The sequence below is a fragment of the Nelumbo lutea genome, chromosome 3 (assembly GCF_056320005.1).
Source record: "Nelumbo lutea isolate HS-2025 chromosome 3, American lotus-T2T, whole genome shotgun sequence".
Taxonomy (NCBI): Eukaryota; Viridiplantae; Streptophyta; class Magnoliopsida; order Proteales; family Nelumbonaceae; genus Nelumbo; species Nelumbo lutea.
The window spans coordinates 72,613,804-72,757,982 of NC_142686.1; the positions used below are offsets into that span (position 1 = coordinate 72,613,804).

At 41.2% G+C, this 144,179-nt stretch overlaps 1 protein-coding gene and 1 pseudogene across 1 annotated transcript; both read left to right on the forward strand.

Annotated features, from left to right (window-relative positions):
* The first annotated feature begins 46,058 nt into the window (after positions 1 to 46,058).
* LOC148865472 (RING-H2 finger protein ATL46 pseudogene) lies at positions 46,059 to 48,187 on the forward strand (annotated as a pseudogene).
* Positions 48,067 to 76,247, forward strand: CKI1 (Signal transduction histidine kinase). The gene is made up of 9 exons (XM_088976391.1): positions 48,067 to 48,087; positions 49,040 to 49,085; positions 49,651 to 49,755; positions 49,901 to 50,097; positions 50,204 to 50,890; positions 53,777 to 54,152; positions 54,623 to 55,197; positions 55,495 to 56,631; positions 75,805 to 76,247. Exons 1-9 carry the CDS (start codon positions 48,067 to 48,069, stop codon positions 76,027 to 76,029), a joined length of 3,369 nt encoding a protein of 1,122 aa, XP_088832517.1. The 3' UTR covers positions 76,030 to 76,247.
* Positions 76,248 to 144,179: the final 67,932 nt, after the last annotated feature.

The following is a 144,179-nucleotide window of genomic DNA, read 5'->3' on the forward strand; positions in this document are numbered from 1 at the left end:
TTTCCCAATACTCAAATAATGTCTTACCACCAAACTGCCGAACTCCACATATTTCCTTCAAAAGACAAAAGAGTTATGTCTAGTATTCGATGGTAGCTCGCTACAGATCGAAGGGAATACAGATGCCGATTTCCAGTCGATCCAGATGATAGAAAGTCTACATCTAGATATGCTTTCACAATAGGATCATGTGTGATTTCTGGAAAAGCAACAAACAGGGGTCCACTGCAAACTCCACGACCGAGGCCGAGTACATTGTAGGAAGTGAGGCTGCCAAAGCAGCCGTGTGGATGAAGAAGTTCATTCATGAGTTGGGAGTAGTTCCATCCAACACATCACCCATCCCATTGTTGTGTGAGAACAATGGAGCCATTGCTCAGGCTAAGGAGCCACAAGTCCACTCAAAGTCGAAGCACATCGAGAGGAAGTACAACGTAATACCGGAGATCGTTGGTAGAGGGGGCATCCTGATTCAGAAGGTAGCATCAGCGTAAAATGTAACAGACCCATTGACAAAGCCACTATCACTAAAAGTGTTTGAGAAACACGTGGAAAGCATGGGATTCTGGCATGTACCTGATTGGACCTAAGTGCAAGTGGGAGCTGTAAGACGGTTATGTCTGCCCTTAGCTTCAATCAGAATGATGTACTTTTTGAGTTTATTGTAAATGAATAAAAGTGCATATTTGATTCATGTTCCCTTTGTATGTTTCTGTGTAATACCCTTAAACTGGACACTTAATGAGACTCGTGTTAGTTTAGAATGTTCACAGCCAATGGGTCGGTCTGGGGAGACCTATCCTGATAAGGCTGACACTGTGGTGCCACCAAGTTGGTTGGGGTGGCCTGCCTTAGCAGCTAGGGTGAGACCCTTGGCACATACAGTGCAGGATTAATTGAATCTATGAACTGGACCAGATTTTCAGTATTGCCATGGACTTTAGAGATTGATGGGCAAAACTGGAAAGTTGCACCCGACCCCTAGACTCGATTATGATATTGCACTAAGTGTCAGATTGGGCTATCTTTGATGTACCAATCAGTGAGATCCTTAGCGGGGGTCAAAACCGGTGATGTTGGGACAGTCTGAAAATTCATTTGAGTGGTTAATCATAGTGACAGAATCAGCCCCTTTGTCGGACAAAGGTAATGATCGGGGATGCACTCTCACTGATGGAAACCAAGGCTGTCGGCAACCGATTTTAATTGTTGAGATTTATTTTGCAAAGTATATTTTATATGAGATATAAAAGTATATATATTATGGTTTCTAAAATATTTGCAAGAAGGTTTTAATTCCCTGGATGAAAGAATGGTAGGATCCATCTAATGGACGCCAGGAATGGTGCAGAATGGGTGGACGAATTTCAAAAATTTTCCTACCTTCTCCCAACTGGGAATCATATTCCCTAAATTTAGAATACAATATTCAAGGATTATACTTGACCCATAATCGAACCAGATCTGAACCAAAAGTAAAAGGGAGGATTATACCTAACCCGGAGAAATAGTATCTCCTAAAGTTGATGTTCACGCCCAAAAAAGACACCAAGATCCGCTCCTTCTAAAGATGACACAGCTGTGGATGGAACAGAACCAACAGTGTGCATCCTACACACTGGATCCTTTTCAGTCTTTTCTACAAAATTGATGTCAAGAACACTGGAAACTATGAACACTGAATCCTTTTCATCCTTTTCTACAAAACTGATGTCAAGAACTGATTTCTTGACTTCTTTCTACTGCAAAGAACGAATCGTGCAAGAGGGGTTGGTGGTGGCTGGAGGAGAACTCCTGGGACAAAGATGGCTCAGTAGCTTTTCTTCTCTCTGGAGTTTTTGTGAGATCAAATCTCTGTAACCAGAAGACTTTCTTCTCCACTAGAAAAACTGGGTTCAAAATCAGTTAATTTCCAATTGGTTTTCTCCTCCTTTCTTCTTGATTAAGAAATCCTTCTAATTAGAGTTATCCCCATCCCAATCAATATTTGGATAGGGGATTATCTTAATCCTATTTGCGGATTAAGTTAGTTTACTCCTGAAGTTATCACGAGGTTACCAGATTCAAATCTGATTTGAATTTGGTCTCCCATAGTGGATAAGGTCAAAAGCCCAATCCTTTTACTAACATTAATCTCAGATTCACCCCATAGATGAGTGATCATATCAGCCCAGCTCCTAATGGGCTTTTGGTCGATTAAATGTTCAGTGTTTAACTAGTTTCCAATCTACTGCCCAGTTGGGCTTCTTTGTATGGCGTGGGACCCAAACATTGATATATACACCAGCCACATGGGTTCGTCCCAGCCTTTTTTACAAGGCCCAGCCGAATTCATTAAAAAACTCAGTGACCCCTTGAGCCCATCACATTGATCCCATGGGCCCAACACTTACATTAAATGGTCCCTGAGCCAAGCCATCTTATAAAAACCCAGGGACCGTCGGCAGGTGCAAGATTAGGCCATCAGCTATTATCCTAAATGGTTCTACACTTAACCTCTCAGCCCATAATGATCAAACACTGTCCGACAAGAGAAAACCTCTCCCTCGGCTGCAAAGAACAGTGCCCCACTCTCTATTCACATGGATCCCGGGAATTAAAACATTTTGCAAATCTTTTGAAACCATACATATATATTTACATATATATATTAATTTTGAAAAAACAAAGTTCCAACGATTGAAATCAAATGCCGGCAGTTTGGTTTCCATCAGAGAGTGTGCATTCCCGATCATAACCATTGTCTGACAAAGGGGCTGATCCTGTCACTATGATCACTCACTCAAATGAATTCTCAGACTACCCCAACATGTCTAGGTTTTGACCCCCGCTAAGGATCTCACTGATTGACATATCAAAGAAAGCCTGATCCGACACCGAGTAAAGTGTCATAATCGAGTCCAAGGGTCAGGTGTAACTTTCTAGTTTTGCCCATCTATCTCCAAGGTCTAGGGCAATACTGAAAATCTGGTCCAGTTCAAGGATTCAACCAATCCCATACTACATGTGCCTTGAGTCTTACCCTGGTGGCTGAGACAAGCCATCCCAACACTTGGTGGTACATTAGTATCAGCCTTGGCAGGATAAATCTCCCTAGACTTATCCAATGGCTGTGAATATTTAAAACTAACACGAGTCTCTATAAGTGTTCAGTTTTAGGGTCTTACACAGAAATATACCAAACAACATGAATCAAACATGCACTTTATTTATTTACACAAAATGTCAAAACTACATCAAATTGGATTGAAGCTAATGAAGGGATAGGAAATCCATCACATGGATGCCCAAGATTGCGGAATAAAGGGGCCAATTTCAAAAAAAAATTTCTTTCCCTTCAATTGGGAATCGAATTCCCTATTTAGAAAATCATATTTTCAATGATCATTCTTGAACCATAAACTGAACCCGATTTGAACCAAAAGGATGAGAAAGAGATAATACCTAATACAGATAAACAATATCTCTCAATGGAGGTGTTCACGCCCAAGGTAGAAACCAAAATCTGCTCCCACTAAAGATGGCATAGTGCAAGGTGGAGCAGAATCAGCAGTGTCCTTCCAAAGAACATGATTCTTCCAAAGAATCACCTGGACGGCTAGTGAATACAACTCCTACCAATCTTTTTTCCAAAAGATTGGAATCAAGATCCAATCTTGATTTCTCCCAAGCAATGGAAATCGAACTGCTATAGGCGGCGGCTACAGGAAGGAGGTGGCTAGAGAGAATTTGCTGGGTGCAGAATTCTCTCCTCTGTGATCTCAGCTAATTATGATATATCTTATTGTCCTTTAAGTAGTCCTTGAACTCGTTAGAAAGATACTCGCCACCTCAATCAGATCGAAGGGCTTTAATTTCTCTCCCCAACTATTTCTTGACCTCTTGTCTAAACTCTTTGAACTTTTCAAAGGATTCAGACTTGTGTCTCATTAGGTACACATAACCATATTGGGAGAAATCATCTGTCAAGGTGATGAAATACACGTGTTCATTCCGTGTCCTAACACTCAGGGGACCACATACATCAGTATTTATTAGGTCAAGTGTGCCTATACATCTTTCAGGCATACCGCCAAATGGTCGTTTCGTCATCTTGCCTTATAGGCAAGGCTCACAGGTGGGAAGATCTTCTATAGTTAGAAAATACAAAGGACCATCCTTTACCAACCCTGTGATTCGGTCAACACCGGTGTGGTCAAGTCGGTAGTGCCACAGACACGTGGGATTAACTGTATCACGGGCTCTCTTCTTGGGGATTTCAGTCGACGTAGTTTCAGTTATGTTAGTTTCTAGAGAGGATGTAGAACATAGAGACCGTTCTCCAGTTCCCCAAATGCGATGAATCTGTTATTTCTTTTATTAGTAATCGTATTACTAAAGAAGATAGAATAACCATCCGCACACAGTTTTGAAATAGAAATCAAATTTCTTCTTATGTTTTGTACATAAAGACAATCTTTGAGTGTAATTTTTCCTTCTCTAAAAATTAACTCCACGGTTCCTATTGCTACGGCTGCAACAGTTGTACTAGTCCCCAAATAAAGAGTGACTTCTCCTTCACTCAGCCTTCTGCTTACCTTGAACCTCTGCAGTGAGTTACACGCATGAGTTAAAGCCCTGGAATCAATACACTAGGATGCAGAAGCTACCAATAAATTGGTTTCTATAACACAAGTCTCGAAATTACCTATCTTGGATTCCAGGTAGGCAGGTCATTTCCTTTTCCAGTGGCCAGTCTTCTTGCAGAAGTGACAGGCATCCGATGCTTTGTCTTTATTCTGCCTTTTGCTCTTAGTGGTTTTCTTCTTAGGCTTCTTTGCCTTCCTCTTTCTCTTGCCCGTTTTGCTAGTTTCAACAAGCATAGGTACAGGCTCATCCTTTTTAATTAGTTCTTCAGCTTTTTGCAACATATTGTTGAGCTCTTGCAAACTGACATTCAGCTTGTTCATGTTATAGTTCATGATGAACAGATTAAAGGAATGAGGCAAAGAATTAATGATAGCATCTATCTGGGTTGCAAGGTCCAGCCCGGATCCAAGAGCCTCTAGTTCGTTGATGTAACTTATCATCCGAAGACAATGGTCGTGAACTTGTTGGCCCTTGGACATTTGAGTGGCCATGAACTACTTCAAGACCTTTTGCCGAGTAGAACGATTCTGCTCTTCATACATCGTCCTCAGGCTGCCCAATACGTCCTTGGCAAGTTCGATCTGATCGAACTGCCTCTGTATTGAGTTGTTCAAGGAGGCGATGATGTAACACCGGGCTAGGGAGTTTTTCTCCTCCCAATCCTGATAGTCTCTCCTTCGGGCCTTAGAAGCCCTGTCTCTCGGACGCACCGGGGCTGGATTCTTTGCCACTTTGTCCAGCTTTTCTGAAGCTAAGACCAACATAATGTTCCTATACCAGTCAGCATAGTTTGGGCCGTTAAGCTTGTTGTCATCAAGAAGCATTGCAAAAGATTCGTTTGCCATTTTCTGTTAAAAGAGCAAACATCAGTCCACAACCTAATTTGATTCATGTTCATTTCATAAGTTTGGATTTTAATCTACTATCCATTTCCATTTCTTCATCTCTGAGATTTTCCTCCTTTCTCAGTGACGGAGACTACGGGTTGTCTCTGGAAATGTGGGAAATCACATAGGGTGCATGGAGCCAACTGTTTCAGCTGCATAACCCCACCACCTTTCTGTGAAGGATCATATCCACTCAGCATATGAGTTTTCCATTTGGCCTCTGTCAGACAAGGTTCAGAGTCATTTTCAGGTAAATCTTTCTGCCCAGTGAGTAATAACCCATCATATTCGTGAACGCCAAAGTACCGTGAGAGAGTTCACATTTTCTAGTGAAGCCCCTCCCACATCGGTTTATGATGCACCTATCATCTTATGAAACACTTAGACAAGACCAACAGCAAATGGATAGCCCATTTTTTGGTGCGTTTCCTCATTACTAAAGCCCCTCCCACATGGTATGTAAATTTAATAGATCCATTTATTGACTTAAGCAAACTTCTAGAAGTTGGAACATCCGTTTTGACTGTCGTCAAATCGTTTGACTTCGAGCAGAATCTGGATGAACCCTGTGTCTACAGGATGTACAGTGGAGATAAGGTTACCTTCTTGGTTCTGTATGTAAATGACATTCTACTCATTGGGAATGATATAGGTATGTTAACTACGGTGAAAGTATGGTTATCACAGCAATTCTCCATGAAAGATCTTGGAGAAACCTCCTATATACTGGGTCTTCGACTCTATAGAGATAGATCGAAGTAGATAATAGGATTATCCTAATCTGCTTATATTGACAAAATAGTCAAGAGATACAGCATGGAAAAATCCAAGAAAGGAAATGTTCCTTTCAGGCATGGAGTCACTCTCTCCAAGAAGATGTCTCCCAAGACTTCTGAGGAGATTGATGGCATGAAAGACGTTCCCTCTGCCTCTGCCGTGGGGAGTATCATCTATGCCATGTTGTGCACTCGTCCTGACATAGCTCAGGCAGTGAGTGTAGTAAGCAGATTTCAGGCCAACCTAGGGCAGGAGCATTGGACTGCTGTGAAAAACATACTTAAATACTTTCGAAGGACAAAAGAGTTTTGTCTAGTATTCGACGGTAGCTCACTACAGATCTAAGGGTATACAGATGCCGATTTCCAGTCAGACCCAGATGATAAAAAGTCTACATCTGGATATGTTTTCACGATAGGATCGTGTGCTGTTTGCTGGAAAATCAGCAAACAGGGGTCCACTGTAGACTCCACGACCGAGGCCGAGTACATTACCGCAAATGAGACTGCCAAAGAAGCCGTATGGATGAAGAAGTTCATTCATGAGTTGGGAGTATTTCTGTCCGACACATCACCCATCCCATTGTTGTGTGACAACAATGGAGCCATTGCTCAGGCTAAGGAGCCACGAGCACACTTGAAGTCGAAGCACATCAAGTGGAAGTACCACGTACTGCGAGAGATTGTTGGTAAAGGGGACGTCCTGATTCCGAAGGTAGCATCAACGGAAAATGTAGCTGACCCATTGACAAAGCCACTATCACAGAAAGTGTTTGAGAAGCATGTGGAAAGCATGGGACTCTGGCTAGTTCCTGATTGGACCTAAGTGCAAGTGGGAGCTGTTAGACAGTTTTGTATGCCCTTAGTTTCAATCAAAATTGATGTACTTTATGAGTTTATTGTAAATGAATAAAAGTGTATGCCCTCAGGCTAAGTGGAGAGTGCAACACTGTTCCTTGCAGCCGAGGGAAAAGTCCTCTCTTGTCGGGCAGTGTATGATCATTAAGGGCTGAGAGGTTAAGTGTAAGACAATTGAGGATAATACCTGATGGGTTAATCTTTCTTCTGCCCACAGTCCCTGGGTGTTAGAAGGTGGCTTGGCCCAGGGACCACTTAGGGTAAGTGTTGGGCCCATAGAGCCCATTCGATGGGTTTCAGGGGGTTCACTGTCTTTAACAGTGTATTCGACCAGGCCTTGTAACAAAGGCTGGGCTAAACCCATGTGGCTGATGTGTAGATCAATGCTTGGGTCCCACACCATACAAGGAAATCCAACTGGGCAGCAGTTAGGAAGGTTAAGTGAGCACTTAAGCTTGATGGGCCTAAAGCCCATTTCGAACTGGGCTATTTGTTTAGTTAATTAAAGGGGTGAATTCTGAGATGGATTAGCAGATAGGATAGGGTCTTAATCCTATCCACTCAGAGAGTCCAGATCTGAATGTGATTCAGATCTAGAAACCTTCTAATGGGATTAATATAAAGCTAATCTAATCTACAGATAAGATAAGGGTTTATCTTTATCATTAGAAGAGAAGGTTCATCCAAATATGATTTGGATAAGCACCTCCTAATGGGATTAGGTGCTGATCTTTCAAGTTAACAAAAAGAAGGAGGGGGCGGCAGCCTTGAGAGAGACCAACAAGAAACACATCTGATCCTCTTTAGTGCTGAAATCAAGAAGAGAGAATTCTGCACCCTGCGAATACTCTCTTGCCGCCTCCCTGCTCTTGTCGCCCTGTTTGCCAGTTCGATCTCCAGTTGTGGGAGAAGTCAAGATTGGATCTTGACATCAGTTCTTTGAGAAAGGATTGAAAAGGAAGTTGTGCTCACATACCATTCTACTGATTCTTGCGAAGGACAGAGTTCTAGGGGAAGAACACTGGTGATTCTGCTCCATCCTGCACTGCGCCATCTTCAGTGGGAGCAGTCTTTGGATCCTTCCTTGGGCGTGAACACCTTCGTTGGGAGATATTACTTCTCTGTATCAGGTATTATTCTCTCCCATTCCTTGGGCGTGAACAATTTCAGTTACCAGATTGAAATCTGATTTTAATTTGGTCTCCCATAATGGATTTGGTCAAAAGCCCAATCCTTTTACTAATATTAATCTCAGATTCGCCCCATAGATGGGTGATCATATCAGCCCAGCTCGTAATGGGCTTTTGGCCCATTAAGTTTCAGTGTGTAACTAGTTCCCAATCTGCTGCCCAGTTGGGCTTCTTTGTATGGTGTGGGACCCAAGTTTTGATCTACACGCTAGCCACATGGGTTCGGCCCAGCCTTTATTACAAGGCCCAGCCGAATTCACTGAAAAACTCACTAAAAAACTCAGATGGACCCTACGGGCCCAACACTTACTTTAAGTGAACACACATAAGCTTAATGGGCATAAAGCCCATTTCCAACTGGGCTATTTAATTAGTAAATTATGGGGCGAATTCTGAGATGGATTAGCCGATAGGATAGGGTCTGGACCCTATCCACTCAGAGAGTCTATATCTGAACGTGATTCAGATTTAGAAACCTCATAATGAGATTAGGAGAAAACTAATCTAATCTGCAGATAAGATAAGGGATTATCCTTATCACCTAAAGAGATGTCTGATCCAAATATGATTTGGACCAATTGCTCCTAATTAGATTATGAGCTGATGTTTTAGGGTTACAAAAGAAGGAGGGGGTGGCAGCCTTTAGGAGAATGAGATATTCGCATCCTCTTGTTCTTGCCGCCATATTTGCCAATTCGATCTCCAGTTTTGGGAAAAGTCAAGTTTCGATCTTGACATCAGTTCTTTGAGAAAGAATTGATTGGAAGTTGTGCTCACGTGCCATCCTGTTGTTTCTTGCGAAGGACAGAGTTCTTGGAGAAGAACACTTTTGATTTGGCTCCATCCTGCACTGCATCATCTGGTTCAGTTTATGGTTCAAGAATGATTATTGAAAATATGATTTTCTAAATAGGGAATGTGATTCCTAGTTGAAGGGAGAGAAAATTTTTTGAAATTCGCCCCTTTATTCCGCAAGATTTGGGCGTCCATATGATGGATCTCTCATCCCTTCAATGCACACCATGGCGGAATGCACATCATTGCCATAGTGTCCCTTAAGGTCATTGGATAACCTCTCCTTACTTGGTGGGCCCCACAACCCTAAAAAGGGATGCATGTAGAAACCCTAGCCGATTAAGGCCCACCACAAATCTGACTTTATAAAAGTCAGTGGGAACCACTCTGGTTTGACCTAAATTAGAACTAGGGCGTAATTTTGTTCCCTCCAGCAAATATGAGTGCATATGATAGGGAGATCCATATGATGAACTCTCTAAAGGCCTTCCGTCATTAGTACAATGATGGGTCCTTCAGTAATGGGGAAACGCACAATAAAATTGGGTTATCCATTTGCTGTTGGGTCTGTCAGAATGTTTCATAAGATGATAGGGGCATCATAGACCGATGTGGGAGGGGCTTCACCAGAAAATGGGGACTCTCATGGTACATAGGCGTAACCTAAATATGATGGGTGAGCTTCACTAGACAGAAAGGTTTACCTGAAAATGACTCTGAACCTTGTCTAACAGAGGCCAAAGAGAAACTCATACGATGAGTGGATATGATCCGTCACAGAAAGGTGGTGGGGCTTTGCTGCTGAAATAGTTGGTTTCACGCACCCTATGTGATTTTCCGCATTTCCAGAGACATTTCGCCGTCTCCGTCACTGAGAAAGGAGGGAAATCTCAGAGATGAACAAATAGAAATGGAACATAGATTAAAAACCATATCTATGTAGGTAACATGAATCAAACTAAGGTTGTGGATTAACATCTTTGTTGTTTTATCAGAAAATGGCAAACGGTCAATTCGCAAGTCCTCTAAACGATAACAAGCTTAAGGGCCCAAACTATGCCGACTGGTACAAAAATCTTATGTTGGTCCTTACTTCCAAAAAGTTTGATAAGGCAATGAAAAATCTTGCTCTGGAGCGTCCAGATAATATGGCTTCTGAGGCACGTAGGAGGGAGTACTAAGATTGGGCAAATAAGAACTCCCTAGCCCGTTGCTTTGTCATTGCCTCACTAGACAACTCAATACAGAGGTAGTTCAATCAAATCGAACTAACCAACAACATATTGGACAATCTAAAGACAATGTATGAAGAGCAAAATCGTTCTACTCGACAAAAGGTCCTGAAACTGTTCATGACCACGTAGATGTCCAAAGGGCAGAAAGTTCATGACCATTGTCTTCGGATGATGGGCTGCATTAATGAACTCGAAGCCCTTGGATCCGGGCTAGATCTTGGCTCACAAGTGGATGTCATCCTAAATTCTTTGCCCTCTTCCTTCAATGCATTCACAATGAACTACAACATGAACAAGCTGAATATCAGCGTCCAGGAACTCAGCAATATGTTGCAGAGAGCCGATGATTTACTTAAAAAGGATGAGCCTGTGGTTATGCTTGATGAAGCTAACAAATCGGGCATGAAAAAGAGAAAGGCAAAGAAGCCCCAGAAGAAAGTTGCCAATCCCAAGAAGCAGAAGAAGAATAAGGCATCTGATATCTGTCACTTCTGTAAGTATACCCGCCACTGGAAGAGGAACTATCCTGCCTACCTGGAATCTAAGAAAGGTAACGTCGAAACTTGTGTCATAGAAACTAATATGTTAGTTACTTCTGTGTCCTAGTGTGTTAACTCTGGGGCTTCAACTCATGCGTGTAACTCACTGCAAGGGTTCAAAATTAGCAGAAGATTGAGTAAAGGAGAAGTGACACTATTCTTAGGAATGACTGCAAGTGTTGCAGCTGCGGCGATAGGAATCATAGAATTAGTCTTTAGAGAATGAGTGCTTGTACTTAAAAATTGTCTTTATGTATAGAACTTAAGAAAAATTTAATTTCTGTTTCTAAACTATGTGCTGATGGATATATTGTTTACTTTATTAATATGATTACTATTAAACGGAATAACAAATTCATCGCATGGGGGAACTAGAGAACGGCCTCTATGTTCTACATCCTTCTCTGTAAACTAACTTAACCGAAACTACGTCGGTTGAAAATCCCAAGAAAAAGACTCATGATACAGTAAACCCCACGTGCAGCTGGCATTGCCGACTTGGCCATATCGGTGTTGACTGAATCACAAGGCTGTTAAAGGATGGTCCTTATGATTTTCTAACCGTAGAAAATATTTCCACTTGTGAGCCTTGCCTTCAAGGTAAGATGACTAAGTGGCCATTTGACGGTAAGCCTAAAAGATGTGTAGGCACACTAGACCTAATACATATAGATGTGTGTGGTCCCCTGAGTGTTAGGACACAGAACCAACATGTGTATTTCATCACCTTTACAGATGATTTTTCACGATATAGTTATATGTACCTAATGAAACACAAATCAGAATCCTTTGCAAAGTTTAAAGAGTTCAGACAGGAAGTCGAGAAGTAGTTAGGGAGACAAGTTAAGGCCCTTCGATCGGATCGAGGTGGCGAGTATCTATCTGACAAATTCAGAGACTACTTGAAAATCAACGGGATACTGTGACAATTAGCTCCTCCTTCTACACCACAACTCAACGGTGTTTCAGAGAGGAGGAATAGGACCTTGTTGGTGGCGAAAGGGTATACTCAGAAAGAAGGCATCGAATATGGGCAAACATTTTCGCTCGTGGCCATGCTTAAATCCATTAGGATCCTGGTAGCTGTAGCAGCATACCATGACTACTAGATTTGGAAGATGGATGTCAAAACCATGTTCCTAAATGGAGATCTTAGTGAAGCTATCTACATGCAGCAACCGCAAAGCTTCATTGTTTGACTTTGAACAATGTTTGCCTTTGAACAAAATCCGGATGAGGCCTTTGTTTACAGGAAGTCTAGTGGGGATAATATCACCTTCTTGGTGTTGTACGTGGACGATATCCTACTCATTGGGAATGATGTAGGAATGTTGACTTTGGTCAAATTATGGTTACACAGTAGTTCTCCATGAAAGATCTTGGAGAAACTTCATATATACTGGGTCTTCGGCTCTATAGAGATAGATCGAAGTGGATAATTGGATTATCCCAGGCTGCTTACATTGACAAAATTGTCAAAAGATACAGCATGGAGAACTCAAAGAAAGAAAATGTTTCTTTCAGGCACGAAGTCAATCTCTCCAAAAAGACGTCTCCCAAGACTTCTGAGGAGATTGAGGGCCTAAGAGACGTTCCCTATGTTAGATGGTTTTGTATGCCCTTAGCTTCAATCAAGATGATGTACTTTATGAGTTTATTGTAAATGAATAAAAGTGCATATTCAATTCATGATCCCTTGGTATGTTTCTATGTAATACCCTTAAATTGGACACTTAATGAGACTCGTGTTAGTTTAGAATGTTCACAGGCAGTGGGTCGGTCTAATGAGACCTATCCTGACAAGGCTGACACTGTGGTGCCACCAAGTCGGTTGGGGTGACCTGTCTCAGATGCCACAATGAACCCTAGGCACATACAATGTAGGATTAATTGAATCTTTGAACTGGACCAGATTTCCAGTATTGCCCTGGACCTTGGAGATTGATGGGAAAAACTAGAAAGTTACACCTGACCCCTAAACTCGATTGTGATACTGTACTAAGTGTCGGATTGGGCTGTCTTTGATGTACCATTCAGTGAGATCCTTAGCGGGATCAAAACCTGCGTATGTTGGGACAATCTGAGAATTCATCTGAGTGGGTGATCATAGTGACAGGATCAGCCCCTTTGTCTGACAAAGGTAATGATCGAGGATGCACTCTCACTGATGGAAACCAAGACTGCCGGCAGCCGATTTCAATCGTTGAGATTTCTTTTGCAAAATTTATTTTATATGACATATAAAAGTATATATATTATGGTTTCAAAATGATTTGCAAAAGGTTTTAATTCTCGGGATCCATATAAGCAGAGAGTGCAACACTGTTCCCTACAGTCGAGGGAGAAGTCCTCTCTTGTCAGGTAATGAATGATCATTATGAGCTGAGAGGTTAAGTGTATGACCATTGAGGATAATACCTGATGGCTAATCTTGAATCTGCCCACATTCCCTGGGTATTACAAGGTGGCTTGGCCCAGGGACCACTTAGGGTAAGTGTTGGGCCCACAGAGACCATGAGATGGTTTCAGGAGGTGCATTGTACATAACAATGTATTCGGCTAAGCCTTGTAACAAAGGCTAGGCCGAACCCATGTGGCTGATCAATGTTTGGGTCCCTCGCCATACAAGGAAGCCCAACTGGGCAGCAGTTTGGAAGGCTAAATGAATACATAACCTTAAATGGGCCTTAAGCCCATTTCGAACTGGACTAATTTGATTACTCACTTAAAAGGGCGAATTTTGAGATGGATGAACTGATAGGATTGGGCCCATACCCTATCCACTTAGAGAGTCCAAGATCTAAATAAGATTTAGATCTGGAAGCCTCCTAATTAGATTAGGAGATGGCTGATCTGATCTGCAAATAATATAAGGGTTATCCCTTATCACTTAAAAGACTTCTTATCCAAATATGATTTGGATTAACAATTCCTAATGGGATTAGGAGCTTATCTCTTTAAGATTATAAAAGGAGGAGGGGGCGGCAGCCTTTAAACATGCAACCAATACACTTTCGTCTTTAGAGCTGAGATCACAAGAAGAGAGAATTTTGTACCCTGCGAATACTCTCTTGCCGCCTCCTTCCTATAGCCGTCGCCTCCAGCAGTTCGATCTCCAGTTCTTGGGAGAAATCAAGATTCGATCTTGATACCAATCTTTTGGATAAAAGATTGGTTAGAGTTGTATTCACAATCCATCCAGTTGATTCTTGCGAAGGGTTAGGTTCTTTTGGAAGAACATTGTTGATTCTGCTCCACCCTGCACTGCGCCATCTTTAGTGGGAGCAGATTTTGGATGCTTCCTTGAGCGTGAACACCTCCATTGGGAGATGCTGCTTCTCCGTATCAGGTATAATCCATCCCTACTACTCCTTTTGGTTCAGATCTAGTTCAGTTTATGGTTCAAGAATGATCTTTGAAAATATGATTTTCTAAATAGGGAATCCGATTCCCAATTGAAGGGAGAAAAAAACTTTTGAAATTCGCCCCCTTATTCCGCAATCTTTGGGTGTCCATGTGATGGATATTCTATCCCTTCACCCTATGCCTCAGCCATAGGGAGCATCATGTATGCCATGCTATGCACTCGCCCGGATATTGCTCAGGCGGTGAGTGTGGTAAGCAGATTCCAGGCCAACCTAGGGCAGGAGCATTGGATTACTGTGAAGAACATACTTAAATACCTTCGAAAGACAAAAGATTTTTGTCTGGTATTCGATGGTAGTTCACTACAAGTTCTAGAGTATACTGATGCCGATTTTCAGTCGAATCCAGATGATAGAAAGTGATGGATATTATATATGTACAGTTTCAAAATGTTTGCAAATGGTTTTAATTCCCATGATCCATGTTAGTGGAGAGTGCAGCACTGTTCCTTGCAGTTGAGGGAGAGGTCCTCTCTTGTCGGACAGTGTTTGATCATTATGGGCTGAGAGGATAAGTGTAAGGCCATTTAGGATATTACCTGATGGGCTAATCTTGCACCTACCCAAAGTCCCTGGGTTTTTATAAGATGGCTTGGCCCAAGGACCACTTAATGTAAGTATTGGGCCCATAGATTCCATGTGATGGGCTCAGGGGTTCCCTGAGCTTTTCAGTGAATTCGGCTAGGCCTTGTAATAAAGGCTGGGCCGAACCCATGTGGCTGGTGTGTAGATCAATGCTTGGGTCCCACACCATACAAAGAAGTCCAACTGGGCAACAGATTGGAAAGTAGATAAGCACTAAACACTTAATGGGCCAAACGCCCATTTCGAGATAGGCTGATATGATCACCCATTTATGGGGCGTATCTGGGATTAAAGTTAGCAAAATGATTGGGCCTTTAACCTTATCCACTCTGGGAGACCATATTCAAATCGGGAATCTAGTAACCTCCTGATAAGATCAGGAGTAAGCTAACCTAATCTGCAGATAGGATTAAGATCATCCCCTATCCAAATACTAATTTGGATTGGGATAACTCCTCCTTAGAAGGTTTCTTAATCAAGAAAAAGAGAGGAGAAACCCTAAGAAAAACAATCAGAATTCGAACCTAGGGTTTGTGTGCAAGAGAACATCCTGCGAATTGAGATTGGATCTCATACACACTCCAGAGATAAGAGAAGCAATTTCAGCCATCTTCACTTCAGGAATTCTCCTCCAGCCGCCATCATTCTTTCCGACAAGATTCGATCTTTGAAGAAGAAAGAAATCAAGAAATCAGTTCTTGACATCAGTTTTGCAAAAAAGGCTGAAAAGATTTGGTGCTCAGAGTTTCTAGAGGGTTCTTGCGAAGGACTCAGTGTGTAGGATGCATTCTGCTGGTTCCGTTCCACCTATTGTGGTGTCATCTTCAGCAGGAGCGGATTTTGGTGTCCTCTTTGGGAATGAACACCAACTTTGGGAGATACTGCTTCCCTGGATCAGGTATAATCCCTCCCTTATTTTTGTTTAGATTTGGTTCGATTATGGTTCAAATAGGATCCTTGAATATTGTATTCTTAAATTAGGGAATACGATTCCCATATGAAAAAAGGTTGGAAATTTTTTTTTTGAAATTCGCCCACCCATTCTGCAACATTTTTGGCGTCCATACGATGGATTCTACCATTCTTTCATAGGGATCAAACAGATACCACACACCTTGACTGTTTGTAATTGTCCTACAGCCAGTTGCTTAACCAAAGTAGTTAAATCTGAAATTTGATTTTCTAAATTAGCATGATTTACCTCATTAACACGTCTAAAGGTGTCATATGTCCTTGTGCCGAACTGTTGTGAATTTTCGGCCATGTTGGAAATTAATTCCCTGGCCGCTTCGGGTGTTTTGCTCACCAAGGCTCCTCTATTGGCTGCATTTACCATACTTCTATCCATGGACTAGAGCCCTTCATAGAAGTATTGGATCAACAGTTGTTCGGGTATTTGGTGGTGTGGACAACTAGCAACAAGTTGTTTAAACCTGTCCCAATACTCATATAATGTCTCACCACCAAACTGCCGAACTCCACATATTTCCTTCCTAATGTTTGCCGGGATGTAGGAAAATATTTATCTATGAATATTATGTTCATCTCATCCCATGTGCGTATTGAACTGGGAGGAACAATATATAACCAATCATTTGTTTTATCTCGTAAAGTAAATGGAAAAGTTATAAGTTTTACCTGGTCCTCGACCATACCTTGGAGATTCATGCTCGAACAGACGACATGGAATTCCTTTAGATGCTTATGGGGTCCTCACCTGGAAAACCATGAAAAATAGGCAGTAATTGTATTAAACCAAAGTTTAGTTCGAAAGCTACCTCAAGAGTGGGATATGTTATGCATACGGGTTGTTGGTTCAAAATCAATGCATCCAACTCCCTCAATGTTCTCTCTCTATTAGCCATCCTTTCCTCCTCTTCGAAGATGGATTTATCACAAGTTGTTAGATCGAAATCTGAATTCACCCTTTTAGGTGAACGATCCTTCCTTTGCTTTGCCTCCTTCCTTAAACGATGGGTAGTCTTCTCAATTTCGGGGTTGTACTCTAGTTGACCTCGTTGAGAAGCACGAGTCATAAAACAAAGAAGGTCAACACAAATAGAAGGTAACAACCTAAGAAATTAAAGTAGTTCCCCGGCAACGGTGCCAAAATTTTGACGGGTTGTCGAAGCCCTCAAAATTAGTACTAGTCCCACAACAAAATATTTGTAGTAAAAGTGGTACTAGGTTGAATCCCACAAGGAGCTAACAGTAATCTTTCAGTTGAATGAATATTATCACTGAGTTGGAAAATTAAATAACTGAAATTAAAAGGACAATAAAGCAATAGAAAATTCAACTAACAAGAAGTAATCAGTCTTACCGAATTCTGGTTCAAGGGTTTGGTTTAGTCAATTGGCCATCGATCATAGGTAGACTTCGGTGGTCTTGCAATTCAAGCATTTATCCTTAGATTTATTATGACAGTCATAATAAACCTTATGTTTTCCTAAATCTGCTGACCTAACCCAGCATTCGATCAACACTTATCACTAATCGACTAGGTACGATAACGTTCCATGTCAACTAGTGATAGCATTAAGCTTTGTGAAAACAGTTAAACCAAAATAACAATAATTGAGATAGCTGCAATTATCGAATTCTGTTCCATCGATTCCCTTTAGGTTAAAACATGCCAATACATTGGTTAAAGGCTGTCATGAACAATTGAGTCAGAAAGATATTAACCTAATTGCTACTTGTACCATTTTTCCTGACAATTACGGATCACCGAATTGTGGATAGTAGTAGGAAATTCAACATTAATTAATTCATCAGACTAATTAACATTGACATCCAATGGAAATATGCACAAGAACCAATGAATACTTGAATTAAAAAGTAAGATCTTAAATTAAATACAGAGCATCACAATGGCACAATCGAACCTCCCCCCTTGAACCAGAAAAGAAAAGCTTAGCTGCTCATGATCTTCGAACTCTGCATGCTCTGTTTCTCAGTGGCCGAACTGTTCTCTTGGTAGTTTGAGTTGCTTGATGATCTCTTGAATCCTTAGATTGAGTGTTGCTAAAGCTGGTCCGCCCCCCTCTTTATATAGCAGAGGGAGAGGGCTATTTTCCAACTCCTTTTAGGAGATTAACTTCAAATTAAAAAGTCCTAATCTGTTGTGAACTAATCATATCATATCTCTTATCTAGTGATATAATCCAATCTTATTATCTTGATAGGATTACATCCAAGAATTTAAATCTATTAAGACTCTTTTTTTGAGGTTACATTCGAAATTGGGGAGCTTGGCTCTTGAATTCGAGTTGGGCTGCTTTAAAAACTTGAGCTGCTACAAGGCTCTTCTACGAGTTGGGCTTCAGTTGTGAAATGGGCCTAGTTGCGAACTTGCTCCGACTTCGGGCCCGATTTCGTATTCGATGTGGACCGAATCTGTCAAAACCCAAAACATAAAAGTTGTGGGCCTTTCTTTCTGATGCCTCTTGAATTGTCCACTTCGGAGTACGGAATTGAGAGTTATGCCAAGATTACTGACTGTTGCCGAAACTGTGCAAAATCATCCGAATTGCCATGTTTCCTTCCAATTGCATTCTTTTTTGCCCTGAATCGAAATGCAAGAGTAATAAGTTCATTTAAGTGCTAAATAAATATAAAAGAATGAATATTAGGGGATAAAAATAGGGGGTTTTTTTGTCTCATCAAAGTCATAGTCATAGAAAGACTAATACACACATATCAAAAACATAATGTACAAAGTTATAATCAGATTAACATCAGTTGATGGTTCCTAATATTGTTGTGATAAATCCCCGGCAACGGCGCCAAAATTTGATGCATATAGATTACACTAGCAAGTGCACTAGCCAATCAAGTAATACAATGATGAGTAAAGCATCGTTCCTACGAGGATTGATCCAACAATTACTAGTAATGAATCAGCCGTTTGTTATCTGATAAACCAAAATATTGACAAATCAAAACCCTAATTCCTATTTAGCAAGCTACCTAATCAGTTTCAGATCAAGCCACCTTCATGCAATGAGAAGAAAAGTTGTATGTAAGCACTAGCAGATTCAGTTCAGCAATTAAACCATTAAGTTATTCAACTGATGTAGAATTTAGTCATGGGTTGGCGAAACCCTAATTGTATGAGAAGCCTCTCTCGAACACAGCCCACTCTATCTATGGGTGACAATTCCTTTATCTCTATCAAGAATTTAATCCCCATAAATGTATTAAGAACAAAGAATTTGAAGGGCATCAATTCAGGTATGAATGAACACCAAACGAACCATGCAAATTATCTCTAAGATGCATTCAGTCCATTTTTTTTATTAGATGATTTGATTTCCTAAACTCTTTCTCAAGCAATTCAAGCAATTCAAGCAATCCAAGAATTAAGAACAATTTGGCCAAGATTATTCTAGCAATTAAAAACCCTAATCAAGAAATACCAAGAATGAATCCAATCAATTGAATAACATAAAAGAATTAATTACAGATTTGAATTAGCACCAAACATGGTTTGAATACTAGCAAGAAAAAAAGATTCAATGACAAAAATCCATTAAATCCTAACTGAATCTAGGTTACCAATTGCACAGAACCAAAGAAGAAGACAACCTATGATTCTTGCATCAATCTTTGATTTCCTTGATGTGATTCTTCTTCAATTCGCATTCAGCAACCTCCTTCCTTCTCTAGCACTTCTCTTCTTCAGCTTTGTTCAGGGGTTCGAACCTAGCTTTGGTGCATTCCCCGATGAAAACATGTAGGCTAAGGAATGGCTCCAACACGCCAGTAGTGCGGTTATAGATAATTCGGTCCCGATTTTGACCTTGATTAATTCCGAATGTATCAAAACTCAAAACATTAAAGTTGTATAACTCTTCCTTATCTTTCCAACGCATCTTGAATCATCTCAATCAGAGTCTAAATGATAGAGTTATGCCCAAATTACGATGCAGTGCCGAAACTATCCAGAATTACTTGATTAGCCTTGTTTTTCACTTAATGCCTCATTTCGTGTCCTAAATCAAAATATAAAAATAATGAGTCCATTTAGGCACTAAATAAGTATAAAAGACTAAATATTAAGGGATAAAAATATGATAATTTTCATTCTCATCATATGTCTTGTATAAGATGCAATCAGAATAGGGTTTTTGGAATATCAGTGCAAACTAGGCCCTATTCTGGCTCTCTTCCATCAGGCCCTGGACATACTATTTCAATTCGTCATGGCTGAAGGGTGATTTTGTCACTATGTTGTTTTGTGGAACCATATGGGGGTGTTGGCGGTAGAGAAACAGGTCCTTTGTGTCATTTCTTATGCAGGCACAAGGTTGATTCTGGGAGGGTGCTCGATCATGCTAGGGTTTAGGTTTGTAGGGTTGTTGGTAGGGATAAATATGGAAAGGCTGGCTGGGGTGACTAGGGAATGCTCGGTTGTAGATGACCTCTAGAGGAGTAACTGTAGGGTGCTTCTCATCTTGGCTTGCATCTGTTCCATTCGGTCGAAACGAGTCTCGAACTCATACACCTTGTTTGAAAGGATTTCAATGTCGACCTGTTCGGTCAACTCCTAACCGGTTTGGTCTCCGATCTTTAGGTTGATAGACTCTTGTTCGTTGACTTGTTCGTTTGGGATAGGGGAAAGGTTAATTCTACGAGCAGCCACCCTTCGTGATCAAGGAAGAACCAAAGATTCTAATGTGAGTGCGGTCGTAAAGCTATGCATGTGGTGAAGGGATAGGATATCCATCACATGGATGCCCAAAAATTGCGGAATAAGGGAGGCGAATTTCAAAATCATTCTTGAACCATAAACTGAACTAAATCTGAACCAAAAGGAGTAGGGAAGGATTATACTTGATACGAACAAACAATATCTCTCAATTGAGGTGTTCACACCTAAGGAATGATCCAAAATCTGCTCCCACTAAAGATGGCGCAGTGCAGGATGGAGCAGAATCAGCAGTGTTCAACAGGGTGACTTGTGAATGCAACTCCAATCAATTTTTTCTCCAAAAGATTGGTATCAAGATCAAATCTTGATTACTTCTGTAGATAGTAGGAGATCGAACTGCTGGAGGCGGCGACTGTAAGAAGGAAGCCGCAAGAGAATATTCGCAGGGTGCAGAATTCTCTCTTCTTGTGATTTCAGCTCTGAAGACAAGAGTATGTTGGTTGCATGTCAAAAGGCTGCCGCCCCCGCCTCTTTTTATAGACTTAAAAAAATTAGCTCCTAATCCCATTACGAGTTACTGATCCAAATCATATTTGGATTAGAAGTCCCTTTAAGTGATAAGGGATAACCCTTATCTTATCTGCAAATCAGATCAGTCATCTCCTAATCTAATTAAGAGGTTTCTAGATCTAAATCTTATTTAGATCTTGGACTCTCTAAATGGATAGGGTCTGGGTCCAATCCTATCAGCTGATCCATATCATAATTCGCCCCATTTTAATTGATTAATCAAATCAGCCCAATTCGTAATGGGCTTAAGGCCCATTTAAGGTTATGTACTCACTTAGCCTTCAAAACTGCTGCCCAGTTGGGCTTCCTTGTATGTTGTAGAACCCAAACATTGATCTACACATCAGCCACATGGGTTTGGCCCAGCCTTTCATTACAACGCCTGGCCAAATACACTGTTATGGACAGTGCACCCCTTGAAACCCATCAAATGGGCTCTATGGGCCCAACACTTACTCTAAGTAGTCCCTGGGCCAAGCCACCTTATAACACCCAGGAACTGTGGGCAGATGCAAGATTAGCCCATCAGGTATTATCCTCAATGGTCTTATACTTAACCTCTCAGCCCATAATGATCATACACTACCCGACAAGAGAGGACCTCTCCCTCGGCTGCAAGGAACAGTGTTGCACTCTCTGCTTGTATGAATCCTGGGAATTAAAACCTTTTGCAAATCATTTCAAAACCATAATATATACTTTTATATAAAATATATTTTGCAAAACAAATCTCAACGATTGAAATCGCCTGCTGACAGTCTTGGTTTCCATCAGTGAGAGTGCATCCCTGATCAACCTTTGTCCGACAAAGGGGCTACTGTCACTATGATCACCCACTCAGATGAATTCTCAGACTGTCCCAACATACCCAAGTTTTGACCCCTGCTAAGAATCTCACTGATTGGTATATCAAAGACAACCCAATCTGACACCTAGTGCAGTATCATAATCGAGTCTAGGGGTCGGGTGTAACTTTTCAGTTTTGCCCATCAATCTCCAAGGTCTAGGGCAATACTGGAAATCTGGTCAAGTTCAAAGATTCAATTAATCCTACACTGTATGTGCCTAGGGTCTCATCCCGGCAGCTGAGACTGGCCACCCCAACCAACTTGGTAGCACCATAGTGTCAGCCTTGACAGGATAAGTCTCCCCAGACTGACCCACTGGCTGTGAACATTCTAAACTAACACGAGTCTCATTGAGTGTCTAGTTTAAGGGTATTATATAGAAACATACCAAGGGAACATGAATCAAATATGCATTTTTATTCATTTACAGTAAACTCATCAAGTACATCATTTTGATTGAATTTAAGGGCATACAAAACTGTCTTACACGTGGATCTCAATTGACAGAATCTCCCCCTCGTTATTAGTTAGGCCTCCTTTTATAGGGAAAGATCCCAAGGTCCAGAAATGAAGGAACTAAAAGAGTTTAATTCCCACTAGGAAAGAGAATCTTTGACTCAGTGTAAGTTGTCAGGGGGACACTGCTAGGGTTTTGCCACATGTCTTATGAGATCTCTCAAGGACAAGGTTTCCTTTCGTCTAAGAATTCTCAATAATACACGTAAACTACTTCCTTTTCCAGTCTCCTAGACTAACGTAGCATAGCTGATGTCATTACTAATAGAATGTGTCTCTTTTAATCCTACTAGGCATCTTATCATGAGTAACATCAGTCAATCATCGTGTTTCTTTATTCATCTTTGACCAGCGATGAACGTGAGCTCATTGTAGACTTGCGATGGCTTTGAGCTCATCGTAGATATGTGTCGAGTCCTAAACTCGTCACGGGTATCTATGGCATCGATTTAGCACATTTTGTGCTATTGTGTTGTGGTGATCAACATGTACCTACAGGGCGAGATGACAAATCTGTGTAGGTAAGCAATATTCATAGACTACAATGAAAAGGGATGTCGTGTTAGACAGTATATGCCCTTAGCTCCAATCAAAATGATGTACATTATGACATTTAATGTAAATGAATAAAGTGCATATTTGATTCGTGTTATTATGGTGTGTTTCTTTGTAATACCCTTAAACTTGACACTTATGAGACTCTTGTTAGTTTAGAATCTTCACAGTCGTTGGATAGATCTGGGGAGATTTATCCTGCCAAGGCTGACACTGATGTGCCGCCAAGTTAGTTGGGGTGACTTGTCTCAACTACCAGGGTGAGACCTGAGGTACATGTAATGTGGGTTTTCTTGAAACCCTGTGAATTGAACTAGAATTCCAGTATTGCCCTGGACCTTGGAGATAGATGGACAAAACTGGAATGTTACACCTGACCCCTAGACTCGATTATGATACTGCACTAGGTGTCGGATTGGGGCTATCTTTGATATGCCAATCAGTGAGATTCTTAGAGGGGATCAAAACCTGGGTATGTTGGGACAGTCTGAGAATTCATCTGAGTGGGTGATCATAGTGACAGGATCAACCCCTTTGTCAGGCAAAGTGAATGATCGGGAATGCACTCTCTCTAACGAAAACCAAAACTGCCGGTAGTCGATTTCAACCGTTGAAATTTGTTTTGAAAAATATATTTATATACATATATATTATGGTTTCAAATATTTGCAAAAGGTTTTAATTCCCTGGATCCATTTGAGTAGAGAGTGTAGCACTGTTCCTTGCAGCCAAGGGAGAGGTCATCTCTTGTCGGGTAGTGTTTGATCATTATGGGCTGAGAGGCTAAGTTTAAAAAACATTAAGGGTAATACCTGATGGTCTAATCTTGCATCTGCCCACCGTCCTTGTTTTTTTATAAGGTGGCTTGACCCAAGGACCATTTAGTGTAAATGTGGCCCCATTAAGAGCCCATGGTGATGGACTAAGAGGTTCACTGTCTCCTACAGTGAATTCGGTCAGGCTTTGTAATAAAGGCTGGGCTGAACCCATGTGGCTGATGTGTAGATCAATGTTTGGGTCCCATGCCATACAAGGATATCTAATTGGGCAGTAGATAGGAGGGTAAGTGAGCAAATGGACTTAATGGGCCTAACCCAATTTGAATTGGTTTAATTAGATTAATTAAAGAAAAGTGGTTCTGGGATTTAGATTAGCAGATAGGATAAGGGTTGTCCCTATCCACTCAGAGAGTCCATATCCAAAAAAAGATTTGGATCAGGAAACTCCTAATTAGACTAAGAGGGTTGATTTTTATTTGCAAATAAGATAAGGGACTATCATTATCTCTTAAAGAGAGTCCAAATCCAAATATAAGATTTGGATTAGGAAACAGCTAATGGGATTAGGAGAACCACTTTAAGGCTATAAATAGAAGAGCAGGGTGAACCTCCAGTTCATCTTTTAGTCTACTGATTAAAAAGAGAAGATAGCATACAGTTGGACTGCCTCTATCTTCTGCTCTTGTTCTCTCCTGCTATTGCCACCATAACCAATTCGATCTCCACTTGTAGGATCAATCAAGAAGAGTTCTTGATATTATCTTTTAGGAGAAAAGATAATCAGAAGTCGTGCTCACCTACCCTCTCCTACCTTTTGGTTTCAGGTCTGGTCTGGTTTAGGTTCAAAATTGATCCTTGAAAATGTAGTTTTCTAAAATAGGGAATGTGATTCCCACATGTGAGAGAAAATTTTTTGAAATTTCGCCCAACCTACCTGCAGGGTTCGGCCATCCATATGATGGACCTCTCATCCCTTCATGTCGATTGCCGAAAAACAAAACAAAGTTGAAAAAAAAACAGATAAATAGCAAAAAAAATAATAAAAGTGAATTTACAACAACGACCGTAATCAACAGATTTGGGTATTTTAGTTCGATAGTTAAGATGCATTGGCAAGAGAGGATAATTCAGTAGAAATACTAGTAAAATACAAGGAAGTAAAAAAATAAAAATTAAAATAAATGGTAATAAAATATATAAATATAATAAAATCATAACAGATTAAAAAATAGAAAATAAAAATAAAAATAACTACAACAAACATATAAAATGTTATGGTGTGATTTCTCTTCCATTGGTTTGCTATTAATTGTTTTGTTATTATTTCGCTAATTGCATAATTGCATTCTATGTTTGTGCCTATTTGGAACCCCATGCGGGCCCTACCTATTGGACTCGGGAGAGGGGTGCCTAACCCCTACCCTCTCCCATCTAAGTCTTACCCAAATTGATTTAGTCGGTGCCTCGGGCTACTAGAATCACTATTTGATAAGAACAATTTTGATGATATTCTCAGAGGTCCCATCACCTCCATTTTCATAACTGATGGGTGGTGACTAAGGGTGTGAGCATTCAGCTTATTGGGTTAAAAACCGAACTGAATAAATCAAAATTTTAAAAACCAAAATAAAAAAAAAATGAAAACTAAACTGAAACCAAATTACAAGAAAACTAAAAACTTGGGTTGGTGTTCGGTTATTTGATTAAAAAATGAATTTAATTAATATATATAAAATATTATATATTATAACCTACAATATATATATTATAATATATTATGAAATTGAATTTCATTATAATACCTTATATATAATATATTAATATATAAATATATAGCATATTATATAGTAAATATTATATATTATATATTACACATTATATAATGAATTTCAGTTAATTTGATTTTCTCAGTTAACCGAATTTCTAACTCTGAAAACCGAAATTCATAAAAACCAAATTAACCAAATCGAATTACCAAAAAAACCAAAACTGAGATTTTTAGTTTGGTATTTTAGTTTTAATCGAATAATGCTCACCCCTAGTGATGACTCAATTTTCAGCCCAAGTGAGCCATTTCTTGACGTTCATAGACTAGCGACTCCACTGCGAAGTTCTTAGACCATAGATAGGGCCCACATGGGGATCGTTTGGCTTGATGGCTATTCTTGTATATACTATATGCTTTTCTGTTATTTTCCTTGGTTATTATAATAATTGCTTATTTTCTGATTATTATTAGTGAGTTGTTTTTTGCTTATCTGCCTATTCACACTTTGCACACACTATTTTGCATTAATTTTAGCATCTCATGCATGTCCTATTAGCCGCATTGAATACCCAAACCAGTCACCAACCAAAGAAACCCATTTGTCTAATGGGTGGAGGTTTGAAGACTAGCAACCTTGTTGGAGCCTTGAGTCTAGGTGTCAAACCCTCCCCTTATGCATCACATTACAACTCAATCAATTAGGGTGTTCGCCACCTCAGCTTTGTTTGTTTATGTACCCCTTGTGGGTCCCACATAAAGTTAATGACATAAAATAAAAAATATGAAAAAAAAACAAAAAAAAAGATAAAAAGTCAAGAGTCCAATAAAATTAAAACAAAATAGAACAATAGGACAAAACATATATATATATATATATAAACAATTAACAGTTTAAAAAATACAAATATATGAAAATCAAAATAAAAATAATTAAAAAAGGAATTCAAAAAATCAGTAAAAGTAGAAATACAAACAAAATAAAAAATGGAAAAAGGAAAAAAAGAAAAAAATGAAAAATGAATTGAAAAGAACAACAACAACAACAAAATCATTTGAGTAAGAAAGCTTCCACATATTTCCTTTGGATTATTAAGAAAGATTAATCATAGCATAAATATATTAAAAAATAAGAAAATTTTCAAAACTAAAAGAAAAAAAAACTAAAGTGCAAATTCATAACAAATATAAAATATAAAATATAATAATAAAAATCTAAAAAATGTTATTAAAAAGAAGAAAGAAGAGGGAAAAAGAAACCAAAACATTTAAATAGGAAAGATTAGTTTTATTTCTTTTGGATAAGTAATTATAGAAAAAGCAAAGAAACAAAATCAAATCAAAATTAATTAAAAATAAAAAAAATCATAAATTAAAAAAATTATAAATCCAAAAGTCAAACAATAAAAAAAATCAGATCAAGTCAGTCAAGAATTAAAAATCCAAAAACAAAAAAAAAACAGATAATAAATAATTAAAATTTAAATAGTAAAAAATATCATCCAAAAGTGATAAAAATAACAAAAAATGATGAAAAATAAATGAAGGAAAAGAAAGAGAAACAAGAAGAAGAAGAAATTTGAGAAAGGGAATTAAAAAAAGAGGACAAAAGGAAAGAAAAAGAAAAAATCCAAAGAGAAGGGAAATATCAAGGAAATAATAATGAAATAAAATAAGATAAATGATAAAATTAAAAAAAAATAAAAATAAGCAATAAAAGTCAATGTTAAAAAGTGCAAAGCATAAAGAACAAATAAATATCAAAATTCAAAAAATAAAAAAAAAAATCATAGAAAGAGAGACAGCGAGTAAGAGCAAAATGAAGAAAAAGCAATTGCTAACTAAATTACGTTGATAGGAGAGCACCATTGGGAAACCTAAACCTCCGACTCATATAATAACCAGATCAGTCGCCCGATCCATGGCACAAGACTCATCTCAAAGTGATCATGCAATCACCTCCTCATCTACGTGCTTACCTGCTTCTTCAAAAGAGTTTAGAGGAAGTGAAAGCTCAATTTGTAGCCTTTCGTGCAAAATATTTTTGATCTAAACCACCTCCTCCTCCCTGATCAAGAGTTAGCCAAAACAAACTAGGGCAGTTAAGATTATTTTATCACTATGGAATTTTTCATGGTAACACCCACCCATTAGTCTTGATCTTTCTTGTCTATTTACATTTCATCCCAAAATAAAGTTCTCCATAATTAATAAGAAAGCATGATTCATGTTGATGAAGAATATAAAGAGCAATCTCCATCCACAGGCTATGAAGAAAGCCTAAAAATTTCAAAAGAAAGAAAAATAGAGAATAAAAGAAAAAGATGATGAAAATGTGATGATGAGACGTTCAATTAAATTTCTCAGGTGGTGATCTGAGCATTTTATGCGTGTATTAATTTTTATTTAGGCCTTTTAACCCATCATTTGTAACCTACACCCAATGCCATGTTTCATCCTAATGAGCAAGGACTCATTGATCCTTGAAAAATCTGCAAATCAACATTGGACAAACCTAATTGGCCAGCAATGAAGGACCTTCTCTCTAATGATGTCTTAATTGTTAGACAGTTTTGTATGCCCTTAGCTTCAATCCAATTTGATGTACTTTTGACATTTAGTGAAAATAAATAAAGTGCATGTTTGATTCACGTTGTTTGGTATATTTCTATGTAAGACCCTAAAACTGGACACTTATAGAGACTCGTGTTAGTTTTAAATGTTCACGGCCATTGGACAAGTCTGGGGAGATTTATCCTGCCAAGGCTGATACTGATGTGCTACAAAGTGTTGGGATGACTTGTAGCGGCCACCAGAGTAAAACCCAAGGCACATGCAATATGGGATTGCTTGAAACTTTGAACCGGACCAGATTTTCAGTATTGCCCTAGACCTTAGAGACAGATGGGCAAAACTGGAAAGTTACACTTGACCCCTAGACTTGATTATGACACTTCACTACGTGTCAGATCAGGCTGTCTTTGATATGTCAATCAGTGAGATCCTTAGCGGGGGTCAAAACCTAGAAATGTTGGGGTAGTCTGAGAATTCATCTGAGTGAGTAATCATATTGACAAGATTAGCCCCTTTGTCAGACAATGGTAATGATCGGGAATGCACTCTCTCTAATGGAAACCAAACTGCCGTCAGTTGATTTCAATCGTTAGAATTTTGTTTTTGCAAAATTAATATATATGTGTGTGTGTGTGTGTGTGTGTGTGTACGGTTTCAAAAGATTTGCAAAATGTTTTAATTCCCAAGATCCATGTGAGTAGAGAGTGTGGCACTGTTCCTTGCAGCCGAGGGAGAGGTATTCTCTTGTCGGGCAGTGCTTGATCATTATGGGCTAGAGGTTAAGTGTAAAACCATTTAGGATAATACCTGATTGGCTAATCTTGCACCTGCCCACAGTCCCTAGGTTTTTATAAAATGGCTTGGCCCAGGGACCACTTAATGTAAGTGTTGGGCCCATCAGGTCCATGTGATGGGCTCAAGGGGTCACTGAGTTTTTTAGTGAATTCGGCTAGGCCTTGTAATAAAGGCTAGGCCGAACCCATGTGACTGGTGTGTAGATCAATGCTTGGGTCCCATGCCATACAAAGAAGCCTAGTTGGGTAGCAGATTGGAAATAGTTAAACACTGAACACTTAATGGGCCAAAAGCCCATTACGAACTGGGTTGATATGATCACCCATCTATGAGGCGAATCTAAGATTAATGTTAGTAAAAGGATTGGGCTTTTGACCTTATCCACTCTAGGAGACCAAATTCAAATCAGATTTGAATCTGATAACCTTGTGATAAGATCGGGAGTAAACTAACTTAATCTACAGATAGGATTAAGATAATCCCCTATCCAAATATTAATTGGGATGGAGATAACTCCTAATTAGGAGGATTTCTTAATCAAGAAGAAATGAGGAGAAAACCAATTCGAAAATACCAGATTTGTACCAAGTTTTTCCAGTGGAGAAGAAAGTCTTCTGGGTATAGAGATTAGATCTCACAAAAACTCCAAAGAGAAGAAAAGCTACTGAGCCATCTTCGTCTCAGGAGTTCTCCTCTAGCCGCCGCCAACCCCTCTTGCAAGATTCGATCTTTGCAGTAGAAAGAAGTTAAGAAATCAGTTCTTGACATCAGCCTCATAGAAAAGACTGAAAAGGATTTGGTGTTCAGAGTTTCCAGTGGGTTCTTGCGAATGATCCAGTGTGTAGGACGCACCCTACTGTTCCGTTCCATCCACAACTGTGTCATCTTCAGCAGGAGCGGATCTGGTGTCTTCTTTGGGCGTGAACACCAACTTTGGGAGATACTGTTTCTCCGGATCAGGTATAATCCTCTTTTTTACTTTTGGTTTAAATCTAGTTCGATTATGGTTCAAGTATAATCCTTGAATATTGTATTCTAAATTTAGGGAATATGATTCCCAGTTGGGAGAAGGTAGGAAAATTTTTGAAATTTGCCACCCATTCCGCACCCTTCATGGCGTCCATTAGATGGATCCTACCATTCTTTCATTAACTTCATAACCCATCATTTATGTTTGCAAAAAAAAGAGAAGAAAAACTTAAGATAAAGAGAAGAAGAAAAATTGGGGTAGGCCCCCTATGATAAAGGCTTTTCCTATTGTGAATCCTTAGTTAACACATAACAATTCCAACATGCATGCTTTTGACGTCAACATGTTTTAAGTGATAGTTTTAAAGATGGGGCATACACTTTTCACCTGATACAAACTAGAAATGACCCATTTGGACATAATCACTTTCATAGGAGTTGAGGTTGAAGGCACTTTATCCCTTGATTTTTTAAGATTTTTCTTCTCCCCATTCCCATATTTTGCGTCCTTGCATTGCTTGCTAATTAAATACTTCTTTGCACTACAGTTTGAGGAGATGTTTTTAACCTTTTACAGTGCATACTCAGCTTCTATTTTGGCTTTACCATCACATCATATCTTTTAGTGTGCTTAAAAGTTGGTTGTTTTGAGCTCTTTCGTGCAAACTATTGCCTTATTTTTCACAAAATCCTTTCGAGTGTTTATCTCACATTTCAATGTTCTACTTCTTGATTTAATAATTTAATTAATGATTTGTTAGCTAAAGTATTTAAATCTCAATTTCATTGATGGTATTTACATTGGCATCTCATCGGTCATGTTAACCTCAATGCTTTGACCCATGTCAAAAATCTTGTCGATCATATCAGCCTCTATGCTTTGACCCACATCAGAAATTCTGTTAGTCATGTTAGCCTTTATGCTTTGAACCACGTCAAAAATCCTGTTGGTCATGTTAGTCTCTATGCTTTGACCCATGTCAGAAATCCTATCAATCCTATTAGCCTCTATGATTTGACCCACGTAAAAAATCCAGTTGGTAATGTCAGCCTCTATGCTTTGACTTACGTCAGAAAATCTGTTGGTCATGTTAGTCTCTATGCTTTGACCCACATCAAAAATCTAGTTGGTCATGTTAGCATCTATGCTTTGACCTACGTCAAAAATCCAATTGGTCATGTCAGCCTCTATGCTTGGCCTACATCAGAAAATCTGTTGGTCATGTCAGCCTCTATGCTTTGACCCATGTCAAAAATCTGTTGGCAGCCTCTATTCTTTGACCTGCATCAGAAATCTCGTCAGTCATGTTAGCCTCTATGCCTTGACCCATGGCTATCCTCCCGTTGGTCATACAAGCTTCTATTCCTTGACCCACGTCTATCCTCCTGTTAATCATGTTAGCCTCTATGCTTTGACTTGTGTTAGAAATCCCATTGGTCATGTCAGCCTCAATGCTTTGACTAGTGTCAAAAATTCTATTGATCATGTTAGCCTCTATGCTTTGACCATGTTAGAAATCCCGTTGGTCATGTCATCCTCTATGCCTTAACCCGCATCTATCTTCCGTTGGTCAAATCAGCCTCTATTCTTTGACTCGAGTCAACATATTCCATTGGTCATGTTAGACCTCTATGCTTTGACTCACATTAGAAATTCCATCGGTCATATTAGCCTCTATCCTTTGACCAGTGTTAGAAATCCCATTGGTCATATCAATATGCTTTTACCCACGTCAGAAATCCTGTTGGTCATGTCAGTCTTTATGCTTTGACCCGTGTTAAAAATTCTATTGGTCATGTCAGCCTCTATGCTTTGACCCGCGTTAGAGATCCCGTTACTCATGTCAACCTCTATGCTTTAACTCATATCAGAAATCTCGTTGGTTATGTTAGCTTATATGCTTTGACCCACGTCAAAAATCCCATCGGTTATATCAACCTCTATGCTTTGACCCACATCTATCATTCCATTGGTCATATCAACTTCTATGCCTTAGAGCCACATTTGTCCCCCCATTGGTCATGTCAACCTCTGCGCTTTGACTTACTTTTGATATGATTTTTTTTTCGGCAAATGTACCCTGATTCCGTAAGGTTTTTGATACCTATGAGGGGGCATTCTACCAAAAGCAAATATTTTAAACATTATGTGTTTATTTTGAAGTTTTCTTTTACTACAAATGTACATTGATTCCAAAGGTTCTTGATATCTAGGAGTTGTCACTTTGGCACTAATAAATGACATGAACATGATGAAACGATGCAGCATGAGAAGTCCCTTTCTTCATCTTAATCCTCCTTGTATTGCTTTCTTCTAAGCCTACCATTCACAAAAATCTCGGTATGCTTCTTTTGGTCTTTGTTGTTCTATAGTTTCTTACCTTGCAACAAAGAGGGGCAGCTATCAGCACCCGAATTTTGCTTGGTTTGCCACTTGAGCCCATTAATTCACCATGAACGCCTCGATTAGACCCTTCCAACATCTTTAAAACACCCAGAAAACCTAACTCTCAATCACGAAAGCCTTCAGATCCACCATAAACTTACCTAATACCAATCTGATGGCCCCGATCAACCCCATCTACACTTTGACCCTCAGATTAGATATCACCACCAGACTCAAGATCTCCCAAAATACTTACCCAACAAATCTCAACTTAAAATATCTCCATTTACCCTCTCATCAAGTGAAGATTCCATTTTGACCCATTTCATTAGCCTAAAACACCCACAGCCCAGATGTCCTCAATCTTAACACATTCGAGCCGATCAGACCACACCATTAAACTTAAAATATACCAAAAACCTACCTATAAAGTTTCAACCCAATATTCTCCCATTCACCATTCCATCAAACCAAGATTCTGTTCTAGATCCCCTCATTGATCCAAATTCTTACAATCTTGACACCCCTAAATCAATCAAACATTACTGATAGACCTTGGACACCCTAAAATATCCACGTATAAAATTTCAGCCCAAAATACCTTTGTTTGCCCCTTTATCGTGCCTAGATTTCATTTTGAAGCCCTAGATTGATCGAACTACTACCCTTCCACCCGGTCCAGGCCAAATGCTCAACTGACCCCACCATTCAACCCAAATGCTCAAAAACCTTACCTTATCAAATTTTAACAAAAATTACCACTATTTATCCATCCATCTAAAAATATTTCGTTTTAGACAATTTTTATTAATCCGTACACACAAAGCCTTGACCCAAAATCTCTTCCATCTACCTTTAAACCCGGTTTGACCAAACTTTCTGAAAATTATAAAATTGCCCCTAACATTTTGAATATTACCAAAAACCCTTGCTCCCCAATATAAAATCCAAGCTTAACCTAATTCGAGGGGGACCGAAATCAATTTCATTTCCTCTTCCACCGAACACATAGTGGCAACAATGGTGGCCTTCTCCACCTCCGATCCCCTTACCTCTCACTGTTCACTACTTTTCATTTGATCGAGCTGACGGAAAAAGCTGACACTTGAAGCCATTCTCTTCTCATTTTGGTTGGAGGAGTAGAACCAAAAAACGAACTAAAGCTTCCCGTTCGATCGTCGTTCTCAGGCCAACATAGTTAGATTGTCGAAGGAGCTGGTTCAGCTCGGTAAGTTCTCTGTATCATCTCAGGTCATACAGCGGTGGCGTTTTCGTTCTGTTATTTTTCAATGATTACCGCGGTGGCGTTTTCGTTCTATTCTGCTTGCGATCAACTCTCTGATGCGAACGAATGACTGTCAAGGCTTAGCATCTCGGCTTGTAAGTTTTTTTCCTCTTGTTTTGCTGAATCTGTCGTTTTGCATTTCTGCTATTTTTACCATTCGTTGCTCGATGTCACTAATGCCGGAGTAAGAGAGGGTGGCCAAGTAAGTCTGCAGTGCAGTGGTTAAGGATAAAAAGAACAAAAGTGAGAGTGAAGAAATAAAATATTATTCAAAAACCAGTGACATGGGGGGAGATGACAGATCTGGGTGGGTGAGCAATATTTCTGGACCACAATGAAGAGGGATCTCAGTTGCTGGAAAACAAAACAAAGTTGAAAAAAAGGGTAGTAATAAAAAAATATAAATAGCAAAAAAATAATAAAAATGAAAATTTATGATAACAGCCGTAATCAACAGATTTGGGTATTTTAGTTCGATGGGATGCATTCGCAAGAGAGGATAATTCAGTAGAAATAGTAATAAAAAACAAGGAGGTAAAAAAAATAAATGGTAATAAAAAATATATAAAAATAATAAAATCATAAAAGATTAAAAAATAGAAAATAAAATAATAAAAAATAATAATAATTACATAAAGCAAAAATGCAAGTATTGTCTCATAAGAAAATAAAAAAGGGATTATTAATAACATAAAAAATGAAAAGAAAAAAGAGAGAAAATAAATGGTAAAAAACATTCAAATAAAAAATAAATATAAAAAACAATAAACGTATAAAATGTTATGGTGTGGTTTCTCTTCTTTTGGTTTGTTATTGATTGTTTTGTTATTATTTAGTTGGTTGCATAATTGCATTTTATGTTTTTTTTTTTTTGGAACCCCATGTAGGCCCCACCTATTGGACCTGGGAGATGAGTGCCTAACCCCTTTCTTCTCCCATTCAAGTGTTGCCCGAACTAGTTTAGTCGGTGCCTCGAGGTACTGGAGTCACTATTTTATAAGAATGATTTTGGTGTTATTCTTGCAGGTTCCATCACCTCCATTTCCATAACTGATGGGTGACGACTCCATTTCAACTCAAGTGACGAGCTTTATCTCTCCCTATCTCTCTTGCCTTTTCTTCTCAGGAGAAACACTAAAAAGTAAAAACAATGAAGTAGAAACTAGAAAGGCCAAATAGCGGTTGACAATGATGTTTATATGGTAGTTCATAATGGTGTATAACAATGGAATAATGGTGAATTGTAGTTAGATTTGAACAATTTAGTTGATTTTCGAACAATAGGGTTGTAGTGGGATATTTAAATAACGAGAGGGTTGCAGTGGACCAGTGGCTCCCCTTCTAATGTATAGGATTTTATGGGTTTAAATAGAGGTTTTTCCAAGCAAGTCCACCTTAGAAAACAAAATCTTGAATAGCTTGCTACGACATTCGAAACCCAGTCGACCCCACTTAACAAATCAATATTTATGGGCAACTCCACCTACCTCACACATCAGTGAAACATTTTGTGAGTTTTCCTATTATACCCTTGAATGCAAAAAGAAGAAGAAATTTCTTCGCTCTCGTTCTTCCCGAGTTTTTGAACGTTGGAAGGATTCTTAGAGCCCCCTTGTGTTCATCGTTCACTGGCCATCGGAGGCACCCTTCATTCTTTATTGGAAGGAAGCTTGAAGCTTGGTTTACCGTCCATCGATCGTTGAAGACACCTGATGGAGGATGATTTGGCCCGACCTACGAAACGATGACACGTGGACCTGACTCAGCACGAGCGACAGCTCAACATCATAGCCTGGTAACAGCTAAGTAACGAGTCTATAAAGCATCTCGCTATATCATAGCTCGCTAAAGAAGGAGCTCGCTACAACACGAGCTCCGGGTTCCCCGAGCTACTCCAAAGGGGATATTCCGAGGCTACTTTAGCTTGCGAGCTAGGGAAACCAGCTCGCTCAAGCCCCTAAGCAGATAAGTAATTCCAGAGACCAATTCTAATAAGGGTAACCCCGAAGTTTTCTTAAGCTCGCTACAAAGTAGCTCGCAAGTGAGCAGCGCGAGCGTTTTTCAGGAAGCTTCTATCTGACGGATCGTACCAATCAGATTGTGCCACGTCCCTTGACTGACGGCGCAGTCCCTGTCCTTTTGACAGTTTGCACCCACGTCTCTCAGCAGGCGGAGGCGTGCCTGCCCTTTGGAGACGTGTCACCCATCCGAGCAAAGAATATGTCGCAACGGCCACCTGCGCAGCCCTGGCAGGGGCCTAGTGGCGGTTACGCCTGACTTGACAAGAACACCCCTATAAATGCCCTTGAGGCAGAAGGGAAAAGGGACTCTGAGACTTGAATATTTCCGCACCCTTGTACTTGAAGACTGAATCTATATTTGCTCGCGGGCTAATCTCTTGAGCACAGTGAAAAAGTGCGACCTACACTCTTAGCTTTCGCACTCATCTTTTCTCCTTCCCTAGCGTTCTGACTTAAGCATCGGAGTATTCCCACCGGGTATATCCCTGGGAATCCTTTTCATCTTCTCAGGTGCCATTTGTTGCCAACAAGGAGCCAGTCAGCAGCCAACTGGAAGTGCCCCGATTGCGCGTCATCATTTGGCGCTGTCTGTGGGAATACGCTTCAAAAAGCCTCTCCTTAGTTTCTGCAACTCCCTTTTTAAGACTTAACACCCATGGCTTCTTCAAGTAATGCTGGACACAACAAGGAGATGGACATCGCTGGGGAACAACTCTAGGTTCCCGTGGTCTGCATTGGGCACCCTTGAGCATCCCCCTACCTTTCTCGGTCGTGACAACCTTCGCTGAGCCTTCTATTGTCCATCCGACGACAAGCCAGAGCCAACTCGACAACCTGGTGCAGTCCATGCGGGCCATGCAAGCCCAGATGCAGCAGTTTCAGCAATTTCAGCTCTAGCAGCAGCAGGTGCTGCACCAAGTCTCTCAATATCACTATCAGCAGCAGTTCCCTCAACTGCCTCAGCATAAGCCTTAGCTTCCTCCTCGGCACCCGACCTCGTGACAAACTAGGCCTCGTCGCCAGAATGAGTGCCCTTCTCGCCAAGAAGAGGCTTCCCAGAACCCTCGTAAGAGCCAAGCCTCCTCCTGCTGCAGGAAGGAAAGACCAACCACTCCGGTCTTGCCGTGGGCAGTCAGGTCGGGAGGATCTGAAAGGATGAGAGATCCATCACATGGACGCCCAAAGATTGCGAAATAAGGGGCGAATTTCAAAAATTTTTTCCTCTCCCTTCAACTGGGAATCACATTCCCTATTTAGAAAATCATATTTTCGAGGATAAATCTTGAACCTTAAATTGAACTAGATCTGAACCAAAAGGAATGGGAGAGAATAATACTTGATACGGAGAAGTAATATCTCCCAACGAAGGTGTTCACGCCCAAGGAAGGATCCAAAGACTGCTCCCACTGAAGATGGCGCAGTGCAGGATGGAGCAAAATCAGTAGTGTTCTTCCCCAAGAACTCTGTCCTTCGCAAGAATCAGTAGAATGGTACGCCCCAAGAACCCTTATCTTATCTGTAGATTAGATTAGCTTTATCCTAATCCCATTAGGAGGTTTCTAGATTTGAATCACATTCAGATCTGGACTCTCTGAGTGGATAGGATTAAGACCCTATCCTATCTGCTAATCCATCTCAGAATTCGCCCCTTTAATTAACTAAATAAATAGCCCAGTTCGAAATGGGCTTTAGGCCCATCAAGCTTATGTGCTCACTTAACCTTCCTAATTGCTGCCTAGTTGGGCTTTTTTGTATGGTGTGGGACCCAAGCATTGATCTACACATCAGCCACATGGGTTCGGCCCAGCCTTTGTTACAAGGCCTGGTTGAATACATTGTTAACGACAGTTAACCCAATGAAACCCATCGAATGGGCTCTATGGGCCCAACACTTACCCTAAGTGGTCCCTGGGCCAAGCCACCTTGTAACACCCAGGGACTGTGGGCAGATGCAAGATTAGCCCATCAGGTATTATTCTCAATGGTCTTACACTTAACCTCTCAGCCTTAATGATCATACACTGCCCGACAAGAGAGGACCTCTCCCTCGGCTGCAAGGAACAGTGTTGCACTCTCCACTTATATGGATCCCGGGAATTAAAACTTTTTGCAAACATTTTAGAAACCATAATATATATATTTTTATATCTCATATAAAATATACTTTGCAAAACAAATTTCAACGGTTGAAATCGGCTGCCGGTAGTCTTGGTTTCCAACAGTGAGAGCGCATCCCCGATCATTACCTTTGTCCGACAAAGGGGCTGATCTTGTCACTATGATCACCCACTCAGATGAATTCTCGGATTGTCCCAACATACCCAGGTTTTGGCCCCTGCTAAGGATCTCACTGATTGGTACATCAAAGACGGACTGATCCGACACCTAGTGCAGTATCATAATCGAGTCTAGGGGTCGGGTGTAATTTTCCAGTTTTGCCCATCAATCTCCAAGGTCCAGGGCAATACTGGAAATGTGGTCCAGTTCAAAGATTCAATTAATCCCACATTGTATGTGCCTAGGGTCTCACGTCGGTAGCTGAGACAAGCCACCTCAACCGAATTGATGGCACCACAGTGTCAGCTTTGTCAGGATAGGTCTCCCAGACCGACCCACTGGTTGTGAACATTTTAAACTAACACGAGTCTCAATAAGTGTTCAGTTTAAGGGTAATACACAGAAACATACCAAGGGAACATGAATCAAATATACACTTTTATTCATTTACAATAAACTCATAAAGTACATCAATTTTGATTGAAGCTAAGGGCATACAAAACTGTCTAACAGGATCCCAACTTGCTAGGCCTGCGTCAGCCCAGCAATTGAAGTTCGAAGCCCCATTTCTGGGGAACTGGTTTGAGATCCTGGCTTCAAACTCTAAGCAGGACCCCTTCGTCCGCAGCCATCACCAGTAGCCCAAGTCGCTTCCTGCGAAAACTTGCCTTGATAGTATGGAGGCGAGTAGAACCAACGCGAAGCCCACGAAGAAGCAAAGGCGTCGCCGCCAAGCTTGCCGAAATGCCACTTACATCCTGCCCGAGCTCAGAGGCAGGGAAGAGGTAAGATCGGGTGAAGTAAAAGCTCCTCTCCTTTCTGTTCCATCCCCTGTCTCATGAGCTCCTGGCCGTTCCAATGCCCAAGGACTTCAAGCTCCCCCCTCTCGATAAGTATGACGGGTCGTTCGACCTGAATGATCATGTAGACGTTTTCCAGTCAGAGATTCACCTGGCAAGGGCCAGTGAGTCTTGAAACCTTGCACCCGGGTCGATAAGAAGCTGGGCACAGTTCGCGCAAGCCTTCACGTCCCACTTCGTCACCAGCAAGCGGTGTCCGTGAAGTGAGGAAAGCCTTCTCAGTATAGTGCAGAGAGAGGGAGAGTTCATCCAGGGCTACATCAAGCAGTTCAACGATGCATGCATGCATATACCGCGCCTAGACCCCGTAGTGCGCCTTACAGCAGCCAAGAAGGGCGTGACGCACAAGGAATTCAAGTGGCACATGATCGTCAACTAGCTAGCGACCATAATTGAATTCCTCAAGCTCGTAGACAGGTTCATAGCCATGGAAGAGAAAATCAACCAGAAGGGGGAGAGCGCGTCCGAAAAGAGAAAGAGAGAAGGGAAACTTTCTAGCGAAGGAGACAACCGAAAGGACTTAGCTCGGGGGGCAAAGACGAGTCAGTCATTCCGAGTCCCTGTAGTGGACCGAACTAACTACACCCCACTAAATGCCAAGCGGGCCGAAATCTTGATGGCAATTAAGGATGCCCCGTACGTGAAGTGGCCACCCCGCCTGAGGGGGAATCCTAATGAAAGGAATAAAAATTTATATTGTAGCTTTCATAGAGACCACGGTCATAGTACCGAGAACTGTAAGAATCTCCGCGACGAGATAGAGGAACTCATTCGTCGTGGATATCTAAGGAATTTTGTACATAATAATAATAATAATAATAATAATAATAATAATAATAATAATAATAATAATAATAATAAAGCAGGTCGGCAAGGGGAGCACGGTAAGGATGCTCCTGAGTCCAGCAGCAGGCCGGTAGAGAAGTCACAGAGGTAGCCTCGGAAGAGAGGCCAGTTCGGGGCACCATCCACGTGATAGTTGGAGGCTCAATCATTGCGGGCTGTACCTCGGCGGCAACTTGGACATCAGTTCGCGAAGCTGCTAGAGAAGAACAGAATCTGCCGAAGCGGCCGAAGACAGAGGAACCGATCTTCACGGAGGACGATGCGCGCAAGGTCCACTACCCCCACGACGATGCGCTTGTCATAAAACTAAGGATTAATGATTTCGAGGTCAGGTGCGTCCACGTTGACTCAGGTAGCTCGACGGATATCCTCTTCAAAGCCTCGTTTGACTAGCTTCAGCTGCAAGGAAGTGACTTGAGGCCCGCGAATACTCCCTTGGTAGGCTTTAGCAGAGAAGAAGTCGGGCCCCTGGGGAAAATAACAGTACTTGTGGAAGTCGGCGCATGGCCTAGCGTAGTAAGGCTCAACCATGACTTTTTAGTGGTCGTGATCCCCTCCCCGTACAATGCCATAATAGGCCGGCCGATCACCCATGCCTTACGGGCGGTGGTCTCCACTTATTATTTGGAAATGAAGTTCCCTACAGACTTCGGAGTGGGGGTAGCGCGGGGCGACCAACTTGAGTCTCGCAAATGCTATGTCGCCACCCTCAAGGGAAAGACCAAGGTGGCTGACAACCTCGAACTGGAGCGACCTACGAAGCAAGGCGAAGAACGAGCTACACCCATGGAAGAAACAGTTGCTATTCCAACTTCAGCAGAAGACCCAGCTCAGACACTTCAGATCGGTGTTTCAGTCCAGGAACCCCTGCGATCCGAACTAGTAATTTCCTACTTCAAAACTTAGATGTTTTTGCATGGTCTGCGACAGAGATGCCTGACATAGACCCTAATCTCATAACTCACAAACTCGATACTGATACTGTAGTTAGGCCCGTTAGACAGAAGAAACACAACCTAGCCCCAGAGCGATGGAAAGCAGTTGACGAGGAGGTTGGGAAGCTCCTCGTAGCCGACTTCATAAGAGAAGTCCATTACTCGAGCCTCATAACTCACAAACTCGATACTGATACTGTAGTTAGGCCCGTTAGACAGGAGAAACACAACTTAGCCCCAGAGTGATGGAAAGCAGTCGACGAGGTCGGGAAGCTCCTTGTAGCCGACTTCATAAGAGAAGTCCATTATTCGAGCTGGGTAGCCAACCTCGTTTTGATAAAGAAGGCTAACGGTAAGTGGTGCATGTGCGTCGACTACAATGACCTGAATTGAGCTTGCCCAAAAGACTGCTTCTCCCTTCCTAGAATCGACCGCCTAGTGGATGCGACCTCGGGGCACGAGTTGCTGAGTTTCTTAGATGCTTATTCGGGCTACAACCAAATCAGGATGGACCCGGCGGACGAAGAAAAGACTGCCTTCATAACAGAGTTGGGTTTGTATTGTTATAAGGTTATGCCCTTTGGATTGAAAAATGCTGGGGCAACATTTTAAAGGCTTGTAAATAAATTATTTAAGCCATTAATTGGCAGAAAAGTAGAGTGTTATGTAGATGACATGGCCGTCAAAAGCCAATTCTCACATGAATTAATACAAGACTTATATTCCGTCTTTCAAATTCTGCGACAATTTAACATGAAGTTAAATCCAAACAAGTGTGTCTTCGGTGTTACCTTGGGTAAATTCCTGGGGTACATCATCAACCGGCACGGCATTGAGGCCAACCCGGATAAAATTAAGGCCATCCTAGATATGAGACCACCCCGGAAATTGAAGGAGCTTCAGAGGTTGAATGGACGCATAGCCGCCCTGAGCTGCTTTATGTCCAAGTCGGCAGGCCACTGTCTGCCTTTCTTTAAGGCAATTAAAAGCAAAGGGTTTGAGTGGACCCAAGACTGCCAGCTCGCATTTGACGAGCTCAAGAAATACCTCGCTAGCGTACCAATCTTAACCCGACCCGAAGAGGGCGATGTTTTAGAGTTGTACCTCTCGGCAAGTGACAAAGTGGTCAGCTCGGTACTGATAAAGGAAGTAGATTGGAAGCTCTGCTCGCACTGCCAAGCTCATATTGTTATCATTCTCACCAACAAACATCTGAGGCAAGTCTTACTTAAGCCCGAGGTCTTTTGCTCGATTGACGAAGTGGGCCGTTGAGCTCAGCGAGTACGACCTCCAATACAAGCCGCGAACTGCTATTAAGGCCCAAGCCTTAGCAGATTTCATTGCGGAGTGCACTTTCAGCTCCGAAATACCCGAGCTGGTTGAGCACGAGGCCCCCAGTTCGGGCAAGCATGGAGCTTCCAAGCCAGTTGAGTCCGAGCCCCGTGAGGTAGCAGCCAATGCGACATCTCTCCTAGTTAGGCCACGCGCGAATTGGGATGAGGAGCCCTGGATCCTTCACGTAGATGGCTTCTTGAACTAGCGGGGCAGCAGGGCCGGAATAGTTATGCACGGCCCAAGTAGCACAAAACTGGGGTACGCACTACGCTTCGAATTCACAACATCCAACAATGAAGTGGAGTACGAAGCGTTGATAGCCGGGCTAGTTTTAGACAGAGAAGTAAAAGCCAAGCATATCGTCATCTGTAGCGATTCCCAGCTCGTAGTCAACCAAGTCACAGGAGATTACGAAGCTCGCGAACCAACCAGGATTGCCTAATTAGCCAAAGTAAGAGAGGCTGAGGCCGACGCTCTGTCCCGGTTAGCCAAAGTAAGAGAGGCTGAGGCCGACGCTTTGCTCAACTTCTGGTCACACTTCATTAGGCAAATCCCGAGGTCGGAGAACGCTGAGGCCGACGCTCTGTCCCGATTAGCCAGCACCAGCGATATCACCATGAGGACCGTGTACATAGAGGACCTGCCTCGGCCCAGCATTCTCGGGGGGCGGGGGGCAGAGGAGGTCGCTTCCGTCGTTCAAGCAAAGCCGAGCTGGATTGACCCACTTGCGAGCTTCCTGCTACATGGGACCCTCCTTGCGGATCGCAATGCCGCCAGAAGGGTAGAGCGTCAGGTGGCCAAATACATCATAATAGACGAATGGCTGTACTGAAGATCCTATACGCTCCCCTACTTGCGCTACCTGCGACCTTTCGAAGCCGAGCTCGTACTCTGCGACACTCATGAAGGCTTGTGCGGCGGACACTTAGGGGTCAAGGCCCTTGCCCAAAAAGCACTGCGACAGGGGTATTACTGGCCAACGATGAATGCGGATGCTGTTGAGTTCGTCAGAAATTGTGACAAATGCTAGAAGCATGCCAACATCCATCATCAGCTTGCTACCGACCTCAGATACCTCACCAGCTCGTGGCCTGTCACACAATGGGGTATCGACATACTTGGGCCGTTCCCACCAACGACAGGCCAGAGGAAGTTCTTAGTGGTAGCGATTGATTATTTCACCAAGTGGGTAGAAGCTGAACCTCTTGTAACAATTACAACCCGAAACGTCCAAAACTTCTTTTGGAAGAACATAGTGTGCCGCTTTGGTCTACCTCGGGTGTTAATCTCCAACAACGGCAAGCAGTTCGAGGACATAAAATTCCAGAACTGGTGCCAAGATATGGGAATACGACAAAATTTCACTTCGGTTGCTCACCCTCAAGCGAACGGACAAGCAGAGGTTACGGACAGAGCTATTCTTCGCGGACTAAAAGCACGCATAGACCGAGCTAAAGGACTGTGGGCATACGAACTACCCAGCGTTTTATGGGCCTATCGAACTACAAAAAAGATCGCCACAGGAGAAACTCCCTTCAACCTCACCTAAGGCACCAAAGCAGTCATTCCAGTCGAGATTGAGATTCCCTCGTTATGATTGGAAACATATGACGACAAGGCAAATGAAGACGAGCTACGTACCAACCTCGACCTACTCGACGAAGTAAGGGACCTTGCATATATCAGGATTGCAACTTACCAACAAAGAGTAGCCAGTACTATAATGCCAGGGTCAAGAAGCGCAACCTCTGTGTTGGCAACCTGGTCTTTCGGAAAGTTATGGTACCTGAACCTGGCATTGGTAAGCTTGGATCGAGTTGGAAATGGCCTTATCGAGTGAAACGAGTTCTCGGAGAAGGAACATATGAGCTCGAGACCCTCGAAGGGAAACAAGTACCTCAGGGATGAAATATTGTCAACTTAAGACGATATTACCTATAACACTGAGTAGACCGCGAGTCACTTTCAAAGTCTAAGGGCCAAAATGCCGAGCTAACATGACCTCGGTGCAGTAAGACCCAGTCGCCTCCACAACATGGGTAAACTTCAGGGACAAACTATAGGTCACCCCTTCAGTCTAAGGGCTAAAGCGCTGAGCTAACCAAAACCTCGACATCAAGAAAGACTTGGCCGAGGTGCGAACTTGAGCGGTAGAGCTTGAACCTAGAGCGGTACGAACTTGAGCCGTACTCTACCTGGAGGTCATGATATTCTTGAGAATCTTTGAAGTCCCAGGCCGCCTTCTCTCGCTCGGCCTCTACCATGTTGTCGAAATTCCGAGTTTGATCCAAAAGAGTGGACTCCAAATCCCGAACCCGTTGGCGAAGGAGCTCCCTCTCCGCTGCTACCCTTTTCAACTCCCCCCTGTAACGCGCGCTCTCTTTAGAAAGCCTGGCAATTTGCGCCTCCTGGTCTCAGACGAGCAGCTCTTGGGACTCGCTCCCCTTGCGAGTGTGAAGGAGCTCGCTCCGAGTCCGGTCGAGCTTGCCCTGAAGCTTCTGAATGTTGAGCTTCCTGGTTATGAGCGTCATAGGAGTGAACGTGCGTTTGGAGGGCCATGGCATGTATGGCGGTGTTTACTTGCCAACAAGAGACAGGAGTCAAAAGACAACAAAAAAAGTAAAGGAGGACAAAGGAGGGTAGAAAGACCACTTACCACCATACAATGAGAGGCAGCGAGCGCGACAAGATCCCCAGGCTCCATCGCTCCCCACTTAGCAACCTTCTCATTGCAGATCGCTCTCTGGCTCCTCCTACGAGCCACGACAAAGTCGTTTGCGCCCTCCCAGTTCCCCACTGGGAGCCGTGGGTAGGGAAACGATCGAGTGGGACCCGGGGGGACTACCTCTTGCTGCTGGAGCTAACCTTCCTCGAGGCTGGCCGCGCCGGCACCCCCTTCGGATGGAGGCCGCAGAACTTCGGGCAACGGAGAGGTGAAGCCCGGCTCAGTAGGCCCGAACTCAGTACTTTGCACCTCTGGTTGCTTGACAGAAGGCGACGTGAATCAACACCAGACATGATGGCTGACAAGAAGAAACCATAAAGTATCAATTCGGTAAGAACAAAGTATATGTATATATACACAACATTGTGACAAGGTACTATGCGACCTAAAGAAGCAACCTACTCGGGCTCAGACCGATTTGCACGAGCTTCTCTTGGGTCAAGTAATCCAAACAGAGGAAGCCAACTGATGCCCAGGACAGCATCGTTTTTTGAGTGTCGGGGTCCAGCTCGACCCCGGAGTCCTGGATGGCGCCCCTCCAACAAGTAGGGAAGGGCCACCCCTTAGGGTAGTGGACCAAAAACTAATCCCGCTTCTAGGCGGGAATTTTATTTGGAAGCTCATATAAGAGCTTGTAGCCATGACGGGGAGAGTAGTAGAGACACCTCTTCGGTGGAGCCCTGGGAGTGGCTTCTTTATACAAAGGATAGCAGAAAAAATGTCGAGGTTCAAGGGAAGACAATATTCACAACACAAGGATATAGTCCCAACCATGTTCTGAACGGCATTGGGATGAAGTTGATCGATGGTGATGTTAAAGTGGTTTAGCACCTCCACTATCAAGGGGTGCAGGGGGAGACGCAAGCTAGCCTCGAGCTGCTCCTGGTAGATAACTATCTCATTGGGACCATGCTCCCACGGAAAGTTACCGGTGGGAAGGCAGTAGATGAGGTCCCTGGGAAGGTGGAAATAGCTAATTAGAGACCTAAGTCTCCCCTCTGTCATGGAGGAAGGGCCGAAAGTATTGGGCTCCTTTCCCCGGGAAGTGGAGGCTCCGTCACCGGAGGTCTTCCGGGCCCCTGGGGCCTGTTCCCAAGCTCCCCTCGCGCTCGAGGGAGCACCATTATCCTGGTCACCGCCCCGATGGCGAGTGTGGTACAGGTACCCAGACATGATTGATAGTAATCGAGACTCACCGAAAGGGACGGGATGAAGTGAACTGAGGAACTCGAGTAGACTTGACAGATGCGCGACCTCAGAATCCGAAGATAGCAAGATGGCGTGAAGGAAAATGAGACCCAAAGGGCCCTTCTATTTATAGCCCCCACGCCTCTGAATCAATGACCTAGATTAAGGCGGATCCAAAGGTTTGCAGGTGTGCTGACCGCACGCCTTCTGAAAACTGAAAAGCGATTGGCTGCACGTCTCCCATGATTGAGGTAATGACGGCTGCACGACATCCGGAGTTAAGAGCCACTACAACATGTTTTCGGAATTCGAAAAGTCAGAAAATCTCCTGATTCCCGCGAACGCATTTAATGTGAGTAGTCAATCAAGTTTGAATTTCGGTCAAATCAGTCCATCATACTTCATGAACTCCTTGCGCTAAGGCAACACTCTCAGCTCAAAGAGTGGAGGGCAAATGATGGAGGATGATTTGGCTCGACCTACGAAATGATGACACATGGACTTGACTCAGCACGAGCGACAACTCAACATCATAGCCTGGTAACAGCTAAGTAACGAGCCTATAAAGCAGCTTGCTATATCATAGCTCGTTGAAGAAGGAGCTCGCTACAACACGACCTCTAGGTTCCCCGAGCTACCCAAAGGGGATATTTTGAGGCTACTTTAGCTCGCGAGCTAGGGAAACCAGCTCGCTCAAGCCCCTAAGCAGATAAGTCATTCCAGAGACCAATTCTAATAAGGGTAACCCTGAAGTATTCCTAAGCTCGTTACAAAGTTGCTCGCAAGTGAGCAGCGCGAGCATTTCTCAGTAAGCTTCTATTTGACGGACTGTACCAATCAGACTGTGCCACGTCCCTTGACTGACGGCGCAGTCCCTGTCCTTTTGACAGTCTGCACCCACGTCTCTCAGCAGGCGGAGGTGTGCCTGCCCTTTGGAGACGTGTCGCTCATCCGAGCAAGGAGTACGTCGCAACGACCACTTGTGTAGCCCTGGCAGGTAATGACTGTGGCAGGGGCCCAGTGGCGGTTACGCCCGATCTGACAAGAATGCCCCTATAAAAGCCCTTTGAGGCAGAAGGGAAAAGGGACTCAGAGACTTTTGAATATTTCCGTACCCTTGTACTTGAAGATTGAATCTATATTTGCTCGCGAGCTAATCTCTCGAGCACAGTGAAAAAGCGCAACTTACATAGCTTTCGCACTCTTCTTTTCTCCTTCCTTAGCGTTCTGACTTAAGCATCGGAGTATTCCCATCGGGTATATCCCCGGGAATCCTTCTTTTCATCTTCTCAGGTGCTGTCCGTTGCCAACAAGGAGCCAGTCAGCAGCCAGCTAGGAGTGCCCGGATTGCGCATCATCAACACTCTTCGTTCATCGGCCATTGGAAGGAAGCTCTAAGTTGGGTTTAGCGGCCATTGGAAGGATTCTTAGAGGCTCCTTGCGTTCAACAACAGTTGAGGGCCCCATTTGTTCATCGGTCTCCTTCATTCCCAAGTTCCGATCATTGGAGGCCCCCTCCGTTTACAGTTGGAAGGAAGCTCGAAGCTAGGATTAGCGGCCGTTGGTCTTTTGACCCACCCACCTTCTCTCGCTCCTATTTCTGCTTCCCCTTCATCTTCATTCTCATCTCTTTATAATAACAATAATTACCAGAAAGAATCAACTCCATCATCATCTAGCAGTGGAATCAGCCTTGCTGTTCTTCCTATTATAGTTATTCTAGCCATTATTTTCTTCATCTCCGGCCTGCTCTACCTGCTTGTCAGATTCCTAATAAAGCAACAATCTTCCTCTTTGACATCTCAGTCTAACAGATACCCGAAAATTTCTGGCTCTGATGCTCTCCAAAGGCAATTGCAACAGCTCTTCCATCTACATCACTCTGGTCTAGATCAAGCTTTCATGGATGCTGTTCCTGTTTTCCACTACAAAGAGATAATGGGTTTGAAAGAGCCATTTGACTGTGCAATTTGCCTATGTGAATTTTCAGAGCAAGACAAACTGAGGTTGCTTCCTATGTGTAGTCATGCTTTTCATATTAATTGTATAGACACTTGGCTCCTGTCAAATTCAACATGCCCTCTCTGTAGAGGGACGCTTTACAGCCCTAGCCTTGCCGTTGAGAATCCGGTTTTTGATTTTGACGATTTAAGGGAGGATAGCGGGGTGTCCCGACGATGAAGAGGATGGGTTTGCTTTAGTCAGAAACCATTGGAAATGGAGGAAATTCTTACTTAGGCCTCTTTGAACAAGCCAATCCTGATGGATTTTTTGACTTGGAAGGTCAGTTTGATGAAGAAATGCAATTGGAAGGAATAAGAGATGCCCTTCATAACAGTGGAATGTTTTCCATGGAGGAATTAGAGGAAGGGGAGATACCGGGCTTATGAAAATTTGGAATTTGTTGCCTCAAGGCAACAAGAAACCAGATGCTGTACCAAGCATCACTGTTGAATTAAAAAAATGGTGGCCCGGAGCGATCATTGGTGCCGGAGAGGGATGTGGAAGAGGGTAAAAAAAGTCTGGTTTGAAAAGAAAAAAAAACATCAAAGGAGGGTTTAATGAAAAAACCAAAGCCCTAGATAAAAAATGAGGGTTAGAGCTTACCTGATGACCGGAGTGATCACCGGTGCCGGAGATGGGGGCGAAGATTCGAGCTCGGGCAGAGAACAGGGCTCCAATTTGAGCTTGGGGGGAATATGGGAAAAGCTTGCAGAGTCGCAAACTAAAGCCCTTTTGAATGAGTTTTGCAACTAACGGGCAGGGTTAACGTCCGTTTATTTAGCGTCGCACGCAGGAACACTCCACCGCGTACGATTGGACAAGTGTCTCGCACGTCATGTGGGGTGAAGCGCGGTGGGGCGGTGATGTGAACTCGGTGGAGTTTCCCGTAAAACTAATTCGTTTTCTGAGGTGGACCTGCCCATAAAAACCCCCATTTAAACCCAAAAAATCCTGTACATTAGAAGGGGAGCTGCTGGTCCGCTGCAACCTATTGTTTGAAAATCAAATAAACTGTTTGAAGTTAACTGCAATTCACTATTGTTCCATTGTTCTTCGCCATTGTGAACTGCCATATAGACGCCATTGTCAACCGCTATTTAGCTTTCCTAGTTTCTACTTTACTGTTTTTACTTTTTAGTGTTTCTCCCGAGAAGAGCAGGCAAGAGAGAGAGAGAGAGAGAGAGAGAGAGAGAGAGAGAGCTTGTCATTCTGTTTTTTTCCATCTTGGTAGCGGAAGAGGAAGCTGTGGTTGCGCTTGGATCCCAGGCTATTGTTAGGTAAGTTGTTTCTTTCGTTTTGCTGGAATTCCTGGTCTTTTACATTCGATCAGACCTCATGACTTCCCCATCTCTGTTCGTTGATAGAGTTAGACCTTAGTATTGACTTCCCCATCTCTGTTCGTTGATAGAGTCAGACCTCACTTTTTCTTCATCCCTTATTATACTATGTCTTGAGTTTCTAGTCAGGTTACCCCTTTAGAGTTCCCAATCTACATCCTCACTTTTTCTTCATTGCTGTTTTTTGTCAAAGTTATCATGTGATTGTTAGTGAAATTGAAGTCTTACCGTTTCCTTTTTGTTTGATGATTGAGTATGCTTTGCTAGTTGATATGCACTATTATATAATGAAGTTTGATTTCTCTTTCTAATGTTAAAGTTTATTCTTGAATATTCATTTCCTAGATGATGCCCAAGTAGGTGGATAGACACCCTTGTGTTGTACAACCTTGGCTTTGTCTCTTGATATTATGATTTTACCTTGTGTTAGCAATCTGCCCTCTTTTTCATTTTTAGTTCTTTTATAAATCTGTTACCTAATTTTTATCTTTAAATAGAAACACAGGATCAGAAGTGCATAATTTAGCCATTGACTCGGCCATAATCAAAAGTTTCAATGAAGCTCAGTCCTTCAATGGTGTTGCGGCCTGTTTGTTTATTCATTGCTCTGGTAATTCTTTTATAACATTATGATGAAATTTATTGTCTATGAATTTTGTTATATATGACAAAATAACTAACCTGAAGTTGTACATTCTATCAAATTGACATGAAGGGATTGGTGGTGTTGCTAATTCCTAATTTAGTTATCACAGCTTGGTATATTACAACTAGTCGGATTGAGCACACTGTTAAATTGATTTCAATTGCTGCCCATAACCAATCACGCTTGAGCATTGAAACAAGAGGAAAATTATTACTTCCACTAAATTCATCAGCTGTGGATGTAGCAAGAGTTTTAAGTTCCTATCTTAATGGGAGTGAATTGTCATTCTCTACAGTAGAGACTAAGGTTAGTATGTATCTACTAATACTATTATTAAATGAAGTTACTTCCCATAACCAAACTTCTATGCAACTAATAAAATGCAGTTATTGCATTTCTTGGTCTGTTGCAGGTGGCTCCACATTTGTTTTTGATATTTTTGGCAGTTCCAGATTTGACACAAATTTCATATATTGGAGTGGATGGCATCTTATTCTCATATTACAAGCACCACAATCAAACTCTTGTAGTGTATTCTAATACCTCTTCGCTTGGGTCTACTCAAAATGCCACTATTGTGCATCATTGGTATACACAACTAGTAGATCACGAGACTGGGAAACGAGTTGGACAAGCACTTACTTTGAACTATGTGGCTATTGTAAATGAAGCATGGTTTCAAGAAGCCCTGAATAGAAAAAATGGATATGCTTCATTAAGGACAGCATGGATTGAAGCTAAAGATCTCTTGTTCCTTCACACAGTTTCTATAAATGGAAAAGGGGTGATCTCTCTTGGGTTTCCAGCAATTGCTTTAAGAACTTTGTTTTCTGATATATATCTTTTTGGTGGGTACTTATACGTGGCTACGAGAGATGGGAAAGTTCTTACACAGACCGGGCCTCCAAATACTAACATAATATTTGATAATAAGATGGTCTCAATCCAAATAATGAAACCAAATAGTGATTTGGTGGGTTGGGTTTTTAACATCTCATGTGAACCTCAAAATTGCACTTTACAAGCTTTTGATGTGAATGTTTGGGGATTGAAGTATACGTTATATTGTGGCCTTCTTGAACTTGGTGGAGTTCAATTGGTATGTTATGATTACTTATTACCAATAAATTTATCCTGTTGCTTTTCTTTTTTAACTAAAAATAAATTTGTTTATGTTTAAATGAACATTAGGTTGTTAATTGTTAGTTTAAAGAAGCATCCCCCAAGATATAATGTAATTTATATGAACATCCTACTTTCATTTAAAGAGGTATCCCCCAATGTACAATGTATAATTTTTAGCTTCGCAACTTATGATTTTAATGCCATAAGTTTTTATGAAAAAGTAAACCAACACTTTCATTTTCTAATTTATTTTGATAGGTATCTAGGCACATTTTGTTGATTTATATAAAAGAATATGGATTTTCAAATATTTGACAGCCTCAACTACCCCAACCAATTCATAGTTGTGTATACAATCTTAGGGGTCCACATCCCTTGATGTAACTCCCCCTCCCAAAAAAAAGTTGGTTTCTGTTTACCTTTGTTTAGCTAGAGTGTTTTCCATTCTTTTTTTTTTGGTCTTGGTGTCCATACTATTTGAACCCTTAGTTCTGATATTAAATGCTTTATCTCCCTTTACATGTCTATACATCCATAGTCCCCCTTTTTTGTGTGTGATCCAGCCTACCACTATATGACACTCCAACCATTAGTCGATATAATTGATGTAGGATGGGGTAGGGGTCCTACTGATTTAACATTAGTGATGGGCTTTGTAGGGGTGATGGAAGGGCTTTAAGTGATTAGGAATGAAGAATGTGGATGGAAAAGCAAGTAGATAGCTTGCAGAGAAATTAAAAGAGAGAGAACTTTTGCTGTTGGGGTAAACAACAATGAGAAAGGTCAAGACACAGGTGGAGAGAGGAAAAAAAGAAAGAAAAAAGTTTCTGGGAACAACCAGAACTTTTCTTCAAATCAATTCCAATTACAATGATCCTATTTATTGACTCAACTTATAAGTTATGAACATGGATGTACCTTTACAGGCTCCAATTTTGACTAAGAAGCTTACCCATAAGTCATAACAACTTCTACTTGCTTTGAAACTAAGACAGATCCGTAGGTAACCTAAGGCTGTGTTTGGTTTGACGGAAAAAGTAGGGAAAGGAAGGGAAAGGTAGGGACACCTTTACAAACCTTGTATGAGGTTTTCCCACCTTTCCCTTCCTTTCCCTACCTTTTCCTTCAAACCAAATATAGCCTAAAGAAACACTTCAATAAGGACTAATTCCTCAAACAACTCTTAACAACTCATTATTGATCTCACTAAGAGTAACTGGCTTTATAGACACCAGAAATTGCTAAAAATAGTGAACTATGGGTTTACTAAAAGTGATAATTATGAGACTTGCTGTAACTAGTAAGTCTGAAAAATTACCATAAATAGTAAATAGTAGCTTTGCTCTCGATGATTCTCCTTTGCCCACAGGTTTTGAGAACAATTTTTTTGGTAATAAAAATAAATTTATTAAAGCAAAAATGAAAGTACAATAAAGGTGACCAACAGTAGGGGCAACCGAACAATGGGATTTTTTTTTTTAAATCGATCCGATCATTCGGTTTTTGTAAAATCCTTAACCGAAACCGAACCAAAATCAATCAATTAACCGGTTGATTGGTTCGGTTCTTTGGTTTTTCAGTTTTTCTATCTATTTGCTGCTTTAAAAAAATGCTTAGTTATTGGTTCATAGATAATGAAAAAAGAACAAAAAGCAACATCCAAATGCCCAATATGGTAGATTTTCAAAAAAGAGAAAAAGGGAATTAACTCCATGTGAGTGGAATTGGCAACATTATGGTGAATCAACACTGACGATAACGGAGAATTGATATGCAATTTGATTTCATCAAATTGATATAATAACGGATAAAACCTAAAATCATGTTTGATGTAGTACAGACACATGTTAACCAATATCATCAAATCGATATGCAATTTGATAGCCTTATTTGGGTTAAGCCCTTGTATATGTAACAGGTAGACACTACTTAGACTGCTTATTGAGCTTTCTGAATGACCCAGGTATCTTCCAAGAGAAAAATCAGTTTGGGAGTGCAAATAGGCCTCACATCTTCTCATTAGCTTCTTTCATGGGGCAAATAATAAAAACCCTTGATGTATGTCCACAATAAACCCTTATTTGTGGGTAAGTTTTATATTAAAAATCGAAAACTTTGAATGGATACCATTAGTTGGGGAAACTAACAATACAAGATGGGGTATAGGGCTGGTGTTAATTTTGAAACTGAACATGTGGTCAATGTGGAGGCCTAGTGGGTCTTCTACTTGGAGGATGGTTTGTATCATCTCCCTCCATGGGGCTGAAATATTGTAGGTCTTGTATTGGCCCTTAAGTTTTATTTTGTTTTGCAGTGCAGATGAAGTAAAATTAAAATCAGGAGCAAAAGTGATCTAGAGTTTGCATTCTAATTCATTTGTGTGCAATTGAAACTGTAATGCAAACAATTGAAGCATAAAGGGCAAAATAATCAGGAGAATCAATAACCATAATAGTTAATTGAATGGACAAATATGTCATTGAAAAATAAGGTTGCAACTGATTACCTCTTACTGATTTATGTTTTGGAGTTTTATTCACTTAACATCAGCCTTCCATGTTCACTATTGTAACTTAGTTTTTGAGATATTTACTGTTGTAACATACCAAATTTAAGGTGGTTTATCTTCTCTTATTATCATTGTTCCTTAGTTTGTGAGATCCTTTATTCTCTTAGTCACAGAATGAAATAAAGGAGAAGAAAAAGACACCAAAGTATGGATACCATTAAAAAAAGAAAACAAAGAGTGGATGGCTCAATTTCCATACTACTATTAATTCATTTTAGATTAAGGCTACAACTTCAAACCATTGAATGTAACTCAACAATTTTACTGTAGTTGCTATAATTTGTTTTGTAGGTTTATGTGTATAGCTTTCCTCAGAAGGGATTACTTGACCTTATTCATGGGGACAACAAGCTATCATTTTTGTTGTTGTTAGTGATGCTCGCTTCTGTTGTCCTCTCCATTGTTTTTTTCGTTCTATTCATTGTTAGAGCCGCAAGAAGAGAGATTTTCCTATGTGGAGCTCTAATAAAACAAATGGAGGCTACTCAGCAAGCAGAGAGGAAAAGTATGAACAAGAGCCTTGCTTTTGCTAGAGCTAACCATGATGTTCGTAATTCTCTTTCTGCAATTACTACTTCAATTGAGCTCTGTTGTCATGAGGTTGCCCCTGATTCTGATTTAAAGAGGAATTTGATACAAATGGATGCAAATGCAATGGATCTTTTACGTAAGCTTATATGTTTCTGATCTTGCTCTTCCATTTTTACATTTTATATTAAATTAACGGCCAAAATAATGCAATAGATAAGTTGGTTTTGATCATTTGTTCATTGATTTCAGTTTACAAAATCTTATAGGTTGTGCCATAAACTGAGATTTATGAAATGGAATTTCATATATCTTATTTAAGAGCAATTTAGATAATTCTTTTACTATAGTTACATGTTTTAATGATAGATGGGTTAAATGCCATGCATTTATAGTAGATTACATTGATTTCTTTTTGCATAAGGTAGAGTATGTGAAGAATTCTACAATTATCATCTTCAAGGTTCATTAAATGCAAATAATTCAGCTTTCAATTATGTCTTCAATATACAACATTTTTTCTTATACACTTGTATCTAGATTGTGAATTTATGTTGTTTTCATTGATTAATTATATATGTTTATGTTTGCTGAAAATTTTTGTTTCAGGGATATTAGATTCTGTTCTCGATACAAGTAAAATTGAAGTTGGAAAGATGCAACTTGAGGAAGAAGAATTCAATTTGGCAAAACTCCTAGAGGATGTAGTTGATTTGTTTTATCCCATTGGTGTGAAGAAAGGAATAGATGTTATATTGGATTCTTATGATGGTTCTCTTTTCAAATTTTCTCTTGTTAAGGGTGACCGTGGGAAACTCAGGCAGATACTATGTAATTTACTTAGCAATGCTGTGAAGTTTACATCAGAGGGCCATGTTTCAGTTCGGGCTTGGGCTAAGAAACCAAGCCTAGAGAATTGCATACTTGCTTCTAAACGTGGTGGTTATTGGAGTTGCTTCTCAAGACTAATTTACAAGAGTAATAAAGCATATGATAAATTGGGTTCACTTCATCCAGTCCAACAAAATCCAAATTTTACAGAATTTGTATTTGAGGTAGATGACACTGGTAAAGGAATTCCAAAAGAGAAGCAAGAATCTGTATTTGAGAATTTTGTTCAGGTCAAGGAAACTGATCTTGGACAAGAAGGCATAGGACTAGGACTTGGTATAGTTCAATCATTGGTAAGTAGGACGATAGGTGCTTCTGACTTTGTATTTACATGGATATTATATTAAAGTTGGTCATGGATATAATTTATTGTTACTCTTAGAATGGCATAAGACCCTTTGGCCATTGAGATACCTTTATGAAATGATGCAATAATTTTGTATGAATTGCAGCATTTGAAGTATATTTACTTTCTTGGCATTTTGGATGCCTAAGACTAAAATGTTGACTCAACCTAGTGGCTCTCTATCTGTGATCTTCAAATAGTGTTTTTATTCATATTTCTTCTATAACTTAAGATTATGTTGCAGGTACGTCTTATGGGTGGAGAGATAGTAATTGAAAATAAGGGGATTGGTGAAAAAGGCACTTGCTTTAAATTTTACATTTTTCTTGCTACAAGTGGGACCACAACTGTTCCTGTTGTACAAGAGGAAGATACTAAATTACAAGTTGATCACTTAAATGATTCATATCAGTTGGGGTATAATATTTGGAACCAAAGTCTCAGGTCAGAAGGTTCTCATGTTGTGCTCCTAATTCAAGGTGATGAAAGGAGACGGATCTCACAAAAGTTGATGGAGAGCCTAGGCATTAAAGTATCGGTTTTAAGTCGATGGGAACATCTATCACCTACCCTTCAGAGGATGAAGAACAAGTTGCACCTTATCCATTACAGTTCGTCAGGGAAATCTGAATTGGGTTCGCTTAGTGATAGCTTGGGCAATTCACCATCATATAATCCTAATGTCGGAGTAAGAGATGGGTGTGCAAGTATCAAAGATGGATCTGACTACATTCTGCCTCTCCACATAAGAGCAAGTTTTAGAAGTGCTTTAAATTTCCTACTGATTGTGATTGATGTTAGTGCTGGACCTTTTTTGGATATGCGTTCAGTTGTGGCTAACTTTAATAGAGAGCTCTATAATCATACTCAATGTATGGTTGTTTGGTTAAACAAATCAATTACTTGTGACCCTGATTTGAGAAGCATCAAAGAAAACATGCTAGCTTCATATGAGCAAATTGTATCCCAGCCTTTTCATGGGTCGAGTTTATACCGAGTACTAAGTCTGCTACCAGAATTTGGTGGTACAATCCAATTTCATTTACCCAAACCAAGGAGGGAAGCCACATTAGAAGTCACACAACCATCTAGAGATCCCAGTCTATCTCCAGAGCAGATTTATGCAGAAACCAATTGTGGAGTTTTGCAACAGCACCACAAGAAGCCCTTGAGTGGAAAGAACATATTGATTGTTGAAGATAGTGCAGTATTGCGCAGGCTGAATTCATCCCTTATTTCTCGTCTAGGTGCTGTTGTTGAATTTTGTGAGAATGGGGAAGAAGCAGTTGACCGAGTTTTTGAGGCTCTAAGTAAAACTTATCAAAGAGAGCAAGGGCCTTCTGTAGTTCTTCCTTATGATTATATTTTCATGGACTGTGAGGTAAAGTGTAATTTTCCCTTTATTTTTTAATGGATTATTAAAGAATTCATGATATGACTGATCATTTGTTAAATGCAAACTCATTGTGGTTTATCTTATGGGTATAAGTATGATTTTTTTCATTAATAGAATTTCATAAGGAATGATGGAAGAAAGATACCATCTTAGGTCATAACAAGATGTCCAAATAAATAACTCCTTCACCTCCCCATAAAAAGACTAAGGGGCCTTCTGATAATGGCTGAAGTGTCTAAACTGAATGATTTATTACTTTGTCTTTTAGTGGATAAAATAATTTAATAAAAAAACATTTGAGTTTTATATTAATCAATCCAACTTCAGTTTCAGCTATTAGGAGCTTACAACCACCTTAATAAATTTATCCACTTGAACACAAAGCATTAAGTCATTCTGTTCAGCCATTTCATCTGTTATCAGATGGTCCCTAACTTCTCTCAAACAAGACTATCACAAACATTACAAACAAAAACTCAGAATACGACCACACATCTTTAGAAAAAACACAAATCACTCCATAAAATCTTTAGACCTCCTTTAACATTTTTCCAACACATTATTTATCAAAAGAATACATTTTTCCAACACAGCCAACTCTTAAAATTTCTACAATTCATTCTCTACACTCTATTGTTACCTCTTCTAATCACCCCCTGTATAGTTCTGTTATAGTCGACTAAAGAGGGGTATTTTAGTCTTTTCCATCTAAGTTTTGTATTAGTTATATGCCTCCTACATATGCAGGGGCATTTCTGTCTTTGTACACTTTTTTTTGTCAAACCTAAATACATGGTCAACTGGGTTAGACTCTTTGTCTCTTCAGTTCGGCAGTATTCTTCTTCTTCTTCTTCTCTCTTTCTATTTTCTCAGTTCGACTGAATAACACTATCATGGTATCAGAGTGCCAATGATAGAAGTTGATTACAGCTTTCTATCAATCTCCTCTCTTCCCTTCTTTTATTTTCGTTTTTTTTTCTGCTGTGAGAAATCAGGGGTAGAAGACTGGGCGAAACCCAGATTTCTGCGGCAACTTCTAGGGTTTCAGTGGACTGCTGTCAACAGTAGAACAGTTTGAGTGAACAGAGAAAAAAAAAACTTTTTTTTTTTTTTTTTTTTTTTCGTGTGGACTACTGTCACCATGTGTGACAGCTGTGGTGGTTGAGTAGGTGCAGTCATGGTAGTCTGAACCCTCTAATGAGCAGTTTCAAGAGGGATTCTATGTGGTTTTAAATCTGCCTGTTCTCAGTACAGTGGTGTTTGAAGTGGCTGAATGTATGCTAGGGCAAGTTTGTGGTGATTACAAGTGTGCTGGTGTGGTAGTTGAAGAACGGTAGTGCAGTGGTTGGAACTTTTTTGTGTGTGATGGGCAGAACCAACTTCGTAGACTGAAATGGCATCGATGGGTGATGCGAATGGTGACCAGAAATCGAGTGTGATAATCTCCTCTGTTTTTTGTGAAGAGATAGGATATCCATTACATGGACGCCCAAAGATTGTGGAATAAGGGGGCGAATTTCAAAAATTTTTCTCTCCATTCAATTGGGAATCGAATTCCCTATTTGGAAAATCATATTTTCAAGGATAATTTTTGAACCATAAACTGAACCAGATCTGAACCAAAAGGAGTAGGGAAGGATAATACTTGATACAGAGAAGTAGTATCTCCCAATGGAGGCGTTCACACCCAAGGAAGGATCCAAAATCTACTCCCACTGAAAATGGCGCAATGCAGGGTGAAGCAGAATCAACAGTGTTCTTTCAAAAGAACTTAACCATTCGCAAGAATCAACTGGGTGGCTTGTGAATACAACTCCAATCAATCTTTTCTCCAAAAGATTGGTATCAAGATCGAATCTTGATTTCTCCCAAGAACTGGAGATCGAACTGCTGAGGGCGGCGGTTGCAGGAAGGAGGCGGCAAGAGAGTATTTGTAGGGTGCAGAATTCTCTCTTCTAATAATCTCAGCATTGAAGACAAGGATCTGTGGATTGCATGTCTAAAGGCTGCCGCCCCCTCCTCCTTTTATAATCTCAAAGGGATCAGCTCCTAATCCCATTAGGAGTTGCTAACCCAAATCATATTTGGATTAGAAGTCCCTTTAACTGATAAGAGATAACCCTTATCTTATCTGCAGATGAGATCAAAAATCTCCTAATCTGATTAGGAGGCTTCCAGATTTAAATCTTATTTAGATCTTGGACTCTCAAAGTGGATAGGGTCTGGGCCCAATCCTATCAATTGATCCATCTCAAAATTCGCCTCTTTAAGTGACTAAACAAATCAGCCCAGTTCGAATGGGCTTAAGGCCCATTTAAGGTTATGTATTCACTTAGCCTTCCAAATTGCTGCCTAGTTGGGCTTTCTTGTATGGCGTGGGACCTAAGCATTGATCTACACATCAGTCACATGGGTTCGGCCCAACCTTTGTTACAAGGCCTGGCCGAATACACTGCTAAAGATAGTGCACACCCTGAAAACCCATCAGATGGGCTTTATGGGCCCAACACTTACCCTAAGTGGTCTCTGAAGGGATAGGAAATCCATCACATGGACGCCCAAGATTGCGGAATAAAGGGGGCGACTTTCAAAAATTTTTCTTTTCTCTTCAACTGGGAATCGAATTCCCTATTTAGAAAATCATATTTTCAAGGATCATTCCTGAACCATAAACTGAACCAGATCTGAACTAAAAGAGGAGAGAGAGATAATACCTGATACAGATAAATAATATCTCTCAATAGAGGAGTTCACGCCCAAGGTAGAAACCAAAATCTGCTCCCACTAAAGATGGCGCAGTGCAAGGTGGAGCAGAATCAGTAGTGTCCTTCCTAAGAACTTGATTCTTCCTAAGAATCACATAGATGGCTAGTGAATACAACTCTTACCAATCTTTTCTCCAAAAGATTGGAATCAAGATCCAATATTGATATCTCCCAAACAATGGAGATCGAACTGCTATAGGCGGCGGTTGCAAAAAGGAGGCGGCTAGAGAGAATTTGCAGGGTGCAAAATTCTCTCCTCTGTGATCTCAACTCTAAAGACTAGACTTGTGTCTGTTGGATGTTGTGTCTAAAAGCTGCCGCCCTCTGTTCCTTTTATACACTTAAAGGGATCAGCTCCTAATCCCATTAGGAGTTGCTAACACAAATCATATATGGATTAGAAGTCCCTTTAAGATAAGGGATAATCCTTATCTTTATCTGTAGATTAGATCAACCAGCTCCTAATCTAATTAGGAAGTTTCCAAATCTAAATATCATTTAGATCTTGGATTCTCTGAGTGGATGGGGTGTGGGCCCAATCCTATCAGCTGATTTTATCTCAGAATTTGCCCCTTAAAGACTAATCAAATTAGCCCAGTTCAAAATGGGCTTAAGGCCCATTTAGGGTTATGTATTCATTAAGCCTTCCAAATTGCTGCCCAGTTGGGCTTCCTTGTATGGCGTGGGACCCAAGCATTGATCTACACATCAGCCACATGGGTTCGGCCCAGCCTTTGTTACAAGGCCTGGTCGAATACACTGTTAAAGACAGTGAACCCCCTGAAACCCATCGAATGGGCTCTATGGGCCCAACATTTACCCTAAGTGGTCCCTGGGCCAAACCACTTTGTAACACCTAGGGATTGTGGGCAGATGCAAGATTAGCCCATCAGGTATTATCCTCAATGTTCTTACACTTAACCTCTCAGCCCTTAATGATCATACACTGCCCGACAAGAGAGGACCTCTCCCTCGGCAGCAAGGAACAGTGTTGCAATCTCCACTTATATGGATCCCGGGAATTAAAACCTTTTGCAAATCATTTCGAAACCATAATTTATATACTTTTATTTCATATAAAATATATTTTGCAAAGCAAATTTCAACGATTGAAATCAGCTGCTGGCAGTCTTGGTTTCCATCAGTGAGAGCATCCCCGATCATTACCTTTGTCCGACAAAGGGGCTGATCCTGTCACTATGATTACCCACTCAGATGAATTCTCAGACTGTCCCAACATACCCAGGTTTTGACCTCGCTAAGGATCTCACTGATTGGTACATCAAAGACAGTTCAATCCGACACCTAATGCAGTATCATAATCGAGTCTAGGGGTCAGGTGTAATTTTCCAGTTTTGCCCATCAATCTCCAAGGTCTAGGGAAATACTGGAAATCTGGTCCAGTTCAAGGATTCAATTAATCTCACACTGTATGTGCGTAGGGTCTCACCTTGGTAGCTGAGACAAGCCACCCCAACCGACTTGGTGGCACCACAGTGTCAGCCTTGTCAGGATAGGTCTCCCCAGACCGACCCACTGGCTGTGAACATTCTAAACTAACACGAGTCTCAATAAGTGTCCAGTTTAAGGGTAATACACAGAAACAAACCAAGGGAACATGAATCAAATATGCATTTTTATTCATTTACAATAAATTCATAAAGTACATCATTTTGATTGAAGCTAAGGGCATACAAAACTGTCTAACAGTCCCTGGGCCAAAGCACCTTGTAACACCTAGGGACTGTGTCCAGATGCAAGATTAGCCCATAAGGTATTATCCTCAATGGTCTTACACTTAATCTCTCAGCCCATAATGATTATACACTCCTCGACAAGAGATGACCTTTCCCTCGACTACAAAGAACAATGTTGCATTTTCTGCTTATATGGATCTTGGGAATTAAAACCTTTTGCAAACCTTTTAGAAACCATAATATATATATATATATATATATATATATATATATATATATAAATATATATTATATTTCATATAAAATATATTTTGCAAAACAAATCTCAACGATTGAAATCGGTTGTCGGTAGTTTTTGTTTTCATTAGTGAGAGTGCATCCTCGATCATTACCTTTGTTCGACAAAGGGGTTGATCTTGTCACTATGATCACCCACTCTGATGAATTCTCGGATTGTCTTAACAGACCTAGGTTTTGACCCCCGCTAAGGATATCGCTGATTGGTATATCAAAGACAACCCAATCCGACACATAGTGTAGTATCATAATCGAGTTTAGGAGTCAGGTGTAATTTTTCAATTTTGTCCATCAATCTCCAAAGTCTAGGGCAATACTGAAAATCTGGTCCAGTTCAAAGATTCAATTAATCCTATACTGTATGTGCCTAGGGTCTCACCCCGGTAGCTGAGACAGGTCACCCCAACCGACTTGGTGGCACCATAGTATCAGATTTGTCAGGATTGGTCTCCCTAGACCGACCCACTGGTTGTGAACATTATAAACTAACACGAGTCTTATTAAGTATACAGTTTAAGGATATTACACAGAAACGTACCAATGGAACATGAATCAAATATGCACTTTTATTTATTTACAATAAACTTATAAAATACATTATTTTGATTGAATTTAAGGACATACAAAACTGTCTAACAGATCCCACTTGCACTTAGGTTCAATCAGGTACAAATCGGAGTCCTAGACTTTCCATGTGTTTCATAAACATTTTATGTGTCAGTGGCTTAGTCAATGGGTCTACCACATTCTCCGCTGATGCTACCTCTTAACATCATCCTCTCATAGGTCCAGCGTTGTCATACAACAGTGGAATGGGTGATGTACTGAATTCTAAATTCAGGAATGAACTCTTTCATTCATAAGGCAACCTCATTTACGACAATGCGTTCGGCTTGCATTGTGGACTATCAATTTGCTGAAGGGAATGAGAGATCCATCCCATGGACGCCCAAAAATTGCGGAATAAGGGGCGAATTTCAAAAATTTTTTTCTCCCTTCAACTGGGAATCACATTCCCTATTTAGAAAATCATATTTTCAAAGATCAATCTTGAACCTTAAACTGAACTAGATCTGAACCAAAAGGAATGGGAGAGAATAATACCTGATACGGAGAAGTAATATCTCCCAACGAAGGTGTTCACGCCCAAGGAAGGATCCAAAGACTGTTCCCACTGAAAATGGCGCAGTGCAGGATGGAGCAGAATCAGTAGTGTTCTTCCCCAAGAACTCTGTCATTCACAAGAAACAGCAGGATGGAACGTGAGCACAGCTTCCCTTTTCAGTCATTTCTCAAAGAACTGATGTCAAGATCCAATATTGACTTCTCCCACAGCTGGAGATCGAATTGGCAAACAGGGCGGCAAGAGAGTATTCACAGGGTGCAGAATTCTCTCTTCTTGATTTCAGCACTGAAGAGGATCTGATGTGTTTCTTGTTTTTTTTCAAGGCTGCCGCCCCCTCCTTCCTTTTGTTAACTTGAAAAGATCAGCTCCTAATCCTATTAGGAGGTGCTTATCCAAATCATATTTGGATCATCATTCTCTTCTAGTGATAAGGTTAAACCCTTATCTTATCTGCAGATTAGATTAGCTTTATCCTAATCCCATTAAGAGGTTTTTAGATCTGAATCACATTCAGATCTGGACTCTCTAAGTGGATAGGGTTAAGACCCTATCCTATCTGGTAATTTATTTCAGAATTCGCCCCTTTAATTATCTAAATTAATAGCCCAGTTCGAAATGGGCTTTTGGCCCATTAAGCTTATGTGCTCACTTAGCCTCTTAACTGCTGCCCAATTGGGCTTCCTTGTATGGCGTGGGACCCAAACATTGATCTACACATTTGCCACATGGGTTCGGCCCAGCCTTTGTTACAAGGCCTGGTCGAATACACTGTTAAAGATAGTGCACCCCCTGAAACCCATCAAATGGGCTCTTTGGGCCCAATACTTACCCTAAGTGGTCCTTGGGACAAGCCACCTTGTAACACCTAGGGACTGTGGGCAGATGCAAGATTAGCCCATCATGTATTATCCTCAATGGTCTTACACTTAACCTCTCAGCCCATAATGATTATACACTGCCCGACAAGAGAAGACTTCTCCCTCGGCTGCAAGGAACAGTGTTGCACTCTCCACTTATATGGATCCCGGGAATTAAAACATTTTGCAAACATTTTAAAAACCATAATATATATATTTTTATATCTCATATAAAATATATTTTGCAAAACAAGTTGCAATATCCACTTATATGGATCCCGGGAATTAAAACCTTTTGCAAACATTTTAGAAATCATAATATGTATAATTTTATATCTCATATAAAATATATTTTGCAAAACAAATTTCAACGGTTGAAAACGGCTGCCGGCAGTCTTGGTTTCCAACAGTGAGAGCGCATCCCCGATCATTACCTTTGTCCGACAAAGGGGCTGATCCTGTCACTATGATCAACCACTCAGATGAATTTTCGGATTGTCCCAACATACACAGGTTTTGACTTCGCTAAGGATCTCACTGATTGGTACATCAAAGACAGTCTGATCCGACACCTAGTGCAGTATCATAATCGAGTTTAGGGATCGGGTGTAATTTTCCAGTTTTGCCCATCAATTTCTAAGGTCCAGGGCAATACTGGAAATGTGGTCCAGTTCAAAGATTCAATTAATCCCACACTGTATGTGCCTAGGGTCTCACCCCGGTAGCTGAGTCAAGTCACCTCAACCGACTTGGTGGCACCACAGTGTCAGTTTTGTCAGGATAGGTCTCCCAAACCGACCCATTGGTTGTGAACATTTTAAACTAACACGAGTTTCAATAAGTGTCCAGTTTAAGGGTAATACACAGAAACATACCAAGGGAATATGAATCAATTATGTACTTTTATTCATTTACAATAAACTCATAAAGTACATCAATTTTGATTGAAGCTAAGGGCATACAAAACTGTCTAACATTTGCTACTCAGGATCTCTGTTTGCTGACATTCAGGAAACAACACACGATCCTATCGTGAAAGCATATCCAGATGTAGATTTCCTATTATTTGGATCCGACATGAAATCGACATTTGTATACCCTTGGATCTGGAATGAGCTACCATCGAACACTAGACAAAACTCTTTTGTCTTTCGAAGGTATTTAAGTATGTTTTTCACAGCAGTCCAGTGCTTTTGCCCTGGGTTTGCATTAAATCTACTTACTACACTCACTGCCTGAACAATGTCAGGACGAGTGCAAAGCATGACATACATGATGCTCCCTACGGTAGAGGCATAGGGAAGGTCTTTTATGCCATCAATCTCCTTAGAAGTCTTAGGAGACATCTTTTTGGAGAGAGTGACTCCGTGCATAAAAGGAACATTTCCATTCTTAGATTTTTCATGCTGTATCTTTTGACTATTTTGTCAATGTAGGCAGATTGGGATAATCCTATTATCCGCTTCGATCTATCTCTATAGAGTCGAAGACCTAGTATATAGGAGGCTTCTCCAAGATCTTTAATGGAGAATTGCTGTGAAATCCATACTTTCGCCGTAGTCAATACACCAGGACACAGAAACTATCAAAAAATTGGTTTTTATAACACAAGTTTCGAAATTACCTTTCTTGGATTCCATGTAGGCAGGACAGTTTTTTTTCCAGTGGCCGGTCTTCTTGCAGAAGTGACAAGCATCCGATGTTTTGTCTTTTTTCTGCTTCTTACCCTTGGTGGCTTTTTTCTGAGGCTTCTTTGCCTTCCTCTATCTTTTGCCTATTTTGCTAACTTTTATAAGCATAGCTACAGGCTCATCCTTTCTAATAAATTTTTCGGCTCTTTGCAACATATTGCTGAGTTCTTGCAAACTGACATTCAGTTTGTTCATGTTATAGTTCATGATGAACGGATTAAAAGAATGAGGCAAAGAATTAAGGATAACATCTATCTGGGTCGCAAGGTCCAACCCGGATCCAAGAGCCTCTAGTTCGTTGATGTATCCCATCATCCGAAGACAATGGCCGTGAATTTGTTGTCCCTTGACATTTGTGCGGTCATGAACTATTTCAAGACCTTTTGTCGAGTTGAACGATTATGTTCTTCATACATCGTCCTGAGACTGTCCAATATGTCCTTGGCAAGTTCGATCTGATCGAACTGCCTTTGTATTGGGTTGTACAAGGAGGCAATGATGTAACACCGGGCAAGGGGGTTATTCTCTTCCCATTCTTGATAGTCTCTCCTTCGGGCCTTAGAAGCCCTGTCTCCCGGATGCTCCGGGGCAGGATTCTTTGCCACTTTGTCCAGTTTTTCTGAAGCTAGGACCAGCATAAGGTTCCTGTACCAGTAGGCGTAGTTTGGGCCTTAAAGCTTGTTGTCATCAAGAAGCTTTGCAAAAGATCCGTTTGCCATTTTCCGATAAAAGAGCAAACATCAGTCCACAACCTAATTTGATTCATGTTCATTTCATAGATATGACTTTTAATCTACGATCCATTTCCATTTATTCATCTCTGAAATTTTCCTCATTTCTCAGTGATGGAGACTATGGGCTGTCTCTGGAAATGTGGGAAATCGCATTGGGTGCATGGAGCCAACTGTTTCAGCTGCATAACCCCACCACCTTTCTATAAAGGATCATATTCACTCATCATATGAGTTTTCCCTTTGGCTTCTGTCAGACAAGGTTCAGAACCGTTTTCAGGTAAACCTTTCTGTCTAGTGAGTGCTTTCCCATCATATTCTTGAACGCCAAGGTACCGTGAGAGAGTTCCCATTTTCTGGTGAAGGCCCTCCCACATCAATCTATGACACCCTATCATCTTATGAAACACTCAGACATGCCCAACAGCAAATGGATAGCCCATTTTCTGGTGCGTCTCCTCATTACTGAAGGACCCATCCTCATGCTAATGATGGAAGGCCTTTAGAGAGTTCATCATATGAATCTCTCTATCACATGCACTCATATTAGTTGGAGGGAACAAATAATTACGCCATAGTTTGATTTAGGTCAAACCAAAGTGGCTCCCATTGACTTTCATAAAGCCAGATTTCGGTGGGCCTTAAATCAGCTTGGGTTCTGCACGTAACCTCTCGATGAGGTGTGGGGCCCACCACTGAGGGAGGTCATCCAATGACCAAAAGGGACACCATGGCAATGATGTGCATTCAGCCATGGTGTGCGCAAGAGCCACTGTCGAATGAGCATGGGCCAAGTACTTATGGCCCATGTACGCAGCACATCACACATCCATACATCTCATGCAGGGATAAATTGATCCAATCAATTAATTATCTGTAACGCCCATTGGAAGCCCGTTAAAATTCCATAATATTAACCATTAATATTATCTAGGTATATGGGATGAATTAGGGTTACCTAGTTCGGCAACCCTTTAAAACTAGGCCTTTATAGGCTGGGCCGAATTAATCATTTAATTAAATATCAATCCTCAGGCCCATTAGTGGGAAAAATTAGGGCTGACTTTCAGCTTTGATTAAACCCTAGAATTGGTCCAAACAGTTTGAACCAATCTTTGTTCGAATGGGTATAGGGTTTGATTTTTAATTAAATACTTAATTCAAGAAAATAATATGAAATTAAAGAACTGATAAAAGAGAATCAAGAATCAGTTAAATAGGGCTGTTTGCACACTCCATCCTGCAAAAGAGAGGTTGGATCACAATTTGCAGTTTCACAAACTGTTAATCGTAGATAGCGAATGTCCCATCTGTGAGATCTCTTTCTCTACGAAATCTCCTATTTTGCGCAACCATTTTCGATCCAAAAATAAAAATAAATAGAAATCCTATTTATATTAATAATTACATCAGATTGAATGCCTATACATTGAGTCTAAAAAAAAAAATAAAAAAATTATTTACAGACCCAATATAATAAATAAATCAAGAAACTGCAAATCTTGCAGTTCTCCCTACGCAAACCAAGAATTCGATCTCTTCTTGTACGAACAACCCATAAATCAAGAAAATCATAAAGAACCATTTTAAACAATAATCAAATTTATATAAAATTAATTTTAGATTATTTGCCCATCAATTTTGGGAACAAATTTCCCAAAACCCATATCTGTGCAAATTGGGTAGAACACATTCTCCCTATTTGTGCAAGTTCAGATCTGAAACAGAATGGTTCAAGATTTGAATCTGGTTCTGATACCACTAAAGGGATAGGATATCCATCACATGGATGCCCAAAGATTGCGGAATAAGGGGGCGAATTTCAAAATTTTTTCTCCCCTTTCAACTGGGAATCGAATTCCCTATTTGGAAAATCATATTTTCAAGGATCATTTTTGAATCATAAACTAAATCAGATTTGAACCAAAAGGAGTAGGGAGGATAATACCTGATACAGAGAAGTAGTATCTCCCAATGGAGGCGTTCACGCCCAACGAAGGATCCAAAATCTGCTCCCACTGAAAATGACGCAGTGCAGGTTGAAGTAGAATCAGCAGTGTTCTTCCAAAAGAATTTGACCATTCGCAAGAATCAACTGGGTGGCTTGTGAATACAACTCCAACCAATCTTTTGGAGAAAAGATTGGTATCAAGATCGAATTTTGATTTCTCTTAAGAACTGAAGATCAAACTACTGGAGGCGGCGGCTGCAGGAAGAAGGCAGCAAGGGAGTATTTGTAGGGTGCAGAATTCTCTCTTCTAGTAATCTCAACTCTGAAGACAATGATCTGTAGATTGCATGTCTAAAGGTTGCCGCCCCCTCCTTTTATAATCTCAAAGGGATCAGCTCCTAATCCCATTAGGAGTTACTGATCCAAATCATATTTGGATTAGAAGTCCCTTTAAGTGATAAGGGATAACCCTTATCTTATTTGCAGATGAGATCAACCATCTCCTGATCTGATTAGGAGGCTTCTAGATCTGAATCGTATTTAGATCTTGGACTGTCTAAGTGGATAGGGTCTAGGCCCAATCCTATCAGCTGATCCATCTCAGAATTCGCCCCTTTAAGTGACTAATCAAATCAGCCCAGTTCGAATGGGGTTAAGGCCCATTTAAGGTTATGTGTTCACTTAAGAATTAAAACCTTTTGCAAACATTTTAGAAACCATAATATATATATATATATATATATATATATATATATATATATATATATATACTTTTATATCTCATATAAAGTATATTTGGCAAAACAAATATCAACAATTGAAATCGGCTGCCGACAGTCTTGGTTTCCATTAGTGAGTGTGTATTTCCGATCATTACCTTTGTCTGACAAAGGGGCTGATCCTGTCAATATGATCACCCATTCAGATGAATTCTCAGACTGTCTCAACATACCTAGGTTTTGACCCCCGCTAAGGATCTCACTGAATGGTACATTAAAGACAGTCCAGTCCGACACTCAGTGTAGTTTCTTAATCGAGTCTAGGGGTCGGGTGTAACTTTTCAGTTTTGTCGATCAATCTCCAAGGTCCAGGGCAATACTGAAAATCTGATCCAGTTCGAAGATTCAATTAATCGTACACTGTAAGTGCCTAGGGTCTCACCTCGACAGTTGAGACAAGCCTCCTCAACCGACTTGGTGGCACCACAGTGTCAACCTTGTCAGGATAGGTCTCCACAGATCGATCCACTAGCTGTGAACGTTTTAAACTAACACGAGTCTCATTAAGTGTACAATTTAAGGGTATTACACAGAAACATACCAAAGGAACATGAATCAAATATGCACTTTTATTCATTTATAATAAACTCATAATGTACATCATTTTGATTGAAGCTAAGGGCATACAAAACTAACATTTTGAATGTCCAGATGACATCCATCAAACTCAATGGTGAAAACTATGTTCCGTGGGCCAAGTCGGTGGAAGTGTTTCTGAAGGTTAAAAAGAAAGTGAAACTTGTACGGGAGAAGAAATCTATTGCTGAATCCCCCGATTTTAGTGATTGGGAGCAAGAGGATGCTCAAATTATGATGTGGTTGTGGAACAATATGGAGACTAGAATCAGTGTTAACTTAATGTTTTTAGATATGACAAGTGATATATGGGAACATGCCAAAAAACTCTATTCTGGACAAGACAACACTACAAGGCTCACGCTTGGGTTGAAGTGCACCAGACGTGCGCCTTTTGAAAGGGTTGCGCATAGGCCTTGGGTGAGGCGCGTACCTTGAAATGCACCTCCTTGTGCACCTAGGTGCGCCTTTTAAACCATTGGGTCTCTTAGGGGAATGCATGAATTAGCTTAGGACCCTAACTAAATAAGCAATGTCAGAACGTGTCATAGACAAATAAAGCAAACTTCCCACTAATCTCTAAATCTGTTTTTTACATCTTTCAGAGGTTCATCATTACAATCACCTAGGTTATGGTCAACATCCATAGGAGTATCTGTTGACTTTGCACTTAGCTTGTTTGTGTCTTGTAATAGATCAATGATGTACTTTGAGAAATGAAGATCCTTTTTGAGCAAGAAACCTCAATCCCAAGAAAGTACTTTAGTGGACCTAGATCTTTCACTTCAAATTGGGAAGCAATGAACTCTTTCAACTTTTGTATTTCCGAGCTCTAGTTCCCTATAATGATGATACTATCCACATACACTATCAACACTGCAACCTTTCTTGACACCTCTTCACAAAGAGAGTGTGATTAGATTGACATTGTTTGAATCCTACTTGCTGGACTGCCATATGAAACTTATTGAAAGGGTAATTGGCATAGGAAACATCATATTTTCGACTCCCATACTATCTGTACTACGAGTTGATGTGATCCTGGATGAAGTAGAATCATCATTTTCCATTAAAGAAAAATTCTGTAGAGCAAACACAAGAACCATAGATGCAAAAAACTTGTCCCCACTCAATTACAACCACTCATAGTCACTAGTAGGGCACAAAACACCAAACAATTCTGCTTTCGAGAAAAAATACTGCTGAAATTACACTGCAGCAACTAAACAGTCCAAGAAACTAAGTTCTAGTCACCATTGGACCACACACCACATATACTAATCAAAAACAGCACATACCTGTGACAAAGGGGATTACATACCTCTGTACAGTACCTGTACGAAGGTACAAACATGAAGAAAGGAGCCTTCACAGCATTGACTACCTCCTACTAGGGTTTCCTTGGTCTTATGACTAAGGAGGAACCCAGAAAAAATAGTGAATCAGTGTTCTGACCAGTCTGATTAGGGTTTCTATTCTTCTCAGTCCAAGAAATTAGCAGTCTGGGTTAGTAGTGTGATTTAGAGGGAAAAAAGAATTCCTATTGCCCAGAACCTTGCTCTGATACCATGTTTTCTTCTAGAAAGAGAGAGTAGGAAGAGAAGAAGAGAAGAGAAGAGAAGAGGAGAAGAAGAGAAAATCTTGGGCTGGCGGCACCCAGCTTTCTATTTATCATAACACAAAAAAATAAAAGAGGAAAAGGACATATCTTCCCCTGGTAGCACACCCTAATAAGAAAACATTAAATAAGACTAAGAACATGCTGAGAGCACACTAAACTGACACCATAAGCAACTCTAACAGCAGAAACAATTCTAAAAGAACTCTAATAACATCGACCAACCCACCCAAGCCTGACTTAGCCTAGTTGGAACAACTTGACCAAAGCCTAGCCCAAATTGTGTTGGGTTAAGCTTTGGTTGGGCTTGGGTTGGCCCAGGTTCTCCTATATGTAGTTATCTTGAATAAGGAAAATTTAAAAAATGCATATGCTTTTTGATGCATCTAATACCTGCATGGTTGACCTTTGTTTAATAAGACTAAGAACATGCTGAGAGCACACTAAACTGACACCATAAGCAACTCTAACAGCAGAAACAATTCTAAAAGAACTCTAATAACATCGACCAACCCACCCAAGCCTGACTTAGCCTAGTTGGAACAACTTGATCAAAGCCTAGCCCAAATTGTGTTGGGTTAAGCTTTGGTTGGGCTTGGGTTGGCCCAGGTTACACTCCTATATGTAGTTATTGAAGGGATGGGAGATCCATCACATGGACGCCCAAACAATGCGGAATAAGGGGCGAATTTCAAAAATTTTTCCTCTCCCTTCAACTGGGAATCACATTCCCTATTTAGAAAATCATATTTTCAAAGATAAATCTTGAACCTTAAACTGAACCAAATCTGAACAAAAAAGAATGAGAGAGAATAATACCTGATACGGAGAAGTAATATCTCCCAACGAAGGTGTTCACGCCCAAGGAAGGATCTAAAGACTACTCCCACTGAAAATGGCGCAGTGCAGGATGGAGCAGAATCAGCAGTGTTCTTCCCCAAGAACTCTGTCCTTCGCAAGAATCAGTAGAATGGTACATGAGCACAGCTTTCTTTTCAATCATTTCTCAAAGAACTGATGTCAAGATCCAATCTTGACTTCTCCCACAACTGGAGATCGAACTAGCAAACAGGGCGACAAGAGCAGGGAGGCGGCAAGAGAGTTCGCAGGGTGCAGAATTCTCTCTTCTTGATTTTAGCACTAAAGATGATCTTTTCTTGTTGGTCTCTCTCAAGGCTGTCGCCCCCTCCTTTTTGTTAACTTAAAAAATTAGCTCCTAATCCCATTAGGAGGTGCTTATCCAAATCATATTTGGATCAGCCTTCTCATCTAGTGATAAGGATAAACCCTTATCTTATCTGCAGATTATATTAGCTTTATCCTAATCCCATTAGGAGGTTTCTAGATCTGAATCACATTCAGATTTGGACTCTCTGAGTGGATAGGATTAAGACCCTATCCTATCTGCTAATCCATCTCAGAATTCGCCCCTTTAATTAACTAAATAAATAGCCCAGTTCGAAATGGGCTTTAGGCCCATCAAGCTTATGTGCTCACTTAACCTTCCTAACTGCTGCCCAGTTGGGCTTCCTTGTATGGTGTGGGACCCAAGCATTGATCTACACATCAGCCACATGGGTTCGGCCCAGCCTTTGTTACAAGGCCTGGTCGAATACACTGTTAAAGACAGTGCACCCCCTGAAACCCATCAAATGGGCTCTATGGGCCCAACACTTACCCTAAGTGGTCTTTGGGCCAAGTCACCTTGTAACACCCAAGGACTGTGGGCAGATGCAAGATTAGCCCATCAGGTATTATCCTCAATGGTCTTACACTTAACCTCTCAGCCCTTAATGATCATACACTGCCCGACAAGAGATGACTTCTCCATCGGCTGTAAGGAACAGTGTTGCACTCTCCACTTATATGGATCCCGGGAATTAAAACATTTTGCAAACATTTTAGAAACCATAATATATATATTTTTATATCTCATATAAAATATACTTTGCAAAACAAATTTCAACGGTTGAAATCGGCTGCCGACAGTCTTGGTTTCCAATAGTGAGAATGCATCCCCGATCATTACCTTTGTCCGACAAAGGGGCTGATATTGTCACTATGATCACCCACTCAGATGAATTTTCGGATTGTCCCAACATACTCAGGTTTTGACCCCCGCTAAGGATCTCACTGATTGGTACATCAAAGACACCCCGATCTGACACTTAGTGTAGTATCATAATCGAGTCTACGGGTCGGGTGGAAATTTCAAGTTTTGCCCATCAATCTCCAAGGTGAAAGAATGGTAGGATCCATCCAATGGACGCCATCAAGGTTGCGGAATGGGTGGGCGAATTTCAAAAATTTTCCTACATTCTCCCAACTGGGAATCATATTCCCTAAATTTAGAATACAATATTCAAGGATCGTACTTGAACCATAATCAAACCAGATCTGTACCAAAAGACAAATGGGAGGAATATACCTGATTCGGAGAAGCACTATCTCCCAAAGTTGGTGTTTACGCCCAAAGAATGCTCCAAGATCCGTTCCTGCTGAAATTGACACAGCTATGGATGGAACAGAACCAGCAGGGCACGTCCTATACACTGGATCTTTCGCAAGTATCCTCTGGAAGCACTAAACACTGAATCTATTTCAATCTTTCTTGCAAGACTGATGTCAAGAACAGATTTCTTGACTTTCTTTTCTGCAAAGATCTAATCTTGCAAAGGAGAGGGCGGCGGCAAGAGGAGAACTCTAAAGGCGAAAAGGCTGAACTGCCTTTTTTTTCTTTTTCTGGAGTATGAGATCTGATCTCAATTTGCAGGAATCTTTCTTGCAATTTTTTTTGATTCGAAATCTGTTGTATTTCTCTCTTTTTTTTTGTTAGGGTTTCTCCTCCTTTCTTCTTGATTAAGAAACCTCCTAATTAGGAGTTATCCCAATCCAAATCAGTATTTGGATAGGGGATAATCTTAATCCTATCTGCAGATAAAGTTATCTTATTCCTGATCTTATCAGGAAGTTACCAGATTCAAATCTAATTTGAATTTGGTCTCTAAGAGTCTATAAGGCTAAAGGCCCAATCCTTTTACTAACATTAATCTCAGATTCGCCCCAAGGATGGGTGATCATATCAGTCCACCTCGAAATGGGCTTCTGGCCCATTAAGTGTTCAGTGTCTAATTACTTTCCAATCTGCTGCCCAGTTGGGCTTCTTTGTATGGCGTGGGACCCAAGCATTGGTCTACACACCAGCCACATAGGTTCGGCCCAGCCTTTAATACAAGGCCCAGCCGAATTCACTGAAAAACTCAATGAACCCCTTGAGTCCATCATATGGACCCTATGGGCCCAACATTTACATTAAGTGGTCCCTGGGCCAAGCCATCTTATAAAAACCAAGGACTGTGGGCAGGTGCAAGATTAGCCCATCAGGTATTATCATCAATGGTCTTACACTTAACCTCTCAGCCCTTAATGATCAAGCACTGCCCGACAAGAGAGGACCTCTCCCTCGGCTGCAAGGAACAGTGCCGCACTCTCCTCTCACATGGATCCCGGGAATTAAAACCATTTGCAAACAATTTGAAACCGTACATATATATATATATATATATATAAATATATTAGTTTTGCAAAACAAAATTCCAACGATTGAAATCAACTGCCGGCAGTTTGGTTTCCATCAGAGAGAGTGCATTCCCGATCATTACCCTTTGTCCGACAAAGTGGCTGATTCTGTCACTATGATCACCCACTTAGATGATTTTTCAAACTGCCCCAACATACCCAGGTTTTGATTCCCGCTAAGGATCTCACTGATTGGCATATCAAAGGCAGCCTGATCCAACACCTAGTGAAGTGTTATAATTGAGTGTAGGGGTCAGGTGTAACTTTCCAGTTTTGCCCATCTATCTCCAAGGTCCAGGGCAATACTGGAAATCTGGTCCGGTTCAAGGATTGAAGTAATCCCATACTGCATGTGCCTCGGGTCTTACCCTGGTGGTTGAGACAGGCCATCCCAACACTTGGTGGCACATCAGCATCAACCTTGGTAGGATAAATCTCCCCAGACTTATCCAACGGCTGTGAACATTTAAAACTAGTACGAGTCTCTATAAATGTCCAGTTTTAGGGTTTTACACAAAATTAAACCAAACAACATGAATCAAACATGCACTTTATTTATTTCCACTAAATAACAAAAGTACATCAAATCAGATTGAAGTTAAGGGCATACAAAAACTGTCTAACACAAGGTCTAGGGCAATACTGGAAATCTGGTCCAGTTCAAAGATTCAATTAATCCCACACTATATGTGCCTAGGGTCTCACCCTGGTAGCTGAGACAAGCCACCTCAACCGACTTGGTGGCACCACAGTGTCAACCTTGTCGAGATAGGTCTCCCCAGACCGACCCATTGGCTGTGAACTTTCTAAACTAACACGAGTCTCAATAAGTGTTCAGTTTAAGGGTATTACACAGAAACATATCAAAGGAACATGAATCAAATATGCACTTTTATTCATTTACAATAAACTCATAAAGTACATCAATTTTGATTGAAGCTAATGGCATACAAAACTGTCTAATAGTTATTTTGAATATGGAAAATTTAAAAAATGCATATGCTTTTTGATGCATCTAATACCTGCAGGGTTGACCTTTGTTTTTGCCATTCTCAATATTCTCAATACTTTTTGCTATTTCTTGTAAAAAGCTTTGGTATTTATTACATGTAGTTGAATGACTTCAACTGTGTGTCTGCTTGTAATTCAAAACCAGAATATTCTAGAAAAGAATAAATTACATCCGACTCTGAGTCTGAGTCCTATTTGTTAGTTGACCTTCACATGCACCCGGATATTATCTTTGGGACACTTATACCTGCTATTTTTCATGTTTATATGTTTATGTTTCCATTTCATTAAGTAATGGTGAACATCTTGTAAAGAAATCTGACATGCTTGCCAATTTAGATTCCTCCCTATGAAAAGCAAAAAATTACCCAGTCGATTAATTATCTTTAAGAACCATTCAAGGAACATATAGATGTGTTTGAACTTTCTCTTTTTTATAAAATTTTAATTTGGTTTATATATACTATTATCATTTTTCAGATGCCGATAATGGATGGGTATGAAGCAACTAGGCAAATACGAATGGAGGAGAAGCGGTATGGTATTCATATTCCCATAATAGCATTGACTGCTCATGCAACAAGTGAGGAGAAAGCCAAGACAAAACAGGCTGGAATGGATTTACATATAACTAAACCAGTAAAAGGAGAAAGTTTGTTGGATGTCATCCGTATGATTGATAGTAATCTCCCATTTTCTGTATGATACTAGTAAATGAAAATGTTTGTTAGATATCATCTGTGTAATCAATAGTAAATTAAAATGTGTGAGTTGGTTCCTATATTTTCTTGTTTTTCTCCCAACTCCTTAGGTTTTCTTTTGTTAAAATTGAAAAGAAAAGAGAAAAAGAAATTAGAGAACAAAGTAGATGTTATTGCATTGCCTATTTTTTTAAGGATCATCTTGAGTTTGATAATTCAAAATTTTGACCTTAATGCTTTCTTAAAATTTTGAGTGGTTTTTGGAAAAATTCTGGTCCAGATATTAACTTAAACTCATAGACTGTATCTTTAGACACTAGTTGTAAGAGTTAGTTTCCTAGTATTTTTCTAATTTTACAATTTTTTTGGTCTACAAAGTTATTGTTTAAAATGAATGGGACATCATAGTCCATAATCAGAGTCAACCGATATGTTACACAAAGTAACATTTTTAATTTTGATATAGCTGCAACAATTCTCTATGAGCTCAGAACTTCAGAAACTTGCAAAATGTTGAAAAGTTCTCTTTGAACTTTTCCACTTTTGGACCTCAGTTTCTGGAGCTATATCAGTTAAATATAAAATAAGTGATGAGCAATAGTACCACAACACCTAGAAAAAAGTCAATCTTGCATATCTTTTGGTGGGAGGTGCAGGTCTTCTAATAATATGCAGAAAAAGGTGAAGAAGTTGAAAGTGATGGTTGAAGATGAAGGAATAGGAAATCCATCACATGGACGCCAAAGATTGTGGAATAAAGGGGGTGAATTTCAAAAATTTTTCTTTCCCTTTAACTGGGAATCGAATTTCCTATTTTAGAAAATCATATTTTTAAGGATAATTCTTGAACTACAAATTGAAGCAAATCTGAACCAAAAGGAGGAGATAGAGACAATACCTGGTACAGAGAAATAATATCTCTCAATGGAGGAGTTCACGCTCAAGGTAGAATCCAAAAACTGCTTCTACTGAAGATGACGCAGTGCAGGGTGGGGCATAATCAACAGTGTCCTTCCTAAGAACTTGATTCTTCCTAAGAATCACTTGGATGCTTGTGAATACAATTTTTACCAATCTTTTCTACAAAAGATTGGAATCAAAATCCAATCTTGATTTCTCCCAATCAATGGAGATCGAATTGCTATATGCGACGGCTGTAGGAAGGAGGCGGCTAAAGAGAATTTGCAGGGTGCAGAATTCTTTCTTCTTGTGATATCAACTTTGAAAACTGGACTTGTGTTTGTTGGATGTTGTTGTGGATGCCTAAAGGTTGTCGCCCCCCTGTTCCTTTTATAGACTTAAAGGGATCAGCTCCTAATCCCATTAGGAGTTGCTAACCCAAATCATATCTGGATTAGATCAGCCAGTTCCTAATCTAATTAGGAATTTTCCAAATCTAAATCTCATTTAGATATTGGATTCTCTGAGTCGATAGGGTGTGGCTATAATCCTATCATCTGATCTTATCTCAGAATTCGCCCCTTAAAGACTAATCAAATTAGCCAAATCGAAATGGGCTTAAGGCCCATTTAGGGTTATGTATTCATCAAGCCTTTCAAACTGCTGCCCAGTTGAGCTTCCTTGTATGGCGTGGGACCCAAACATTGATCTACACATCAGCCACATGGGTTTAACCCAGCCTCTATTACAAGGCCTGGCCGAGTACACTGTTATGGATAGTGCACCCCCTGAAACCCATCAGATGGGCTCTATGGGCCCAACATTTACCCTAAGTGGTTCCTGGGCCAATCCACTTTGTAGCACCCAGGGACTGCCGGCAGATGTAAGATTAGCCCATCAAGTATTATCCTCAATGGCCTTACACTTTACCTCTCAGTCCATAATGATCATACACTACCCGATAAGAGAGGACCTCTCCCTCGGCTGCAAGGAATAATGTTGCACTCTCTCAAATATGGATCCCGGGAATTAAAACCTTTTTGCAAACATTTCGAAACCATAATATATATAATTTTATATCTCATATAAAATATATTTTGCAAAACAAATTTCAACAATTGAAATCGGCTGCCGACAGTCTTGGTTTCCATCAGTGAGAGTGCATCCCCGATCATTACCTTTGTCTAACAAAGGGGCTGATCCTATCACTATGATTACCCACTCAAATGAATTCTCAGACTGTCCCAACATACCCAGGTTTTGACCCCCGCTAAGGATCTCACTGAATGGTACATCAAAGACAGCCCAATCCGACACCTAGTGTAGTATCATAATCGAGTTTAGGGGTCGGGTGTAATTTTTCAGTTTTGCCCATCAATCTCCAAGGTCCAGGGCAATACTGAAAATCTGGTCCAGTTCAAATATTCAATTAATCCTACATTGTGTGTGGCTAGGGTATCACCCTGGTAGCTGAGACAAGCCACCCCAACCGACTTGGTGGTACCATAGTGTCAGCTTTGTCAGGATAGGTTTTCCCAGACCGACCCACTGGCTGTGAACATTCTAAACTAACAGGAGTTTCATTAAGTGTCCAGTTTAAGGGTAATACACAGAAACATACCAAGGGAACATGAATCAAATATGCATTTTTATTCATTTACAATAAACTCATAAAGTACATAATTTTGATTGAAGTTAAGGGCATACAAAAATGTCTAGCAGCTCCCACTTGCACTTAGGTCCAATCATGTACTAGCCGGAGTCCCATGCTTTCCACTTGTTTCTCAAACACTTTCTGTGATAGTGGATTTGTCAATGGGTCTGCTACATTTTCCGCTGACGCTACCTTCTGAATCAGGACGTCCCCTCTACCAACAATCTCCCTCAGTACATGGTATTTCCTCTCGATGTGCTTCGATTTCGAGTGGGCTCGTGGCTCCTTAGCCTGAGCAATAGCTCCATTGTTGTCACAGAACAATGGGATGGGTGATGTGCTGGATGTAATTATTCCCAACTCATGAACGAACTTCTTCATCCACACGACTTCCTTGGCAGCCTTACTCGCGGCAATGTACTCGGCCTCGGTCGTGGAGTCTGTAATGGACCCCTATTTGCTGCTTTTCCAGTAAACAACACACGATCCTATCGTGAAAACATATCCAGATGTAGACTTTCTATCATCTGGATCCGACTGGAAATCGGATCTTTGCAACATATTGCTGAGTTCTTGCAAATTGACATTCAGTTTGTTCATGTTATAGTTCATGATGAACGGATTAAAAGAATGAGGCAAAGAATTAAGGATAACATCTATCTGGGTCGCAAGGTCCAACCCGGATCCAAGAGCCTCTAGTTCGTTGATGTATCCCATCATCCGAAGACAATGGCCGTGAATTTGTTGGCCCTTGACATTTGTGCGGTCATGAACTATTTCAAGACCTTTTGTCGAGTTGAACGATTATGTTCTTCATACATCGTCCTGAGACTGTCCAATATGTCCTTGGCAAGTTCGATCTGATCGAACTGCCTTTGTATTGGGTTGTACAAGGAGGCAATGATGTAACACCGGGCAAGGGGGTTATTCTCTTCCCATTCTTGATAGTCTCTCCTTCGGGCCTTAGAAGCCCTGTCTCCCGGATGCTCCGGGGCAGGATTCTTTGCCACTTTGTCCAGTTTTTCTGAAGCTAGGACCAGCATAAGGTTCCTGTACCAGTAGGCGTAGTTTGGGCCTTAAAGCTTGTTGTCATCAAGAAGCTTTGCAAAAGATCCGTTTGCCATTTTCCGATAAAAGAGCAAACATCAGTCCACAACCTAATTTGATTCATGTTCATTTCATAGATATGACTTTTAATCTACGATCCATTTCCATTTATTCATCTCTGAAATTTTCCTCATTTCTCAGTGATGGAGACTATGGGTTGTCTCTGGAAATGTGGGAAATCGCATTGGGTGCATGGAGCCAACTGTTTCAGCTGCATAACCCCACCACCTTTCTATAAAGGATCATATTCACTCATCATATGAGTTTTCCCTTTGGCTTCTGTCAGACAAGGTTCAGAACCGTTTTCAGGTAAACCTTTCTGTCTAGTGAGTGCTTTCCCATCATATTCTTGAACGCCAAGGTACCGTGAGAGAGTTCCCATTTTCTGGTGAAGGCCCTCCCACATCAATCTATGACACCCTATCATCTTATGAAACACTCAGACAAGCCCAACAGCAAATGGATAGCCCATTTTCTGGTGCGTCTCCTCATTACTGAAGGACCCATCCTCATGCTAATGATGGAAGGCCTTTAGAGAGTTCATCATATGAATCTCTCTATCACATGCACTCATATTAGTTGGAGGGAACAAATAATTACGCCATAGTTTGATTTAGGTCAAACCAAAGTGGCTCCCATTGACTTTCATAAAGCCAGATTTCGGTGGGCCTTAAATCAGCTTGGGTTCTGCACGTAACCTCTCGATGAGGTGTGGGGCCCACCACTGAGGGAGGTCATCCAATGACCAAAAGGGACACCATGGCAATGATGTGCATTCAGCCATGGTGTGCGCAAGAGCCACTGTCGAATGAGCATGGGCCAAGTACTTATGGCCCATGTACGCAGCACATCACACATCCATACATCTCATGCAGGGATAAATTGATCCAATCAATTAATTATCTGTAACGCCCATTGGAAGCCCGTTAAAATTCCATAATATTAACCATTAATATTATCTAGGTATATGGGATGAATTAGGGTTACCTAGTTCGGCAACCCTTTAAAACTAGGCCTTTATAGGCTGGGCCGAATTAATCATTTAATTAAATATCAATCCTCAGGCCCATTAGTGGGAAAAATTAGGGCTGACTTTCAGCTTTGATTAAACCCTAGAATTGGTCCAAACAGTTTGAACCAATCTTTGTTCGAATGGGTATAGGGTTTGATTTTTAATTAATAAAGCCAGATTTCGGTGGGCCTTAAATCAGCTTGGGTTCTGCACATAACCTCTCGATGAGGTGTGGGGCCCACCACTGAGGGAGGTCATCCAATGACCAAAAGGGACACCATGGCAATGATGTGCATTCAGCCATGGTGTGCGCAAGAGCCACTGTCGAATGAGCATGGGCCAAGTACTTATGGCCCATGTACGCAGCACATCACACATCCATACATCTCATGCAGGGATAAATTGATCCAATCAATTAATTATCTGTAACGCCCATTGGAAGCCCGTTAAAATTCCATAATATTAACCATTAATATTATCTAGGTATATGGGATGAATTAGGGTTACCCAGTTCGGCACATATAGCTTTATCTTTTAAATGGGGTTTTAGTAGTTTTAACCATTTAAAACTAGGCCTTTATAGGCTGGGCCGAATTAATCATTTAATTAAATATCAATCCTCAGGCCCATTAGTGGGAAAAATTAGGGCTGACTTTCAGCTTTGATTAAACCCTAGAATTGGTCCAAACAGTTTGAACCAATCTTTGTTCGAATGGGTCTAGGGTTTGATTTTTAATTAAATACTTAATTCAAGAAAATAATATGAAATTAAATAACTGATAAAAGAAAAACAATAATCAGTTAATCAGGGCTGTTCGCACACTCCATCCTGCAAAACAGAGGTTAGATCATAGATTGCAGTTTTTCAAAATGCAAATCGCCGATAACGAATCTCCCATCTGCGAAATCTCCTTCTTTGCCGCCAACTTCGATCCAAAAATAAAAATAAATAGAAATCCTATTTCTATTAATTATTACATCAGATCAAATGCCTATACATTGAGTCTAAAAAAAAAATAAAAAAATTATTTACAGACCAAATGTAATAAATAAATTCAATAAACTGCAAATCTTGCAGTTCTCCCTGCGCAAACCAAGATTTCGATCTCCTCTTGTACGAACAACCTATAAATCAAGAAAATTAGAAAGAACTATTCTAAATAATAATCAGATTTATTTAAAATTAATTTCTGATTATTCGCCCATCTGTTTTGGGAACAAATTCCCAAAACTCATATCTGCGCAAATTGGGTAGAACGCTTTCTCCCTATTTGCGCAGGTTCAGATCTGAAACAGAATGGTTCAAGATTTGAACCTGGCTCTGATACCACTGAAGGGATAGGAAATCCATCACATGGACGCCCAAGATTGCGGAATAAAGGGGGCGAATTTTAAAAATTTTTCTTTCTCTTCAATTGGGAATCGAATTCCCTATTTTAGAAAATCATATTTTCAATGATCATTCTTGAACCACAAACTGAAGCAGATCTGAACCAAAAGGAGGAGAGAGAGATAATACCTGATACAGAGAAATAATATCTCTTAATGGAGGTGTTCATGCCCATGGTAGAAACCAAAAACTACTCCCACTGAAGATGGCGCAGTGCAGGGTGGAGCAGAATCAACAGTGTCCTTCCTAAGAACTTGATTCTTCCTAAGAATTATCTGGACGGATTGTGAATACAACTTCTACCAATCTTTTCTACAAAAGATTGGAATCAAGATCCAATCTTGATTTTTTGCAAGCAATGGAGATCGAACTGCTATAGGCGGCGACTGCAGGAAGGAGGCGGTTAGAGAGAATTTGCAGGGTGCAGAATTCTTTCCTCTTGTGATATCAGCTCTGAAGACTGGACTTGTGTCTGTTGGATGTTGTTGTGGATGTCTAAAGGCTGCCGCCCCCGTTCCTTTTATAGACTTAAAGGGATCAGCTCCTAATCCCATTAGGAGTTGCTAACCCAAATCATATCTGGATTAGAAGTCCCTTTAAGATAAGGGATAATCCTTATCTTATCTGTAGATTAGATTAGCTAGTTCCTAATCTAATTAGGAAGTTTCCAAATCTAAATTTCATTTAGATCTTGGACTCTCTGAGTGGATAGGGTGTGGGACCAATATTATCATCTGATCTTATCTCAGAATTCGCCCCTTAAAGACTAATCAAATTAGCCCAGTTCGAAATGGGCTTAAGGCCCATTTAGGGTTATGCATTCATCAAGCCTTTCAAACTGCTGCCCAGTTGAGCTTCCTTGTATGGCGTGGGACCCAAACATTGATCTACACATCAGCCACATGGGTTCAGCCCATCCTCTGTTACAAGGCCTGGCCGAATACACTGTTATGGACAGTGCACCCCCTGAAACCCATCAGATTGGCTCTATGGGCCCAACATTTACCCTAAGTGGTTCCTGGGCCAAGCCACTTTGTAACACTCAGGGACTGCAGGCAGATGCAAGATTAGCCTATCAGGTATTATCCTCAATGGTCTTACACTTAACCTATCAGCCCATAATGATCATACACTGCCCGACAAGAGATGACCTCTCCCTCAACTGCAAGGAATAGTGTTGCATTTTCTCAAATATGGATCCCAGGTTTTGACCCCCGCTAAGGATTGAAAGAATGGTAGGATCCATCTAATGGACGCCAAAAGGTTGCTGAATGGGTGGGCGAATTTCAAAAATTTCCTACCTTCTCTCAACTGGGAATCATATTCCCTAAGTTTACAATACAATATTCAAGGATCCTACTTGAACCATAATCAAACCAGATCTATACCAAAAGATAAATGGGAGGAATATACCTGATCCGGAGAAGCAGTATCTCCCAAATTTGGTGTTCACGCCCAAAGAATGCTCCAAGATCCGTTCCTGCTGAAGATGACACAGCTGTGGATGGAACAGAACCAGCAGGGTGCGTCCTACACACTGAATCCTTCACAAGAATCCTCTGGAAACACTAAACACTGAATCCTTTTAGTCTTTGTTGCAAGACTAATGTCAAGAACAGATTTCTTGACTTTTCTTTTCTGCAAAGGTCTAATCTTGCAATGGCAGATGGCGGCGGCAGGAGGAGATCTTCAAAACGAAAAAAAACCGAACTGCTTTTTCTCTTTTTCTGGAGAGTATGAATCAGATCTGATCTGAATTCGCAGGAGATATCCTATACCTCTTCAAGGTGGTTCGAAATCTCCTCCTTTCTTCTTGATTAAGAAACCTCCTTTTTAGGAGTTATCCCAATCCAAATCAGTATTTGGATCGGGGATAATCTTAATCATTTCTGCAGATAGAGTTAGCTTACTCCTGATCTTATCAGGAGGTTACCAGATTCAAATCTAATTTGAATTTGGTCTCTAAGAGTGGATAAGGCTAAATGCCCAATCCTTTTACTAACTTTAATCTCAAATTCGCCCCAAGGATGGGTGATCATATCAGCCCACCTCGAAATGGGCTTTTGGCCCATTAAGTGTTCAGTGTCTAATTACTTTCCAATCTGCTGCCCAGTTGGGCTTCTTTGTATGGCGTGGGACCCAAGCATTGATCTACACACCAGCCACATGGGCCCATCATATGGACCCTATGGGCCCAACACTTACATTAAGTGATCCCTGGGCCAAGCCATCTTATAAAAACCCAGGGACTGTGGGCAGGTGCAAGATTAGCCCATCAGGTATTATCCTCAATGGTCTTACACTTAACCTCTCAGCCCTTAATGATCAAGCACTGCTCGACAAGAGAGGACCTCTCCCTCGGCTGCAAGGAACAGTGCCGCACTCTCCTCTCACATGGATCCCGGGAATTAAAACCATTTGCAAACAATTCGAAACCGTACATATATATATAAATATATTAATTTTGCAAAACAAAATTCCAACGATTGAAATCAACTGCCGGCAGTTTGGTTTCCATCAGAGAGAGTGCATTCCCGATCATTACCCTTTGTCCGACAAAGTGGCTGATTCTGTCACTATGATCACCCACTCAGATGAATTCTCAAACTGCCCCAACATACCCAGGTTTTGATCCCCGCTAAGGATCTCACTGAATGGTATATCAAAGGCAGCCTGATCCAACACCTAGTGAAATGTCATAATCGAGTCTAGGGGTCAGGTGTAACTTTCCAGTTTTTCCCATCTATCTCCAAGGTCCAGGGTAATACTGGAAATCTGGTCTGGTTCAAGGATTCAAGTAATCCCATATCGCATGTGCCTCGGGTCTTACCTTGGTGGCTGAGACAGGCCATCCCAACACTTGGTGGCACACCAGTATCAGCCTTGGCAGGATAAATCTCCCCAGACTTATCCAACAGCTGTGAACATTTAAAACTAACATGAGTCTTTATAAATGTCCAGTTTTAGGGTTTTACACAGAATTAAACCAAACAACATGAATCAAATATGCACTTTATTTATTTCCACTAAATAACAAAAGTACATCAAATCAGATTGAAGCTAAGGGCATACAAAACTGTCTAACAAGGATCTCACTGAATGGTACATCAAAGACAGCCCAATCCGATACCTAGTGCAGTATCATAATCGAGTTTAGGGATCGGGTGTAATTTTCCATTTTTGCCCATCAATCTCCAAGGTCTAGGGCAATACTGAAAATCTGGTCCAGTTCAAAGATTCAATTAATCCTACATTGTGTGTGCGTAGGGTCTCACCCTGGTAGTTGAGATAAGCCACTCAACCGAATTGGTGGCACTACAGTGTCAGCCTTGTCAGCATAGGTCTCCCCAGACCGACTCACTCGCTATGAACATTCTAAACTTACACGAGTTTCATTAAGTGTCCAGTTTATGGTTATTATACAGAAACATACCAAGGGAACATGAATAAAATATGCAATTTTATTCATTTACAATAAATTCATAAAATACATCATTTTGATTGAAGTTAAGGGCATACAAAACTGTCTAACAGAAGAATTGGAGGAAGAGGAAAAGGATTCCAAGGAGCAAGAGGAGAATAATGAGTTGATTTTAAACCAAGTGAGAAAGTAAAAAATTGGATTTGGAGAATTTAGTGGAAAAGGAAGTTTTATTAATCAAAATGTTGGGACTCTTTTTTATGGGAGGGGAAGAAGTTGCAAGAATTTGTTTTTTGGACCTAGAAAAGAAGAATGGTTTTGATTGATATTTCTGTTATGGAGTTGTTGATAATAGGCAGTCGTTGATTAAGGAGTGTTTGGGCCTGGGGTGTTGGTATGTATGGGTTTAGGCCGTTCGGCGTTTTTTGTTGTGTGAGGTTTCGGATTTTGAAGGTCTGGATGGGGAAGGTGCTTGTGTCTAAAGGTTTTTTTAGGAGGGTTGCTGATTTTGGGGGCTGCTTTTTTCTTTTTGTGGGTGACATCTTATCACCTTTCTTGTATTCTCTTTCTTTTTCTTATTAAAATTCTTTTTTATTTATTACAAAAAAAGATTGTTTTTTGAGAAACTGAGTATCTTGTAGAAAATTTGGTATTTTAGTTAAGTGTAATTCTTTAGAAAAGGGTAAGGACTTAATTCTGATTATGTTCTGTTGATATGTATTTTCTAGTTGAATGGTCTGTTAAATTTTCATTGAGAAAGGGCATGGTAGAAATCCAGATAGACTAATGCCTTGCACAATGTTTTAAAATGTGGAGGTGTGATGCAAGGCGTTCCACTACCTAGAGGCGTGAGGCGTAGTTCAGAACGCAAGAGGCGTAAGCCGCCCGAACACAAGGAGGTGTAAGCCTCCTTAAGAGGAGGGGGGTTAGGATGAGGATGAAGAGGAAGGGGGGTCTTATTTTTTCTTTATTTTTATAAAAATCTTTTATATTAAGAAGAATAAAGATGCGTAACATTAGTTGAAAGGGGGGTCATTTTTTTCTTTTTTTTTATTCTCTTTCTTTTTCTTTCCCTTTCCTTTCCTTTCCTTTCATTTCCTTTCTTTTTTCTTTTTTTTTTTGTCTTTTTATATAATATGTGCATGAGGCGTACGCCTCTAGCACGCCTCATGAAAAAAGTGCAAGAAGCGTATGCCTTAGAGGTGTCAGCGCCTCTGGCATACGCCTCGGGGCGTTTTGGGAGTGCCTTGCCTGGAGGCGCGCCTCCAGGCATACGCCTCCCACGCCTTTTAAAACACTGGTCTTGCAGCATGATTCATTGATTTCTACAGGATGATGTATGGGTATTTTCTGGGTCCTGAAAGTAGAAAAGATAGGTACTATTATCTGTTCATTCCACTGTTCTAAATGTCTGAGTATTGAGGAAAAAGATAAACAGGATTAACAAACAGGAACTAAGATGGGATTGGGGGTTTGAAGACTGAGAAAACTAGTTATGAATATTCCAAAAATTGTGATCGTACTGTAAATCATAGAGCAAGATGAATCATATTGAATTCTGAATCTTATCCTAAATCATAATGAATTTTTTTTTGGTAAGTTGATGGAATTTTATTAAATATAGAGAAGAGGTATAATGAAACAGTACATATATTACCAATACAGGCTTCTGATAGAGAGATGCAAGGTGTGACATCTCACAACAGCAAAAACTACATACAACTACAGATGTGCCCTAGTAACCCATTGGCCCTTGCTTAGCTAGAGTATCGGCAAGAGCATTGGCTGTCCTCACCCATTGAATTTTCAAGGTCATGTTTCTTGTCTGCCATTTAAATTTCTTTTTCTTGTTTTTGTAACCCCAAATTACAGCTTCTGTTTCCTTTAACCATCCCACTACCGCCTAAGAATCACAACTACCAACTTCTCCAAGTTCAACTCATTGGAAATTTGTATTCCCTGTAGTATTACAAACTATTCAGCTCTAGTGAAATCTCCCACCCTCACTGGGCCTGAGAAATTGACAATGATGCGTCCTTAGTCCTCAAAACTTCCCCAGCACCGAAAGGGCCTGGGTTACTTTGGTTACTTTCATCAAAATTCAAATTGACAAAACCTTTTGAATTGGGTAATAAAACTTTTTAAGGGGAGCTCCTTGTCACCACATGACAATTTCTCCAGCGCTCATCAAAGGAAAAAAGTGAAATGCTATTCAAAAGTTTTCAATCAGTGAATGACCTGAGTCAATACACATTCTTTCACCGCCTCCTTATTTCTTTTTTTCTCTAGAAAAATTCTTGTATTCCTCTCTTCCCAAATAGTCTCTAATCAATGCCTACTCAAATGCATCTCTACATAATCCTTTCCCTTTTCTGAGGAATACTACAAAAAGGAGCAAAGAGACCATTAGCCTCTGTTGGCAAATTCTACCTGCACCCAAATAAAGAAAACAACCATTTCCAAGAACAGCTCACTGTTGGATTTGCAAAGAATGCACTAGTTTGGGGATACACAGAGAGATGGTCTTCTTTGCAGAATTCCCAAAGTGCTAACCTTCCTGTGACACACTTCCCAATAGAAGGCACTCATTTTTTTGGGGCGCTGCTTTACACCAAACTTCATTAAAGTGAAAAACCTAGGGGGAGGGTGACAGACACAGAGATTGGAAGAAGGAAGCACAAGAAAAGACACCCTTGACAAGAAGTCCACACTCGACTATTAGATTTAGAAGGGTCCAGAAAAACATTATCAAGAAGATGTAGTAGTATCCTTAGACTCACCATCCCTTAACCCTCTATGGAAACCAAAATTCCAACTATGATTCAAGGGAAGTAAAGGAGGGACAATGAAGCTAGAAATCAGTCTTTTTAAGCAAAGAGAAGGCAAGCAAAGAGGGAAAGACGTCCTTGAAAGCATGGTTACAAAGTCAAGTATCTTCCCAAAACCAAACAAAATCCCCAGAGCACACATTATACCTTACAAAGTTGTGGAAGAGGGAAAATACTATGATTTGCCTTCCATGTTGAAGCCAAAGTAGTCCTGTGAGAAACACCTGCATCCCATCCATTTATCATTTTTCCATGAATGCTAGCAATTAGCTCATGCCATAACCTGTCCTGCTCAAATGACCACCTCCACAACCACTTTTCTAAAAGTGCCAAATTCTTCTTAACTGCATTTCCAATGACCAGTCCCCCTCTTTCTTACTTTATGCCTCCCTTTGAAGACTAAGAGCTAGTAAAGAGGTAACTTTGTTAGGGTTGATTTTATTATGGTAAACCTACCCTCCATAAGCTACTTTCATTGGGATTTGTACCTAAAGGGAGAACTAAGAAGGTCATAGGCCAAATAGTGGAAGAACACTCTAAAAAAGCTACAATGGATGAAAGAACTCCTTCCTCCAAGTTAATTCCTATAATACAAGGAAAGGTGATTTCCCAAAGGAAGGAGATGAGAAAGATAAGTTGTGATGCACCCATTGTTAGAGGCCTATATGTACTTGTGACAACTGTTGGGATCTGGTTGACAAGACAAGATGGGCCAAAGAGTCGAGTAAGAAACCGGCGCTAGAGCAGAATAAGAATCCTGGTCAGAAGAAGTATATCACAACAAATATGACTTCTTTAGGAACAAACAAATGGTTCTACTGTTAGAACTGAAAGATTGGTAGGATCCATCTAATGGACGACATGAAGGGTGCGGAATGGGTGGGCGAATTTCAAAAATTTCCTACCTTCTCCCGATTGGGAATCATATTCCCTAAATTTAGAATACAATATTCAAGGATTCTACTTGAATCATAATCAAGCCAGATCTGAACCAAAAGGGAACAGGAAGGATTATACCTGATCCGGAGAAACAATATCTCCCAAAGTTGGTGTTCACGCCCAAAGAAGATGCCAAGATCCACTCCTGCTGAAGATGACACAGCTGTTGATGGAACGGAACCAGCAGGGTGCGTCCTACACACTGGATCATTCGCAAGAACCCACTGGAAACTCTGAACACTGAATCCTTTTCAGTCTTTTCTACAAGACTGATGTCAAGAACTGATTTCTTGACTACTTTCTCCTACAAAGATCGAATTTTGCAAGAGGGGTTGGCAGCGGCAGGAGGAGAACTCCTGGGACGAAAATGGTTGAACAAATTTTCTTCTCTTTGGAGTTTTGAGATCTTATCTCTGTATATGGAGAATACTTCTCTCTTGAAAACAAAACTTTGGTTCGAAATCTGGTATGTTCAAATCTCTTTCTCCTCCTTTCTTCTTGATTAAGAAATCCTCCTAATTAGGAGTTATCCCAATCCAAATGAATATTTGGATAAGGGATAATCTTAATCCTATCTGCAGATTAAGTTAGTTTACTCCTGATCTTTGTTAGACAGTTTTGTATGCCCTTAGCTTCAATCTGATTTGATGTACTTTTGTTATTTAGTGGAAATAAATAAAGTGCATGTTTGATTCATGTTGTTTGGTTTAATTCTGTGTAAAACCCTAAAACTGGACATTTATAGAGACTCATGTTAGTTTTAAATGTTCACAGCCGTTGGATAAGTTTGGGGAGATTTATCCTGCCAAGGCTGATGCTGATGTGCCACCAAGTGTTGGGATGGCCTGTCTCAGCCACCAGGGTAAGACCCGAGGCACATGCAGTATGGGATTACTTGAATCCTTGAACCGGACCAGATTTCTAGTGTTGCCCTGGACCTTGGAGATAGATGGGCAAAACTGGAAAGTTACACCTGACCCCTAGACTCGATTATGACATTTCACTAGGTGTTGGATCAGGCTGCCTTTGATATGCCATTCAGTGAGATCCTTAGCGGGGATCAAAACCTGGGTATGTTGGGGCAGTTTGAGAATTCATCTGAGTGGGTGATCATAGTGACAGAATCAGCCACTTTGTCGGACAAAGGGTAATGATCGGGAATGCACTTCTCTGATGGAAACCAAACTGCCGGCAGTTGATTTCAATCGTTTGCAAATTGTTTGCAAATGATTTTAATTCCCGGGATCCATGTGAGAGGAGAGTGTGGCACTGTTCCTTGCAGCCGAGGGAGAGATCCTCTCTTGTCGGGCAGTGCTTGATCATTAAGGGCTGAGAGGTTAAGTGTAAGACCATTGAGGATAATACCTGATGGGCTAATCTTGCATCTGCCCACAGTCCCTGGGTTTTTATAAGATGGCTTGGCCTAGGGACCACTTAGTGTAAGTGTTGGGCCCATAGGGTCCATATGATGTACTCAAGGGGTTCATTGAGTTTTTCAGTGAATTCGACTGGGCCTTGTTTTAGAGGTTGGGCCGAACCCATGTGGCTGGTGTGTAGATCAATGCTTGGGTCCCACGCCATACAAAGAAGCCCAACTGGGCAGCAGATTGGAATGTAATTAGACACTGAACACTTAATTGGCCAAAAGCCCATTTCGAGGTGGGTTGATATGATCACCCATCCATGGGGCGAATTTGAGATTAAATTTAGTAAAAGGATTGGGCCTTTAGCCTTATCCACTCTTAGAGACCAAATTCAAATTAAATTTGAATCTGGTAACCTCCTGATAAGATCAGGAGTAAGCTAACTCTATCTGCAGAAAGGATTAAGATTATCCCCTATCCAAATACTGATTTGGATTGGGATAACTCCTAATAAGGAGGTTTCTTAATCAAGAATAAAGGAGGAGATTTCGAACCAAGAAAAAAATCGCAAGATAGGATATCTCCTGCGAATTGAGATCAGATCTCATACTCTCCAGAAAAAGAAAAAAAAAGTAGTTCAGCCTTTTTTCGTTTTTGGAGATCTCCTCCTGCCGCCGCCATCTGCCATTGCAAGATTAGATCTTTGCAGAAAAGAAAGTCAAGAAATCTGTTCTTGACATCAGTCTTGCAAAAAAGACTGAAAAAGATTCAGTGTTTAGTACTTCCAAAGGATTTTTGTGAAGGATCCAGTGTGTAGGACGCACCCTGCTGGTTCTGTTCCATTCACAGCTGTGTCATTTTCAGCAGGAACTGATTTTGGAGCATTCTTTGGGCGTGAACACCAACTTTGGGAGATACTTCTTCTCCGGATCAGGTATATTCCTCCCATTTATCTTTTGGTACAGATCTGGTTTGATTATGGTTCAAGTAGGATCCTTGAATATTGTATTCTAAATTTAGGGAATATGATTCCCAGTTGGGAGAAGGTAGGAAATTTTCGAAATTCGCCCACCCATTCCGCAACCTTTATGGCGTCCATTAGATGGATCCTACCATTCTTTCAGTCTTGTTATCAGATTCAAATCTAATTTGAATTTGGTCTTCCAGAGTGGATAAGGTCAAAAGCCCAATCATTTTTACTAACATTAATCTCAGATTCGCCCCACCTGATGGGTGATCATATCAGCCTAGCTCATAATGGGCTTTTGGCCCATTAAGTGTTCAGTGTTTAATTAGTTTCCAATCTGCTGCCCAGTTGGGCTTCTTTGTATGGCGTGGGACCCAAGCATTGATCTACACACCAGCCACATGGGTTCGGCCCAACCTTTATTACAAGGCCCAGCCGAATTCACTAAAAAACTCAGTGACCCTCTTGAGCCCATCACATGGATCCTATGGTCCCAACACTTACAATAAATGGTCCCTAGGCCACTTATCCCATCACTTACAATAAGTGGTCTCTTATAGAAACCCAGGGACTGTGGGCAGGTGCAAGATTATCCCATCAGGTATTATCCTAAATGGTCTTACACTTAACCTCTCAGCCCTTAATGATCAAACACTGCCTGACAAGAGAAGACCTCTCCCTCGGTTACAAGGAACAGTGCCACACTCTCTACTCACATGGATCCCGGGAATTAAAACCTTTTGCAAATGTTTTTGAAACGTACATATACACATATATATTAATTTTGCAAAACAAAATTCCAACGATTGAAATCAACTACCGGCAGTTTGGTTTCCATCAGAGAGAGTGCATTCCCGATCATTACAATAGAAGATCAAGACTGTAATCAGTCTTGAATCCTAAAAGGCTTTAGGTTTGTAAAACAGAAAAGAAGATGAGAGAAAATGGAGAGAATAGAAGAAAAGCAAGAGAACACAAGTTGCTGAAAGGAGGGACAGATTCTAACAGGTCTGCCGCCGCCACTCTCTTAATATTTATAGGTTTATGTTTAGTACATGATGAAAGGACACATCTGCCCTTGGTACTTACATAATAAAGAAAGTAAATAAAACTGAAATAAATAACACTGCCTGACAAGAGAAGACCTCTCCCTTGGCTACAAGGAACAGTGCCACACTCTCTACTCACATGGATCCCGGGAATTAAAACCTTTTGCAAATGTTTTTGAAACGTACATATACACATATTAATTTTGCAAAACAAAATTCCAACCATTGAAATCAACTACCGGCAGTTTGGTTTCCATCAGAGAGAGTGCATTCCCGATCATTACAGTAGAAGATCAAGACTGTAATCAGTCTTGAATCCTAAAAGGTTTTAGGTTTGTAAAATAGAAAAGAAGATGAGAGAAAAGGGAGAGAATGGAAGAGAAGCAAGAGAACACAAGTTGCTGAAAGGAGGGACAGATTCTAACAGGTCTGCCGCCGCCACTCTCTTAATATTTATAGGTTTATGTTTAGTACATGATGAAAGGACACATCTGCCCTTGGTACTTACATAATAAAGAAAGTAAATAAAACTAAAATAAATAACAGCTGAATTAGCAAACTGACTCAAACTGACACTACTATAACTGAAACAAATGCTGCTGTCCTACGAACACAGTGGGGACCACTACAGTGGGGCCCACATCCAGTGTTCTCTACACTCCCCCTCAAGTTGGGACTAGATATCTATCATGCCCAACTTGGATAGGTCTGTCTCTAACTTCTTCCTTGGTACAACCTTAGTGAGGATATCCGCGAGCTGCATATTGGATGTGATGTACGGAAGACACACTTCTTGTGATATAACTCTTTCTCGCACAAAATGTCAATAAACATCGATATGTTTAGTTCTGCCATGCTGCATTGGGTTGTGGGCTATATTAATAGCTGCCTGATTATCACAATACAACATTAAGGGCTTTTCATTGTCAATACTCAATTCTTCAAGTAGTGACCTCAGCCATAAGATTTCAGCCACTCCATTAGCCATTGACCTGTATTCCGCTTCAGCACTAGAGCGGGAAACAACACTCTGCTTCTTACTCCTCCAAGAGACAATGTTGCCTCCCATAAGGGCACAATATCCAGAGGTAGACCTTTTGTCATCAACACTTCCAGCCCAATCGGCATCTGTATAGACTTCCACCCTCATGTGATTATTGTTCTTGAGTCACATACCTCTACTCGGGCATCTCTTCAAGTATGCTAATATTCGTTCTACCGCAAGAAGATGAGAAGTCCTAGGGGAGTGCATGTACTTGCTGACAACACTAACTGCATAGCTGATATCCGGTCGAGTGAGATAGAGATATAGAAGCTTTCCAACCAACCGTTGGAACATAACTTTGTCCTCAAGAGGGTTCCCACCCTCTGCACTAATCTTGTGATTTTGTTCGATGGGTGTACCGGCCGGCTTAACACCCAACTTTCCAGTTTCCGCCAACAGATCTAGAACATATTTTCTCTGAGAGATAAAAATCCCCTGCTTGGATCTAGCAACCTCAATACCCAAAAAATACCATAGTGCACCAAGATCTTTTACCTCAAACTCTTGATGAAGGACCTGCTTGAGAGATTCAATCTCATGACTGTCATTTCCTGTCACCACAATATCATCTACATATACTGCTAGTAGTGTTAGAGAGGACTCCATCCTTTTGACGAATAGTGTATGATCTGACTAGGCCTGTACATAACCAAACCTTCCAAGGGCTAATCTGAACCTATCAAACAAGGCTCTAGGTGACTGCTTCAAACCATACAATGCCTTGTTCAGTTGGCAAACCTTCTTACCTATCTTTATATCATAGAATCCAAGAGGCAACTGCATATAAACCTCTTCTTGTAAGTCTCCATTCAGAAAGACATTTTTAACATCCATCTGAAACAGGGGCCAAGAATGATTTGCTGCAAGGGATAACAAAACTCGAATGGTGGTCATCTTGGCTACTGGGGCAAAGGTCTCCAAGTAGAATATACCATAAGTCTGAGTGAATCCCTTTGCAACCAGCTGGGCTTTGTACCTTTCAATAGAGCCATCAGCATTATGCTTCACAGTGAATACCCATCTGCATCCCACCGGTTTCTTTCCTTTTGGTGGGTCAACCAGTGTCCAGGTATTATTCTTCAACATGACATCCATTTCGACTTGCATTGCATCTTTCCATTCTGGAACCGATAAGACTTCTTGCACTATTCTTGGAATAGGGACATCGGCAATGGAAGTGAGATAGGACCGATAAGATGGTGATAGACGATCATAGGATAGGAACTGTGAGATGTTGTGAGCTGTAGAAGTGGTGCAATGTCGTTTCCCTTTGTGAATGGCAATAGGGAGATCAAGGTCATCCACAGGAGGGGAAATGGCAACAGCGAGAGGTATCTCAGTAGGCTCTGGATCTGGAGCTACAGAAGGAACTGGATCTGGCCGGGACTGCCGAAGACTAGGATCAACCTGCCTGCATCGCCTGTGATAGACTCTCAACTCCGGCTCCCTCTGTCCACCTGAAAGAATGGTAGGATCCATCTGATGGATGCCATAAAGGTTGCGGAATGGGTGGGCGAATTTCAAAAAAATTTCCTACCTTCTCCCAACTGGGAATCATATTCCCTAAGTTTACAATACAATATTCAAGGATCCTACTTGAACCATAATCAAACCAGATCTGTACCAAAAGATAAATGGGAGGAATATACCTGATCCGGAGAAGCAGTATCTCCCAAAGTTGGTGTTCACGCCCAAAGAATGCTCCAAGATTCGTTCTTGCTGAAGATGACACAACTGTGAATGGAACAGAACCAGCAGGGTGCGTCCTACACACTGGATCCTTCACAAGAATCCTCTGGAAGTACTAAACACTGAATCTTTTTCAGTCTTTCTTGCAAGACTGATGTCAAGAACATATTTCTTGACTTTCTTTTCTGCAAAGATCTAATCTTGCAATGGCAGATGGCGGCGGCAGGAGGAGATCTCCAAAAATGAAAAAAGGCTGAACTGCTTTTTTTTCTTTTTCTGGAGAGTATGAGATCTGATCTCAATTCACAGGAGATATCCTATCTTGCGATTTTTTTCTTGGTTCGAAATCTCCTCTTTTATTCTTGTTAAGAAACCTCCTTATTAGGAGTTATCCCAATGCAAATCAGTATTTGGATAGGGGATAATTTTAATCCTTTCTACAGATAGAGTTAGCTTGCTCCTGATCTTATCAGGAGGTTACCAGATTCAAATCTAATTTGAATTTGGTCTCTAAGAGTGGATAAGGCTAAAGGCCCAATCCTTTTACTAACTTTAATCTCAAATTCGCCCAATGGATGGGTGATCATATCAGTCCACCTCGAAATGGGATTTTGGCCAATTAAGTGTTCAGTGTCTAATTACTTTCCAATCTGCTGCCCAGTTGGGCTTCTTTGTATGGCGTGGGACCCAAGCATTGATCTACACACCAGCCACATGGGTTCGGCCCAACCTCTAAAACAAGGCCCAGTCGAATTCACTGAAAAACTCAATGAACCCCTTGAGTCCATCATATGGACCCTATGGGCCCAACACTTACACTAAGTGGTCCCTAGGCCAAGCCATCTTATAAAAACCCAGGGACTGTGGGCAGATGCAAGATTAGCCCATCAGGTATTATCCTCAATGGTCTTACACTTAACCTCTCAGCCCTTAATGATCAAGCACTGCCCGACAAGAGAGGACCTCTCCCTCGGCTGCAAGGAACAGTGCCACACTCTCCTCTCACATGGATCCCGGGAATTAAAACCATTTGCAAACAATTTGAAACCGCACACATATATCTATATATATATATATAAATATATTAATTTTGCAAAACAAAATTTCAACGATTGAAATCAACTGCCGGCAGTTTGGTTTCCATCAGAGAGAGTGCATTCCCGATCATTACCCTTTGTCCGACAAAGTGGCTGATTCTGTCACTATGATCACCCACTCAGATGAATTCTCAAACTGCCCCAACATACCCAGGTTTTGATCCCCGCTAAGGATCTCACTGAATGGCATATCAAAGGCAGCCTGATCCAACACCTAGTGAAATGTCATAATCGAGTCTAGGGGTCAGGTGTAACTTTCCAGTTTTGCACATCTATCTCCAAGGTCCAGGGCAATACTAAAAATCTGGTCCGGTTCAAGGATTGAAGTAATCCCATACTGCATGTGCCTCGGGTCTTACCCTGGTGGCTGAGACAGGCCATCCCAACACTTGGTGGCACATCAGCATCCGCCTTGGTAGGATAAATCTCCCCAAACTTATCCAACGGCTGTGAACATTTAAAACTAACATGAGTCTCTATAAATGTCCAGTTTTAGGGTTTTACACAGAATTAAACCAAACAACATGAATCAAACATCCACTTTATTTATTTCCACTAAATAACAAAAGTACATCAAATCAGATTGAAGTTAAGGGCATACAAAACTGTCTAACACCACCCTCACCACTACAACATTCATTACCAAGTGGAATAGGTAAGGGAACAGCCCCACTTCCACTCACTGCTCAAAACAACCCCACTTCCACTCTCACTGCTCTCCCCCTGAGGAAAGAAACTCAAAACAGCCCCACTTTTACTGCTCTCCCCCCGAGGAGAAACCCTAAGATAATAGGGTTTCTCCTCAAAGAAGGTGATATCCATAGAGACAAATCGTTTCCCTGAAATCGGATCATAGCAGTAATAACCCTTTTGAGTTTGTGCATAACCAAGGAAAATGCGTTTAGAGGCCTTAGGGTCAAACTTGGAATGATGAGCCCCGAGAAGCTGGACAAAACAGGTACAACCAAAGGTTTTAAGGGGAACAATGAACAACTCCTTGTCTGGGTAAAGAAGGGAAATGGGGGTTCTCATATCAAGGACCCGAGAAGGAACTCGATTAATGAGATAAACTGCCGTGAGGATAACATCACCCCAGAAGCGAATAGGTACATTAGAGGTATACATAATGCTTCTAGCCACCTCGAAGATATGCCTATTCTTCCTTTCGGCAACACCGTTCTGCTGTGGTGTATAAGGGCAAGTGCGCTAGTGAATAACTCCATGGCTACGAAGGTAGGATCTCATCCCGAGAACGCATAAGATATACCCAAGAAAACCGGGTATGGTCATCAACAAACAGTAGAAAATATCTATACCCACCCATAGAAGAGATATGATATGGTCCCCAAACATCAGTATGCACAATATCAAAAGGGAAATTACTCCTTTTATTACTTAAAGAATAAGAGGTTCTACAATGTTTGGCAAGCTTACAACTCTCACACCTCAACTATGATAGCTCAACAGACTCAAATAAAGTAGGACACAGACTCTTCAAGGACTTAAAAGACAAATGACCTAATTGAAAGGATGAGAGATCCATCACATGGACACCCAAAGATTGCGGAATAAGGGGCAAATTTCAAAAAATTTTCTTCTCCCTTCAAGTAGGAATCACATTCCCTATTTAGAAAATCATATTTTCAAGGATAAATCCTAAACCTTAAATTGAACCAGATCAGAACCAAAAGGAATGAGAGAGAATAATACCTGATACGGAGAAGTAATATCTCCCAACGAAGGTGTTCACGCCCAAGGAAGGATCCAAGGACTGCTCCCACTGAAAATGGCACAGTGCAGGATGGAGCAGAATCAGCAGTGTTCTTCCCCAAGAACTCTGTCCTTCGCAAGGAACAGTAGAATGGAACGTGAGCACAGCTTCCTTTTCAATCATTTCTCAAAGAACTGATGTCAAGATCCAATCTTGACTTCTCCCACAGTTGGATATCGAACTGGCAAACAGGGCGACAAGAGCAGGGAGGCGGCAAGAGAGTATTCGCAGGGTGCAAAATTCTCTCTTCTTGATTTCAAAAGTAAAGAGGATTTTTTCTTGTTAGTCTCTCTCAAGGCTGCCGCCCCCTCCTTCTTTTTGTTAACTTAAAAGATCAGCTCTTAATCCCCCTCCTTCAAAATTCAGATCTGAGTTTTGAAGGTTAGTTGGCCGAATTGATCTGCAATAACACCCTTATTCAAGAAACTTCAAGTACAATCCATGATCATTTGAATGAATAAAAAAGAATTAGATTGCTGAACTGAAATTTTACAAGCTGAAATACATCAAGGAAGAATGGAAACAAGGAGAAAGAAGAAAGAAAATATAACTAAGAAACTGAATTCAAATCAAAAGAGAATGAAACTACAAATGATTTATTACAAAAGATCTTTGAATCACAAACCCTCAATTCGAACTCACCTTCTTCTTCTAGCTTGCTTGTCTTGAACTTCCTTCAGCCCTTCTTCTTCTTCTTCCTTGCGCCTAGCCTTCTTCTCTTCTCTTCTCTCAAGGTGGCCGAACCTCTAAGAGTGGAAGAGCCTTCCTCTCAAGCAATTGAACACCTCTCCCCCCTTCTAGAGGCCTCCTTATATAGTTTTTCAAGGGGGCTCTTGCCACTTCTTGAAGCCTCTAGAATGGGGTGTATTACACCCCTCATGAACCTTCTAGAGTGCTCCCTCCTTCTCTTCAAGAAACTTCTAGGAGTTGCCGCCCCTAGCTCCCTTTGGGCTGCTATTTGGTCTACAACTTAGCTTGCTTTTGAGCTCATGTGGGCTACACTCTAGGCTGTTATTTGGGCTAAAAATGGGATGGGCCGAAATTTCCTTCTTGCTAGGCTTCTTCCCTTGGTTTTTCCAAAGAGTTAGCTTGCACTACTTGGGCCGAATGAAACTCCCTTTCTCTCATGGCTGGGCCGGGCTGAACTTGATAAATTTTGGACTTGCTTTTGCCTTTTTTTTGTTGATTTGGCTCCCCCTGAAATCTTTCTTGCAATCAAGCTAAAATAGGGCAAAATCTAATTAAACCAGCATAAAATTTCATGCAAAAACCTCATAAAATATAGATAAATTGTAGGTTCATTAGTATGTGCCTGGGGTCTCACCCCAGTAGCTGAGACAAGCCACCTCAACCGACTTGATGGCACCACAATGTCAGCCTTGTCAGGATAGGTCTCCCCAGACCGACCCACTGGCTGTGAACTTTCTAAACTAACACGAGTCTCAATAAGTGTCCAGTTTAAGGGTATTACACAGAAACATACCAAGGGAACATGAATCAAATATGCACTTTTATTCATTTACAATAAACTCATAAAGTACATCAAGTTTGATTGAACCTAATGTCATACAAAACTGTCTAACAGCTCCCACTTGCACTTAGGTCCAATCAGGTACTAGCCGGAGTCCCATGCTTTCCACGTGTTTTCAAACACTTTCTGTGATAGTGGCTTTGTCAATGGGTCTGTTACATTTTCCGCTGACGCTACCTTCTGAATCAGGACGTTCCCTCTACCAACAATCTCCCCCTGTACATGGTACTTCCTCTCGATGTGCTTGGACTTCGAGTGGGCTCGTGGCTCCTTAGCCTGAGCAATGGCTCCATTGTTGTCACACAACAATGGGATGGGTGATGTGTCGTACAGAACTACACCCAATTCATGAATGAACTTCTTCATCCATACGGCTTCTTTGGTAGCCTTACTTGCGGCAATGTACTCGGCCTCGGTCGTGGAGTCTGCAATGGACCCCTGTTTGCTGCTTTTCCAGCAAACAGCACACGATCCTATCGTGAAAACATATCCAGATGTAGACTTTCTATCATCTGGGTCTGACTGGAAATCGGCATCTGTATACCCTTGAATCTGTTGTGAGCTACCGTCGAATACTAGACAAAACTCTTTTGTCCTTCGAAGGTATTTAAGTATGTTTTTCACAGTAGTCCAATGCTCCTGACCTGGGTTGGCCTGAAATCTGCTTACTACACTCACTGCCTGAGCTATGTCAGGATGAGTGCACAGCATGGCATACATGATACTCCCCATGGCAGAGGCATAGGGAACGTCTTTCATGCCATCAATCTCCTCAGAAGTCTTGGGAGACATCTTCTTGGAGAGAGTGACTCCGTGCCTGAAAGGAACATTTCCTTTCTTGGAGTTTTTCATGTTGTATCTCTTGACTATTTTGTCAATATAAGCAGATTAGAATAATCCTATTATCCGCTTCGATCTATCTCTATAGAGTCGAAGACCCAATATAAAGGAGGCTTCTCCAAAATCTTTCATGGAGAATTGCTGTGATAACCATACTTTCACCGTAGTTAACGTACCTACATCATTCCCAATGAGTAGAATGTCATCTACATATAGAACCAAGAAGGTAATCTTATCTCCACTGTACTTCCTCTAGACACAGGTTTCATCCAGATTCTGCTCGAAGTCAAACGATTTGACGGCAGAGTCAAAACGGATGTTCCAACTTCTAGAAGCTTGCTTAAGTCCATAAATGGATCTATTAAGTTTACATACCATGTTTTCCTGACCTGCAGCAATGAAGCCTTGCGGCTGCTGCATATAGATATCATCAATAAGATCTCCATTTAGGAATGCAGTTTTGACATCCATTTGCCAAACCTCATAATCATGGTATGCTGCTACAGCTAGCAGGATCCTAATGGATTTAAGCATGGCCACAGGCGAAAAGGTTTTCTCATAATCGATGCCCTCTTTCTGAGTGTACCCTTTCGCCACTAGACGAGCCTTGAAGGTCTCAACCTTACCATCGGGGCCCTTCTTCCTCTTGTAAATCCATTTGCAACCGATTGCTTTTACCCCGGAGGGTGGATCTTCTAGAGTCCAGACTCCATTGGTCTCCATTGAGTCCATCTCTGCTCTCATGGCCTCCACCCACTTCTGGGAATCTATGTCCAACATAGCTTCCGTGTAATTCACGGGATCCTCCTCACTAGTCAAGGTTTCCACCAGGTAACTATCCTGGTCATAACCATAACGGACTGGTGGCCTGGATACCCGAGTGGATATTCTAGGTTGGTCACTACCTGGAACTTGTGGGACATCTCCCACTGCTCCTGAGCTCTCCTCATCAAGAACAACTTCCTGACGATGGGTGTCCAGGATATAGTCGGTTTTCAAGAATTGCGCATTACGACTGCAGAACACTTTCTGCTCACTTGGGTCATAGAATAGGTAACCTACAAAGCCTTTTGGGTAGCCTACAAATAGGCAACGACAGGTCTTGGATCCCAACTTGTCTGCACTCGTTCTTTTAACGTGTGCTGGACAACCCCAAATGTTCAAGTGTCTGACACTTGGTTTCTTTCCGGTCCAAAGTTCCTATGGAGTATTCGAAACCGATTTGGTTGGAACCCGATTCAGCACATAAATCGCAGTCTCTAATGCGCAACGTCAAAAGGATGTGGGTAACTCTGAGTGTATGAGAAGCGACCGGACCATATCCAATAAGGTCCTATTCCTCCTCTCCGGAACACCGTTAAGTTATGGTGTAGCAGGAGGAGCTAATTGTGATACTATCCCATTGTCTTTTAAGAAGTCCTTGATTTCGTCAGAGAGATACTCGCCACTTCGATCTTATCGAAGGGTCTTAATTTTTCTCCCTAACTGTTTCTCAACTTCTTGTCTAAACGCTTTGAACTTTTCAAAGGATTCAAACTTGTGTCTCATTAGGTACACGTAACCGTATCGTGAAAAATCATCTGTGAAGGTGATGAAATACATGTGTTGATTTCGTGTCCTAACACTCATGGGACCACATACATCAGTATGTATTAGGTCAAGTGTGCCTGTACATCTTTCAGGCTTACTGTTAAATGGCCGTTTCGTCATCTTGCCTTGTAGGCAAGACTCACAAGTGGGAAGATCTTCTACAGTTAGAAAATCCAAAGGACCATCCTTTACCAACCTTGTGATTCGGTCAACACCAATGTGGCCAAGTCGATAATGCCACAAACACGTGGGATTAACTGTATCACGAGCTCTCTTCTTAGGGATTTCAGCCGACGTAGTTTCGGTTATGTTAGTTTTAGAGAAGGATGTAGAACATAGAGACCGTTTTCCAGTTCCCTGTATGCGATGAATCTGTTGTTTCTTTTAATAGTAATGGCATTACTAAAGAAGACAGAATAACCATCTGCACACAGTTTTGAGACAGAAACCAAAATTCTCCTTAAATTTTGCACATAAAGACAGCCTTTCAGTACAATTGTTTATTTTCTAAAAATTAACTCCACGGTTCCCATGGCCGCGGCTGCAACAGTTGCAGTAGTCCCTAAGTAGAGTGTGACTTATCCTTCACTCAGCCTTCTGCTTACCTTGAACCCCTGCAGTGAGTTACAAGCTCGAGTTGAAGCCCCGGAGTCAATACACCTGGATGCAGAAGCTACTAACAAATTGGTTTCTATAACACAAGTTTCGAAGTTACCTTTCTTGGTTTCCAAGTAGGCAGGATAGTTTCTTTTCTAGTGGGTGGTCTTCTTGCAGAAGTGACAGGCATCCGATGCTTTGTCTTTCTTATGCTTCTTGCTCTTAGTGGCTTTCTTCTGAGGCTTCTTTGCCTTCCTCTTTCTCTTGCTTGTCTTGCCAGCTTCAACAAGCATGGCTACAGGCTCATCCTTTCTAATCAGTTCTTCAGCTCTTTGCAACATATTGCTGAGCTCTTGTAAGCTGACATTCAGCTTGTTCATGTTATAGTTCATGATGAACGGATTAAAGGAAGGAGGCAAAGAGTTAAGGATAGCATCTATCTGGGTTGCAATGTCCTGCCCGGATCCAAGAGCCTCCAGTTCATTGATGTATCCCATCTTCCGAAGACAATGGTCATGAAATTGTTGACCCTTGGACATTTGTGCGGTCATGAACTGTTTCAAGACCTTTTGTCGAGTAGAACGATTATGCTCTTCATACATTGTACTGAGACTGTCCAATATGTCTTTGGCATCTTCGATCTGTTCAAACTGCCTTTGTATCGGGTTGTCTAAGGAGGCAATGATGTAACACCGGGCAAGGGAGTTTTTCTCCTCCCATTCTTGATAGCCTCTCTTTCGGGCCTCAGAAGCCTTATCACCCGGACGCTCTCGGGCAGGATTCTTTGCCACTTTGTCCAGTTTTTCAGAAGCTAGGACCAGCATAAGGTTCCTGTACCAGTCAACATAGTTTGGGCCCTTCAACTTGTTGTCTTTAAGCAATTTTGCAAGAGATCCGTTTGCCATTTTCTTATAAAAAAGCAAACATCAGTCCACAACCTAATTTGATTCATGTTCATTTCATAGATATGTATTTTAATCTACGATCCATTTTCATTTATTCGTCTCTGAGATTTCTCTCCTCTCTCAGTGACGGAGACTGCGGGTTGTCTCTGGAATTGTGGGAAATCACATAGGGTGCATGGAGCCAACTGTTTCAGCTGCATAACTCCACCACCTTTCTGTGAAGGATCACATCCACTCATCGTATGAGTTTTCCCTTTGGCCTCTGTCAGACAAGGTTCAGAGCCATTTTTAGGTAAACCTTTCTGTCCAGTGGGTGCTTATCCATCATATTCGTGAACGCCAAGGTACCGTGGGAGAGTTCCCATTTTCTAGTGAAGCCCCTCCCACATCGGTCTATGACGCCCCTATCATCTTATGAAACAATCAGACAAGCCCAACAACAAATGGATAACCCATTTTCTAGTGCGTTTTCTCATTACTGAATGACCTATCTTCATGCTAATGATGGAAGGCCTTTAGAGAGTTCATCATATGAATCTCCCAATCACATGCACTCATATTACGCCCTAGTTTGATTTAGGTCAAGCAAAAGTGGCTCCCACTGACTTTCATAAAGCCAGATTTCGGTGGGCCTTGAATTGGCTAGGGTTCTACACGTAACCTCTTGATGAGGTATGGGGCCCACCATTGAGGGAAGTCATCCAATGACCAAAAGGGACACCATGTTAGACAGTTTTGTATGCCCTTAGCTTCAATCAAAATTGATGTACTTTATGAGTTTATTGTAAATGATTAAAAGTACATATTTGGTTCATGTTCCCTTGGTATGTTTCTGTGTATTACCCTTAAACTGGACACTTATTGAGACTCGTTTTAGTTTTGAATGTTCACAGCCAGTGGGTCGGTCTGGGGAGACCTATTTTGACATGGCTGACACTGTGGTGCCACCAAGTCGGTTGGGGTGGCTTGTCTCAGCTACCGGGGTGAGACCCTAGGCACATACAGTGTGGGATTAATTGAATCTTTGAACTGGGCCAGATTTCCAGTATTGCCCCGGACCTTGGAGATTGATGGGCAAAACTGGAAAGTTACACCCGACCCCTAGACTCGATTATGATACTGCACTAGGTGTCAGATTGGGCTGTTTTTGATGTACCAATCAGTGAGATCCTTAGCGTGGGTCAAAACCTGGGTATGTTGGGACAATCCGAGAATTCATCTGAGTGGGTGATCATAGTGACAGGATCAGCCCCTCAGTCGGACAAAGGTAATGATCGGGGATGCACTCTCACAGTTGAAAACCAAGACTGCCGGCAGCCGATTTCAACCGTTGAAGTTTGTTTTACAAAATATATTTTATATGAGATATAAAAGTATATATATTATGGTTTCTAAAATGTTTGCAAAAGGGTTTTAATTCCCGGGATCTATATAAGTGGAGAGTGCAACACTGTTCCTTGCAGCCGAGGGAGAGGTCCTCTCTTGTCGGGTAGTGTATGATCATTCTGGGCTGAGAGGTTAAGTGTAAGACCATTGAGGATAATACCTGATGGGCTAATCTTGCATCTGCCCACAGTCCCTAGGTTTTACAAGGTGGCTTGGCCCTGGGACCACTTAGGGTAAGTGTTGGGCCATAGAGCCCATTTGATGGGTTTGAGGTGGTGCACTGTTTTTAACAGTGTATTCGACCAGGCCTTGTAACAAATGCTGGGCCGAACCCATGTGGCTGATGTGTAGATCAATGCTTGGGTGCCACGCCATACAAGGAAGCCCAACTGGGCAGCAGTTAGGAAGGTTAAGTGAGCACATAAGCTTAATGGGCCTAAAGCCCATTTCGAACTGGGCTATTAATTTAGTTAATTAAAGGGGCGAATTCCTAGATGGATTAGCAGTTAGGATAGGGTCTTAATCTTATCTACTCAGAGAGTCCAGATTTGAATGTGATTCAGATCTAGAAACCTCTTAATAAGATTAGGATAAAACTAATCTAATCTGCAGATAAGATAAGGGTTTATCCTTATCATTAGAAGAGAAGGCTGATCCAAATATGATTTGGATAAGCACCTCCTAATGGAAATAGGAGCTGATCTTTTCAAGTTAACAAAAGGAAGGAGGGGGCGGCAGTTTTGAGAGAGACCAAGAAACACATCAGATCCTCTTTGGTGCTAAAATCAAGAAGAGAGAATTCTGCACCCTACGAATAATCTCTTGCCTCCCTGTTTGCTAGTTCGATCTCCAGCTGTGGGAGAAGTCAAGATTGGATCTTGACATCAATTCTTTGAGAAAGGATTGGAAAGGGAGCTGTGCTCACGTTCCATCCTGCTGTTTCTTGCGAAGGACAAAGTTCTTGGGGAAGAACACTGCTGATTCTGCTCCATCCTGTACTGCGCCATCTTCAGTGGGAGCAGTCTTTGGATCCTTCCTTGGGCGTGAACACCTTTGTTGGGAGATATTGCTTCTCCGTATCAGGTATCATTCTCTGCCATTCCTTTTGGTTCAGATCTGGTTCAGTTTAAGGTTCAAGATTTATCTTTGAAAATATGATTTTCTAAATAGGGAATGTGATTCCCAGTTGAAGGGAGAGAAAAATTTTTGAAATTCGCCCCTTATTCCGCAATCTTTGGGTGTCCATGTGATGGATCTCTCAACCGTTCAGTGGTATCAGAGCCAGGTTCAAATCTTGAACCATTCTGTTTTAGATCTGAACCTGCGCAATTAGGGAGAAGGTGTTCTACCCAATTTGCGCAGATTTGGTTTTGGGATTATTTGCGCAGATGGGAAAATAATCTGAAATTAATTTTAAATAAATCTGATTATTATTTAGAATTGTTCTTTATAATTTTCTTGATTTATGGGCTATTCGTACAAGAGGAGATCGAATTCTTGGATTGTGCAGGGAATCTACGATTTTGTAGTTCTTGACTTATTTTGGGTCTGTAAATAATTGTTTTTATTTTCTAGAATCAATGTATAGGTATTCAATCTGATGTAATTATTATTAGAAATAGGATTTCTATTTATTTTATTTTGGATTGAAGATGGCGGCGCAGAGAAGGAGATTTCGCAGATAAGAGAAATGCTATCTGCGATTTGCAGTTTGTGAAACTACATTCTATGATCTAACCTCTGTTTTGCAGGAAGGATTGTGCGAACAACCCTGTTTGACTGATTCTTGTTTCTCCTTTTATCAGTATTTAATTTTAGATTATTTTCTTGAATTAAGGATTTAATTAAATATCAAACACTAGACCCATTCGAACCAAGATTGTTTCAAAACTATTTGGACCAATTCTATGGTTTAATCAAGGCTGAATGTCAGCCCTAATTTCCCACTAATGGGCCTAAGGATTGATATTTAATTAAATGGTTAATTCGGCCCAGCCTATAAAGGCCCGGTTTTAAATAGTTAAAACAACAAAATCCCTTTTCAAAGGATAAAGCTATATGGGCCGAACCGGGTAACCCTAATTCAGCCCATATACCTAGATAATATTAATGGTTAATATTATGGATTTTTTAACGGGCTTCCAACGGGCCTTACAGATAATTAATTGATTGGATCAATGTATCCCCACACCTCATCAAGATGTTGCGTGCGAAACCCTAGCCGATTTAAGGCCCACCGAAATTTGGCTTTATGAAAGTCAGTGGGAGCAACTTTGGTTTGACCTAAATCAAACTAGGGCATAATTTTGTTCCCTCCAGCTAATATGAGTGCGTGTGATAGGGAGATTCATATGATGAACTCTCTAAAGACCTTCCATCATTAGCATGATGATGGGTCCTTCAGAAATGAGGAAACACACCAGAAAATGGGCTATCCATTTGCTGTTGGGCTTGTCTGAGTGTTTCATAAGATGATAGGGGCATCATAGACTGATGTGGGAGGGACTTCACCAGAAAATGGGAACTCTCTCACGGTACCTTGGCGTTCACGAATATGATGGGTAAGCACTCACTGGACAGAAAGGTTTACCTGAAAATGGCTCTGAACCTTGTCTAACAGAGGCCAAAGGGAAAACTCATATGATGTGTGGATGTGATCCTTCACGGAAAGGTGGTGGGGTTATGCAGCTGAAACAGTTGGCTCCATGCACCCTATGTGATTTCCCACATTTCCAGAGACAAATCGTAGTCTCCGTCACTGAGAGAAGAGGGAAATATCAGAGACGAATAAATGGAAATGGATCATAGATTAAAATCCATATCTATGTAATGAATATGAATCAAATTAGGTTGTGGACTGATGTTTGCTTTTTTATCAGAAAATGGCAAACGGATCTTTTGCAAAACTACTTGATGACAAGAAGTTGAAGGGCCCAAATTAATCTGATTGGTACAGGAACCTTATGCTGGTCCTAGCTTCTGAAAAGCTGGACAAAGTGGCAAAGAATCCTGCCCCGGAGCGTCCGGGTGATAGGGCTTCTGAGGCCCGAAGGAGAGACTATCAAGAATGGGAGGAGAAAAACTCCCTTGCCCGGTGTTACATCATTGCCTCCTTAGACAACCCGATATAGAGGCAGTTCGATTAGATCGAACTTGCGAAAGACATATTGGATAGTCTCAGGACAATGTATGAAGAGCAGAATCGTTATACACGACAATAGGTCTTGAAACAGTTAATGACCGCACAAATGTCCAAGGGTCAATAAGTTCACGACCATTGTCTTCGGATGATGGGATACATCAATGAACTGGAGGCTGTTGGATCCGGGCTGGACCTTGCTACCAAGATAGATGCTATCCTTAACTCTTTGCCTCCTTCCTTTAGTCCGTTCATCATGAACTATAACATGAACAAGCTGAATGTCAACTTACAAGAGCTCAGCAATATGTTGCAAAGAGCTGAGGAACTGATTTGAAACTGGCAAGACAGGCAAGAGAAAGAGAAAGGTAACTTCTGCAAGAAGACCGGCCACTGGAAAAGGAATTATGCTGCCACCTGGAATCCAAGAAAGGTAATTTCGAAACTTGTGTTGTAGAAACCAATTTGTTGGTAGCTTCTGCTTCCTGGTTTATTGACTCCGGGGCTTCGACTCATGCTTGTAACACACTACAGGGGTTCTAGGTAAGCAGAAGGCTGAGTGAAGGAGAAGTCACTCTCTTCTTGGGGACTACTGCAATTGTTGCAGCCGCGGCCATAGGAACCGTGGAATTAATTTTTAGAGAAGGAATAATTGTATTGAAAGACTGTCTTTATGTACAAAATTTAAGGAGAAATTTGATTTCTGTCTCAAAACTGTGTGCAGATGGTTATTCTGTCTTCTTTAGTAATACGATTACTGTTAAAAGAAACAACAGATTCATTGCATACGGGGAACTGGAGAATGGTCTCTATGTTCTACATCCTTCTCTAGAAACTAACATAATCGAAACTACGTCGGCTGAAATCCCTAAGAAGAGAGCTCGTGATACAGTTAATCCCACGTGTCTGTGGCATTATCGACTTGGCCACATCGGTGTTGACCGAATCACAAGGTTGGTAAAGGATGGTCATTTGGATTTTCTAACTGTAGAAGATCTTCCCACTTGTGAGCCTTGCCTACAAGGCAAGATGATGAAACTGCCATTTAACGGTAAGCCTGAAAGATCTACGGGCACACTTGACCTAATACATACTGATGTATGTGATCCCCTGAGTGTTAGGACACGAAATCAACACGTGTATTTCATCACCTTCATAGATGATTTTTCACGATACGGTTACGTGTACCTAATGAGACACAAGTCTGAATCTTTTGAAATGTTCAAAGAGTTTAGACAAGAGGTCGAGAAACAGTTAGGGAGAGAAATTTAGGCACTTCGATCAGATCGAGGTGGCGAGTATCATTCTGACGAATTTAGGCACTTAGTTAATTAAAGGGGCAAAATAAAAATAAATAGAAATCCTATTTCTATTAATAATTACATCAGATCGAATACCTATACATTGAGTCTAGAAAAAAAAAATATTTACAGACCCAAAATAAATCAAGAATTGCAAAATCGCAGGTTCCCTGCGCAATCCAAGAATTCGATCTCCTCTTGTACGAACAGCCCATAAATCAAGAAAATTGTAAAGAACAATTCTAAATAATAATCGGATTTATTTAAAATTAATTTCAGATTATTTGCCCATTAGTTTTGGGAACAAATTTCCCAAAAACCAAATCTGTGCAAATTGGGTAGAACGGCTTCTCCCTAATTGCGTAGGTTCAGATCTGAAACAGAATGGTTCAAGATTTGAAACTGTGTTTCTGATACCACTCAAAGGATGAGAGATCCATTACATGGACGCCCAAAAATTACGGAATAAGGAGCGAATTTTAAAAATTTTCTTCTCCCTTCAACTGGGAATTACATTCCCTATTTAGAAAATCATATTTTCAAGGATAAATCTTGAACCTTAAACTGGACCAGATTTGAACCAAAAGGAATGGGAGAAAATAATACCTAATACGGAGAAGTAATATCTCCCAACGAAGGTGTTCCCGCCCAAGGAAGGATCCAAAGACTACTCCCACTGAAGATGGCGCAGTGCAGGATGGTGCAGAATCAGCAGTGTTCTTCCCCAAGAACTCTGTTCTTTGCAAGAAATAGTAGAATGGAACGTGAGCACAGATTCCTTTTCAATCATTTCTCAAAGAACTGATGTCAAGATCCAATCTTGACTTCTCCCACAGCTGGAGATCGAACTGGAAAACAGGGCGACAAGAGTAGGGAGGCGGCAAGAGAGTATTCGCAGGGTGCAAAATTCTCTCTTCTTGATTTCAAAATTAAAGAGGATCTTTTCTTGTTGGTCTCTCTCAAGGCTGCCGGCCCCTCCTTCTTTTTGTTAACTTAAAAGATCAGCTCCTAATCCCATTAGGAGGTGCTTATCCAAATCATATTTGGATCAGTCTTCTCTTCAAGTGATAAGGATAAACCCTTATCTTATTTGCAGATTAGATTAGCTTTATCCTAATCCCATTAGGAGGTTTCTAGATCTGAATCACATTCAGATCTGGATTCTCTTCGTGGATAGGATTAAGACCCTATCCTATATGCTAATCCATCTCAGAATTCGCCCCTTTAACTAACTAAATAAATAACCCAGTTTGAAATGGGCTTTAGGCCCATTAAGCTTATGTGCTCACTTAACCTTCCTAACTGCTGCCCAGTTGGGCTTCCTTGTATGCTGTGGGACCCAAGCATTGATGTACACATCAGCCACATGGGTTCGGCCCAGCCTTTGTTAAAAGGCCTGGTCAAATACACTGTTAAAGATAGTGCACCCCCTGAAACCCATCAAATGGTCTCTATGGGGCCAACACTTACCCTAAGTGGTCCCTGGGCCAAGCCACCTTATAACAACCAGGGACTGTGGGCAGATGCAAGATTAGCCCATCAGGTATTATCCTCAATGTTCTTACACTTAACCTCTCAGCCCTTAATGATCATACACTGCCCGACAAGAGAGGTCCTCTCCCTCGGCTGCAAGGAACAGTGTTGCATTCTCCACTTATATGGATCCCGGGAATTAAAACCTTTTGCAAACATTTTAGAAACCATAATATATATACTTTTATATCTCATATAAAATATACTTTGCAAAACAAATCTCAACGGTTGAAATCGGCTGCCGACAGTCTTGGTTTCCAACAGTGAGAGCGCATCCCCGATCATTACCTTTGTCCGACAAAGGGGCTGATCCTGTCTTTATGATCACCCACTCAGATGAATTCTCGGATTGTCCCAACATACCCAGGTTTTGACCCCCGCTAAGGATCTCACTGATTGGTACATCAAAGACAGGTGATGTATTCACAAGCCGTCCAGGTGATTGGTGGGAGTTGTATTCACAAGCCGTCCAGGTGATTCTTGAGAAGGATCAAGTTCTTTTGGAAGAACACTGTTGATTCTGCTCCACCCTGCATTTCGCCATTTTCAGTGGGAGCAGATTTTGGATCTTTGGGCGTGAACACATCCATTGAGAGATATTATTTCTCTGTATCAGGTATTATCTCTTCCTACTCCTTTTGGTTCAGATCTGGTTCAGTTTATGGTTCAAGAATTATCCTTGAAAATATGATTTTCTAAATAGGGAATTCGATTACCAGTTGAAGGGAGAGAAAAATTTTTGAAATTCGCCCCCTTATTCCGCAATCTTTGGGCATCCATGTGTTGGATTTTCTATCCCTTCAAGGATAAATCTCCCCAGACTTATCCAATGGCTGTGAATATTTAAAACTAATACTAGTCTCTATAACTGCCTAGTTTTAGGGTCTTACATAGAAATATACCAAACAACATGAATCAAACATGTACTTTATTTATTTACACTAAATGTCAAAAGTACATCAAATTGGATGGAAGCTAAGGGCATACAAAACTGTTTAACAAGAACACCTTAGGATCGTGCTTCTAGATTGGATGGCACTTCTACATTAGGTAACACCAACTATGCTTTCCATGTGTCCTCTTAGTATTTGAATCTCCTTTAATTATTGATTCCGGAGCCTCCAATCACATAACCGTTAAATCAACTTTATTTCATTTGTATACCTTTCTCTTTGGTAGAGAAAAAGTGAGTAGCTGATGACTCATTCTTCACCATATCTCGTCAAGGATTTATCTCTCTTCCGTTTGGCTTTTCTCTTTCAATGTGTTCCATGTTCCTAATTTATGAATTAACTTGTTGTCCATTAATAGTATTACTCGCTCTTTAAACTGTGACATTTCTTCCGCATTCCTGTGTGTTTTATTATCTACCCTCTGGGAAGACCATTGGTAGAAGGAACTTGGTGGATGGCTTTAATGTGATGGAGAATAAAGCTAGTCTTGCAGTTATAGAACTATCTCATGGAGTTGCAGAAATCCTATGGATAAAGAATATTTTGTAATAACAAGGAAAGTTTCATTAAAATAAAAAAGAATATTGCAAACAATGGTGTTGAGAAGACACAAAGGACAAAAGTCAAAGTAAACTTTCAAAATTACAATCTTGTATTTCAAGAACATCCCAGAAGTTAGACCCCAGATCTGATGTGCTAACTTGAGCAAATTCAGGTAAGATGAACACCCAATCAGCAAAAACCTTTCCGAAGGATATGGCAATCTTCTCTACCCACTTTTTATATTCAAACACCCTTCTATTTCATTCTTTGTAGATGATCCAACAAACAACTAACAGTAAACAACTCCACACCACCTTAGCTTTCTCACTCCCCCAAAATAATGACCACTTAGAAAAGATTTCATCAGGAGTCCTCGGCAGAAACACTTGCATACCAACCAAAGCTGAATAAAATTTCCAACAGGATCCAACCAACCTACAAAAGAACAGATGAAAAGTTGTTTCCTCACTCTCCCTGCACATGTGGCAAATGTTTGCCATAAAACCTCTGGATTTATGATGATCTGATGTTAACACACTATCCATAACTACCAGCTACGTGAATGCTTCTACCCTTGGAGGAACTAGGTTGGCCACTTGACCCACATACCTTCACATCTGATTCCATCCAATTGCTCCCTCAGTAGAGCTAAATAAAGGACTTCACCGTGAATCTCCCATTCTTACATTCCTTCCACTACAATTCATCCCTTAAAGGGCTTGAAACTTTCCGACAACCTAACACACTCCTCCACTTCCCTATCTCAAAGAGCCATTCTGAATTTAGGACTCCAAATCAACTTATCCCTCCCTCATCTCGTAGCATTGGCTGATAGAAATATCATGGTCAGCCAATCTAAACAGTCTTTTATTTTGATGAATGAAAATAATTTATTAATCCAGAAATTAAGGCAATACAAGGAACCCATGAAGAGGTACGAGCTGTTACCTCTTCTAACATAGTATTACATCAATTAAAAACAAGAATAAACAGAAATAAAATTACATAGCAGCCCAAAACAAATGATCCCTTGAAACCCCTTTCTTAGCTAGTCCATCTGCTAAGGAATTTGCTGGATCTTTCCACCCAAAGAGAGGTATCTATCATATTTCTTGTGAGCCAATTGACTTTCCTCAATAAATCTCTATATCGCCACATAGATGAAGCTGGCTGTGTCAGCTATCCCACAACAATTTTGGAGTCTCCTTCAACTATCAAATGTTGAATTCCTAATTGTTCATCAATGTGGATGCCTTGTACAGCCGTTATAATCCCTGCTCTATTTGAATCTCCTGATCCCACAGGGCCTGGAAACAAAGCTAAAACGTTACTCTCCTTATCTCTCAGCACCCCTCCTATCCCCAAAGGGCCTGGGTTTCCTTGGCTGCTACCATCAAAATTTAGCTTTTGCCCAACCTTCAGGTGGAGGCTTCCACACTGCAGCTGCCTTGTCCCTCCTCGTATGACTAATGGCTACCGCCTTCCAGTTACTCCAAATGTCATCAAAGGAAAATGTATGAAAGAAGTCCATAGTTCTCAGCCAATGAATAGCTCTAGTTAGGATACAATCCTCAACAGTTTGTATGATTCTTTTCTTTTCTTTGAATGCCCTAGCATTCCTTTCTTCCTAAATTGTCCACAAGGCTGCTGCTCTAATACATCTCCACATCGTTTTTCCTTTTTTTGTAGGCCACAAAAAAAAAAGAAGGATCGAACAACTGACTTAATTCTGTATACAAATTCCACCTGCATCCAAACAAAGAAAAAATCCAACTCCAAATAGTATTAGGAAAGGAACAAGATACAACTAGGTAGGAGCAATCCTCACCACTAGCCCTGCAGAGTACACACCGGTTAGGGGACAAGCACATGAAAGGTCTTTTCTTCTGCAAGCAGTCCAGAGTATTGATCTTTCTATAAAACACCTCCCAACATAAAATTATAATTTTAGGAGGAGCAGGTCTAAACCAAATCTCCTTAGTTGGAAAATCCAACTGTCCTTGGAGGAGCAAAGGGACTTAAAAAAGGAAGCATAAGTGAAAAAACCTTTTGGATGAGGGGAAGTCTCACATCCAAACGAAGAGGGTGAAGACACTGCCAAGAAGAGACAACAATTCTGAAGCACTACTAAGTTCAACATCCTCAAACCTCTCCTAAAACCAAAATCCCAGCTTAAGGAAGAGGGTGAAGTAATAGATGGAAGAAAATTAGAGAGTTTTTTCCTTGTAAAGGGAAAGAGAATAGAGAGTCGGGAACTGTTCTTAAGGGCAATAGTACCCACCCAAGTATCATCCCAAAATAAAATAGAGTCATCAAAATTAACATCATACCTGACCAAGTTAGAAACTAAGGGAGGACATTCTGAATTGCTTTCCAAGGAGATGCCAATGTAGCTTGACGTGATACACCCGCATCCCATCCATTTTCCTTTTTGCCATGTATGCTAGCTATCACTTCATGCCACAATCTCTCCCTTTCTCTAGGCCACCTCCACAACCACTTTCCTAAGAGAGTTTTATTCCTTAAAGCTAACCTTCCTAATCCCAGTCCACCCTCCTCTTTACTCCTACAAACTATTTCCCAATTCATTAAGTGATCTTTCTTTTCCTCCCCAGGCTCCCGCAGAAAAGATCTCATTATCCTCTCCAACTTTTTAGCTTCCCTATTAGGAATCCTAAAGATAGAGAGAAAATAGACCGGTAGGTTTGCTAGGGTAGCTCTCAATAAAGTCACTCTATCCCTTATGGAAATGTAGTTCTTTTCCCACGAAGCTAATCTTTTCTCAATTTTTTTTTTCAGAATTGGGGTCCAAAATATACTCTCCTTTGGGTTAGCCCATAGAGGGAGACCTAGATACTGCAAGGGCCAAGAAGAAATGGGACAATCTAAACAATCTGCCATAGACTGAAGAGTCCTCTCATTCAAATTAACCCCTACCACACAACTCTTATCCAAGCTTATCTTCAAATTGGAGACATTCTCAAAGTGTTGTAACAATGCTTTGAGATTCCTCACTTCCCACCTGTCACCCCCTTCACAAAATATTATGATATCATTGGAAAACTACAAGTGGGTTACCCAGACATTGTTCCTTCCAATCCTCCAATCCTCCAATCCTCCAACCTCTAACTTCCTCTTCCCTATATGCTTTAGAGATTAATCTATTGAAGACATCTACAACTTGGGTGAAAAGAAAAGGGGAGAGAGAGTCACCTTGTCTAAGGCTTCTACAAGCTGGGAAAAAATCTTCAACCACCTCATTAACCAAGACTGAGTAATGGTAGGAACTAATACAGCCCTTTACCCAATTGCACCATCTAGCTTCAAACCCACAGCACCCTAGGACCTCTAGTAAAAAACTCCAATCCACAAGATCATAAGCCTTCTCCAAATCTAGCTTACATACAAAACCTTGAGTTCCAGGCTTTCTCATGTCCTCCACGCACTCATTTGCTATTAGGATCTGATCCATTATTTGCCTTCCCTACACGAAAGCACCTTGCTCTTGATTGATGATGGAGGGTAGTACTACTCGAATTCTCAATGACAACACTTCAGCCAGGATTTTATAGATGCTTGTCACTAGACTGATTGGCCTATAGCCCTTAGGGTTCTTTGCATTTGCCTTCTTTGGGATTAGGGATAAGAAAGTAGCATTGACTCCAGGGCCCATGGTTTTTTTATCTACAAATTCCTAAAACACCCCAACAAGGTCTTCTTTGACCACATCCCAACAATCCAGGTAAAAAGCCATTGTAAAGCCATTTGGACCAGGTGCTTTGGATCTATCCATTGAAAACATTGCATGTCTGATCTCTTCTTCACTAAAGTCTCTTTCTAACTAGTTTACTTGTTCTTTAGACAATCTAGTCCACTCTAAGTATTCCAAAGTTGGCCTATCATTCAACGATTTCCTATAGATTGATTTGAAATGATCCACAAACAATCTGGCTATCTCATCTTGATTTGTGATTTCCTCCCCATTCACCTCCAACTTAACCACAAAATTTTTTCTTCTCCTCCCATTAGCTAATGTATGGAAAAATTTAGTATTTCCATCCCCTTCCTTAATCCATTTGTGTTTCGACTTTTGCCTCCATAAGGTTTCCTCTCTCAAAAGGACCTCTTCCAGTTCCTTCTTTATGTTTCCTCTCAAAACCCATTCTTGCTCACTCATCATCCTTTGAGCATCTTTGGAATCAAGTTCCTCAATCTTGGACACCAAGTTGATTTTTTGCTGCTCTATCCTTTCAAAGTGTTCCCTATTCCACTCCTTAATTTTGGATCTTAACCTTTTCAAATTTTTGTGGATAGAAAAGTGATCAGAGGTGACTCTGGGTAAGGCTTTGGCCATCAAATGGGCTCTATGGGCCCAACACTTACCCTAAGTGGTCCCTGGGTCAAGCCACCTTGTAACACCCAGGGACTGTGGGCAGATGCAAGATTAGCCCATCAGGTATTATCCTCAATGGTCTTACACTTAACCTCTCAGCCCATAATGATCATACACTTCCCGACAAGAGAGGACCTCTCCCTCGGTTGCAAGGAACAGTGTTGCACTCTCCACTTATATGGATCCCGGGAATTAAAACCTTTTGCAAACATTTTAGAAACCATAATATATATACTTTTATATCTCATATAAAATATATTTTGCAAAACAAATTTCAACGGTTGAAATCGGCTGTCGGCAGTCTTGGTTTCCAACAGTGAGAGCGCATCCCCGATCATTACCTTTGTCCGACAAAGGGGCTGATCCTGCCACTATGATCACCCACTCAAATGAATTCTCGGATTGTCCCAACATACCTACTACAGTATTATAATCGAGTCTAGGGGTCGGGTGTAACTTTCCAGTTTTGCCCATCAATCTCCAAGGTCCACGGAAATACTAGAAATGTGGTCCAGTTCAAAGATTCAATTAATCCCACACTGTATGTGCCTAGGGTCTCACCCCGGTAGCTGAGACAAGCCACCCCAACCGACTTGGTGGCACCATAGTGTCAGCCTTGTTAGGATAGGTCTCCCCAGACCGACCCACTGGCTGTGAACATTCTAAATTAACACGAGTCTCAATAAGTGTCCTGTTTAAGGGTAATACACAGAAACATACCAAGGGAACATGAATCAAATATGTACTTTTATTCATTTACAATAAACTCATAAAGTACATCAATTTTGATTGAAGCTAAGGGCATACAAAACTGTCTAACAGCTCCCACTTGCACTTAGGTCCAATCAGGTACTAGCCGGAGTCCCATGCTTTCCACGTGTTTCTCAAACACTTTCTGTGATAGTGGCTTTGTCAATGGGTCTGCTACATTATCCGCTGACGCTACCTTCTGAATCAGGACGTCCCCTCTACCAATAATCTCCTGTAGTACGTGGTACTTCCTCTCGATGTGCTTCGACTTCGAGTGGGCTCGTGGCTCTTTAGCCTGAGCAATGGCTCCATTGTTGTCACACAACAATTGGATGGGTGATGTGTCGGACGGAACTACTCCCAACTCATGAATGAACTTCTTCATCCATACGGCTTCTTTTGGCAGCCTCACTTGCGGCAATGTACTCGGCCTCGGTCGTGGAGTCTGCAGTGGACCCCTGTTTGCTGCTTTTCCAACTAACAGCACACGATCTTATCATGAAAACATATCCAGATGTAGACTTTCTATCATCTGGGTCTGACTGGAAATCGACATCTGTATACCCTTGGATCTGTAGTGAGATACTGTCGAATACTAGACAAAACTCTTTTGTCCTTTGAAGGTACTTAAGTATGTTTTTCACAGCAGTCCAATGCTCCTGCCCTGGGTTGGCCTGAAATTTGCTTACTACACTCACTGCCTGAGCTATGTCAGGACGAGTGCACTGCATGGCATACATGATACTCCCTACGGTAGACGCATAGGGAACGTCTTTCATGCCATCAATCTCCTCAGAAGTCTTGGGAGACATCTTCTTGGAGAGAGTGACTCCGTGCCTGAAAGGAACATTTCCTTTCTTGGAGTTTTTCATGCTGTATCTCTTGACTACTTTGTCAATATAAGCAGATTGGGATAATTCTATTATCCGCTTTGATCTATCACTATAGAGTCGAAGACCCAGTATATAGGAGGCTTCTCTAAGATCTTTCATGGAGAATTGCTGTGATAACCATACTTTCACCGTAGTTAACATACCTACATCATTCCCAATGAGTTGAATGTCATCTACATACAGAACCAAGAAGGTAACCTTATCTCCACTGTACTTCCTGTAGACACAGGGTTCATCTGGATTCTGCTCGAAGTCAAACGATTTGACGGTAGAGTCAAAACGGATGTTCTAACTTCTAGAAGCTTGCTTAAGTCCATAAATGGATCTATTAAGTTTACATACCATGTCTTCCTGACCTGCAGTAATGAAGCCTTGCGGCTGCTGCATATAGATATCTTCAGTAAGATCTCCATTCAGGAATGCAGTTTTGACATCCATTTGCCAAATCTCATAATCATGGTATGCTGCTATAGCTAGCAGGATCCTAATGGATTTAAGCATGGCCACAGGCGAAAAGGTTTCCTCATAATCGATGCCCTCTTTCTGAGTGTACCCTTTCGCCACCAGATGAGCCTTGAATGTCTCAACCTTACCATCGGGGCCCTTCTTCCTCTTGTAAATCCATTTGCAACCGATTGCTTTTACCCCGAAGGGCGGATCTACTAGAGTCCAGACTCCATTGGTCTCCATTGAATCCATCTCTGCTCTCATGGCCTCCACCCACTTCTGGGAATCTATGTCCAACATAGCTTCCGTGTAAGTCACGGGATCCTCCTCACTAGTCAAGGTTTCTACCAGGTAACTATCCTGGTCATAACCATAATGGACTGGTGGCCTGGATACCCGAGTGGATCTTCTAGGTTGGTCACTACCTGGAAGTTGTGGGACATCTCCCACTGCTCCTGAGCTCTCCTCATCAAGAACAACTTCCTGACGATGGGTGTCCAGGATATACTCGGTTTCCAAGAATTGCGCTTTATGACTGCAGAACACTTTCTGCTTACTTGGGTAATAGAATAGGTAACCTACAGAGCCTTTTGGGTAGCCTACAAATAGGCAACGACTGGTCTTGGATTCCAACTTGTCTGCACTCGTTCTTTTAACGTGTGCTGGACAACCCCAAATCTTCAAGTGTCTGACACTTGGTTTCTTTTCGGTCCAAAGTTCATATGGAGTATTCGGAACCGATTTGGTTGGAATCCGATTCAGCACATAAATCGCAGTCTCTAATGCGTAACCCCAAAAGGATGTGGGTAACTCTGAGTGTATGAGAAGCGACCGTACCATATCCAAAAAGGTCCTATTCCTCCTCTCCGAAACACCATTAAGTTGTGGAGTAGCAGGAGGAGCTAATTGTGATACTATCCCATTGTCCTTTAAGTCGTCCTTGAATTCGTCAGAGAGATACTCACCACCTCGATCTGATCGAAGGGCCTTAATTTATCTCCCTAACTGTTTCTCGACCTCTTGTCTAAACTCTTTGAACTTTTCAAAGGATTCTGACTTGTGTCTCATTATGTACACGTAGCCATATCCTGAAAAATCATCTGTGAAGGTGATGAATTACACATTTTGATTTCGTATCCTAACACTCAGGGGACCACATACATCAGTATGTATTAGGTCAAGTGTGCCTGTACATCTTTCAGGCTTACCGTTAAATGGCCGTTTCGTCATCTTGCCTTATAGGCAAGGCTCACAAGTGGGAAGATCTTCAATAGTTAGAAAATCCAAAGGACCATCCTTTACCAACCTTGTGATTCGGTCAACACCAATGTGCCCAAGTCGATAATGCCACAGACACTGGTGTTGTGTGACAACAATGGAGCGATCGCCCAGGCTAAAGAGCCTCGGGCTCACTCAAAGTCAAAGCACATCGGGAGGAAGTACCATGTACTGCGGGAGATCGTTGGTAGAGGGGACGTCCTGATTCAGAAGGTAGCATCAGCGGATAATGTGGCAGACCCATTGACTAAGCCACTGACACAGAAGGTGTTTGAGAAGCACGTGAAAAGTATGGGACTCCGGCTTGTACCAGATTGGACCTAAGTGCAAGTGGGAGCTGTTAGATAGTTTTTGTATACCCTTAGCTTCAATCTGATTTAATGTACTTTTGTTATTTAGTGGAAATAAATAAAGTGCATGCTTGATTCATGTTGTTTGGTTTAATTCTGTGTAAAACCCTAAAACTGGACATTTATAGAGACTCGTGTTAGTTTTAAATGTTCACAGTCGTTGGATAAGTCTGGGGAGATTTATCCTGCCAAGGCTGATACTGGTGTGCCACCAAGTGTTGGGATGGCCTGTCTCAGCCACCAGGGTAAGACCCGAGGCACATGCAGTATGGGATTACTTGAATCCTTGAACCGGACCAGATTTCCAGTATTGCCCTGGACCTTGGAGATAGATGGGCAAAACTGGAAAGTTACACATGACCCCTAGACTCGATTATGACACTTGACTAGGTGTTGGATCAGGCTAGCTTTGATATGCCAATCAGTGAGATCCTTAGCGGGGATCAAAACCTGGGTATGTTGGGGCAGTTTGAGAATTCATCTGAGTGGGTGATCATAGTGACAGAATCAACCACTTTGTCGAACAAAGGGTAATGATCGGGAATGCACTCTCTCTGATGGAAACGAAACTGCCGATAGTTGATTTCAATCGTTGGAATATTGTTTTGCAAAATTAATATATTTATATATATATGTACGGTTTCAAATTGCAAGAAAGGTTCCTGCGAATTGAGATAAGATCTCATACTCCAAAAAATAAAAATAAAAGGCAGTTCAGCCTTTTCGCCTTTAGAGTTCTCCTCCTGTCGCCACCATCTCCTTTGCAAGATTAGATCTTTGCAGAAAAGAAAGTCAAAAAATCAGTTCTTGACATCAGTCTTGCTAGAAAGACTGAAATAGATTCAGTGTTTAGTGCTTCCAGAGGATACTTGCGAAGGATCCAGTGTGTAGAACGCACCCTGCTGGTTCTGTTCCATCCACAGCTGTGTCATCTTCAGCAGGAACGGATCTTGGAGCATTCTTTGGGTGTGAACACCAACTTTGGGAGATAGTGCTTCTCCGGATTAGGTGTATTCCTCCCATTTGTCTTTTGGTACAGATCTGGTTTGATTATGGTTCAAGTAGGATCCTTGAATATTGTATTCTAAATTTAGGGAATATGATTCCCAGTTGGGAGAAGGTAGGAAATTTTTGAAATTCGCCCACCCATTCCACAACCTTTATGGCGTCCATTAGATGGATCCTACCATTCTTTTAGTGGTATCAGAGCCACAGGTTCGAATCTTGAATCAAAAGAAAATCAGATCTGACCCTGCGCAGATGGATAGAAGGTGTTCTTTCAAGATTTGCGTAGATTGTTTTCTTTATTTCAAGAAAATGTTTCTTGTTAAGGGCGATTGATTTGAAATTAATTTTTATTAAATCCAAAATTTATTTAGAATTGTTCTTTATTTATTTTGATTTAATGGACTGTTCGAACCTGGAGATCGCAGTGCAGATTTTGCGCAGATAGTCTGCGCACCCTTTTTCTTTCTATTTATTTATTTCATTTAATTTGGTTTGTAATTTTTTTATTTTATACTGAATGTATAGGATTTGATCAAGAATGTAATTAATAGAAATAGGATTTCTGTTATTTTTCTTGATTAAAGAAGAAGGAAGAAGAAGGCGGCGCTGGAGATTTGCAGTTGGAGAAATCGCTTTCTGCGATTTGCAGTTTCTGAAACTGCAACCCTTGTGATTAACCTCTACTTTGCAGGTGGTGCGAACAGTCCATAGTTTGATTTGTGATCGTTTTAAATCAAAATTATTAATTTCAAAACTTTCATGAATTAATTCTTGAATTGAAAATCAGCTTTGGATCCTCTCGGACTAGATTGGACCAAAACTGTTTGGACCGAATTTGGGGTTCGATAGGGACTATTTTTCAGTCTGTATTTCTCACACTTGCTGTTCCAAATCTGATGTTCAATTACAGGGATTAATTCGGCCCACCTGTAAAGCCCTGTTTTAAAGGGTTAAAACTGCAAAAGGCCCATTACTGTGAGATAAGCTGTATGGGCCAAACTGCTATCTGCGATTCAGCCCATACACCTAGTAGTCATTAATTGTTAATGACTTAGATTTTAAATGGGCTATTCAATGGGCTTTACAGTAGTTAATTGATTGGATCAATTCCTCCTTTACATGTGATGTTTGGATGTTTGATGTGCTGCGACCATGGGCCATAAGTACTTGGCCCATGAAGACTCGTCAGTGGCTCTTGTGCACACCATGGCTGAATGCACATCATTGCCATAGTGTCCTTCAAGGTCATTGGATGACCCCTCTTTGCTTGGTGGGCCCCATAACCCTGAAAAGGGATGCGTACGGAACCCCTAGCCGATTAAGGCCCACCAGAAATCTGACTTTATGAAAGTCAGTGGGAGCCACTCTGGTTTGACCTAAATTAAAATTATGGCGTATTTTTTGTTCCCTCCAGCAAATATGAATGCATATGATAGGGAGACCCATATGATGGACTCTCTAAAGGCCTTCCGTCATTAGCACAATGATGGGTCCTTCAGTAATGAGGAAACACACCATAAAATTGGGCTATCCATTTGCTGTTGGATCTTTTAGAGTGTTTCATAAGATGATAGGGGCGTCATAGACCGATGTGGGAGGGGCTTCACCAGAAAATGGAAACTCTCTCACGGTACCTTGGCGTAACCTGAATATGATGGGTGTGCATTCACTGGACAGAAAGGTTTACCTGAAAACGGCTCTGAACCTTGTCTGACAGAGGCCAAAAGGAAACTCATTTGATGAGTGGATATGATCCGTCATAGAAAGGTGGTGGGGTTATGCAGCTGAAACAGTTGGCTTCACGCACCCCATGTGATTTCCCACATTTTCAGAGATATTTCGTCATCTCCGTCACTGAGTTTGGAGGGAAATCTTAGAGATGAACAAATGGGAATGGAACATAGATTAAAAGCCATATCTATGTAGGTAACATGAATCAAACTAAGGTTGTGGACTAATGATTTTGCTATTTTATCAGAAAATGGCAAACGGTCAATTTGCAAAGCTTCTAGACGATAACAAGCTTAAGGGCCCAAACTATGCCGACTGGTACAGAAATCTTATGCTGGTCATAACTTCCGAAAAGTTAGACAAGGTGGTGAAAAATCCTACCCTGGAACGTCCGGGTTATAGGGCTTCTGAGGCCCGTAGGTGGGACTACCAAGAGTGGGAGGATAAGAACTCCCTAGCCCGCTGCTTTGTCGTTGCCTCATTAGACAACTCAATACAGAGGCAGTTTGATCAGATCGAACTAGCCAAAGACATATTGGACAGTCTAAGAACAATGTATGAAGAGCAGAACCGTTCTACTCGATAGAAGGTCCTGAAATTGTTCATGACCGCGCAGATGACCAAAGGGCAGAAAGTTCATGACCATTGTCTTCGGATGATGGGATACATTAACGAACTTGAAGCTCTTGTATCCGGGCTAGATCTTGGCACGCAAGTGGATGCCATCCTCAATTCTTTGCCCTCTTCCTTCAATGTGTTCACAATGAACTACAATATGAATAAGCTGAATGTCAGCGTCCAGGAACTCAGCAATATGTTGCAGAGAGCCGAGGATCTACTCAAGAAGGATGAGCCAGTGGTTAGGCTTGCTGAAGCTAAAAAATTGGGCAAGAAAAAGAGAAAGGCAAAGAAGCCTCAGAAGAAGGCTGCCAATCCTAAGAAGCAGAAGAAGAACAAGGCATCTGATGTCTGTCACTTCTGCAAGCAGACCGGCCACTGGAAGAGGAATTGTCATGCCTACCTGGAATCTAAGACAACTCATGCGTGTAACTCACTACAGGGGTTCAAAGTTAGTATAAGGTTGAGTGAAGGTGAAGTGACACTATTCTTGGGAACAACTGCAAGTGTTGCAGCGGCAGCTATAGGAACCGTAGAATTAGTTTTTAAAGAAGGAATACTTGTACTTAAAGATTGTCTTTATGTACAGAACTTGAGAAGAATTTTAATTTCTGTTTCAAAACTATGTGCTGATGGATATACTGTTTATTTTTGTAATATGATTAATGTTAAACGGAATAATAAATTGATCGCATGCGGGGAACTAGAGAACGGTCTCTATGTTCTACATCCTTCTCTTGAAACTAACTTAACCGAAACTACGTCGGTCAAAAATCCCAAGAAAAGGAACCGTGATACAGTAAGTCCCACGTGCCTCTGGCATTACCGACTTGGCCATATCGGTATTGACCGAATCACAAGGCTGGTAAAGGATGGTCCTTTGGATTTTCTAACCGTAGAAAATCTTCCCACTTGTGAACCTTGCCTTCAAGGTAAGATGTCTAAGCGGCCATTTGATGATAAGCTTGAAAGATCTGAAGGCACATTTGACCTGATACATACTGATGTATTTGGTCCCCTGAGTGTTATGACACGGAATCAACATGTGTACTTCATCACCTTTACAGATGATTTTTCACGATATGGTTATGTGTACCTAATGAGACATAAGTCTGAATCATTTGAAAAGTTCAAAGAGTTCAGATAGGAAGTCGAGAAACAGTTAGGGAGAGAAATTAAGGCCCTTCGATCAGATCGAGGTGGTGAGTATCTCTCTGACGAATTCAGGGACTACTTAAGGGACAATGGGATAGTGTCACAACTGGCTCCTCCTGCTACACCTCAACTCAACGGTGTTTCAGAGAGGAGGAATAGGACCTTGTTGGACATGGTCCGGTCGCTTCTCGTACGCTCACAATTACCCACATCCTTTTGGGGATACGCATTAGAGACTGCTATCTACGTGCTGAATCGGGATCCAACCAAATCAGTTTCGAAAACTCCATATGAACTTTGGACCGGAAGGAAGCCAAGTGTAAGACACTTGAAGATTTGGGGTTGTCCTGCACACGTTAAAAGAATAAGTGCGGACAAGTTAGAATCAAAAACCAGCCGTTGCCTGTTTATAGGCTACCGAAAGGATTCGGTGGGTTATCTATTCTATGACCCGAGTGAGCAAAAAGTGTTCTGCAGTCGAAACGCCCAATTCTTAGAATCTGATTACATCCTGGACACCCATCGTCAGGAAATAGTTCTTGATGAGGAGAGCTCAGGAGCAGTGGTAGTGTCCCACAATTTCCAGGTAATGACCAACCTAGAAAAACCACCCGGGTATCCAGACCACCAGTCCGATATGGTTATGACCAGGATAGTTACCTGGTGGAAACCTTGACTAGTGAAGAGGATCCCGTGACTTACGCGGAAGCTATGTTAGACATAGACTCCCAGAAGTGGGTGGAGGCCATGAGAACTGAAATGGACTCAATGGAAACCAATGGAGTCTGGACTCTACTGGATCCGCCCTCCGGGGTAAAAGCAATTGGTTGCAAATTGATCTACAAGAGGAAGAAGGGCCCCGATGGCAGGATTGAGACTTTTAAAGCTCGTTTGGTGGCGAAAGGGTATACTCAGAAAGAAGGCATCGACTATGAGGAAACCTTTTCGCCCGTGGCCATGCTTAAATCCATTAGGATCCTGCTAGCTGTAGCTGCGTACCATGACTACGAGATTTGGCAAATGGATGTCAAAACCGCGTTCCTGAATGGAGATCTTAGTGAAGATATCTACATGCAGCAGCCGCAAGGCTTCATTGCTACTGGTCAGGAACACATGGTATGTAAATTTAATAGATCCATATATGGACTTAAGCAGGCTTCTAGGAGTTGGAACATCCATTTTGATTTTGCAGTCAAAACGTTTGACTTTGAGCAGAATCCGGATGAGCCCTGTGTTTACAGGTAGTCCAGTGGGGATAAGATCAGCTTTTTGGTGTTGTACGTGGACGATATCCTACTCATTGGGAATGATGTAGGAATGTTGACTTCGGTCAAGGTATGGCTATCACAGCAGTTCTCCATGAAAGATCTTGGAGAAGCTTCATACAAACTAGGTCTTCGACTCTATAGAGATAGATCGAAGCGGATAATTGGATTATCCCAGGCTGCTTATATTGACAAAATTGTCAAGAGGTACAGCATGGAGAACTCCAAGAAAGGAAACGTTCCTTTCAGGCACGGAGTCACTCTCTCCAAGAAGATGTCTCCCAAGACTTCGGAGGAGATTGAGAGCATGAGAGACGTTCCCTATGCCTCAGCCGTAGGGAGCATCATGTATGCCATGTTGTGCACTCACCCTGACATTGCTCAGGCGGTGAGTGTGGTAAGCAGATTCCAGGCAAACCCATGGCAGGAGCATTGGACTGCTGCGAAGAACAAACTCAAATACCTTCAAAGGACAAAAGAGTTTTGTCTGGTATTCGATGGTAGTTCACTGCAAGTTCTAGGGTATACCGATGCCGATTTCCAGTCGGATCCAGATGATAGAAAGTCTACATCTGGGTATGTTTTCACGATAGGATCGTGTGCTGTTTGCTGGAAAAGCAGCAAACAGGGGTCCACTGCAGACTCCACAACCGAGGCCGAGTACATTGCCGCAAGTGACGCTACCAAGGAAGCCGTGTGGATGAAGAAGTTCATACACGAATTGGGAGCGATTCCATCTAGCACATCTCCCATCCCGTTGTTGTGTGACAACAATGGAGCGATCGCCCAGGCTAAAGAGCCTCGGGCTCACTCGAAGTCAGCGGGAGATCGTTGGTAGAGGGGACGTCCTGATTCAGAAGGTAGCATCAGCGGATAATGTGGCAGACCCTTTGACTAAGCCACTGACACAGAAGGTGTTTGAGAAACACGTGGAAAGTAGGGGTCTCCGGCTTGTACCAGATTGGACCTATGTGCATGTGGGTGTTGTTAGACAGTTTTTGTATGCCCTTAGCTTCAATCTGATTTGATGTACTTTTGTTATTTAGTGGAAATAAATAAAGTGCATGTTTGATTCATGTTGTTTGGTTTAATTCTGTGTAAAACCCTAAAACTGAACATTTATAGAGACCCGTGTTAGTTTTAAATGTTCACAGTCGTTGGATAAGTCTGGGGAGATTTATCCTGCCAAGGCTGATACTGGTGTGCCACCAAGTGTTGAGATGGCCTGTCTCAGCCACCAGGGTAAGACCCGAGGCACATGCAGTATGGGATTACTTGAATCCTTGAACCGGACCAGATTTCCAGTATTGCCCTGGACCTTGGAGATAGATGGGCAAAACTGGAAAGTTACACCTGACCCCTAGACTCGATTATGACACTTCACTAGGTGTTGGATCAGGCTGCCTTTGATATGCCAATCAATGAGATCTTTCGCGGGGATCAAAACCTGGGTATGTTGGGGTAGTTTGAGAATTCATCTGAGTGGGTGATCATAGTGACAGAATCAGCCACTTTGTCGGACAAAGGGTAATGATCGGGAATGCACTCTCTCTGATGGAAACGAAACTGCCGGCAGTTGATTTCAATCGTTGGAATTTTGTTTTGCAAAATTAATATATTTATATATATGTACGGTTTCAAATTGTTTGCAATTGGTTTTAATTCCTGGGATCCATGTGAGAGGAGAGTGCGGCACTGTTCCTTGCAACCGAGGGAGAGGTCCTCTCTTATCGGGCAGTGCTTGATCATTACGGGCTGAGAGGTTAAGTGTAAGACCATTGAGGATAATACCTGATGGGCTAAGCTTGCACCTGCCCATAGTTCCTGGGTTTTTATAAGATGGATTGGCCCAGGGTCCACTTAATGTAAGTGTTGGGCCCATAAGGTCCATATGATGGACTCAAGGGGTTCATTGAGTTTTTCAGTGAATTCGGCTGGGCCTTGTATTAAAGGCTGAGCCGAACCCCTGTGGCTGGTGTGTAGATCGATGCTTGGGTCCCACGCCAAACAAAGAAGCCCAACTGGGTAGCAGATTGGAAAGTAATTAGACACTGAACACTTAATGGGACAGAAGCCCATTTCGAGGTGGGCTGATATGATCACCCATCCTTGGGGCGAATCTAAGATTAATGTTAGTAAAAGGATTGGGCCTTTAGCCTTATCCACTCTTGGAGACCAAATTCAAATTAGATTTGAAGATGGTAACCTCCTGATAAGATCAGGAGTAAGCTAACTTTATCTGCAGATAGGATTATGATTATCCCCTATCCAAATACTGATTTGGATTGGGATAACTCCTAATTAGGAGGTTTCTTAATCAAGAAGAAAGGAGGAGAAACCCTAACAAAAAGAAAGAGAGAAATACAATAGATTTCGAATCAAGAAAAATCGCATGAAAGGTTCCTGCGAATTGAGATCAGATCTCATACTCCAAAAAAAAAAAAAAAGGCAGTTCAGCCTTTTCGCCTTTAGAGTTCTCCTCCTGCCGCCGCCATCTGCCATTACAAGATTAGATCTTTGCAGAAAAGAAAGTCAAGAAATCAGTTCTTGACATCAGTCTTGCAAGAAAGACTGAAATAGATTCAGTGTTTAGTGCTTCCAGAGGATACTTGCGAAGGATCCAGTGTGTAGGACGCACCCTACTGGTTCTGTTCCATCCACAACTGTGTCATCTTCAGCAGGAATGGATTTTGGAGCATTCTTTGGGCGTGAACACCAACTTTGAGAGATAGTGCTTCTCCGGATCAGGTGTATTCCTCCCATTTGTCTTTTGATACAGATCTGGTTTGATTATGGTTCAAGTAGGATCCTTGAATATTGTATTCTAAATTTAGGGAATATGATTCCCAGTTGGGAGAAGGTAGGAAAATTTTTGAAATTTGCCCACCCATTCCGCAACCTTTATGGCATCCATTAGATGGATCCTACCATTCTTTCACTGGGGCCCACCACTGAGGGAAGTCATCCAATGACCAATAGAGACACCATGGCAATGATGTGCATTCAGCCATGGTGTGCGCAAGAGCCACTGTCGAATGAGCATGGGCCAAGTACTTATGGCCCATGTACGCAGCACATCACACATCCATACATCACATGTAGGGATAAATTGATCCAATCAATTAATTATCTATAAGGCCCATTGGAAGCCCGTTGAAATTCCATAATATTAACCATAAATATTATCTAGGTATATGGGCTGAATTAGGGTTACCCAGTTCAGCCCATATAGCTTTATCCTTTAAAATGGGTTTTGCAGTTTTAACTATTTAAAACTGGGCCTTTACAGGCTGGGCTGAATTAACCATTTAATTAAATATCAATCCTTAAACCCATTAGTGGGAAAATAGGGCTGACTTTCAGCCTTGATTAAACCCTAGAATTGGTCCAAACAGTTTTGAACCAATCTTGGTTCGAATGGGTCTAGGGTTTGATTTTTAATTAAATCCTTAATTCAAGAAAATAATCTGAAATTAAATACTGATAAAAGGAAATACAAGAATCAGTCAAACAGGGCTGTTCGCACAATCCTTCCTGCAAAACAGAGGTTAGATCACAGAATGCAGTTTCACAAACTACGAATCGCATATAGCATTTCTTTTATCTACGAAATCTCCTTCTCTGCGCCGCCACCTTCGATCCAAAATAAAAATAAATAGAAATCTTATTTCTATTAATAATTACATCAGATCGAATACCTATACATTGAGTCTAGAAAATAAAAAAAATTATTTAGAGACCCAAAATAAGTCAAGAACTGCAAAATCGCAGGTTCCCTACGCAAACCAAGAATTCGGTCTCCTCTTGTACGAACAACCCATAAATCAAGAAAAATATAAAGAACAATTCTAAATAATAATCAGATTTATTTAAAATTAATTTCAGATTATTTGGCCATCTGATTTGGGAACAAATTTCCCAAAAGCAAATCTGCGCAAATTGGGTAGAACGCCTTCTCCCTGATTGCGCAAGTTCAGATCTGAAACAGAATGGTTCAAGATTTGAAGCTGTAGCTCTGATACCACTGAAGGAAATGAGAGATCCATCCCATGGACACCCAAAGATTGCGGAATAAGGGGCGAATTTCAGAAATTTTTCTCTCCCTTCAACTGGGAATCACATTCCCTATTTAGAAAATCATATTTTCAAGGATCAATCTTGAACCTTTAACTGAACCAGATCTGAACCAAAAGGAATGGGAGAGAATATTACCTGATACGGAGAAGTAATATCTCCCAACGAAGGTGTTCACGCCCAAGGAAGGATCCAAAGATTGCTCCCACTGAAGATGGCGCAGTGCAGGATGGAGCAGAATCAGTAGTGTTCTTTCCAAGAACTCTGTCCTTCACAAGAAACAGCAGGATGGAACGTGGGCACAACTTCCTTTTTCAATCCTTTCTCAAAGAACTGATGTCAAGATTCAATTTTGACTTCTCCCACAGCTAGAGATCGAACTGGCAAACAGGGCGGCAAGAGCAGGGAGGCGGCAAGAGAGTATTCGCAGGGTGCAGAATTCTCTCTTCTTGATTTCAGCACTGAAGAGGATCTGATGGGTTCGGCCCTGCCTTTGTTACAAGGCCTGGTCGAATAGACTGTTAAAGACAGCGCAGCCCCTGAAACCCATCAAATGGGCTCTATTGGCCCAACACTTACCCTAAGTGGTCCCTGGGCCAAGCCACCTTGTAACACCTAGTGACTGTGGGCAGATGCAAGATTAGCCCATCTGGTATTATCCTCAATGGTCTTACACTTAACCTCTCAGCCCATAATGATCATACACTGCCCGACAAGAGAGGACCTCTACCTCGGCTGCAAGGAACAGTGTTGCACTCTCCACTTATATGGATCCCGGGAATTAAAACCTTTTGCAAACATTTTAGAAACCATAATATATATACTTTTATATCTCATATAAAATATATTTTGCAAAACAAATTTCAACGGTTGAAATCGGCTGCCGGCAGTCTTGGTTTCCAACAGTGAGAGCGCATCCCCGATCATTACCCCTGTCCGACAAAGGGGCTGATCCTATCACTATGATCACCCACTCAGATGAATTCTTGGATTGTCCCAACATACCTAGGTTTTGACCCCTACCAGGGATCTCACTGATTGGTACATCAAAGACAGCCCGATTCGACACCTAGTGTAGTATCATAATCGAGTCTAGGGGTCGGGTGTAAATTTCCAGTTTTGCCCATCAATCTCCAAGGTCTAAGGCAATACTGGAAATGTGGTCCAGTTCAAAGATTCAATTAATCTCACACTGTATGTGCCTAGGGTCTCACCCTGGTAGCTGAGACAAGCCACCCCAACCGACTTGGTGGCACCACAGTGTCAGCCTTGTCAAGATAGGTCTCCCCAGACCGACCCACTGGCTGTGAACATTCTAAACTAACACGAGTCTCAATAAGTGTCCAGATTAAGGGTAATACACAGAAACATACCAAGGGAACATGAATCAAATATGTACTTTTATTCATTTACAATAAACTCATAAAGTACATCAATTTTGATTGAAGCTAAGGGCATACAAAACTGTTTAACAAGTGCACCCCCTGAAACCCATCTCTTGGGCTCTATGGGCCCAAAACTTACCATAAGTGGTCCCTGGGCCAAGCCACCTTGTAACACCCAAGGACTGTGGGTAGATGCAAGATTAGCCCATCAGGTATTATCCTCAATGGTTTTACACTTAACCTCTCTGCCCATAATGATCATACACTGCCCGACAAGAGAGGACCTCTCCCTCGGCTGCAAAGAACAGTGTTGCACTATCTGCTTATATGGATCACGGGAATTAAAACCTTTTTGCAAATCATTTCGAAATCATAATATATATACTTTAATATTTCATATAAAATATATTTTGCAAAACAAATCTCAACGATTGAAATCAGCTGCCAGCAGTCTTGGTTTCCATCAGTGAGAGTGCATTCCCGATCATTACCTTTGTCCGACAAAGGGGCTGATCCTGTCACTATGATCACCCACTAAGATGATTTCTCAGACTGTCCCAACATACCAAGGTTTTGACCCCTGATAAGGATCTCACTGAATGGTACATCAAAGACAGCCCAATCCGACACCTAGTGCAGTAGCATAATCGAGTTTAGGGGTCGGGTGTAACTTTTCAGTTTTGCCCATCAATCTCCAAGGTTTAGGGCAATATTAGAAATCTGGTCCAGTTCAAAGATTCAATTAATCCTACACTGTTTGTGCCTAGGGTCTCACTCTGGCAGCTGAGACGGGCCACCCCAACTGACTTGGTTGCACCATAGTGTCAGCCTTGTTAGGATAGGTCTCCCTAGACCGACCCACTGGCTGTGAACATTCTAAACTAACACGAGTTTCATTAAGTGTCCAGTTTAAGGGTATTCCATAGAAACATACCAAGGGAACATGAATCAAATATGCACTTTTATTCATTTACAATAAACTCATAAAGTATATCATTTTGATTGAAGCTAAGGGCATACAAAACTGTCTAACAATTGGTAAAAACCCAGGTGAAACCATCCCCCACGTCCCTAACCTTTAAAGACACATAATATCTCCCTATTAGCTCCTCCACTGATTCTACAACATCCTCCCTCCATAAAGTTACTAGACCTCCAGAGGCTCCATAAGATGAAGCTGAAGTCCAACAAACTCCTCTTGATCTCCATATACTTCTGATCCATCTTCTATCCAATTCTGCTAGCTCGGTTTCCTGCATCAAAACTATGCCTGGTTTCTCTCTTCTTAATAAATCTTTAATAGCCCTTCTCTTTCTTTCACTTCCCAAGCCTTTCACATTCCAATTAGTGCTTTTCACTAAACACTTCTTTCAAAAAACCCTTTCTCAAAGGCTCCATCTTACAACAGAGTCTTTCTTCTTTCCCCTCTCCCACTAAATTCAATATCACCCTCAATATCTGAAATCAATCTCTCCACTTCAGATCTCTTTTTCTTTTTTCTTCTATTATTACCCTCAGTCTTCCTCATTAAGGTACTAGCTTCATTTACCTCTCTCCCAGATTGGAGCTTCTATAGTAGTCCTTTTCTTGAGAAGTTGTTACTCTCTCCCTTTGATCTAATTTCTCCTCCTTCTCTTTGTACTCCTCCAACTATACACAAATCCTCTCCCAAATTCTCTCTAGTACCTCCTTCTGTCTCTCTTCTGATGCCACCTCACCTTCTCTCAGGTCACACTTAGAGTTGCCAGTCTTTCTTCTCTTCCCCTCAACTGGAACTTCCACTCAGGATGCTGGTGTATCTGTTTCAAGCGCAGAAGGCACATTAGTAACCAAAACCGAATGGACAATAGTACCTGTGTTGTTTGGGACTAAGGGGATGTCTTCCAAGGGAAAGGGATTCTCGTAAGGAGATGGGCCTAAAGCTGTTCCCTATAATTGAGCTTGCATGAGAGAGTTTACATTGTGAATCAATACCCTATCTGCTTTAACAAGTGAAAAACTCTTCCAGTTCTGCCCTTCTTCTAGTGTTACGTTACAGGTCAGAGCGTGAGAAGTGTTTCCTTCCAGCATCATATCCTGCCCTTCTTGAACTATTGGATTGACTTCTTTTGCAGGTACAAGCAACACCTGAACTGTAGCCTTAGTTAACCGATCTTTAACATTCATGATTTCTTCCTCAAACTTTTGTGCCTCATCTTCTTCTTTGTTCTCTTGAAAAAGTACTTTTGTTCCTAGATTGTCTTCATCAAACACATTCCTCGAGCTACTTAGGTCGATGCTCCCTAAGCTTATTGTGTCATCTGAATCAGTGGCACTAAAATCTTCCTCCTCAGAATGAGCAAACATCTTCAACTTCTCTAAATCCCTTTGTTTGATACTCCTAGGGTTTCTTTTTTCCGGTGACACCATGTTTGGCCTCTCTAACGCAACCCATTGTAGCGAGTTTCCAGGAACAGGGAGGTTTGAGTTCTGCTGTTTTCGGTTTGTTGAGCTTAACGGAGATGATGATAGATGGTCCTTACCATCTATTGACTTCACTCTCCTCCTCATGTGCCATTTTAAAGTTGTATTGGGTCCCTTCGATGGGCTTTTAAAGTTCAGCCCATATACTGGTTTAATATGAACATCCCCTTGTCCCACCATAGATAGGCCCACATTGGTCAGCCCACTATGAGTTTCCCCCACTTTTCTATTAGTTGGCCTGATTTTCATAGGTCCACCTCTTTGAGAAAGCCCACTCCTATTTACCTGCACAAGATTGGGGAGAGACTAGGCCCTATGGTTTCTAAGAGACCTGACGTTTCAACTCCCCTACTCCCTTTTGCCTTTGGTTCAAAAATTTCATTTGCCCCTTTTCACCTTCTCTCCTATGACCAGGTGTACTTATTGCAAAAGCTTTAGTGCCATTCGTAATAGATAGTTTTCAAAATCAGACTGGACCGGGGAATATGTCACATGTGTTGGACAATTTTTGTATGCCCTTAGCTTCAATCGATTTTGATGTACTTTTGATATTTAATGTAAATAAATGAAGTACATGTTTGATTCATGTTGTGTGGTATACTTTTGTGTAAGACCCTAAAATTGAACACTTAATGAGACTTGTGTTGGTTTTAAATGTTCACAGCCATTGGATAAGTCTGGGGAGATTTATCCTGTCAAGGCTGACACTGGTGTGCTGCCAACTGCTGGGGTGGCTTGTTTCAGCCGCCAGGGTGAGATCCAAGGCACATGTAGTGTAGGATTACTTGAACCCTTGAACCGGACCAGATTTCCAGTATTGCCTTGGACCTTGGAGATTGATGGGCAAAACTGGAAAGCTACACCAAACCCCTATACCCGATTATGGTACTGCACTAGGTGTTGGATTGGGCTATCTTTGATATGCCAATCAGTGAGATCCTTAGCGGGGGTCAAAACCTGGGTATGTTGGGATAGTGTAAGAATTCATCTGAGTGGGTGATCATAGTGACGGGATCAACCCCTTTGTCGGACAAAGGTAATGATCGGGGATGCACTTTCTTTGAGGTAAACCAAACTGTTGGCAATTGATTTCAATCATTGGATTTTTGTTTTGCAAAATTTATATATATGACATACACCTAAATATAGTTTCAAAATATTTGCAAATTGTTTTAATTCCCAGGATCCATGTGAGTAGAGAGTGCAACACTGTTCCTTACAGCTGAGGGAGAGGTCCTCTCTTGTCGGGCAGTGTTTGATCATTATGGGATGAGAGGTTAAGTGTAAGGCCAGTTGGGATGATACCTGATGGGCTAATCTTGCACCTGCCCATAGTCCCTGGGTTTTTATAAGATGGCTTGGCCCGGGGACCACTTAGTGTAAGTGTTGGGCCCATAGGGTCCATGTGATGGGCTCAAGGGGTTCACTGGGCTCACCAGTGAATTCGGCTAGGCCTTGTAATAGAGAATGGGACGAACCCATGTGGCTGGTGTGTAGATCAATGCTTGGGTCCATGCCATACAAAAAGCCCAACTGGGCAGCAGTTTGGAAGACATTTGAGCACTTGATTCTAGTTGAAAACAGTTCACTTGATGTGTGGAACTGTTTGAGATTAGATGCAAAACAGAAACTAAACAAACAAGAGAGGAAGAGAAGAGAGAGAGCTAGCGGCAATGAGTGTTAGAGAGTGAGAGTTTCAAACTTAACATCACTCTAACACTCTAAACATTTTATTAAAGTGTTAATCTTTGATAAATTACAGAGAGGCCCTAGAGTGGGTAGGAGTAAACAAGAAATAGAACATTACAGAGTATGGGCTCAGAATAAGGCCCATAACAAAGAGAAACATAACATAACATGAAATAACAGTTTATGTGCCATTCGACCCATCTCCTCTAAACTCCCCCTCGAGCTGAGCATAGATGTTAATCATGAAGGGATGAGAGATCCATCCTATGGACACCCAAATCTTATAGAATAAAGGGGCGAATTTTAAAAATCTCTCAATTCAATTGGGAATCGCATTCCCTATTTAGAAAATCATATTTTCAAGGATCAATCTTGAACCATAAACTGAACCAGATCTGAATCAAAAGGAGTAGGAGAAGATTATACCTGATACGGAGAAAAGGTATCTCCCAACGAAGGTATTCACGTTCAAGGAAGGATCCAAAGACTGCTCCCACTGAAGATGGCACAGTGCAGGATGGAGCAGAATCAACAATATTTTTCTCCAAGAATTCCGTCATTCATAAGAAACAACAGAATGGCACGTGAGCACATCTTCCTATCAATTCTTTCTCAAAGAACTGATGTCAAGATCAAATATTGATTTTTCTCACAACTGGAGATTGAATTGGATGTCTGGCAGTTGTAGGAAGGAGGCAGCAAGAAAGATCTTTGCAGAGATTGTAGAAATCTTTCTTCTGTAATTTCAGCTCTGAAGAGGATCTGATTATGTGATTTTTCTAAAGGCTGCCGCCCCCTCCTTTTGTAAACCAAAAGGACTAGCTCCTAATCCAATTAGAAGTTGCCGATCCAAATCATATTTGGATTAGACATCTCTTTAGGTGATAAGGACAAACCCTTATCTTATCCGCAGATTAGATCAGCCTTCTCCTAATGTCATTAGGAGGTTTCTAGATCTGAATCATATTCCCTATTTAGAAATCATAATTTCGATTAGGAATCACATTCCCTATTTAGAAAATCATATTTTCAAGGATCAATCATGAACCATAAACTGAACCAGATCTGAACCAAAAGCAGTAGGAGAGGATTATACCTGATACGGATAAATAGTATCCCCCAACGAAGGTGTTCATGCCCAAAGAAGGAACCAAAGACTGCTCCCATTTAAAAATCATACTCTCAATGAACTGATGTCGATGATAGCTATAAATATTATAACTCTAGCAAGTGCACTAGTTATCAAGTAGTAAAATAATACCGTTGTTAGACAGTTTTGTATGCCCTTGGCTTCAATCAAAATTGATGTACTTTACGAGTTTATTGTAAATGAATAAAAGTGCATATTTGATTCATGTTCCCTTGGTATGTTTCTGTGTAATACCCTTAAACTGGACACTTATTGAGACTCGTGTTAGTTTAGAAAGTTCACAGCCAGTGGGTCAGTTTGGGGAGACCTATCCTGACAAGGTTGACACTGTGGTGCCATCAAATCGGTTGAGGTGGCTTGTCTCAGCTATCGGGGTGAGACCCTAGGCACATACAGTGTGGGATTAATTGAATATTTGAACTGGACCAGATTTCCAGTATTGCCCTGGACCTTGGAGATTGATGGGCAAATTTGGAAAGTTACACCCGACCCCTAGACTCGATTATGATACTGCACTAGGTGTCGGATCGGGGTGTCTTTGATGTACCAATCAGTGAGATCCTTAGCGGGGGTCAAAACCTGGGAATGTTGGGACAATCTGAGAATTCATCTGAGTGGGTTATCATAGTGACAGTTTCAGCCCCTTTGTAGGACAAAGGTAATGATCGGAGATGCACTCTCACTGTTGGAAACCAAGACTGCCGGCAGCCGATTTCAAACATTGAAATTTGTTTTGCAAAGTATATTTTATATGAGATATAAAAATATATACATTATGGTTTCTAAAATGTTTGCAAAAAGTTTTAATTCCCAGGATCCATATAAGTGGAGAGTGCAACACTGTTCCTTGCAGCCGAGGGAGAGGTCCTCTCTTGTCGGGCAGTGTATGATCATTAAGGGCTGAGAGGTTAAGTGTAAGACCATTGAGAATAATACGTGATGGGCTAATCTTGCATCTGCCCACAGTCCCTGGGTATTACAAGGTGGCTTGGCCCAAGGACCACTTAGGGTAAGTGTTGGGCCCATAGAGCCCATTTGATGGGTTTCAGGGGGTGCACTGTCTTTAATAGTGTATTCGACCTGGCCTTGTAACAAAGGCTGGGCCGAACCCATGTGGTTGATGTGTAGAACAATGCTTGTTAGACAGTTTTGTATGCCCTTAGCTTCAATCTGATTTGATGTACTTTTGTTATTTAGTGGAAATAAATAAAGTGGATGTTTGATTCATGTTGTTTGGTTTAATTCTGCGTAAAACCCTAAAACTGGACATTTATAGAGACTCATGTTAGTTTTAAATGTTCACAGCCGTTGGATAAGTCTGGGAGATTTATCCTGCCAAGGCTGATGCTGATGTGCCACCAAGTGTTGGGATGGCCTATCTCAGCCACTAAGGTAAGACCCGAGGCACATGCAGTATGGGATTACTTGAATCCTTGAACCGGACCAGATTTCCAGTATTGCCCTGGACCTTGGAGATAGATGGGCAAAACTGGAAAGTTAAACCTGACCCTTAGACTCGATTATGACATTTCACTAGGTGTTGGATCAGGCTGCCTTTGATATGCCATTCAGTGAGATCCTTAGCGGGGATCAAAACCTGGGTATGTTGGGGCAGTTTGAGAATTCATCTGAGTGGGTGATCATAGTGACAGAATCAGCCACTTTGTCGGACAAAGGGTAATGATCGGGAATGCACTCTCTCTGATGGAAACCAAACTGCCGGCAATTGATTTCAATCGTTGGAATTTTGTTTTGCAAAATTAATATATTTATATATATATGTGTGCGGTTTCAAATTGTTTGCAAATGGTTTTAATTCCTGGGATCCATGTGAGAGGAGAGTGCGGCACTGTTCCTTGCAGCCGAGGGAGAGGTTCTCTCTTGTCGGGCAGTGCTTGATCATTAAGGGCTGAGAGGTTAAGTGTAAGACCATTGAGGATAATACCTGATGGGCTAATCTTGCACCTGCCCATAGTCCCTGGGTTTTTATAAGATGGCTTGGCCCAGGGACCACTTAATGTAAGTGTTGGGCCCATAGGGTCCATATGATGGACTCAAGGGGTTCATTGAGTTTTTCAGTGAATTCGGCTGGGCCTTGTTTTAGAGGCTGGGCCGAACCCATGTGGCTGGTGTGTAGATCAATGCTTGGGTCCCACGCCATACAAAGAAGCCCATCTGGGCAGCAGATTGGAAAGTAATTAGACACTGAACACTTAATGGGCCAAAAGCCCATTTCGAGGTGGGCTGATATGATCACCCATCCATGGGGCGAATTTGAGATTAAAGTTAGTAAAAGGATTGGGCCTTTAGCCTTATCCACTCTTAGAGACCAAATTCAAATTAGATTTGAATCTGGTAACCTCCTGATAAGATCAGGAGTAAGCTAACTCTATCTGCAGAAAGGATTAAGATTATCCCCTATCCAATTACTGATTTGGATTGGGATAACTCATAATAAGGAGGTTTCTTAATCAAGAAGAAAGGAGGAGATTTCGAACCAAGAAAAATCGCAAGAAATGTTCCTGCGAATTCAGATCAGATCTCATACTCTCCAGAAAAAGAGAAAAAGCAGTTCAGCCTTTTCATTTTGGAGATCTCCTCCTGCCGCCGCCATCTGCCATTACAAGATTAGATCTTTGCAGAAAAGAAAGTCAAGAAATCTGTTCTTGACATCAGTCTTGCAAAAAAGACTGAAAAGGATTCAGTGTTTAGTACTTCCAGAGGATTCTTGTGAAGGATCCAGTGTGTAGGACGCACCCTACTGGTTCTGTTCCATTCACAGCTGTGTCATCTTCAGCAGGAACGGATCTTGGAGCATTCTTTGGGCGTGAACACCAACTTTGGGAGATACTGCTTCTCCGGATCAGGTATATTCCTCCCATTTATCTTTTGGTACAGATCTGGTTTGATTATGGTTCAAATAGGATCCTTGAATATTGTATTCTAAATTTAGGGAATATGATTCCCAGTTGAGGGAAGGTAGGAAATTTTTGAAATTCGCCCACCCATTCCGCAACCTTTATGGCGTCCATTAGATGGATCCTACCATTCTTTCAGTGGTATCAGAGCCACAGGTTCGAATCTTGAACCAAAAGAAAATCAGATCTGACCCTGCGCAGATGGATAGAATGTGTTCTTTCAAGATTTGCGCAGATTGTTTTCTTTTTCAAGAAACGTTCCTTGTTAAGGGCGATTGATGTGAAATTAATTTTATTAAATCCAGAATTTATTTAGAATTGTTCTTTATTTATTTTGATTTAATGGACTGTTCGAACCTGGAGATCACAGTGCAGATTTGGCACAGATAGTCTACGCACCCTTTTTCTTTCTATTTATTTATATTCGGTTTGTAAATAATTTTTTTTTTATTTTTAGACTGAATGTATAGGATTTGATCAAGAATGTAATTAATAGAAATAGGATTTCTGTTATTTTTCTTGATTAAAGAAGAAGGAAGAAGAAGGCGGCGCTGGAGGTTTGCAGTTGGAGAAATCATTTTCTACGATTTGCAGTTTGTGAAACTGCAACCCTTGTGATTAAACTCTGTTTTGCAGGTGGTGCGAACAGTCCATAGTTTGATTTGTGATTGTTTGAAATCAAGATTATTAATTTCAGATCTTTCATGAATTAATTCTTGAATTGAAAATCAGTTTTGGATCCTCTCGGACTAGATTGGACCAAAACTGTTTGGACCGAATCTGGGGTTCGATAGGGACTGTTTTTCAGTCTGTTTTTCTCACACTTGCTGTTCGAAATCTGATGTTCAATTACAAGGATTAATTCGGTCCTCCTGTAAAGCTCAGTTTTAAAGGGTTAAAACTGCAAAAGGCCCATTACTGTGGGATAAGCTGTATGGGCCGAACTGCTATCTGCGATCCAGCCCATACACCTAGTAGTCATTAATTGTTAATGACTTAGATTTTAAATGGGCTATTCAATGGGCTTTACAGCAGTTAATTGATTGGATCAATTCCTCCTTTACATGTGATGTTTGGATGTTTGATGTGCTGCGACCATGGGCCATAAGTACTTGGCCCATGAAGACTCGTTAGTGGCTCTTGCGCACACCATGGCTTAATGCACATCATTGCCATAATGTCCTTCAAGGTCATTGGATGACCCCTCTTTGCTTGGTGGGCCCCACAACCCTGAAAAGGGATGCATACGGAACCCCTAGCCGATTCAGGCCCACCAGAAATCTGACTTTATGAAAGTCAGTGGGAGCCACTCTAGTTTGACCTAAATTAAAACTATGGCGTTTTTTTTCCCTCTAGCAAATATGAATGCTTGTGATAGGGAGACCCATATGATGGACTCTCTAAAGGCCTTCCGTCATTAGCACAATGATGGGTCCTTCAGTAATGAGGAAACGCACCATAAAATTGGGTTATCCATTTGCTGTTAGATCTATTAGAGTGTTTCATAAGATGATAGGGGCGTCATAGACCGATGTGGGAAGGGCTTCACCAGAAAATGGGAACTCTCTCATGGTACCTTGGCGTAACCTGAATATGATGGGTAAGCACTCACTGGACAGAAAGGTTTACCTGAAAACGGCTCTGAACCTTGTCTGACAGAGGCCAAAGGGAAACTCATTTGATGAGTGGATATGATCCGTCACAGAAAGGTGGTGGGGTTTTGCAGCTGAAACAGTTGGCTTCACGCACCCCATGTGATTTCCCACATTTCCAGAGACATTTCGTCGTCTCCGTCACTGAGAAAGGAGGGAAATGTCAGAGATGAACAAATAGGAATGGAACATAGATTAAAAGCCATATCTATGTAGGTAACATGAATCAAACTAAGGTTGTGGACTAATGATTTTGCTATTTTATCAGAAAATGGCAAACGGTCAATTTGCAAAGCTTCTAGACGATAACAAGCTAAAGGGACCAAACTATGCCGACTGGTACAGAAATCTTATGCTGGTCCTAACTTCCAAAAAGTTAGACAAGGTAGTGAAAAATCCTGCCCCGGAACGTCCGGGTGATAGGGCTTCTGAGGCCCATAGAAGGGACTACCAAGAGTGGGAGGATAAGAACTCCCTAGCCCGCTGCTTTGTCGTTGCCTCATTAGACAACTCAATACAGAGGCAGTTCGATCAGATCGAACTAGCCAAGGACATATTGGAGAGTCTAAGAACAATGTATGAAGAGCAGAACCGTTCTACTTGACAGAAGGTCCTGAAATTGTTCATGACCGCGCAGATGACCAAAGGGCAGAAAGTTCATGACCATTGTCTTCGGATGATGAGTTACATTAACGAACTTGAAGCTCTTGGATCCGGGCTAGATCTTGGCACGCAAGTGGATGCCATCCTCAATTCTTTGCCCTCTTCCTTCAATGCGTTCACAATGAACTACAATATGAATAAGCTGAATGTCAGCGTCCAGGAACTCAGCAATATGTTGCAGAGAGCCGAGGATCTACTCAAGAAGGATGAGCCTGTAGTTATGCTTGCTGAAGCTAAGAAATCGGGCAAGAAAAAGAGAAAGGCAAAGAAGCCTCAGAAGAAGGCTGCCAATCCTAAGAAGCAGAAGAAGAACAAGGCATTTGATGTCTGTCACTTCTGCAAGCAGACCGACCACTGGAAGAGGAATTGTCCTGCCTACCTGGAATCTAAGAAAGGTAACATCGAAACTTGTGTCATAGAAACTAACATGTTAGTTACTTCTGTGTCCTGGTGTGTTGACTCTGGGGCTTCAACTCATGCATGTAACTCACTGCAGGGGTTCAAAGTTAGCAGAAGGTTGAGTGAAGGTGAAGTGACACTATTCTTGGGAACAACTGCAAGTGTTGCAGCGGCGGCAATAGGAACCGTATAATTACTTTTTAAAGAAGGAATACTTGTACTTAAATATTGTCTTTATGTACAGAACTTGAGAAGAAATTTAATTTCTGTTTCAAAACTGTGTGCTGATGGATATACTGTTTATTTTAGTAATGTGATTACTGTTAAACGGAATAATAAATTCATCGCATGCGGGGAACTAAAGAATGGTCTCTATGTTCTACATCCTTCTCTGGAAACTAACTTAACCGAAACTACGTCGGTCAAAAATCCCAAGAAAAGGAATCGTGATACAGTAAGTCCCACGTGCCTCTGGCATTACCGACTTGGCCATATCGGTATTGACCGAATCACAAGGTTGGTAAAGGATGGTCCTTTGGATTTTCTAAATGTAGAAAATCTTCCCACTTGTGAACCTTGCCTTCAAGGTAAGATGTCTAAGCGGCCATTTGACGGTAAGCCTGCAAGATCTGAAGGCACACTTGACCTAATACATACTGATGTATGTGGTCCCCTGAGTGTTAGGACACGGAATCAACACGTGTACTTCATCACCTTTACAGATGATTTTTCACGATATGGTTACGTGTACCTAATGAGACATAAGTCTGAATCATTTGAAAAGTTCAAAGAGTTCAGACAGGAAGTCGAGAAACAGTTAGGGAGAGAAATTATGGCCCTTTGATCAGATCAAGGTGTTATTTAGTGGAAATAAATAAAGTGCATGTTTGATTCATGTTGTTTGGTTTAATTCTGTGTAAAACCCTAAAATTTGACATTTATAGAGACTCATGTTAGTTTTAAATGTTCACAGCCGTTGGATAAGTCTGGGGAGATTTATCCTGCCAAGGCTGATGCTGATGTGCCACCAAGTGTTGGGATGGCCTGTCTCAGCCACCAGGGTAAGACCCGAGGCACATGCAGTATGGGATTACTTGAATCCTTGAACCGGACCAGATTTCCAGTATTGCCCTGGACCTTGGAGATAGATGGGCAAAACTGGAAAGTTACACCTGACCCCTAGACTCGATTATGACATTTCACTAGGTGTTGGATCAGGTTGCCTTTGATATGCCATTCAGTGAGATCCTTAGCGGGGATCAAAACCTGGGTATGTTGGGGCAGTTTGAGAATTCATCTGAGTGGGTGATCATAGTGACAGA

What these genes read in the sequence shown, in the direction of transcription:
- CKI1 (XM_088976391.1), top strand. Translation starts at nt 48,067, where the DNA reads ATGGATTTTTTGACTTGGAAG. An exon ending in AAATGCAATGGATCTTTTAC is followed by an intron (nt 54,153 to 54,622) that starts GTAAGCTTATAT and finishes TTTTTGTTTCAG; the next exon opens with GGATATTAGATTCTGTTCTC. An exon ending in ATATTTTCATGGACTGTGAG is followed by an intron (nt 56,632 to 75,804) that starts GTAAAGTGTAAT and finishes ATCATTTTTCAG; the next exon opens with ATGCCGATAATGGATGGGTA.